The sequence below is a fragment of the Arachis hypogaea genome, chromosome 5, assembly GCF_003086295.3.
Source record: "Arachis hypogaea cultivar Tifrunner chromosome 5, arahy.Tifrunner.gnm2.J5K5, whole genome shotgun sequence".
NCBI classification, from domain to species: Eukaryota; Viridiplantae; Streptophyta; class Magnoliopsida; order Fabales; family Fabaceae; genus Arachis; species Arachis hypogaea.
Window position 1 is genome coordinate 110,735,689 of NC_092040.1, and position 144,179 is coordinate 110,879,867.

Sequence of the window (144,179 nt, forward strand, 5' to 3'; positions counted from 1 at the left end):
TGTTGGCTTTTGGATTAGTGTTGGTAGTTGAAACCTTGTGGAAGCTTGTTGGAATCGAGTTTTTGGATTTTTTGGGCTGCATGGAAATTGGCTAAGGTATGGTTTTAGTTTTCTTTATGTAATATGTAATGTTTCATGAAATTTGGACTAATGGACCTTTGGATAAGTTTGAATTGTTGATGATTTATGATGATTGTTGATGGTTGATGAATTATGATGGTGTTGTTGATATTGATGATGAATATTGATGATGATAATGGGTATTGATGATTATGGTTGATGTTGCTAACAATTGGTGGTGATTGTTAGTCTTAATGATGATTGAATTAAGGAATAAGAATTTTGATGGATTTGATTATTAATGATGATGTTGATAAAAATTTAAGTGAATTAGTGACAATTGAATGGTTGAGATAGTGAATGAATGAGAAATGTTTGGTATGAGGTTTTGAGTTGTTTTTGGGTATTAATAACTTAGTTTGGTTTTGAAGTTTTGAAGTTTTAGAAATCTAGAGAACTTTAGCAATTTTGGTCAAACCTTATTTTTTATGAACTTTGACGAGGCATAACTCGGCCTCCAGACTCTCATTTTAGATAAAATTTAGTTTAAATAAAAATTGGGTCCGAGAGTTTTAAGACGTTCAAGGAATAGGCGAAAAATATTTTAAAACGAAAAAGTTATGCGTATTCAAAGTCCAGTATAAAATTCTGAATTCTGCAACTTTAGAAATTTTTTCAAGATTACAGGGCATGCATATAGGACTGTTGCACACGACGCGGGATTGGCCATTGCCAAGCACCCGTGCGTACGCAGTACAGACATGCGTACGCGGGACTGTAAATTTTAAAGACATGCATACGCGGCATGTTACACACGACGCAAGCCTCCTATGCTGTTTTGAGGTCTCGCATATGCGAGTGTAGCATGCGTACGTGAGATGGGATATTTGACACTCATGCGTACGCAGGACAGGGGCGTGTGTACACATGATCCCTGTTTTGCTGAAAACTTGTGTTTCTTCATTTTTAAGGGTTTTTCTAGATTTCTAAACTTCTTTAACTTTTATTTAAGGATCTTAGCTAGTGATTAGACTTTGAGACTTCTGAAAATGATTTAGGCAACTTAAAATAGATGATTTATGTTTGATTTTAGAAGACGGAGACTTAGATTTGGAAAGTTTTGTGGATGGAATGACTTGAGTGGTTTGGCGGAGTGTTAAGATAATAATATTGAGAAATGATGATGAGTTTGAGACTTGGAAATGATAAATTATGATGAGATGAGAATAATAAACTTGCGCTTTGAGCAGTAATCACTGAGATTCTGTACTATTGATGTGCTGATATTTGGTAAGTTACTATGCACCTGGTAAGGACGGTGGTTAATCCCGCTTATGTTGAGATGTGAGGTCTGAGACTGAGTGTCCCACTCGCATCCTTTTTAGTCACAAGAGTGTGCTCGGGTACTGTATCCCGTAAGAGTATGCTAGGGCACTATATCCCAGGGGCCATATTTATATACGTGACAGAAAGGAGACATCCCGAGGGGATGTGTCGGGTTGGTAGTTGAACCGACAAGTGATATCACCGCTAATAGGACAGGCATTAATCATGTGCATCTTCTATGTGTTTGCTTGTTTTGTCTATTTGCATCTTTTGCCTAAATGTATAACATGCTTACTTGCTTCCTAAGTTACTTGCTATATATGAATATTACCTGTGTTTTACTTGATTGTAATTAATTGTGTTTTCTACTGGAATTGAGGAGGCTCGGTAGGCAGTGGCAACGGGATCGCATGACAGATAGGCTGGTGAAAGCTGTGGAACAGCGGTGTTTACTGTTAGTTAGAAAAATTCTTAGGATCTAGACAACCCTTTATGGTTTTTGCTTAAATATTTCTAAGTTTGAATCTTATGTTCAATGTGAAGTTGTAGGATTGTCTTTGGCGTCCCAGAACCTTATATCTTATATATTGGACACTGTTACTATACTGAGAACTTTCGGTTCTCATACCATATGTTGTTGTTATTTTTCAAATATAGGTCGCAACCCACCTTGGTAAGTTGCAGGATGGTGACAGGACGGAGGATCTCGTTTATCTTTTGGTCTTTTGGTTATCATGTTTTAGTAATTCTCACTTTTGTCTATTGTATCTTGATGCCTTAGAGGCTTACTTTGAGAGTTAGGATGTTGTTGTTTTATTTGAAAAACTATGTTATGTCTACATTAACTAGTCGGCCTAAACTCCACAGCTAATGCTAGTATTCTTTTGGGTATTACACAAATTTATATCTATATACCTTGTAATTTTGTATCTTTATCTTGTGTATCTTATCCATTGCATTTGGTTATCGTGTGTAATGCTTCACGCTTTTGTATCTCTGTTTTCTAAGTTTTGAGTTTTATTTCTTTTTCGGGCTCTAGTATTATTATTTCCTTCTATATATATTATTGTACGAGCTTTAGAACTGTCGTGACTCTTTATTATCCTTTGCTTAACGACATAAGGTAAGGCTTAGGATAATGAGGTGTTACACTTGGGAAGGTTTGAAAAAATAATATATATATATATATATATATATATATATATATATATATATATATATATATATATATATATATATATATATATATATTGCGATTTAGCCTAAGTTAAATTTGTAGCTTGAAAAGGCTTAATGCAAACCATATCCTTATGCATCACTATGTTGTGCATCACTGGAATTCTTAACTATTTATGATTCACGCTCATTATTTATTTTCAGTTAAGTAGTTCATCTTTATGCTATTTTAATTTTTTGTTGATACCTCAAATTCATGTTTAACAAGTTTGAAGTCATTTAAGGAACTTAGAAGAAGTTATATTATAATTTGAAATATCTTAGAAGGTTCTTAAAAAAATCAATTTAGATCATAATGCTTTACTCTTAATCTTTGAAGTTGTTTTAAAATTATTAACAAAGGATCTCTTGAACTATGAGCTAATATATTTTGTTGAAAACAAAGATATGTTAAGCATTTGAAGTTCACTTACTTTAGGAAAATTGATCTATGATGCGGATTTTTGTAAACTACAACTCAACAAGTGCACCGAATCATATCAAGTAAACTGATAAGTCGCGAACTCAACGCATTGATCTTTAGGCACTTGTTGTGCTTGTAAAGCTTGTTCCATTGCCTAAAACTAGTTGTCAACTTCTGTGGGGTTCGTGGTTCCTCTGAAGGTCAGTGGATTTATCTTTAGGAAAGTTCACAGGTTTACCTCGGTTGTAGCCTGCATAGCCACAGCCATGCCTTCCAGTGCAGCCATGAAGTTTACAGGGTTATTTTTAGCCATTTCGGCTTCCGTGTTACTATTCTGACTTCTACCTCAGCTGCGTCCACATCCACGAGTCGCAGTTTGGTTCCTATTCACACCAAACAAGTGATATCAAGGTGATCAGTCTCAATATCTCAAGTCTAGTGCTTCAAAGTCGCAAATGCATGCTCATGAACAAATATGCCACATATATCAGTTAGATATCCTAATTAGTATATACACACCCCCAGAGTATGCCCAGAAGCATAGTCTGTCTGTTCCTCAGGCTCTATAGAAATGAATTGCTATGATACCATAATGTAACACCTTACCACATAGAACTTTACGTTCAGAACGTAAATTAGAGGTGGCGAGGTGCTAAGACCTCTAAAAATAAAAATACTTATATAATATAGTTAGAAAAAATTATAACTACGAACCTTAAAAAAGAAGCTAAACAAAGCGTAACAGAAGTCGCATCACACTCATATGGATAAGCTTAAAACGAATGTGCAAGATTTAAAGGAAGGATAAACTATACATATGTAGAACAGAATTCCAAAAGATACAAACTCAACTTGTGAAACTAAGGCCAGACAGAGTATAGATATACATATATATAACCCAAAATATAATTCAAACTATAAAATAAATACATGTTTCTCCAAGTCAACCTCTAGGAGGGACCAAATAAAAAATACAAGGAGCGGAGAACAACTATGTACAAGTGGAAACTAAATATTTAACCCAAAATATAGTTTTTCACTTCAAATCATCCCATATTGCTATGCTCTTCTTTGGTTGAGTTTCGAGCCGCTGCTTGGCTCAATCCCTTACAGAGAATGGAAACAACCCCAATTGATAGGCTTTAGCCGAAACGCCATATATTTGACTATGTCACATATTTATAGAAAGCCATATATGTGCAGATTAGGATCATCCTGAGGACTCCCACTAAATTGACAATTTTGTTGCACCATGGTGATGAGTTGAGGTTTCAACTCAAAGTTGTTTGCCTCCACAGTAGGTGCTATAATGCTGCTTCCACAATTTTCAGGAGAAGGATTTTGTAAAAGAGCCAAGAGATCTTCTAGCATTGATTGTGTCATTAGTATTGTCAGCCATTATGTCTAACTCCTCAAACTCTTCAATCTCTTCTACTCCCTCAGCTTCTTTTCTTTTATCTTTAGATTTCTTCCTTATCTAAAGGAGTATTCTCTCAATTTCTATATCAAAATTGAGTGTTTCTTTGTCCTTATTGCCTTGCATAAACACAGAGATAACAAAGAAAACTTGAATTTACAGCGTCACAATGAAAAAATTTTTGGGTGAAATGAAAAATCAAAAAGATAGAAAAATAAAGGTCTAATATATGCAATCAATTAATCACTTTGATGTCAATCTCGGTTAATCTCCGGCAACAACGCCAAAAACTTGATGCAAAATTTTGTAACACCACAACTTGGCAAGTGCACCGAATCGTATCGAGTAATACCAGGAGAGTGGGTTATCATTCTCACGAGGATTAAGGGACTGAGCACACAAGAGTTAATCAATTATTCTTACTAGACAATTGCAAATTAGGATTTCACAGATATCCTAGTAGCAGAAACAGATAATTAACTGAAGGCAATTTGTAAACAATTAAAAAAGTAATATGAATGGAGAAATGTTAAGGCTTTGGAGATGTTTAAAACTTTAAGAACAATGCTTTTCATTATCTACCTTGATTATGCAAAGATATGTCTTATGGAAAATCATAATTAATCAAACTTCAATCCTTTTATGATTCAATTTCTCTTAACCTAATAAATCGTCAATTCCTTGATCAATTAGTTAAGATAAGAGGGGAGGTGTGTTCACTGGTTTAAAAGCCACACAATTCTTAAGACCTAAACCTAATTGATTTAATGTCACTTATCAAACCAAGTTTAAGACTTAAAGAATTACGAGAAGAAGTTTTCAAGCTTAATTCTAACAAATAACTTTTCCAAGATGAATATAAAGTTTAATTCAGATTAGAACTATTTTCCAATAGATTTATACCCTTGTAATGAAGTACGAAAACTTGTTTCTTAAGAAAAATATCAATGCATTAATCAAGATAGAAAAGCAATAACAAACAAAGCTCCTAACCTTAACAGTAGAGATTAATTGCTCAGGATGTGTTCAAAAACAAAAACAATGAATTCTAGAACTGTCAGAGGAAGAAGCCCACGTGTCTGTTTCTCCTTCCATATATATATTAACCTAAAACCTAAAAATTTAGAATTCAAAACAAAATCAAATTAAAAAAAGGAGCAATTCTAAGCTAATTAATGTCCCCCTTATGGTTTTCCTCTCAAGACAAACTAACTGTGATTCTCCTCATAGTTGTTAATCAATGTTAGATAATATGAGCTTGTGCTTAGTCTTCACTTATCCAATCAAGCTTAGAGGTTTAGAGATTATTGAAGACAATTAAGAGGCTCTAAAGGTTAGTCAAGGTGGCATGTTCAACCTACAAGATCCACGTTGAATGCAAGGTCTTGGGGAGGGCTTGGAGAAGCTACTGGAGGTGAGGCTTGATGGCACATTGGACGTGGGGTTTGAGATTTGTAACGACCCAATTTTCAGTACGTCATGATCATACTGAAAATCAAGTTTCACTAACTTGCTTTCCTAAAAATTAACTAAATATTTATTATTACGCCTGTAATCATATTAGCGCGAGATCGATTTTTCAAAAAATTAATAATTAAATAAGTACAATAAAATAACACAAACATCAAAGATAGAGATAATATATATCATACATACTACTTACATATATGTATATATAATGTCATACAGGTCTAAGTTAGTGTATAACCCTTTACATCTTGTTACTATATACATAATCAATACTCCGGGCCCTGGTCCATATAGGAACCCGCTAAGCTGGCGCCCGAAAACTAGCCTAGTCAACTATATACATCCTACTCTCTCAGCGAGTCTAATCAAAAGTGAGAGACTAAACACAAAAGTTAGGCTAACACAAAAAACTCCCAAAAGTCACATCCTCAGCTCCCAAGCATCAATTGTCGTCGTCAGAGAAAATCTCAATCACATCCAAACACTCCTCTGGATCCTCATATATATAGGGATGGTCCATCTCATAGAACATGATGTCCGTCTCCATCTGATAGGGAAGGAAGGAAGGGGTAAGAATGGGGGGTTCTTAGTAGGGTCAAGGGTAGTTAGTTAAGTTAGTTTTATCACAGTTTAACTAATTCAAAACCAAATATTCAAGAATCATAGAGAAATAGCGAGTCACAACAATTCAGAATACCATTAAGAAATACACAAACACAAGAAAACAATCACAAACAACTTCACATTATCAAGTAAAATGTAAATGTGTAGCAAGGATGATGCATGTCTAGTCCTATCGCAGGTAATAAGCTCATTTGTTGGTTTCGACCCACACCCGACGCAATCTGACTCGCAAGTCAGATAAGCATTCCAGCGACATAACCTCTGCAAGTTTCTATTTCTTGCAGGCGCTGATTCTCCAACTGATGTATGTTGAACATGACCTCTTCTCCTGGAAGCCATTCTATATTTACGGGCGTCCCCGCACAGTCATTCACATACAAAGTCTACGGCTTTTTAACATTTATCCTTTGACACCATAACCATACTATAGTCATCCTCTCATGACCTTCCCATAATCACACGTGCCGATTTATCTTTTTTCTTTCTTTAGTCTTTTATTTTATAAATATCAAAATATCGAATTATGTCGCACTATTTTCTCTCTTTTTCCTAAATGTCTTATGAAAAGAGAATTATAAAACTCTTTAATAATACTTTGTGTTATTTTAGAAAGTCTTATTACTTTACTTTTCTTTTTTATTAAATAAAAATTAACAAAAAATAAAATAATAGATTTAACAAAAATATACTAATTAATTATGTTATTACAATAATAATTAAGAAGTATTAATATTTAATATTTCTATTTTTGTTATACAAAAACTAGCTTTATTAAAACTTTTTTCTTATACTTTTAGAAATTATACTTTAATCCCCAAGCTTGTAAGTATTTATTCTTATCCCAACATTTTTAGAAAAATATTAATTAAATCTCACATATTTTATTATTTATAAAAGTAACCAATAATTTTTTATAAAATATCCGTTCATCTCTGAACTCTTACTTTTTACTCAAAACACCCTAAAACTTATATATTTACAAAATAAATATAAATTTTTATCAAAATATAATTTTATTTTCAAAATAATAATGTTATATTGGTAGCAAGCACAACTATTAAAACCCAAAAATCCTTTTTTAAAATCGGTTCGAAAATATATATGATTTTAAATCTGTTTTCGAGCTTTACGGTTATTGATTTTTTACCGTTTTTTAGTTAATCTCTCGACCATCAAACCTCATCAATTTTTCTCAATAACTCTTATTTACAACAGCCCTAAAATTATAAAAAAAAAATCCAGCTGGCCTGTTTTTCCTGGCCGAACCATAATTCACAAGCAACAACAATAATTCAACAAAATTTCAACATAAACTTGATCAAATTCAACTGATGATCAATCAAACCAACAATCACTTAACATATTAACATTTAATCGGTGAAAAATGACCAAATTTTACCTCTATGAAGTACAGAACACACACAAGATACCGAAGGAGGTTTCTGATCGGTCAAACATAGTGAAAACGTCGAAAGCTCGGTGGTTCCTTCTCTCTTTTGGTTTGACCGAACTAGTTCCTAGCAGGAACAGCTCCACTTTATGATTTTATTAAAAAAAAACACACATCACTGTGTAGAGAATGACGATTCGGTCACTTCTATCGGATCAGAATTTTTGTGGGGTCACGGATCTCAAAAAATCAAACTCGGAAAGTCCGAAATTTAACAAATCCTCCATGCATGTCATGGCTGAGCTAGAGGAGAAAGAGAAAGAAGATTTGTGTTTATATATAATGTGTAATTAGTTACTAATGTCACTTAATTAGGTGAGGAAGGCATGCATCGCGACACGTGGCGCATTAAGCTCTGCATCACTTAATCAGTTTTTAGTTATGCATTCTGTTTCTTCTAGGGTTTTTCTTTCTTTCATTTGAATCAAGAGTTGCTAGACATAAGAAGACGAGTCGAAAGAGTCTCATCTATGTTTCATGACCCTTTCTTCCAATAAAGTAGATCACCAATATTTAAAGTCCTTGGCAGAGTACTTGCTTTTGATGATCCAAAATGTCTAAAATCTATACCATATATTAGATAGCAAAAGCAACATGTCAATTGTCAAAATCGGCAACCACATTTGTTAAAGAGCTCGCAAGTTGTAACAATGTTTATTATTAAATTGGAAAAATTGTAAATTGGTCCAAGCTTAATATTCTACTAATAAGTACTATTGTTGTGTAGTATTAGTGATCGAGATTGAGAGAGGCACTTTCCTCCTTCTTTCTTTCTAGCAAGATACTATGGATAGATATACATTTATTTTTGGCAAGGCAGTTTCCAAGAAGTATATGAATGAAATTCCCATTTCCCTCAACCAAAAAACATTTACGCATTAGACATTAGTACTGCACAAGAAAGAAAGAAAAATTTGAAGTTATGAGTAACTGGAGACAGATTTTAAACCATAGCTTAATTAAGAGTATCCTACTGAAGAGTGAAGGAGCTACACAAATATGTTGTTTTTGTCTCGAGCATTGAACATAAGGTCTTCTTGTTGATCCCTTTTCCTTGCACTCCCCCTGTTTGTTGAATTGCTATATCTGAAAATCCATCTCCAACCTTTCATGCTCTTCCTTCCTCTTCCACTTGTTAAAGATACTCCATCCCCAACAACAAAATCTCCATCACCACCACCACCACCATGTCTTGTGCTTCCGAAAGCGGGGAGTGTATTAACATTGAAGTTATCACTCGTCATCATCTTTGAAGGAGGAAACAGCTCCGCCCTTGATTCCGATGAGTAATCAAGCTTCAAATCAATAAAACTAGACTCATCCATGCCCTTGAAATCGCTCTCTCTTAGCGAAAACACACGCCTATTAACCCCATAGAACCCACCACCACCACCACCATCAACAACGTTATCTATTATTCCATTATTACCCTTTCTCATCACACCATCAATAATCTCAGAAGAAGAATCTAGAAACAGACCATCAAACCCACTCTTTCTTGGCTCGGTAGCTTCACTGTACCCACTTCTTCTACCAGACTCCAAGAACAAACCACCATTCACACCCGAACTTCTCGCCGCGGAGATTGAGCTTCTCGCACCTGATGGAACAACCGAATCTGTACCGTCCTCAGATCCAAACAGAGCACCACCGCGGAAACTGCATAGCGACCTTGACCTCGATACGCACGCGCCGCCGCCGGCAATGTGATTAACATAATTGCCATTGCCATTGCCATTGTTATCATCAAAACCACCAACACTTCTCCCACAATAATACTCCTTCCCCTTCTTGCTATTGTTCTTCCTAAACAGCTTCCCAATTTTCCAAAATTTGCCACCTCCACCGATATTACTTTTCTTTATCTCGACGCTGTTGCTGCTGCTCCTTCGCAAAACTGTAGCCTCATCTACCACTCTTTCGTGCAATTTGTTATTGGAATAGGAAGAAGAGGTTGTTAAGTTCTGAAGAATCGGCGACGTCTGGTTCTTGTCGTTGTCGATCAAGAACGAGACCCTGCCAAGGCTTCCCACGTCAACCGTGCACGAGTTGCGATGGGAAGTAGCAATCTCGTCTGAGCAAGAGCAGGAAGAGAGCCTCTGTTCGCCGCAATCCGAGCAGATTAGCTTCACCAAACGGTCCTCGAGACAAAGCGCGCAGATACCAACAGACGAAGAAGAAGGGTGCTTCTTACATGTGAATTCACACGAGGTTGATGGGTAGTAATAATCCATGCTGTTCTTGTATGCTGAGACTCCTTTGTTTCTCTCCTTCATGGCTACGAGTAGATGATTTCTCTGCTAGATGGAGCTTTCTTTAGTAAACGTGGAGTGGGAAAAAATTGGACAAGAGGGATTGAGTTGGTTCAATGATGAGAAAAAGTGAGAGAGGAAAGAAAGTGTAAAAAAAAAAATACTTAGCTTCAAGAAGCAGTCTCTCTTTCTAGGGATATGAGTGATTCTTTTTTAAAGAAAGCATGCTACATAAATCCATCGTTTTATGTCTATTGTACATCAAATCTTAATCATTTACGGTTTATCAAATTTTATACTAATTCGAATTTATGGGACTTTTTGAATAGTTGAAACTTAAAATATTATGCGAGTTTTAGAAATTTATCACACGGCCAATGATGTATTTTTCATATTTTTTTAAATTATTTTACACATTCTTTTAGTAGAGTGATCAACCAATTAATTTTTTTATTCAAGCTTTTTTGTAGCATCACAATTAACATTTTTTGAATATTATATTATTTTTATTATCTTAATCATGGATATGATTCAAATTTGATTATATTATTTATGAAATATAATAACTATATTACTTATAAAATTTTCTTATAAATATGAATACCTAATTATTTCATATTTTTTTATATATTCATATTCGGTTGATTAATTAGTGATATTTTTTATATTCATCTAAGATGATTGATATTATTAACATTAAACTCATATATATATATATATATATATATATATATATATATATATATATATTTGAAGAAAAAAAGAGAATTATATTTTTGTATACATTTTGATTTAAGATAAACGGATTTTTTCAGAAATAAAAAAATTCATATTTCTCCAAACAATATCTGAACTTTAATTTTCTAAATATGCCTTACCCCGGTGAACTTTCTTTAATATTTTTGAATTCCGCGTTTTTAATCCATTTAATCCATTATCATCATTTCCAAATAATATATAGATCTACAAAAAGTACACAAAAATACAAAGACAATAAATATGACTTTTTCAAAGATTTTTTTAATTATAAATTAAAAAAAAATAAGCCATATTTAATAATGGTAACCATTATCATCGTTTCTAAAAATACATAAGTACACTGAAATAAGCCATATTTAACAAGGATTTTTAATTATAAATTAAAAAAAAAAAAACTATTTCCCAAAAATAACGAGGATTGTTATTTCTGTGTACTTTTGTGTACTCTTATATACTCAGAAACGATAATAATGGTTACCATTGTTAACTTTTCAATCTGATATATTTAAAGTAGATTATTTTTTGAAAATAGTTATTTGTTTTAATTTATAATTAAATTTTTTTATTAAATATGACTTATTCTGGTGTATTTATATTTCTAGATACGATAACAATGGTTGTCATTGTTAAATATGGCTTGTTTTTTTAATTTATAATTAAAAAAATTCTTGAAGAAGCCATGCTCCGTATATTTTTGTATACTCTTATATATTATTTGTAGATCTATATACTACTTTCTAGACAATGGTATGGATTAAAAGTGCGTTCGAGTTTAGGCGAACTTGCCAATTTATATAGAGTTTGTCTGGGTCCGGCAAACTTACTTAAATGCAAAAAAAAAATCGTATTTTAAAAATTAAAGTCCAAGACTCATATTTGGAAAAATAATAATTTTTTATTTTATTATTAAAAGAACCCTAAGATAAACTATTAAAATGATACTTGAAATTTTATATCCCTAATAAAAAAATCTTAAAAGTAACAAATGCTAAATAAGTCTTTAAAAAATTGAAAATATGATAAAATAATTAAATATATTATTAAAAAGTAACTAGAAATTTTGGTGCAAATTTTTATAAACATTATTAACAAAATAAAATATTTTTATCCTTAAATTTAGTATGTTGCACCAATAATATTTATTTATTTGTGAATAATAGAATTTTTTAAAAAATGAAAATAAAATCTAAAAATTAAATTTTGCTCACATTTTTTATATATCATCTTTTAAATGGTTAACAAAATAAAAAATATTAAAATTTATTATTTTTTGTTGTTATTTTTAATTATTAATTAAATTTTTTAATTTAATTATCTAATATAATATTTTATTTTATGTTTTTTATTATTAATAATTAATTAATAATAAAAATAATAAATTTTGATAATTTTTTAATATTTATGAACAAACTAAGGTGAGAAAAAGGGAAACACACAGGCGTTTCCTTTACGTTTTCACTACAGGTAGAAAACAATGATAGCTATAGGAGGGGAGAGAATTATAAAACAATTTAAAAAGGTAACGCAATAAAAGAAGGGGAAAAATAATAAAGCACTAGCTCCTGCAGGCATTATTGTGTAGGGAAGAGACTGGAACTGCAAAATTGAGTGAAGCAACAATTAAATACAAAGACAAACATCACTCCATTGGCTTACTATCCTTGCATGTATGTACGCTCATTGCACAATGTTGACAACTTTGAATTGAAGTACTACTTCAATCAAAGGCCCTCCCATTTTCAATTTAGAGTAATTCGAATAGTGTTTATTATTGACAAAATCTAGGATTTGTTATAATAAATAACATAAACACTAAATTTACACTTATAAACACGCATGAATTAATTTAAGTTTATATATTTTATTAGTTTATTATATATCTCATTTTGACGAATTCTTTATGAGTGTATTTTATTTCTAGTATAGATAAGAGAAGTAAAAAAATATTCCTAATAATTTTTAATTATTTTTTACTTATCTTGTCTATACCAAAAACGAGTTACTTTTATAAAGAGTTTGTCTAGCTATACTAAAAATGAAATATACAATAAAGTGTATAAATATAAATTAACCCACACGTGTCTATAAGTATAAATTTAGGATTTATTTTATTTATTAGAAAAACAAATTTAGATGTGTACCCAAATATTGAAATAATTATTTTTAATATGGAAAAGAAAGTGGCCATATTTTGGTTGAATATTGTTATTTGGGATATTTTGCAAAAGTGTAGAGGTACAAATAAACCTAACACAACATGCACCTTATGGGTTATTTTTTGCAGTTGTTCGCAAAATTTTGAGGCAGGTTTATCAGAGATTCACCACGTAGCCCGAAGAGGGCAACACGCACCTCGCGTGTTACTTTTTCCAGAGATTTTACGCAGAGTTTAGAGGCAACTTTATTCAATACAAGAAAAACGTTGAGTATCATCGAATTTATTGACGAATTTAGTATCGCGTGTTACCATCGGATTTACAGGCGAAAATGGGAACTATTTCATTGTGTCAAACTTTTACCGTTGGATTCACTATTCCGACAACAAAGTTGTTGGTAATAATTAGAGGAAAAATGGAAAACTTGGCGCGGATTAGTAACTGTCGGATTTACTGGCAGATAAATTCGACGGTAACTCAATTTAGTGTGACGCAACTGTTGGGTTTTTCTCTCCTTTGTGAGGCCCAAGCCCAACATTTTGGGGGTGTATTCTTTTACCCTAGTGTCACAACCCTAATTTAGTTTTTTTTGAGGTTTTTTGAGAGAGAGAGAGAATAGCCACCAAGTGAGAGAGAAGAGGAAAAAACAGAATTCCCGTTTTTGCCCAAAGCAGTAAATTTCAAATGGCAGTTTCTCATTTGTTCACCGTTGGATCGGCTTGAAATTTAAACTGCGTGTTCTTATCATCTTTTTCTTCATTCTGATCGGTGGAGATGTTGATTGGAGGTTTGCAGCAGGAGAAATTGGTTTCACAAGAGAGAAATTAGGTTTCCCGTTTTTACACAGAGCAGCAATTTTGGAACAGCATTTTCTCATTCTTTCACCGTTGGATCGACGTGAAATTTGGACTGTAGATTCTCCACATCTTGTTCTTCATTCTGAACGGTGAAGATTTTAATTGGAGGTCTGCAGAGGGAGAAATTGGCTTTCGACATCAGCTCTGTTTTTTGGGTATATTTGATCTTCTTGCTTCTTATTTGTGAGCTTTGGTGCTTTGATGTTTTGGCTGGTTATATGCACATTTTTGTGCTTTGTTTGAGACTCTCTTGTACCTCATTTGATTATAGTGGAGCTATTTCATTGGTCTGGACGACCCGTGGTTTTTACCTCTCACATTGAGGGGGTTTTCCACGTTAAAATCTTGGTGTGTTCTTGTTATTGCTTTACTTGCTATATTTGCTTGTTATAGTTGCTGCCATATTGTGTTGTGAGTGCTTCCATATTGTTCTTGTGTTGGACATTGTTGTCGTTTCCGCTGCTAGGCTCTTTCATACTGGTATCAGAGCCTGGTTGGTATTTTTCTGGGCTTGTGATTCTGTGAACAATGGAAGCTAATACTAATACTAGTAGGATGATCACTCTTAATGGTCCTAATTATGATTTGTGAAAGTCAAAGATGGAAGATTTGCTTTATGTCAAAAATTTTCATCAACCAGTTTTTGGTACAGAGAAGCCTAATGATAAATCTGATGATGATTGGACTTTGTTGCATAGACAAGTCTGTGGATATATTAGGCAGTGGGTTGACGATAATGTGTTGAACCATATTATTGGAGAGACACATGCTCGAACCCTTTGGATTAAGCTTGAACAGTTGTATGCTCGGAAAACTGGGAATAACAAGATGTTTTTGATCAAGCAGTTGTTGGCTTTGAAGTATACAGATGGGACATCAATGACAGATCACTTGAACAATTTCCAAGGAATTATGAATCAGTTATCTTCCATGGGTATCAAGTTTGATGAAGAGGTTCAAGTATTGTTACTTCTTGGCTCCTTACCAGACTCGTGGGAAATTCTCAGAATGTCATTGTCCAATTCTGCTCCTGATGGTGTAATCTCTATGGATCTTGCCAAGAGCAGTGTTTTGAATGAAGAGATGAGAAGAAAGTCACAAGGTACATCGACTACACATTCAGATGTTCTTGTTTCTGAGTCTAGGGGGAGAAGCAAAAGTCGAGGTCCTAAAGGTAGAGATCAAAGCAGAAGCAAGTCTCGAGAAAAGTATAAGAATATTGAGTGTCATCATTGTGGTCAAAAGAGACATGTGAAGAGATTTTGTTGGCAGCTAAAGAAGGAGAAAGCCAAGGCAAGTAAAGACAAGAGCACAAATAAAGATGATGGTAACAAGGAAGACAAGGTTAATGTAACTCATGATGATTTTCTTGTTGTTGAGGAGTTTGAATCTGTTAACCTTGTTGATAATAGCACTAGTTGGGTGATTGATAGCGGTGCTTCTATTCATGTTACATCTAGGAGGGATTTGTTTACGTCCTATACTCCTGGTGATTTTGGTGATGTGAAAATGGCTCATCAAGGTGTTGCAAAATGTGCTGGTGTTGGACAGGTTTGTTTAGAAACCTCCAACGGTACCAAGTTGACTTTGAAGCGTGTGAAACATGTTCCAGATATTCGGTTGAACTTACTTTCTGTTGGTAAGTTGTGTGATGAAGACTTGGATAGCTCATTTTCTCGTGATAGCTGGAAGCTCACCAAGGGTTCCATGGTTGTTGCTAGAGGTACAAGACACTCTACTCTTTATTTAACTCAAGCAAAGATTATGAAAGATGTTGTTAATACTGCTGAGTTTGTTGATGAAACTGATTTATGGCATAAGAGATTATGTCATATGAGTGAGAAAGGCATGAATATGTTATCCAAGAGGAATTTTTTATCTGGTTGTAAGGTTGCTTTGCAAAAGTGCAATCATTGTTTTGCTGGAAAACAAAACAGGGTCTCTTTTAAGAGCCATCCACCTTCAAGGAAGCCGGAGATACTTGATTTGGTGCATTCTGATGTATGTGGGCCGATGAAGACAAGAACACTTGGAGTGTCTATCTATTTTGTAACCTTTATTGATGATCATTCTAGGAAATTATGGGTTTACACTTTGAAGACCAAAGATCAAGTTTTGAATGTGTTCAAGCAATTTCAAGCTTCTGTTGAAAGAGAAACTGGGAAGAAGTTGAAATGCATTCGTACTGACAATGGTGGTGAGTACTCAGGTCCATTTGATGCTTATTGTAAAGAGCATAGTATAAGACATCAGAAGACTCCTCCAAAGACTCCTCAGTTGAATGGCTTGGCTGAAAGGATGAACAGAACACTGGTTGAAAGAGTTAGGTGCTTGTTGTCACAATCTGGATTGGCAAAATCCTTTTGGGGTGAAGCTTTTAGCACTGTTGTTCATGTCTTGAACCGGACACCATGTGTTCCCTTGCAATTTGAAGTGCCAGAGAAGGTATGGTCAGGTAATGATGTTTCTTATGATCATTTAAGAGTCTTTGGATGTAAAGCTTTTGTTCATATTCCTAAAGATGAGAGATCTAAGCTTGATGTAAAGACTAGGCAGTGTATTTTTATTGGCTATGGCATGGATGAGTTTGGTTACAGGTTTTATGATCCTGTTAACAAGAAGGTGATTCGGAGTAGAGATGTTGTCTTTGTTGAAGACCAAACATTGAAGGATGTTGATCATGCGGAGAAGCCAATGGTTCAGCCTAGTGATGATTTTTCTGACTTGGATATTACTCCCTCTATGCCTATGGTAGAAGATGGTAGAGTTGAAGCTCAAAATAATGAGCATGATACAGGTGCAGGTGAAGATGGAACAATTGATCCGATACTTGATGAAGTTGGTGATGATGATCAAGATGAAGAACCAACTTTGGAAATTCCTGCAAATGCTCTCAGAAGGTCTACAAGAGAGAGGAAGCCTTCATCAAGGTATTCTCCACATGAGTTTGTTTTGTTGACTGATGGGGGAGAACCTGAATGCTTTGGAGAGGCTGTTGAAGATGAAAGCAAAGCTCAATGGCTTGAAGCTATGCAAGAAGAAATGAAGTCCTTGCTTGAGAATGATACCTATGAGTTGGTGAAGCTACCGAAGGGTATGCGAGTTTTGAAGAACAAATGGGTATTCAGAATCAAGAATGAAGAACACAATTCTAAGCCTCGGTATAAGGCTAGATTGGTTGTTAGAGGTTTTAGCCAGAGAAAAGGTGTTGATTATGAGGAGATCTTTTCTCCTGTTGTGAGGATGTCATCCATTCGTGCCGTGCTTGGATTAGCAGCATCTCTTGATTTAGAGATTGAGCAAATGGATGTGAAGACAGCTTTTCTTCATGGTGATTTAGATAAGGAGATCTACATGGAGCAACCGGAAGGCTTTGTTGTTAAAGGAAAGGAAGATTTTGTGTGCAAGCTTAAGAAGAGTCTTTATGGGTTGAAGCAAGCTCCAAGACAATGGTACAAGAAGTTTGAATCTGTTATGGGGAAGCATGGTTACCGTAAGACAACTTCAGATTATTGTGTATTTGTGCAAAAATTTTCTGATGATGATTTTATCATTCTTTTGCTTTATGTGGATGATATTTTGATTGTGGGCAAGAATGCTTTGAGGATTAATGAGTTGAAAAAATAGTTGAGCAAGTTCTTTGCTATGAAGGACTTGGGTTCTGCCAAACAGATTTTGGGCATGACTATTACTCGTTATAGAGATTCTAAGAAGCTTTATTTGTCACAGGAAAAGTACATAAAGAAGGTGCTTCAAAGGTTTGGCATGAATGATGCCAAATGTGTTGCTAGTTCTTTTGCTCCTCATTTTAAGTTGAGTACCAAGCAGTGTCCAACCACTGATGAGGAGAAACAAGCAATGGATGAAATTCCTTATGCCTCAGCTGTTGGAAGCTTGATGTATGCTATGGTGTGTACTAGACCAGACATTGCTCATGCGGTTGGTATAGTGAGTCGTTTTCTCTCTAATCCAGGTAAAGAACATTGGAATGCTGTTAAATGGATTATGAGATATCTCAAAGGTACAACTAACTTGAGTTTGAGTTTTGGTGGTGAGAAACCTTTGCTAGTTGGCTTTACTGATGCAGACATGGCAGGAGATATTGATTCTCGAAAGTCTACTTCAGGTTATTTGGTCAAGTGGGGAGCTATTTCATGGCAGTCAAGGTTACAGAAGTGTGTTGCACTTTCTACCACAGAGGCAGAGTTTATTGCAGCAACTGAAGCATGTAAAGAGTTGTTGTGGATGAAGAAGTTTCTTGCAGCACTTGGTTTTAAGCAAGACCGTTATGTCTTGTTGTGTGATAGCCAAAGTGCTATTCATCTTGCCAAGAATTCTACTTTTCATCCAAGATCTAAACATATCGATGTTAGGTATCACTGGATACGGGATGTGTTAGATTCTAAGTTGTTGGAACTTGAGAAAGTTCACACTGATGACAATGGTGCTGATATGATGACAAAAGCATTGTCAAGAGAAAAGTTTGAAATATGTTGTTTGATCACCGGAATGGCGAGGGCCTCCACCTAGTCGAGAAGGGGGAGATTTGTTGGGTTTTTCTCTCCTTTGTGAGGCCCAAGCCCAACATTTTGGGGGTGTATTCTTTCACCCTAGTGTCACAACCCTAATTTAGTTTTTTTGAGGTTTTTTGAGAGAGAGAGAATAGCCACCAAGTGAGAGAGAAGAGGAAAAAACAGAATTCCCGTTTTTGCCCAAAGCAGTAAATTTCAAATGGCAGTTTCTCAGTTGTTCACCGTTGGATCGGCTTGAAATTTAAACTGCGTATTTTTATCATCTTGTTCTTCATTCTGATCGGTGGAGATGTTGATTGGAGGTTTGCAGCAGGAGAAATTGGTTTCGCAAGAGAGAAATTAGGTTTCCCGTTTTTACACAGAGCAGCAATTTTGGAACGGCAGTTTCTCATTTTTTCACCGTTGGATCGACGTGAAATTTGGACTGTAGATTCTCCACATCTTGTTCTTCATTCTGAACGGTGAAGATTTTAATTGGAGGTCTGCAGAGGGAAAAATTGGCTTCGACATCAGCTCTATTTTTTGGGTATATTTGATCTTCTTGCTTCTTATTTGTGAGCTTTGGTGCTTTGATATTTTGGCTGGTTATATGCACATTTTTGTGCTTTGTTTGAGACTCTCTTGTACCTCATTTGATTATAGTGGAGCTATTTCATTGGTCTGGACGACCCGTGGTTTTTACCTCTCACATTGAGGGGGTTTTCCACGTTAAAATCTTGGTGTGTTATTGCTTTACTTGCTATATTTGCTTGTTATAGTTGCTGCCATATTGTGTTGTGAGTGCTTCCATATTGTTCTTGTGTTGGACATTGTTGTCGTTTCCGCTGCTAGGCTCTTTCAGCAACATTTTAGTCACTGATGAATGGATATTTTATACACTTTTTGGCATCATTTTCATATAGCTTTCAATATGTTTTGTTTAAGTTTTATTATGTTTTCATAGGTTTTAGTGCAAAATTCACATTTTTGGATTCTAGTTTGAGTTTGTGTGTTTTATGGTGATTTCAGGTATTTTCTTGTTGAAATTGAGGAGTTTGAGCAAAAGTCTGATTCAAAGACAGAAAAAGTACTGCAGATGCTGTCAGGATCTGACTTCCATGCACTCGAAAGAGATTTTCTAGAGCTACAGAAGTCCAAATGGCGCGCTCTCAGCGGCTATGAAAAGCTAACATCTAAGACTTTTCAAAAATATATAATAGTCCATACAATTGTATTTCAAAAATAATATTATTTATTATAATAATATTATGATATTTCAAAAATAAAATAACTTTTTGTTTTTATGTTATTATAATATTATTTTCTGTTATAATATTATTTTGTTTTAGTTCATAATCATTAAAAGTAATGAATAAAATAATTAATAAATATTATTATCTAAGTTTCTATTGTGATATTATAATTTCTCAAAAATAATATTATTTTATTTTAATAAATATTTAATACAATTAATAAATAATATAAATATTAATAAATTGATTTTTGAATTTATTGTTATTATATTTTTTTGTTATAATATTTTTATTTTAATTTATAATTATTAAAATTAATAAATAATATAATTAATAAAAATATTATTTTGTGATTCTTTTCTATTATAATATTATAATTTTTTGGAAATAATATTATTTTATTTGAATAATTCATTATTGAAATTAATAAATAATATAAATAATAATAAATATTTTTTGGATTTAATGTTATTATATGTTTATTTTTTGATAAAATTTTTTATTTTAATTTGTAATTATTAAATGTAATAAATAATATAATTAATATTAAATATTATTTTGTGGATTTTTGTTATAATATTATGATTATTCAAAAATATTATTATTTTATTTGAATGTATATTTATTAAAATTAATAAATAATATAATTATCAATAAATAATTATTATAAATCTTAATAAATAATATAATTAATGAATACTATAATTGCTAAATAATTTTTTCTGATTTAATGATATAATATTATTATTATTTGAATGTTAATAAATATATATTGGTTGGATCATGCTAATATAATTTTTTTGTCCTATAAACTTGATTCATTGGAGATGTGGCATCTAACGGTTGATCAAATCTTACAGACAACGAGATTCTACCAAATCTCAAGAATTGGAAAGATCAAAGAACTTTTTGCATTGCTAATTGCTCTTGTGAAAAGGTAGAAGTTGCAGGTTCACACTTTTGTATTACCAGTCGGTGAGATTACGATGACACTCGAAGATGTGGTACGCATATATCACCTATCGATTGATAGGGGTTGTGATCGGATGGATGGATAATAGTCATGATTTCTTGGTCAACCAGAACCTGGCGATTTTTAGCAGCAAACCTACTGTGAGTAGTTCATCCAAAAGTTACATAAAGATGTTCTAGATTTGCAATATTAGAGACAAACAACCTTTAGACACTTGGGAGTTTGTTCAACGATATGTTAGGTGTTACATCTTCTGTTTGCGTAGAACGTCTGTGGCTCGGACTTATAAACAACGTAATCAACTCCTTTGGAGATAATGTAACTCCGAATTGCCGCGATGACTGATTTCTAGAACTATACTCCATTCTAATCCTGAACTCTCCATCCTTAGGATCAGCAACACCTATAGAACAAACAAATTGTCACTCATCAATCCATCCAAAAAACAAATTAAGAAAGACGTATTACTTTCTCCTCATGTACCTATGTTTGCATATTTGGAGAATTGCGTTGCATGCATAGCGTCAAGATCCAAGCTACACATGGGTTGACTGTTAACTGTGGGTGGAACCACTACATTTTTTACGACTGCCTCACCTCTCCTATCGTCATCTTCGTCTTCGTCATTGGTTTTGTAGGTAGCTTTGAAGTTCATTTCACTATCACTGTTCATTCCTTTGTATACTTTAATTCTGTCATCTTACACGTTTGGGTCATGTTGAATCTTATCCGCAGCTATATGTTCAAACTTAACATACAACTCAATATTTGGGTGTTGCACCTAAATTTGCCGGTGAATATAAAACATACGTTGAAGACTTGTTTCGTCAACGATCAACATAATCTCAAACTGTATTAGTTAGGCCGCCAAATACAATAACTGGACTCTTGTAGAGAATATTATCTACCCTCTTTAAAATATCACTCTTTATACTTTGACAGAGACCGTACGGTAGTTTTGCAAACGTCATAGTGCATGAAACTATAAACAAAAATGATTTCTCACACGCAAAACTCACCCCTCATATATATTTCATATAGTCTCACCGTTGCGGTAAACCACTGCGTTTGCAGTGCTCTTCATTACAACAACAATGTGCTAAAATACCTCTCTCATAATGAATTAAAATGATAATAAAATTCTATTTTTATAGACAAAAAAAACTTACCTTACAAGTTACATGTTAGAATTGCATTGAATCAGCAACTGATATGTATTTAACATGCAGTCTATATATTAACTCAATATATACCCTATATGTTAAATCTGTTCTACCAACAACATTAATTTACATGTATATATACCAAAAAGGTTCATTTTCAATCACAAATTTTTTTCATATAGAAGAGAATGAGTCCAAATATCTGGATTCAGATTATGAAAATTCTATGGTGTTTACACTCAAAATTATCATGTGATACTGTTAATAAGTGGTGCATTATAAAACTGTCACGTGTGTAAAAAATTGTGATGTCTTTGATACGTCGTTTATAGCAGCATTGTGATGGAGGATCAAGGGATTTTCTTTTCTGTTATTTTGATCGTAATTAACTAGATATAATTAAATTGTTGTCTAATGAAAGTGGATTGAGTCGCGCAGAAGACTGTGAAAAATTAGAATTTTTTGTGATAATTTACGTAGAATTGTAACTTGAAAATTTTTAATGTCTTCACGAAGTAGAATAAACTTTGTTTTTATTGGCCATTTTTTTTTTCAATTAGGACATTCTACCTTCTCCTTATATCAAATTGAAAGAACATTCAAAGCAATATTTATTATGACAGAAAAAAATATTTATTTTTGTCATGATGAGGGTATGAAAGACAAATTTATTTTAGTAAAATTGCAAAATACAAAATACAAACATTTAACTCAAACTATATTAATTTTGACTTTTAAATTATTTATTAAGTAAAAAATATAAAATATGGATTTTTAATTAGATTATACTAATTTTGACTTACAAACATTGAATTTTGATGTAAAAAAAATAAAACATAAAAATATTAATTTTGACTTATAAATTATTAATTAGGTAAAAAATGTAAAATATTAAAATATAAATTTTTAACTAAATTATACTAATTTTGACTTATAAAGATTAAATTTCAGTGTGGAAAAAAAAAACTTTCAATTCCATAAAAACTTTCAACTCCATAATTTCTTCTTAACTTTTTGAATAACCCAGATTTTTAGTAACCATATTACTTTATCTCTCTCCATAATAATAACAATCTCTATATTAATAATATTGCTATATAGTTTTCGGTTGGATACTTACATAATGAGAAATGGTTAAACATATATATTAAACGAAAATGTTTGGTGACAAAAAAAACAGCCAAAAACAGTCATAACTTGCCTTATTTAGTATTTATTAATTGTTGCGATAATTAATAAATGTTAAATAAAGCAAGTTCTTACTATTTTTTTGTCTCCCTAACATTACTCATATTAAGAGATAAAAAAAAAAAGATTTCAAAACTTTATTATATTAGTATTACGTTGGTTTTTTTTTTGGATCATTGTAGTAATTCAAAGGCCAAGTTATAATTTCAGCAAATTACCCAATATACCTTCCACCAAGAAACAAAAACCCCAATTTTTACGGCATTTTATGCCGCTCAATCCACTTTTATTAGGCAACTAATTATACTTAATTAATCACCATCAAAATAACAAAATCAGAACCTCTTGGCCCCGCCATCACAATGCCACTATAAACGCTGTACCAGAAACAACATATTTTTCACACACCCAGCAGCCTTATAATGCACTACCTATTAATAACATCACATAATAATTTTGAGTGTAAGCACCATAAAATTTCCTTCAGATTAACCCACTTAATTTTGACAATTTTAGTCTTTTGCCACTTGTTCGGATGATGCTAACGACTAGCATTATTGTGCTTCGAATCATGAGAACCCGTCAATCTATATCATATGAACTGTCAACAGCGTTTTCCCAAGGATTTTCTCACTCATTTTTTATTTATTTTCTTTGTAACAATTGACTTGTGCATGCTATTGGCATTGAGATTGACAATCAAATGCATCACACACCCAATACCCACTTTGCATGTGTCCCCCTTGTTGGACTAGTGAGTGGGCTGAGAAAGCAACCCTTCATAGTAACATAAGTGTGGCACGCATATTCATTTGTCCACTCTCTTTTTGCACCCTATATATGCCATCACCATTATTCATCTTAGCGAAGCCACTTTAGTCTCATGAAAAGTGAAGACTGGTCCATACTCTCTCTGTCCTTTTGCTCATGGATCATAACCACGTGTCCCACCGACAGATCTACCTTGTTGGTCTCTCTACCATGAGTCTATCTAATGAATATCCTCCCTTTGCGATTTTCATGCTTTTACTACTGTATTCTAAAATAAACACAATTACAATTACTTATGTTTATATAATTTTTAATAATAAATATTAGGATTATTCATTAAATACTTTTTAAGTGTGTGTTAAATATGGTGTTATGGACTGAATTTAAATACATTAATAATATAAATGGTATTATAATGTCATCAACTCATATATATATATTAAAAATTAGTTATTAAATTAAGGGATAAGTATTGTTTTTGTCATTAAAGTTTAGGGTCAAAATCGAAATCGTTACTCACGTAATTTTTTATTTAGAATCGTCCCAAACGTTTTATTTCGTATTAAAAGCGTTCTTTTAATTTTTTATGGACAAAAATAACCTCCACCATCACCACCACCTTTATCACCACCACCTTTATCACTATCACCTTTACCACTACTACCAAAACTTTTACCATCACGAAATACACCAAATCAGATTCAAGAACACCAAATCAGATTAAACAATATCAAATGTAACAACAAAATCAGTACACAACAAAAATGAATTCAGAAAATAATAAATCAAAATTATAATTAGAAGAAAAACAGAAACAAACACAGAAATAGAAGCAGAAGCTCAAGTAAAAACAAAAAGTAAAGGACGAAGTAGAAACCGAAGCAAGAAGCAGAAGAAGTAGAAAACAGATACCAAAGACGAAGCAAGAAGAAGCAAGAAGCAGAAGTCGAAGCAAGAAGCAGAAACAAAAGCAGAAACAGGGAGATGTAGCAGCGAGGCAACGAGGTGCAACAGCGAGGTAGCGAGGTGAGGCAGCGACGTGCAGCGGCGAGATCGATAGCAGTGGCGGAGCGAGACGGCAAGCTCTCTCTGGCTCGCATCTCCTCTCTCCCTCACGAGCTATGATTTCTGACTGCGACTATGACGGCAACGGCGACGGCAGCTCCAAACTTCGCCAGCACGGTCCCCCCTTTCCCCTTTCCCTTCCCCTTCCCATTTCCCCTTCGCGTATTCTTTTCCTTTCTCCCCCTCCCTCCCGCGCGTTTTTTTCTTTTATTTTTTTAAAATTTTATAATTTTTTTATTAAAGTGGAGTAAGTTTAGTAATAAAATTAATTTTTTTTAAATGATGATTTTAATATAAAATAAAACGTTTGTGACGATTCTAAATAAAAAATTACATGAGGAACGATTTCGATTCCAACTCTAAACGTTTAGAACCAAAACAATACTTACTCGTTAAATTAATTATCATGTATTTATTATAAATATTATTTAATTTATTTTTAATATATATTTTATATTTTAATATATATTTTATAAGAAAAACTGATTTTTAGTGTACACACTTAATATGGTTATATATATAAGTTAATTTCTTTACTCATTGAAAATATAAAATGATCTTAAACTTTTAATGTGCACTAGTTATATTCGTTTAATACCACTAGTTTTGCTACTATTGAAGGCCCATCAATTAATTCGGCAACTTTTCACAGAAAATATTGGAAAATTTCACATGACAATTATATTTCTTGTATATTCCATCTTATTTGGTAAGAAATATGTATACTCGCTCTTATAATTAAACGTTAACAAAAAAAAAAAGAACACTTAAATTAGACAGTGAGTAGTGGTGGAAGGGATTTTTGAATCAGGTTGATCTGGTTTCTGGGGCCACTACTGATGGGTCGGATAAGGCATTTGGCGTGCCGTACTAGTGTATTCAAATTTTCTCTATATCTTGTCTTTTCCATTTAAAGAATGTAGGACCTGATATGATAGACTTGCTTCTGGGAAAGGAGGAGCAGGAGGGAATTAAACGCACAAGGTTTACTAAACAAAAAAAAAAAATGATGATGTGCATGTCTACGTCATATAGGAATATTTGGCAAAGTTCTTATACGAAAGGTTGCAATAATCTTTATTTCTTTTCTTTTCTTGAGGCAAGCTCACTTTATTTATCTCGAGTTTATTCCATATTTTCTACATAGTTACTTACTTACTTTCAAGTCCCAATTGTGATTTGCATTCTCAGCTATGGTGTATTCAGGTTCTTCCTTAACTATCTCTTCAATATCTTTTTCAACCTTTTGTTCTCTAGTTTCTATTTTTTGTCGCCAGATAATTCTTTCTATCTCAGGATTATAGTGAAACAATTCTTTATCTCTGTTATTCTATATAGATAAAAACAACAAATAAATCAAATTAAAATTTCCCCTACAATGACGAAAGAAATTTTCAAAAAAAAAAAGCAAAACAAAAATAGTAATTGAATAAAAGCTAAAAAGGTCTAATATAGGTAATTAATTGATTGGTAGTTTGTTAACTACGATTAATTCCCTACAACGGCGCCAAAAATTTGATGTGGATTTTACACCACAATACTACCAGCAAGTGAACTGGATCATACCAAGTGATAGACTCATTGCGAGTGAGTGTCGATCTCTCGAGGATTAATGGATTAAGCAAGCAATGGTCAATCGATTAATCTAGTCAGACAATTAAAATTATGTTTTTGAAAGGTTTGAACATAAACAGCAATGTAAAATAAAGCAAATAGTGAGTATTGAAAGATAATATGATTAAAAGAGTTAAGTTTTTAAAGATGTTAAAATGTCCGAATCAATAATTTTTACTTTTCACCTTAATTATGCAAAGATAAATTCATGGCAAATCATTAGTAATTAAATTCCAATCCATTAGCAATTCAATTTTTCTTTAACCTAATTAATTGGTAATTTCTTAGTCAATTACTTAAGAAAAGAGTTAAGTGTTCACTAATTCATAAGCCACACAATTCATAAGAATCTTCTCTAGTTGATTCAATGTCACTTATCAAGTCTAGTTTCAAAACTTAAGAGTTGTGAGAACTGGTTTTCAAACTTAATTTAATTAATCAATTTTTTCAAGAAGTTAAAAGAATTCAAGCCAGAGAAGAATTGTTTCCCAACACATTCAAACCCTTTTGGATGAAGAATGAAAACCTTTCTTGAGAGAATATCAATGCATAAATCAAAGTAGGAAAAGCTAGTGCATTATTCCATGGAATCAATAGAGCTCCTAACATTAACGAAGGAGAATTAGTTGCTCATGTTCTTCAAAGAAATTCTAGAATTATGAAAGGTAAAAAGTGGCGAAAAAGAGAAGAGAAAAGTCCCCTAAATGTCTGACTTCTCTTCCTTAAATACTAACCCTAATGAAATTCAAATTCAAACTAAAACAGAATCAAATTTAAAATAAAATAAAATCTAACTAAATAATGATTTCCGTTAGCAAAGCTCTCAATCTTATCTCCTTGCAATCCTGAATTAATTGCTGTGATTACTGGGCTTGAGTGGAGGTTTGAGTAAATTAGATAATTGTGGAAGGATTGGAGGACTTAGTGGGTAAATAGAGCCATTCCGCACGTGGTATGTGAGGCATTCACGTTTTATGTGAAGTCTTGATATGGCCCATATTGCTCCCTGGCTTGATCACGTGGTACGTGAAGTATCCCACGTTGAATGTGGCTTTGACTTCCTTCCATTTTGGCCTTCAGTTTTGCTCCAAACATTGCACGTAGAAAAACTCATGCCTCAAGCGAACCAGGCATGCGTATGCACAACACCTCAAAATTCTTTTTTTGTGCGTACACATGGGTCATGCGTATGCGTGATGGCCAACGTCCCACTTTGAAGCTTTTACGTCCCATGTTGATGCTTTCACGTCTAACGTTGATGCTTTCACGTCCAACATTAAATTGGGGGTCATGCATACGCACGGCTTCCGTTTTGGCGTTGCACGCCAATGCTCCCACATTGCACGTTGGAGTGTCTAGTGCCCCTGGGTGGGCATAATTGATTGGCGTGGCATGCTTGCCCTCCCACATTGCACGTGAAGGTTGCTTTCCAATACTTTGTGTCCAATGAGCTTTCTGTTTAATTCAGAAAGCTTTCTATTTGCTCCAGTGCCAGGTACTTGTATTTGATGACTCTTATCCTCTGTTTTCTCTTTGTTCCTTATCAATTTCTTTCAAAATTCTCCTGTAATCAATGAATTCAACTAACTCAAAGTAATGCTCAATTAATCATTAAATCATTGCTAATCCAACTGGAATTCTTAGCAAATTAAATAAAAATCATGAAAGAAAAACACTAAGATGCTCACACATCAACCACAAGTCAACAATTGTCTTAATTTCATCCTGGAGCAAGCGGGACAAAACCACAATCCTTGCATCTACCCAGGAAGCTCATATACCATCTGAGAGCAAGCGGGACAGAACCACAATACTTGCATCTACCCTGGAAGCTCAAATATATTTCAAGCTCATTCTCTTCCTTTAATCATATCAATTCAATATCATCATTCAATCATATCAATTCATTCTCATCATTCAATCATATCGACTCATTCTCATTATTCAGTCATATAAATTCATTCTCATTATTCAATCATATCAACTCATTCTCATCATTCAATCATCTCAATTCATTGTCATCATTCAATCATCTCAACTCATTCTCATCATTCCATCATCTCAACTCATTTTCATCATTCAATAATCTCAACTCATTCTAATCATTCAATCATCTCAATTCATTCTCATCATTCAATCATATCAACTCATTCTTGTCATCCAATCATATTAACTCATTCTCATCATCCAATCATATCATAGAAACTAGTCATCAGTTCTTAAATAGGGGTTACAGAATTGAAATAGCAGATTGGATAGGCAAAAATAGTTAAAAATCATGATCTTTGAAAAATAGGATAGTTGTGCATACACATGCCTCGTGCGTACGCACAAGTCCCTCTTTACGCGTACGCGCATAACGCACAAAAAAAGCATTCAATTATGAAAATGCGAGTTCTGTGTATGCATGTGATACGGAATTTCCGCATAACTACTGAAAAGTGCACCAGGTCGTTCCAAGTAATAAACTCACGGTGAGTGAGTGTCGATCCCACGAGAATTAATGGATTAAGAAAATAATAGTTAATTGATTATTCTAGTTAGATGGTCATATTTGTATGATGAGAAAGTAAACGAAAACTAGAATCTAAATGACTTGATAAAAGATGAAAAGAAAGAAATAAATAACAAGAAAGTAAATGACGGGAATATAAATTGCAAGAATGTAAATAACTAGAAAGTAAATGACAAGAATTAAGAAAGGAAAGAATTATAATATTGTGAGGAAGGATGTGCTTCTCACTCCAGACTTGATATGGAATTTGCAAATCAATTATTCGTAGAACTACCGTCAAGTACACCGGGTCGTATCAAGTAATAAAACTCATGGTGAGTGAGGTCAATCCCACAAGGATTAACGGATTAAGCAAGCAATAGCTAATTGAATATTCTAGTTATATGGTTCACAATTGAGTGATGAGCGAACAAGAAATGTAAATGAATTAAAAAAAAGTAAATAGAAGCAATAAAATGACAAGAAAGTAAATGTCATGAATGTAAAGTGCTGGAAAGTTAAATTGCAAGAAAAATAAAACACAGAAAATTAAAGTGCAAGAAAGTAAATAACTAGAATTAAAAAATGAAAAGAACATTGAGATCATGAGATGTTGCATTCTGAGGACCAATAATTTTCATCTCCTCTTCAATCATGCAATCATTGATCTCTTGACAAATCATAAATGATTGAATTCCAATCTGTTGGTAATTCAAGCTCTCTTAATTTGATCAATTGCCAATCTCTTGATCTAATTGCTCATGATAAGAGATAAAGATTGGTCTCTGATTTAGAGCCACACAATTTTATGAATCAAGTTGTGGAATGATTATATGTCACGTATCAATCCCAAACACAATTTCATTACCATTGGGAGAAAGAACTTCAAGCATCAATTCCATGATCTTTTCTCAAGCTCACATGAGTTGGATTTAATTTCTTTCTCAAGATAATTAAATCCTTGGGATGAAGAAAAAAGATTATTTCTAAAGAAACAATGAAAGAAGAATTGAAGATGACGAAAGAAACAAAATTAATCCATTAAATTTGCAACAGAGCTCTCTTTTCTGATGTTGGAAATTAGAGACTCATAAATAAAGAAATTTAAAAAAGGTATGAAAGAAAATGGAGGAGAAGAGAATGAGAGTGAGAAGAGAGTTTAAAGACTCTCCTCCAGTGGTGTGTCCTAAATGATGAACTAAGGCCTATTTATAAACTATCCTAAATTATAAATTCAAATGAAATTTAAATTACAATCAAAAGTAAATTCCTAACTACTTCTAAATGATTCTTATGGCCTTGATTTGTTGACAGTTGTGGGCTTGCTTGCATCAGTTTTGGATGGACCTTGAGTAAGAAAAGTGGACCAAATTGAAGACGGGTGCTCTTTATTATGGTCGTTAGTGTCACTGGCGCGTACGCTCAGTCCATGCATACACGAAATATCCCTTTTCACGCGTATGCGCGGCCTCACGTATGCGTGAGAACTAAAATTTTCACCACCCAGCCATCGCAAGCGTTACTTTGAAGAGGGCGCCCCTTATATTTGCGTTGCCAATGCCATAAACATGCTCCAGGGGTAGCTTCTTGTGATAAGGGGCGTTATTTGGAAGGACGCCTTTGCATATGGGCGTTACTAACGCCCAAGCATGGCTTCATGTTGTAGTCTTGGCGTTGATCATGGATGGCGCTTCATTGTTGGGCATTACCAATGGTTGGGTTGCCTCCCAACAAGCACTGTTTTAATGTCATAAGCTTGACATGAATCTGGAATTTTCTTCCTCTTCTTCTAGTTGGTTAAGAGAAATGACTTTAAGAGAGAAGAAGAGAAGATTGATGCCCCCAGATTTGATTTCCTCCTCAAAAGCTTGCTTTCGTTGTTAGCTTGAGTGAACTTGCTTGTTAGAGTAGGGGTTGGATTGCTCTTTGTTGTCCTTCTCTTTTTTCGTGAATGTTGCCATTTGTTTCATGGTCATAATCCCTCTCTGAGTGCTTTCCTTAATTGCCCTCACTTCTTTGATTTTGAGACTTGGGCGTTGCGTATTGATACTTCTTGGAGTGCTGGTTTAATAAAATCAACTACCATGCATTCCTCTTATTCTCTCTCTTGATTGATTTCCTTCCTCTCTTCTGTAAGGTCTCGTATTACTTCTTTTGGGAGTGAGTTTGCATGTCCCCTTATCACCTCTGGTAGCCTCTGTGGATATAGAATTCTAGGCTCGTATGCCTCCATAACCTCCTTCTTCATTGGAATTTCACTTGATACAGGAGCCTCTTAATCTTGTTTTTCAAATTCCTCCTTTGCACCCACCATTTGGTCTTCATCCTCCTTCCTAAGCACCACTGCATTAATGGCCTTGCATTCTTTCTTTGGGGTGTTCTCAATATCACTTAGGAAGATATTGGTGGTTTTTGCTAAGTGTTTAGCAATTTGGCCTAAATGTACTTCAATGTTCTTAAAGGCGATTTTTTGTTCTTTCCTAAATTTTCTGGACCATTGGGTGTAATCCTCAACTTCTTGAGAATATTTTTCAAATGCTAGCTCAAGAGATGAAGGTTGGAATGATTTTGTGGATGTGTGGGTGTTGTAGTGATGTTGTTTTGAGGACTATAGAATGAGTTTTGTGAGTTGTGAAATGAATTTTGTGAATTTTGAAATGAGGTTTGTGTATAGTAAAATGAATTTTTTGGTTGATAAATTGAATTGTATGGATTTTGGAAGGAATTTTATGCTGAGGCATACTCAAGTGATGAAGAAGTTTGATATGAAACATTAGAAGGTGAGGTTGGACAATTACGAGATGATGGCTCTTGATGGATAGAATGTGAACCATTAAAATCTCCTCCCCAACCACAATTCAGGTAGTTGTCATAACAATATGAGTTATTTTATGGCTCTGAGAAGTATCTCATTTCATTTGATTGCTCAAACTCCATCATTCCTTGTTGATATTCTCAGCCACCATTAGCATAGTAACTTGATTCATTTTGTGGTGGTGAGAAGTATCCCATGTAGTTTGATTGATCAAAGGTTGATGTAAACTCCATTCTTACTTAAAAATATTCTGTAACAAACACAATCACCAAGGCTGCATTTGTTTCTGAGAACAGAACAGGACAAAACACTGATAGACAGAAACACAAAATTTTATGTTCTTGTATTATGTTTTGTGATAAACTAGAACAAATTATGAAAATCCAATTTATTCTCATTTTTTTCATTCAAAAAATTTGAGATGAAAAATATAATAAAAAATATAATTATGAAAAATCAACAAAAGTAATTAAAGAAAAAATGAAAAATAAGTTGTGTCCCTTGTTATTGTCTCTGTGTCCTTCCTGTCAGGATGGACACAAAATACACTAATTCAGTATCTCTGGACACATTGTCTCTGTCCATGTCTCTTCTGTCAAACATGATTTTGTCTCTCTGTATCCCTGTCTCAATGTCCTGTCTCTGTAAACAAACGCAACCCAAATGATATTGGAATCCCCCTTGTCACAATTGAGGGATTCTTAGTGAGGCAACAACATAAACAGTTAGTGACAAAAAGAAAAGAAAGAATTCAAAGCAAATAAAAGACTAGAACAAAGAAAGAAAAAATATCTAATTTAGGTAATCAATCAACTAGTAGTTTGTCAATCACAATTAATCCCTCATCAATGGCGCAAAAAACTTGATATGGAATTTGCAAATTGATGTGAGGATTATCATCAGTTAGGAATTTCACACAAATATTCTCATCGAAGTATAGTTCCCAACTAACAAACAATCTCCATCAAAGTTTAATTTTGGTTGTCACAAGTCCAACCCAATAAAAGTAACAGAGAGTATTAATCCCGAGTTGTTCTCCCTAGGAATCACAATCGGGTACTCAATTATTGGTTATGAGATTAAAGGGGGTTAGGTTGATAAACAAGAAATTAAAAAGGCAAGAAATGTAAATCAAACAACTAAAGAAAGCAATTACTAAAGAGAGATATTCATGGCAATGATTGAGAACCTAGTCTTTCTATCCTAGTCATTAATTATCATACAATGATTAACAAGAGCTAATCCTATTTAGTCATCTTCAACATCGGAAGAAGGTACAATGTTATCTTCATTATAGGAAGAAAGTCAAATAGGACTAGTTAATCTCAATCCAATATTCCTAATCAACTCACTAATTGAATTAGCAAGAGATTAGAGTTAATGGAAATAATATTAACTAACAACCCTAGATCACCAACATAAGTTGGATATTAATGACTCAAGAGCACCTAATTTCTCTTTCCAAGCCAAGAATGCTCAAAAAGCTACTCTAACATCCAACCAAGCATTTTGTCAAACACTTGGAAGGCATAAAAGGAAAAGCATCATAAAAGTGCAAGAATAATAAATCTACAACTACCCAATGCAAGAAATTAATAATAACAACTAAAGAAAACAACATCAAACATGAAATACCTCAAAATTGTATTAAAGGAAATTAAATCCAACAATAGTGCATGAAAATAAAAATGACATAAAAGGAAAATTAACAAGAGAAACTAAGAGAACAAGGATGTAGGAACAAGAAATTGTAAAGAAAATAAGATGAAAACAAGAATTAAACCCTAGATCTAAGATGAAATTAACCTAATTCAACCCTAATTCTAGAGAGAAGAGGGAGCTTCTCTCTCTAGAAAACTACCTAAAGCATGATCCTAAGCTAATCTAATTGCTCCCCCTTTGTCCAATCTTGAATTGTGCATCAAATAGCCTCAGAAATGAGTTGGATTTGGACCTGGTTGGCTCAGAAATTGCCCCCAGTGTATTCACTTTAATGAGGTCACGTGATCAGCGTCACGCGTGCGCGTGGTCGACGCGTGCACATCGCCTTGCAAATTCCCTTTTCACGCGTGCGCGTGGATGACGTGTGCGCGTCGCTGACAGATCTCCTCTCACCCGTACGCGTGGATGATGTGTGCATGTGGCCTTGAATCCTCCAAATGCTCATTCCCTCATGAATTCTCCACTTTGCATGCTTTTTTCTTCACTTCTTTCATCTAATCCTTGCCTTATAGACCTAAAATAACTCAACAAACATATCAAGGCATCGAATGAGATTAAAGTTAATTAGATTTAGCTATTTTAAGGCCTAAAAAGCATGTTTTCACTCTTAAGCACAAAATTAGAGAGGATTACAAAAGCATGCTATTTCATTGAATAAATGTGAGATAAGTTGATAAAATACCCTAAATTAAGCACAAGATAAACCACAATATTGGGGTTTATCACAAATCAATTATCCATAGAACTACCGGCAAGTGTACCGGGTCGTATCAAGTAATAAAACTCACGGTGAGTGAGGTCGATCCCACGGGGATTGATCAATTAAGCAAGCAATAGCTAATTGATTATTCTAGTTAGACAGTTCATAATTGAGTGATGAGCGAACAAGAAATGTAAATGACTTAAAGAAAAAGTAAATGGAAGTATAAAATGATAAGAAAGTAAATGTCATGACTGTAAAGTGCTGAAAAGTTAAATTGCAAGAAAAGCAAAGTACGGAAAAGTATAGTGCAAGAAAGTAAATAACTAGAATTAAAAAATGAAAAGAACATTGGGATCAAGAGATGATGCATTCTCAGGACCAATAATTTTCATCTCCTCTTCAATCATGCAATCATTGATCTCTTGGCAAATCATAAGTGATTGAATTCCAATCTCTTGGTAATTCAATATCTCTTAACTTGATTAATTGCTAATCTCTTGATCTATTTGCTCATGATAAGAGATGAAGATTGATTTCTGATTTAAAGCCATACAGTTTCATGAATCAAGTTGTGGGATAATTATATGTCACATATCAATCCCAAACCCAATTTCATAACCACTGTGAGAAAGAACTTCAAGGATCAATTCCATGATCCTTTCTCAAGCTCACATGGAATTCAAGTTGGATTCAATTTTTTTCTCAGGAAAATTGAATCCTTAGAATGAAGAACGAAGATTCTTTCTAAAGAAACAATGAAAGAAGAATTGAAGATGAAAAAAGAAACAAAATTAATCCATTAAATTTACAACAAAGCTCTCTTCCCCGATGATGGAAATTAGAGACTCATAACTAAAGAAATTACAAAATGGGTATGAAAGAAAATGGATGAGGAGAAGAGAATGAGAGTGAGAAGAGAGATTCCGAAGACTCCCCCCCCCCAGTGGTGTCTAAAGAAGTATTCTATAGTCCTATTTATAAGCTACCTAAATTACGAATTCAAAAAAAATTCAAATTACAATCAAATGCAAAATTTCTAACTAATTCTAGATGATTCATGTGACCTTGATTAATTGTTGATTGTGGGCTTCCTTGCATTGAATTGAAATAATTGAACCAAATTGAGGCTCCAACAGTTGATTATGAGATTGGGCGTTAGTTGAAAGTAACGCTTCTTGAATTGGGCGTTACTAACACTACTGTGTTTCTGGCATTATTTACAATAACGCTTCCTTCCGTGGCGTTAGAAACGCTTTACAAATTGAGGATGAAAAGTTACTGTCGTGCGTACGCATGCCTCGTGCGTACGCGTGAATTCCATTTTTGCTTAGTTGCGCTACGCGTGAAGCGTGCATACGCATGATTGCACAAGTTCTTTCCTCTAGAATGCATCGTAGGCGTTACCTTTCAAGGCACCTTTATATCTTGGCATTACTAATGCCACACTTCACATGCTCGCAGGCGCCTCCTTAAACAGGAGCTTCAATCCTTGGCGTTACCAACACCTAGGCAATATGCCAAAAATTGCTCCTAGGAGGTGTCGAAAGCGTTGTTTGAGAAGGGCACCCCTTGTTTCGGGCATTACCAACACCAAAATTAACATGCTCCAGGGGTTTCATTGTTCTTTGGCGTTAGTTAGAGAGGGTGCCTTTGGAGTTAGGCGTTACCAACACTTAAGTATTTTTTGGGCTTAAAGATTCCCATTGTTGGTGCCCCAATTGCATGTCCACTATAGACTATTATACATCGTTGGAAAACTCTAAATGTCAGCTTTATAACGCCACTAAAAAAGCATCATTTGAACTTCTGTAGCTCAAGTTATGCTCCTTTGAAGAGGAAGAGGTCAACCTGGCAAGGTCGCAGGCGTTATTCTAAACGAGCGCTTCACAAGTGGGCATTACAAATGCCGGCTTCTGAGGCTTAAAATGAATGTCCTCCCTATACTATTATATATTATTGGAAAGCTCTTGATTTCTACTTTCCAATTCCATTAAAAGCATGTCATTTGAAGCTCTATACCTCAGGTTATGCTCTTTTGAAAGTGAAGAAGTCAACCTCGCTTGTGACATGCTGCTCAGCTTTCTTCTTGGCATTTTCGGGGCGAGTTGCACCCTCATATTAAAGTCCACTATGAATTGTTATATATATTTGTAAAGATCTGGAAATCTTCTTTCCAATGATACTAAAATCACCTCATTTAGAGCTTTTTAGCTCAAGTTATCCTTGTTGGAGTATGAAGAGGTTAGGGTAGTAAATCCTCTTTGAATTCCCTTTGTAATTGGCGCCCCCTAGATAACACCTTTGGTTATTGGCGTTACCAACGCCCTTGATATGCTTTATGGGCCACCCTTTTAAAAGCCTGGCCTAAGGTCCCAAAGTGTGCCTAAGCTTTAAAGCGTGTCTAAAACTTCCTCTTTTCTTCTTTTTTCTGTTATTTCCTACAAAATTAATCAAATCAAAGAGATCAAAGTAATATGTGACTTAAGCAAAAAAATACTCAAAAATTGAGCATTATGAATTAATTTTTATATGGAAAAGATAGAAAAACACCACATGATGCGCACTCATCAAAGCTAAGGCATCAAAACCCTGTTCGTAGATGCCCGAGCTCGACGTCTTGCACTTCTTGGTGGCTGGCTCAGGATTTGAAGGGGGGATGGTTTACTTGTTTTAAAAGAGGAGGTACTTGTTTCTCTGGGTTGGAAGAGATCGGCCAAAGACCTGGGTCGGACGTAATTTTCACAGAAGCAGAGGCGCCTGAGTCAGACTTGAAAGGCGAGGCCAACCCCTCGGTCTCTTGCAGTTGAAGATTGCGAGCGATAGAACTTTTTCACGCAGTCTGTCATGTTTTCATCACGGCCGACTTAGGAGCCATCTTTTATGCACGACATCAAGAAATCAAAACAAAGTTAGAAGTGAAATGTAGGAGTAACAACACCTCAAACAAAAATAGAAAGAAAGCTATCTAGCTCGGATTGGAGTTGGTTGGGGTTCCCTATAAATTTCTTGGTATCCGAATAAGGATTACGGCCCCAACTACGCTCTCTTCTAGCTCATCTAAATTGTACTTAACTATTAACGGTTTCTCCTTCCAATGTAAAGGAAAATGGGGTTCATCATTCTCATCAAAGAAGAAAAAGGTCGGGCATCATCAACAGCTCAAATTTTGAAGAAATAATTATTAAAATCATGGAAAAATTCATCAAAGATGGTAAAATATTTTCTTCTCTGGATAGCCCGAAAGGAGAACCAGCCTTGTTTCTTGGAATAAAAGGCTTGGCAAGAACAAAGAGATAGAAGAAGACCTTCAAAGAAGGTTGGACATCAAGATCTCGACACAAAAGCTGATATATTTTCAAAAAATCCCAAGAATTAAGATGCAGTTGGGTAAGAGTGACATTGCAAGTCTAGAGGACATCAATTTCAAAATCGAAAAAAGGGCGGCAGACATCTAGCATAGTAAAAAAGCAATCATAGGCATAAAAGAAGTGACGCTCTGACCTATCAAGTTGGGGGAAGTATACCCTCTTCTTAGGATCAGCAACAATTATCTCATAATTTCTCTTATCCTCCCGATTTACACATAACCTATGATGTCTACGAAATTGTTCAATATATTCTCTATCAATAACAGGGATGGGAGCAAGGACAGTTGTATCTACCCAGGTCACGTCAGATGGAACTTTGGTTGACATGCTGTGAATTACAGATTGAGACATAAAAGATATACCGACAAATACAATAAGTAAATTGTCACAAAAGAACTCGGACACCAATCAAAGGAAATCGAGTTATCGTCAACAATTTGAAAAGGTACGAAATTGAAAATTTCTTGCACACAAAATACCACAACATACTTCCAAATACAAAAATGGTGTCACTTCCAACCATTTTAAAGTGACACCATTTGGGGGCAAACACAACTACATCAAAGTTCACAGAAACAGTTTCAAAGAAAATGTCAAATCTTCACCACTAATAACATTTCAAACCATCATTCAAAGCAAATATAGGTACTACCTAGAGCAATTGAAATAAATAAGAAAACAAGAAAAGGGTGGAAAAGAGTACCAACCTTGAAGAAACGAAAACGCGAAGGGCACAACTGAACGGCAAAAACACAAAGGGCACTGTTGAACGGCAAAAATGCAAACGGTGGTTTTCTCAAAAAATGAAAACCAAATCTTGTAATGCTTCGACATGAAGGAATCTTGAACTGGGAATGGATGCACGAAAGAAGTTCAAAGAAAGTGAAAGAAAGAGAGGTAGCAAATGTTTCAAAAACGGAAAAAAAAAGAAAGATGGAAAAGTGAAGAATTAATAATACACAAGGGAAAAATGACATTTTGCACTCCTCTTTAAAAGTCATGCCCAGATCCTCAAGAAACTGTCGCGTAACGTACACCACATCATTAAGGGAAGCAACATTTCAAAAATTTTGAAATATATCGAGTACCCGACCTCTGGAAGGCGCCGTACATGATTAAGGAAACTGGAGACACAAATGCTCGAGCCCAACCTTATGAAAGTTCAGACTCAAGCAGGAGCATTGATGAATCCATATTTGACAATATATTTTGGATTGATTTGAGTAGATTTCATTATATAAACCCACATTTATTCATCCAAATAGCATACTTTTGTGTTTTCTCCCTAAATTGTGCCTAATTGTGAAAACATGCTATTTTGAGCTTAATTTAATCAATTTTATTCCACTTTCATTTCATCCGATGCTTTGATATGTTTGATGAGTGATTTAAGATGTAATAGATAGGAATGGCTTGATGAGAGTGGAAGAGAAGCATGGAATCGGGAGAAAACATGAAGAAATCACAGGAGAGAAGCATTTCAACCTGTGCCCACGCACAGGAGGAAAATCAGCATGTGTGCATACGCACAAGTTCCTGCGCATGCCTTCATTAAAAAGTCACATGGCTCACGATTTTGGGGCTCTTTTGGCCCATTTCTGAAGGCTTGGATGCTGAAATCAAAGACTATATGAAGGAGCAACAACACATAACAAAGGGAGCTCATATTAGATTAGAAAAAACACATAGTAGGAGTAGGAGTAGTGTAGTATACAAAATTCTCTCTTAGAATTTTAATTAGGTTTTCAATGTAGCATTTTATAGTTCAATTTTGATATTGGATTTTGTTATCTCATTGTAAGTATTTCTTTAATTTTTATTTTATTACACTATTTGTTCTACATTTTCTTACACTTTAATTTCCTTTGTCAATATAAACATAGTTTTGCTTCCTAGTTGTTGAATTTGATGTTTGATGCTTATCTTATGTTTGTTTGAGTTGCTTTTGTTGATTTTGATCATTGGTTGCTCATAGTTTTGAGTAATTTTTCAATTTTGCCATGTTTTGTGATTATGCCTTCCATGTGTTTGATGGAATGCCAATCTTAGTTATGGGATAATTTTCACCCCTTGACTTGGAGAAAATGAGTTTATGGATTACTAGAGTCATAATGTCCAACATTTAGTGATAACTCTTGGGTTGTTAGTTGTTATTGTTTCCACTAACGCTAGCTTCTTAATAAGGTAATTAGTAAGTTAGTTAGGATTTGTGGATTAATAACAATTTTGTTCACTTGACCTATCCTTCGATGTTATGGATTGACTTAGTGAGATTAATCCATCATAATTATCATAGTTGTGGTTATGGCAAGGAAGGGATTCCATAACTCATCTAAAGTCAAGGTTCCATTTATGTTTTGAACCACTCTTCACTCACTTTATAGCTTTACTTGTCTATATTACATACATATTTCTTTTTTTCCTTCATTAGTTTATTACTTGCAATTTTGAATCGTTCTTTTATCTCTTTATTTGTTTACTTCAATCATTTCAACCCCTTGCTTTCCACAACCAATTTTATGCACTTGTTGTCACTAGTTCCTAGGGAAGACGACCCGAGGTTTCATTACTCTCGGTTTATAATTTGAATTTGAAAAACTAAACTTTGATTTGAGCATTACTTGTTGGTTGAGAACTATACTTACAACGAAGTTATTTCTCTTTTACCAAGAAGAAATTCTTAACCGACGGTTTTGCTCTTTCAAGCACTATTTATACCTTGGCCCAAAACATAAAGCCAAACCCAGTAAAGAAAAAGGCCCACCCAAAAAGGGTGGCCACTTCTACCTGTCCAGCCTATTAAGAGGTTGGGTATGACAAGGGAGGTCCAGCCCTACTTATCTGAATAAGTAACTACCTCCCTAAATATCTCCTACTATCTTTACCTCATCTACATGATAGATCTCAACAAACCCCCAAAATAAAAGGAACGGTTATTCACTAACAAAGGTGAAACTACTTCAAAAAGGTGGTTATCTATTCAATAATAAATACACTGACACTCCTCAGGCATATTCAAGTCCCAATCTACTAAAAACCTGCTTAAAGCCCTTGCTAACTTAAGCATCAGAGTCTCTTGCAGGTACCACCCCCACCTCCTCACGAGGAACTTGGACGGAGACACCTCGGCACCAACACAAGTTAGACGCTGCCTTAGAAGGAGTCTGAAACTAACGTTCAGGCCTAAATCACCATTTCAGGTAACTTCCGGAACAGAAGATATATTTTAAAAAGATCTAAAAATCCAAGTTTCATAAGTTTGTTGGGAAAATTGAGATACTTCTAACTTCTAAATTTGGTAAAAGTGAAAAAACATTCCAAAGTTCAAAGTTTTCTCCATTCTTTTATACATATTATAAATAATTTTCTAAATTTCTTGTAAAATATTAAATCAAATTGTTCCAATAACGCTTTTGGAAAAAACCTTTTTTTAGATCCACATCCGACTGCCTAAAATTGGATCCACTCTTCAGTGTTGTTATTCTATTCCAATAAATGAAACAAATCATTAACTATCAGAAAAAATATTAAATCAAATTCATAAAATAATGCATAATATCAAATTGAAATAACTTTTGATATTAATACATCAATTTTTTTAGAAAATATTTCAATAGAACAATAATAATTTCAAAATTTCAAGATAACAATAATAATTTCTATGAATAAAATTAAAACAACTACTCACATTAATAAAAATAATTGTTTTTATATTTAATTAAGAGAAATATTTTTAAATGCACATGAATCGGATAATATCTGCATATCCACAGTAATTATCTGCATCCGATCCGAACTTTGTGGATATTATCCGATCCGGACTATAATAGGATCAGATTGCGGATTTTGCAGTGATATCCACCGATTCGATCCACAGATTCGCACCTATAATATAAATAGCATAGCTTAAGACACGCAGACCATAACCTGATGTCCAAACCCTTACCCTCTTATGGTGCTGCTCTCCCTCTCCTCTCTCACCCAGACCTAGTCCCACACTCCCACTATCTCAGAGTCGCCTCACTTCTGACTGGCTCCACCTACATTATCGGCGTTCACTCTACCATCACTGGCGCTCATTCATCATTGTGTCTCTTCCGTTGTCTTGTCAAACCGCATCTCCTAAGTTCGCCTCCATCGTTGCATCGTCGTCTCCTCCAACTACACGCTCGTCGTCTCCTCCATCGACGTAGTAGTCGTCTCCTCCATCAGCGGCTCAACACGTTTTCATCTTCTCCAGCGGCAAGATCATCTCCTCTAGTGGCACGGTGGTCTTTTCCATCGGCGGTGGTTGTCTCCTCCAGCAGCTCCGTCAAACTAGTCTCCTTTATATTCATCGTCTCCATTGTCTTCAACTTATCAGGTAATTTAACTTTAACATTTAAATAATAAAGTACAAGAATAAATTAAATATTATTTGTACACAAATGCCTATAGGTAAAAGTACCAGAATCATTGTGTTAATGTGTGATAAAGTTTATATTGGTCGAGTGGCACTGAGGGTTTGGAAGATCACCCAGAAAAAATTATCTAAGTTACAAGATAGAGTTTATGTTGGTCGAGTGACACTGAGGGTTTGGAACTATTGCATTAATGTTATTAATGAACTCAATGAATCTTTGCAGTGATATGGTTTATTTAATTGTAAACTGATATAGTTTATTTAGTTGTAGGATTGTTCATTTGTTTAGAAATTAGAATGGATGATAAGCAAGTGCTTGCTAACAACACAAGTGGGTCTGAAGTCAGGAGCACTCCTACTCCACTAAGTGTCGCTAGATCTACACCAGAAGAACCAACAAGCAGGGGGGAATAAATATCAATCGAACTTCAAGTGATACTCCTTCTTTGGAGACAGCAGCACAATTTGGCCAGTCAGGTAAAAAAAAGTATAATAGACCTCCTTCTTTTGTTTGGGATCACTTCAAAAAAAATTATGAGAAAACTAAGGCTCAATATAAAAATTGTTTGAAATGGTTACAAGGTCATAGTCATAGGGATGAGACCTCTAACCTAAAAAACCATATTGGAACTTGTGCGAAGAACCCAAAAAATCATGTTGATAAAAAATAGAAAATTCTTGTGTTCCCAAATTCTAACCACCAACATTAAAGGCACTAGACTTTAATCAAGATCGATGTAGGCTTGCACTTTGTAAGATGGTGATAATTGATGAGCTTCCATTTAGGTTTGTGAAAAATAGTGATTTTAGCCGATTTTGTGGTGCAATGCAACCTCAATTTAAGATTCCAAGTCGTATGACAATTGCTAGGGATTGTATGCAATTGTATGTAGAGAAAAAAACCAAACTTAAATTCTTTTTGGAGCTGAACCATCAGATGGTTTTTTTAAGGTTTAATTACTCTATTGGTATCTATAGTTTCGCGAAATTTTCAATTAGCTCCATATACTTTTTTCTTTTTAATTGGGCCCCTTCACCAATTTTTTTTTTCAAGTCGGTCTCTCTTTGTAGTAATTAGCTTAATTGTATAGGGACCCAACTAAAAAATATTAGTGCAGGGACTCAAATAAAAGAAAAAAAAGTGTAAGGATTCAATTGAAAAAAAAAATTAGTGCAGGGATCCAACTAAAAGAAAAAAAAGTATAGAGATCTAATTGAAAATTTTTCAAAACTATAGAGACCAATAGAGTAATTAAACCTTTTTTTAACTACTAATACTTGGATGTCTGTTCAAACATGAACTATATGTGTGTAATAACTCATTATATTGATGATGGGTGGGTATTAAATAAGAAGATCCTGTCTTTCAATTTGATTGTTGATCATATTGGTGTTTCTTTAGGAAAAGCTTTAGAAAAGTGTTTAAAAAATTGGGATATTTGAAAGCTTTGTATTGTAACTGTGGATAATACAAGTGCAAACTTTATTGTTGTGAATACTTTGCTAAAAATCACGCGAGAATAGAATGACTGTACTATGTTGGATGAAAAATTCGTTCATTTGAGATGTGTTGTCCATATCTTGAATTTGATTGTTTGTGATGGTTTAAAAGATCTACACTCATCTATTACTAGGTTTAGAATTTTTGTAAGTTTGTGAAGTTATCTTCACCTAGGTTAGTAACCTTTAGGAGGTGTGCACATGAAGCAAACGTTATGAGTCGACAAATGATTATTCTTGATATACCGGCGAGGTGGAATTCTACTTATTTGATGTTGGAAGTGGCCAAAAAATTTGAAAAGGCATTTGCTCGTCTTGCTGGGGAAGATGCTCATTTTGAGAGATATCTTAAAGATGATGGGGGTCCTAGTGATGAAGATTGGAGTAGAACTCGTATCTTTATACGATTTTTTACAAAATTTTTATCATGCAACGCTTCATTCTATAGATCTTTGAATGTCACTTCAAATGCTTTTTTTCATGTATTGTGTAAGATATTATGAATTTTAAATAAATGGATTTTGAGTGATGATTTAGTGTTGAATGGGATGGCATCAACTATGAAAGCTAAATTTGATAAGTATTGGGGTGATTCTAATCATTCTTATACTTTTACTCCTTGAATTTCAGTCAACAAGTCATCTATAAACTATCTATTACTTGTTGATGTTTTTCTTGATCCGTAATATAAATTGGAATATATTAAATCTACTTTGTTTGAGATGTATGGTCAAAGGCGAAAAATCTTCAAGGATCTTTAGAAAATTGAAGGATATCATTACTAAATTATTTGAGCAATATAGCATATGAAACTCGGGATCCCTAAAGACACACAAGATGCTAGCATTTCTTCGGATACTACACCAAATTCTAGTTTAGAGATGAGTGAAAATATTAGCATTATATTTGAAGACCTTATAAGCAAGTAAAAGCAAACTCAGAGGATAAAACTATGTGAGTTGAAGAAAAATGAAATGGATAGGTATTTGAAAGATAAAGTGCGAAAGATTTTAATGAATTTGATATATTGAGGTGGTTGGGAGAAAAGACTTTGAGGTATCGTGTTCTTTCTTGCATGGCTAAAGATATATTATCCATTCCTGTTTCTACTGTGGCATCTGAGTCAGCTTTTAGCAGGGGAGGTCGTGTTCTTGACCCTTATCGCAGTTGTTTGAGTCCCATCACTATAGAGGTTTTAATTTACACTCAAAATTGGTTAAAGCCTGCTAAGATTTTGGTTGAGCTTGACGAAGGAGATGCTACTGTTGATTTAGGTATGTAATGAATTAGTTCATTTATATTTTATTATTCGTTTCTTGTCTTTCATTTTAAACCATTGACATACCATGAGATATTTTATTATTGTTGAATTGAATAAAATTTTCTAGAGTTACTAGTATTGGATATCTTGAAGTTCAAAGTGGAATGCAACCTCATAAATCATTTAGGTATTCACTAATGCTTATATTGGTATATAATAATTTACATTGCTTCTTTTAAAATATTCTAACATATTTTACTAATTTTTATCACTTGTTATTTCTTAATAGGAATAAATGATTGCTGATATATTGTCAATTGGAAGAAATATGTCAATTGGAGCTTTGATGTTTTAGTATGTTATTGAATTGCTGATTTAATGTGTTGTTTCACTAAATGCTATTTTATGAATTTTTGTGTGTTGTTTTATAAATTTTATGATATATTATTTTTAATTTTTTATGTTGTACTTCAACTTAAAATAATTAAAATTAGATCTTGTGTTATTATTTTTTTTTTGTTATTTAAAAGAACTTTTATTGATAATATTTTAAGAGTAAATAGGCTTATAAAGGTGAAAAAATGGATATTTTGGACATCTTTTTTATAAAAACATGGCCTTAAAACAGTTTTTTGAATTATGTGAATATACCTGATATTTGATTTGATCCGATTTGCATCGGATCCGACCTTAAAAAATTTGAATATCGTATCCAATCCGATCCGATGAGTGTAATTCGGATCGGATAGAATTTTAAGCTATATCCAATCTAATCCAATTCGTGTGCAACCCTACTTTTAGTCATTAAGGGATAAGTGATAGTAAAAAATAATAAATTTTGATGGTCTTCTAATTTTTTTAATTAAATATATCAAATTTTCTAACATTTTTTTGTCAAATAGATTGGATAGTTCCCAATCTTAAGCATTATAAATTCACCCACACCATATTTATATACACACTATTTAAGGTTCCATCCAAGGTAGTGAACTCGTAGTTTTTATCTCGACTTGTTAACCTAGTTCTGAATCGTAATTTGTTGAATCTTAAGATGGAACGTAAACGTGACTTGTAAAATATAAAAATTATAAAAATTTTAATAGCAAAAATAAATTTCAGAAATAATAAAATAAATCACAAATAAACCAAATTACCTAAAAGATTATAACTAATATATACCATAACAAGTTAAAAGTCACAACTCATAACATAAATTCACAGCTCAACTCACAAATCAAAACACAACTTCATAATTCACGGATTTATACGACATCAAAAAAAATTCGAATAGCAAATAAACTAACCAAATTAGTAGCAATAAGCAACTAATTAACTAAAGTCTAAATAAATTATTTAATAATTATTCGATTATTCATTAATCATAAAATCTTCACGAATTTTACAAGCTTTCACATTATCATCTTCATTTTCAGAAGCAGGAGGAGGATGTTCTTAGATAAGTTCTTCAAACTCATCATCATCAAAATAAGGAATTGCTAAAGGATCTTTAGAAGCACCAACAACTTTATTACCATTTGCTCCATCATTCAAATCAGGATATGGAATTAGAGCATCCAAAATCTTCTTCTTCTCCATCCTCATCAGCAACAATCCACTCTTCATCAGAGTCTTAACTCATCAAGCCTATAAACATAATCAAGACTTTTTTTAGTTTGTTATTTTTTTGCCAATTTTGAGTTTGTCATCACAAACACAACATATTTCATGGTTTTAGCCTTCAAATCCTTTTTGTGTGAACCTTTCAAAAGTATATAAAAGACATTGGTCAAACAATAAGATAGAAATTAAAGAACTAACAACTAAATTTATAGAAAAAATACAAATTATATTTAAATATTAACCATCTCGAAGGCGCTCTAATTGTGTTCACATCCAGATGAACTACATGTCAAATTCAAGACACAAATTACAAATTGTTGACGTTTTGGATGCTGATTCCCATAAGAATCCCACAATTGAGCTGAAATTTTAGTAGAAATTGCATTATGAGCTACTTTACTACCAAAAAAGTCTTTTCGAGTCTTAAAATCTTCAAGTTGAACATCCATCTTAGTAATTATATCTTGATTTCCTGTCATCCTTTTCATACAAGCATAAAACTGCTTCTTCAACTCATAAGCAACTTTAAAACCAAAGCTATAATGAATTTGAGAATTCAAATAATAGTCTACAGCATGCAATGACCTATGAAGTTGGTTACCCCATCTTGCATTAATAATATCTCAAATAGGTATGTAACTAAAACATAGAAAAATTAATAAATTAGTTATAAAATAAAGAATATTATTCATGCATTAATAAAATAAAAAAAATAGTTAAACAATTTATCTTATCTCAACTCCTTGAAATGTATCTCGTATTTTCTCATTTGTATTTTTATTTCTTCATAAATAAATTTCATTGTCAGTTTTTCTTCTGAATCCACCATACGAAGCACATGAAGAAGAGGGTAGGCAGCGCTCAAGCAAATCACTACCTCTTTTCAAAACATCTTATCCAACCCCACACTTATAATGATTTTTCCATCTTTTGTCTTTACAAACTTACTAGAAGTCCATTGATCAGAAAGAAATATTCTATTAAGGAATTTTTGTTGTCATTGAAGCATCCCAAAGTAAGGTAGAAAGTTGCAAAACGGGTCATATCCGGCCTCACCAAATCTTTTCCTTTGGTGTAGATGGTAGTAGTAAAATGAGAGCAGTCTTAGCATATATGTAAGTAGTAATCTTTCTACCTCTATAAATCATATCTTTGTGAAGTGTTACTTTTTTCTCCAAGTCTTCTAACATTAAGTCAATGCAATGTGCTGCGCAAAGCGTCCAAAATAACTTTTTCCTCTTTTTTATTAGCATTTCTCCTGCAGCTTTATAATTAACCGCATTGTCGGTGACAACTTGAATTATAGTTTTTTCACCAATCTCTTCAACCACATAGCCTATCATTTTAAAAATTTTGTCAGTTGTTTTAGTAATATGAGAGGTATCAATAGATTTAAAAAATACAGTCCTTTTAGGACTATTAACCAAAATATTCAGAATGGTCCGTCTTCTCTAATATGTCCAACCGTCAGTTATTATTGTACAACCAACTTACTTCTAATATGTTCTATGTTTCTCTAGTAATTGTTGAACAAATTTCACGTGTTTCTTTAAAAGAGGAACCCTTAATTCATGGTAGGAGGGTGGCTTGAATCCTATTCCATATTTTACAGCTTTCTCAAATATTCTGATGTATTCCTTGCTCCTTAATATGTTGAAAGGGATACCATTATTGTAGAAAAAGCACTAATCTCTAAATATACTTCCTCCCTTAAATACTTCTTCAATATATTGTTGATTGTTGATTGAGTACTAATGCGTGTTTTCTTGAATATGTTGCCCTCCAATTCTTTTGCTTTTTTTTTCAGTAGTAGTGTCACCTTTCGCAGCAGCTCCAACTGGGCTTGCTCCACCCATATTTATTTATTTTTATCAAATTCACTTGCAATCCACTCACAACATCCCATATTTGCTTTTTAACTTCATTAGTAACACTTGCACAAACTCCAACATCATTTTTGAGTTCTCGCTAAGTGGTGTCTCCTCCTGAAAAAATTTTATGACAATATTTGCATTGTATTTTTTTCATCTTCTCCAACAGATATCCTATACTCCCATCCTACATCAGTTCTACTTTCAGGAGCATTCTTAACAACTTTTTTTTACTAGCAATTTCAATTGTACTTCCTGACTGAGAAGTTGAATTGTTAGTTCGATTTTTACTTGCATTAGCTTGATTTGGTGCCATTTCTATTAAAAAAAATTAAACAACAAATATTTAACAAGTCAGTTCAATATCACATAAAAATTTTAACAATTTAACAAAAATTACAAAATTATGTTTAATGCCAATTACAACCATCCAAGTTCAACAATAGCAATCCAATCTAAACAAAAAATATTAGAATAACAAAAATTCAAGAATTGTCTTAATGCCACAAGAACAATTCAACCATTCAGTTAAAAGAAATTTAACAAAAAAAAATTCAATAAAATATTTTAAGTAATTCAAAACAAAACAGAGCAAAGCAAATTTTTTTCTAAAAGATTTAATTATTTATTTCAGTTCAGTTCAACTCATAATTCATCAATTCTTAGTGTTAGCAATATTATACATACAACAAAAAAAAGTAATCGAATAAAAGAATAACAACTTACAAATTCTTAACATGTATAGCAATATTCACATAGTACTCTTTAAATTTGACATCTCATGTCTTTTATGTATCGATAGAAAACTCTATCCTAACAAACAAATTTTTTTTAATGGAATTGCACCTTTGTTTAAAAGAAATACTAAATTGGACTTCATTCTTTAATGCAAAATAAAAATGATTATACTATCCTTAAGTGGTAACTGTTAAAATAAGCCTTGATTTTTACGATAGGAGTTTTATGTTCCATTCTAAAATGAACCAACTAAACAAAAAAAAAATTAAAGATTATTTAATAGATAAAGCAAAAATAACATACAATAATAATATCTTTAGATTACTAAATTATTAAAATTGCAGATCTCAAAAAAGAAAAATCAATAAACAATGCGAAAGTTATATAATATACATACTGATATACTTAGGACATCGGATTGCAATAGATTTAGAAATCCATATGATAAATTATGATTATTGGAAGTCAAACGTATTGAGTTGTTTGAAATTATGGACAAAATAAATTCGAACAAATTAAAATTAATTAAATTGTTTTCATAGAAATTGAAAGACGTTTATCTTTAAAAATTTTACTATCACCAATTTGGTCTAAAACAAAACTTCATCAATATGGTGACATAAAATTAACCAATTTGTAATTCAAATTTGTAATGCCTTACAAAAAAATTCAAGTAAAAAATAAAAAATCGCTTATACAGTGATATGAAATACATACTTAAAATAAACATGAACAGATAAGTTAATCTTAATTTGAAAACCTACTATAACTAATATAAAATTATATTCTAAATTGAACAATATAATCAATCTACAATAATCAGTAAGCCAACAAAGATAAGCAATAGCAATTCAACTTGCAACATACTCAATAATAAACAAGCACAACAAAAAATTGAATATTGAAGAGAATAAAAATTAAAAAAGAGGTCTTAGCATACCTAAACTACTAGTGAAGGAGAAAAGAAGAGCAGCAGCAATCCAGATTCCAGAGCTAGAGAGGTAGAGTCAGAAAACTAGAGATAAAGAAGCAGAGCCAGAAAGTCTCGCAAATTGCAATCGCAAATTGACGCTCACACAGTCCAGCCACCACTAGTCTAATTCGACAACAACGACAGCAAACTTTACGGTGAGCCGGTGACACACCAAATTGAAGATTTTGATTGCGCGAAATTCAAACTTAAGAGAGATAGAGAGATAGAGTCAGAGAGAGTCAGAGTTGTTTCTTGTAAATAAAAGATAAATTTATTTTTGGTAAACTCATAATTTTTAGGATTCATCTCCATTGTTAGAGAATTTTTTTTTATCAGTACTCATAGATAAAATTTTATACTCCTAGATTGTCTAGGCAAAATATAAAATTAAATCCCTAATACATCAAATGTATATACTGATTATTATCTTGAAAATAAAACTCCTGGTTGTCAGGCCGCTCTTTATAATCAAGAACATTAAAAAAATTAATTTCTAAAATTATAATGTTCAAAACACATAAATCAAATCAAAATTTGATTTTTCATGTACTAACGTTTAGCCTTAAAAAATTATCAAATCAAATTTGACCTTTATATATACACTTATATATATAAGAAACAAACAAAAGATATTTTGCAATAAAATCAAACAAAATATTTGATTATAAATATAATTATTTTATTAAAAGGATGATAATTTAATCACAATTAAATAATTAAAATAAATTAATTATTAATTTATTAGAAAACCATCTCAATGAAAATAAATACATCACATGCTTAAAAAAATAATTTGAATTAATCCTATTAATTCACAAACTTTATGAAAATAGGAATAAAAATTTAAACACAAAAAGCCAAAGCTCTGATACCACTGAAGAATTACCATATGTTCATAACACGCAGCGGAAGAAAAATAAGGTAATCCTAAAGATCTATTTTGTGCTTAAACTTTATTCCAATAAACAATATATAATATAGATCAGATCTAAATACCTTTAAACGCTTTAGTAAAAAACTTTATTCTCCTTCGATGGTACGAAGGCGCTATGCGTATCCACACCGTGACCAATCTTTGCTGTCAACTCTTTGACCAATGGACATTTGATCTAAATTGAGAAACCTCTTGCAACTCTTTGCACGCCTTAAAATTTTTCTCCAAGAATCAGGCTCACATACGTTATGTGTGTAGAGGTAAAGGAATGAAACCCTTGTGTTTTACTTTCACACATTTCCTTTACTCTTGACACACATATATATAGTATGAGATTTGTTACTAATTTTAAATTTGATTCTCAATTCAAATTTAAACCATATCTTTAAATTCTAAATCTGAATCCTTCAAATTTATGAATCATATCATAACTTAATTTGAAACAAAATAAATTAGGATCTCATCCAAATTTAGAAATAGAATAACTAATTATTCTCAAATCTCATTTAATATTCTCAATTATCATACTATTATTATATTCTTGGTGTTAGCAAATAATATAATAATATTCTATTTGAATTAATATAATTATTTATTTGATCAAATCAAAATAATAATTAAATAATTCTATAGCAAATGTTAGAACACTCGTTAGTGTGTGACCCGTTAGGTTCAATTCTAAGCGGGTAGTAAATTAGTCATACTAAATTTACTAATCAAGGTTGCCGTCTAGCAACACTCCTCAACGACCTAATAGTATGAAGTAATATATTTTTACTAAGAACCTCAGAAGAACAAAGTATAATTCCTTCCATCTTTCCAGCTCTTGGTTAACTCTTAGAGTATGGTTTAATGGTCAAACTCTAACTTGTTACCATTATTATAATGAACTGTGAATGACTTAAGAAACTCATTTCTTCATTCATTCAATTTTCTTGGCCAAGGTTTTATTCATCTCAATCATTATAATTATAGAGCTCAAACTCTTTAACGAGAGTTGACGGATTCTTTATTGACTAATCATTAATTCTACAAGTATGTAAATCATACCCAATATCCATTCATCTAGCACCCTAGGGTATTAGGTGTCCGGAATCAAAGTATAATAAATACATTGTTAATTACTATGACAGTCACAGGTCAAAGGAAACTCTATTACTATGTTCATCTTGAGAATATCCTATTGACAAATATGCAGTAATTATAACCATTAGGAATTCTCAAAATGAATCAGTTCAATGGTCATATCTCTATATGCACCATCTATATATATAATTTAATAAATGAGATCTATTAATCTTCATCCAATGAAGACCATTATATATATATATATTGATCTTTCCAGATTATTAATATCTTTTTAATAATGCTATGAACAAGAACAATTTAGATTAAATTATAAAAGATTTATCTTTCAATATTATGATCACTATCACAATGATAAATCTCTAAATTTAATCAAAAATTTTATTATATTAATATTTTAATATAATAACAATAACAAATTATTTGACATGTAATTGATTGAATAGTAATTATACTACTTATTCCCAACAATTCAAACTTAATAAAAATAGAGAGATAGAGTCAGAGATTGAGAGATTTGCCAAAGGTAAAATTTTAAAATTTTAACTATAGAGATAAATTGTAAAATGAGAAAGATTAAAAAATTAGAAAATTTACTGCTAATCTGATAGAACTCTTCAATCTTCTATGGCCTTTTATTTAAATTGGACCATTGGATTGGATTGGACTCTCGTTAGGGCCAAAAAAAGAACTTCTTTAATCTTGAACGCCACAGCAGAACAAAAACAACAATTTCGCACTATGTAACTTGATTCTGGATGAGAAGCAAAATTGACACAAAAGATTATAAAAACGTAAAATCTTACGTTTTCACAAGTTGAAATGCAATTTTGACTACTTTAATTCCATCCACCACTTAATTTAGCCAAATTTTGAATTTAAATGCATTTAATGCAAGACATACATGAGAACTACTTAATCAAGGCTTTGCCTGTAAATTTTCTAACATTTTTAATTCCCATTTTACCCGAGCAGGAAAAAAAAAGACTCTTGATTGAACGACACATGGTCCACTTTCGCGGCTCTGACCTGAGAACCTTTGACTACTCCGCGTGACAAATCAAAACTTCTCTTCATTTATTTCTTTCTTTCTCCCCACCACATACCGGCTTCGACAGATTCATTGAGATTTGAGACTGCTGTTTGTTTCCCGGGAAAATTTCTGAGCCACGTCACCGTCATCATCATCCTCAATCCCTTCTTGGCCTTATGGCTGCTGCTGCTTCTTCCTCCTCCTGGGTTCAACAACTCAGTTCGCTTGACTGGCACCAAGAGTCCTACCCTGCATTTAACGATTTCTCCGCTGTTCCCTTCTTCGCTCTCTTATTCCCCTCTGTTCGCTTCTTCCTCGACCGTTTCGTTTTCGAGGTACGTCCCTCATTCTCTCTATAAATTATATTCATGTCGTGAAGCCTCTAATTTATGTTCATGCGTAAAATAGATATCGTAAGTAAACAATTTGAATGGAAAATGTAAAATAATCGTATATTTTTTAAGTTTTCACTGCATTGAATACACTGAAGAAAACCAAAACTTTTCACTTTTATTCTCTTCGACCAATTTATACTTTTTCGCTAATTTCTAAAATATATCATAAAAGGTAATTTTCCTGTTCTTCAAAAATGGCACCAACTTCAGACATTTCCGTGATTTTCTCCTCTATGCTAGTTGTGGAGCTTCGATTAGATTTAGATGTAAACAGGTTAAACAGCCTCAAAATTCCATGTAGTTAATTCTAATTTTAGCGTTTGACTATTTAATTGGTTCCATTGACTTGATTTTCTTACTTGACTAGACTCAGTTGTCTTCTGGTGAATTTTGTTTTGTTTTCATTTCTAATCTTCCAGTTATCTGTGGATATTCATTGGGTAACATGCAACTTTCTTCGCTTCGATGTTTATATATTATAAATTTAAGCATGAATGAGTACTGAGTTGTAACTAACACTGCTGAGTCAGCAGTAACTATCTAACTAACTCTGAGATTAATTTTCGCTAATAAAGTTAACTCCTGAAATGTATGGATTTGCGTGATGAGAAGACCGTTTAATAATAAACAATAATACCTGCATGTGATATGGAAAATCATTACATGTTTCATGCTAGATATACTAAACTATTGCCTAGCTTTTGCCTATAACAGAAATTGAAAACATAGTTATCTGGGTTCTCTCAATTGCCTGCATACTTAGTATCAAATTTGGCCTCCCCCTGTTTCACATGCCGAATGCGCTCTAAAGGAATAATTGTAATTTGATTAGTTAAAATAGCAAATTGTGTATTGAAACTAACCACTTCCCGTTCTTGTAATGCCTTTCTAGCAACAATGATTAGAAGAGAAAAGATTATGTTTACATAATTTGTGTCTTATTTTTCCTTCAAATTGTTCTGATTCCAAAACCCACCCTTTGGTAAGCTAGTTTCATTCTCTAGGTTTATCAAATTATTTAGATACTTTGAGCATATTTATTCAAGCTGAAGTGAATAACATTTACAGAAAGTGGCCAGACGATTGATTTTCGGAAAGGGGCATGAGAAACTGGATCTTCAAACAGATGAGAGAAGAAAGAAGATTAGGAAATTTAAGGAATCAGCATGGAAATGTGTATATTTTCTATCAGCTGAAATTTTTGCTTTGTCTGTAACTTACAATGAGCCTTGGTTTACCAATACAATATATTTTTGGATTGGGCCGGGAAATCAAATCTGGCCAGATCAAAAGATTAAGTAAGATTGTTTATTAACGTTTCATCCTTTAATCTCTGTTTGTTATCATTTTCTCGTTCTTTTGTCTTTATATCTAGATTAAGTTGATTGATAGAGTACAAAGTTGTAACCTTTCTACATTTCAGGTTGAAACTGAAGGGGCTCTATATGTATGGTGCTGGATTTTATGCTTACTCCATACTCGCTTTAATATTTTGGGAAACTAAGCGCTCTGACTTTGGGCTGTCAATGACCCATCATGTTGCTTCTCTGGCTCTCATTGTGCTATCTTATATGTTTAGGTAATCTTTCAGTGGACCATTTTTTTCGGGGTCTCATGAAGTGTATGATTCTTAGCCAATAATATTCTATAGTGAAATTCTGCATAACTTTCATGAGGGAAAGAACAAACAGATAGAAAAAAAGAATGATAGCAAGAAGATCCTCTGAAATAATCAGTGTGTATGTCCTAATTGCATTAATGATAAAATTGTGACCAAACTACCTCCACTAGCTTCATTGAACTTTGGAATACTTAACTAATTCACTTTGGCATGGTTTTCATACAGTTTTGTTTTGCTTTTATGTTTAATACATTCAGGTTTGTTCGTGTTGGATCAGTAGTTTTGGCTCTTCATGATGCTACTGATGTGTTTCTGGAGACAGGAAAAATGTCCAAATACAGTGGGGCTGAGACAATGGCTAGCATTGCATTTCTCCTTTTTGTTATCTTTTGGACGTTATTGCGCATCATTTACTATCCATTTTGGGTTCTTTGGAGTACAAGGTTTGTACCCACTTTACATCCTTATCCCTCTCTGTTGTCTGTGAATATTTATTAGATAGCTTCTAATCATGATGAACTATATGAAGCAACTTCCCAGATTTTATTGAGAACAGAGAAATTTCAGGCATCTTTCACAAAAGTTTAGTGCTTGGAAAGTATTTTCATTGATATAGTATCCACAATTATTAATTCCTCTAGCCATTGTCCATTTCTAAGCCCTTTATTTTGCTTATCAGCTTATAAAGGAATTTTTCCTCTTAGGTTTGGTTCTGGACTCCAATAATGGTTTTCAGTTACTCCAATTTGAAAACTGTCTAGCATATGTGAGTAAATGGTCAAATTGGTCTCTGAAAGATCACGCGATCTCCATTTTGGTCCCCGAAAGATTTTTTTAATCAATTTTATCTCTAAAAGATTTTAAATTAGTCACATTAATTCTTCCGTCACTACCCTCACTAGAGCCATTAGCGAAAGCTGACCTGGCACGTTAAATCACACCTCACCATATAAAACAATAAATTCGATTACTACGACAATGACAATGAAGACTTTGAGGACGATGGTGTCGTTTTGGGAGGGTTAATGAATACTACGACGACGACGAAGAAGACGAAGAAGGTGGGGATGAGGAGGGAATGATGCCGTTTGAGAAGATGAGGAAGTGGTTGAAGCACAAACCCAGAGGGTTCGGTGAAAGGGAAGTGTAACACTTCCATTGAAGACAAGTTGCTCGACGAACTGCATCAGAGCAGAGAAGTACAGGCTGCTACCTTGATAAAGCTCAAGAGCGGTGTTGTTAACCCCAAAAACAGTGAAGAAAAGAAGAAAGATTTAATTACTTTTGAACACTGGTCGAATTGTATTCCACAGATTGATTGCTTTTGTGCTATTGTTCACTTGTTTGTGTTTCATGTTACTATGTTTGGTGAAATAATACATGCATTTTAACTTTTAAGCAAATTCTGATGTTTTCTTAATTTTTCTTCTTATCCTGAATTCTTTAATCTTTGATGGAAGTGCAGATTTTATGGAGCCTGAAAAGAATATGGTCAAAGGAAAATGCTAGGATCTAGTGTTGTTTATATTTTGTTGATGTTGTTGTTGTTTGTTTGTGCTTGGCATTTGCATGAAACAGGGAATTGTTTTTGGCCACTGTTTACTTCTTTTTTCTGCGGTGTCTACAATTTGGCAGTTGACTATTACTGTTGCCATGAAATTTTGAAGACACTCTAGTTGTTCCGATTGGTGGTTGAGTATGGTTGGTGAACCTGCCGAAAAAGAAGAACATTCATAGGGATCTGAAATCTGCATTCAAAGGGATTCCAGGCATAGTGAATATAGTCCCGGCAGTTAGGTCGAAAACAATGACGTTGTCGGATTGTACTATAGGTCACCGTTCGACACTACTTCTTTGTGGAGAAACAGGGGGGGGGGGGGGTTTGCTCCGAGAGAACGAAGAATGGAATGGAATGAATGAGTGTGAGGAACTGAAGAGGTGCAGTGAGTGACAAATGCACTTTGGGCGATAATGATGCTGTTTAGGTACTGACATGACAAGCTAATGTGCCACGACAGTAAGACTTAACGTCATTAGTGACAGAATAGATGGAGGGGACTAACGTTTGATCAATTTTAAATCTTTCGAGGATAATGTTGATTAATTTAATCTTTTGGGGACTAATTTGGAGAACGCGTGATCTTTCAGGCAATTTGACCATTTACTCTATTACAGTTTTATATAGGAACAACAGTGGGTAAATGGTCACATTCGTCCTTGAAAGATTACTCGTTGTCCAAATTGGTCCTCGAAACCTTCAAATATTTTAAATTAATCGCGTTAGTCTTTATATCATTTCTTTTATTCGATGTCAAAATTTGTTAATGTGACACATTAAATGATACTACAACATACACATAGAAGTCTTAATTGACTATTAACATGATAAGCTTATGAAATTAGATCAAATCAAAATCTAATTGAGGAGAGAACTTGAGGCATTGGAATCCCTCAATTTGGAGTTTATTTGACCTAATTTCATAAACTTACCATGTTAGCCGCCAATTAGGACTACTAGGTGTGTACTGTGATGTCAGTTAACATGTCACATCAACAAACTTTGATGTCGTTAGCAACGGAAGTGATATAAGGATTAAAATGACTAACTTAAAATTTTCAAAGGACGAATTTGATTAAAAAGATCTTTTGGGGACTAATTTGGAAAATGAATGATCTTTCGGGGACTAAGTTAACCATTTACTCGAACAACTGTGGTGTCAGGATTTATTTATAGAGATAGAGATCAATTTGTCACTTCAACTGTTCTGATTGATTGTTTTTGAAGCAGAAATTCTTGAGTTTTTATTTTTATTTTTATTTTTTGTTGTTGTTGTTGTTGTTGTTGTTATGCAAAAGGTGTGCCATGTTTTTCTGATTTATAATTTCAGTTATCAAACTTAATTCTTTCTGGGCTTGTTGATCTCTATCCTTCAAAAAGAGGCAAAATGCAATCTTTTATTAGTCCAGTTATTGGTTTCCCAAGTATTAACTTGTTTCAAATAGAATTATCCTATATAATTTCAAACTTAATTTGAGGAGTTTTAGTTGTCTTGCATGAAAAGAATTAATTATAGAATAAAATTTGTTGAAATTTTTATAGCCAAACCTTTCTGAATTTCCTTTAAGCACCACATATACTCTGCACCAATTTCAATACCTCAATGCTAGAGTTTGTCCATTGTCACATATCATTCCCTTTGTCTGTGCCACTGTTAATACTTTTCTCCTGTGGCAGCTATGAAGTTATTTCTGTATTCGATAAGGAGAAGCACCAGAAGGATGGGCCAATATATTATTATGTGTTCAATACTCTACTCTTCTGTTTGCTTGTTCTAAATATTTATTGGTGGGTTCTGATGCTTCGGATGCTTGCTGATCAAATCCGAGCAAAAGGAAAAGTTAGTGAAGATATTCGCTCTGGTAAGTTGAAAGATGCCTTGCATACATTGCTTATTATTAAAATGCACTAACACTCAGAATAAAACCTTCTGAAAAATTGTTACCTATAATTGGTATCTGCTTGCTAGTGCAGAAATAATTTAGTGTCAAGTCAGTCTATAAGCATGATGGATCGTAGAAGTTTGGGTTAACTTGTTCATGTCTAATTTGGTCTTGTTCTTTAGTTTCTTCAATGAATTGGGGTTAATAAGTTAATTAAGGCGCATTAATCATGGAATCAGGACTTAGAAATTAGAGTTGTTTCAATGAATTAATTAATTAACCTTAGATGTTGATGATCCCACCTATATGTAGCCACGGTTTCAGTTTGGTCTATGGAAACTTAAACTCAACTGAAAGTTGCTTAAGTTCACATTTTCTTATGCAGATTCTGAAGATGATGATGATTACAATGATCATGAAGAATGACCAGGAATACAAATTGAATATAGTTGTACATTGTTTACAGAGCATGGACATCTTCAATGTTGTAAAAATTTTGTGGTATTGAGTTGTTCACCCTAAGTCCATAACTATAGTGTTAAAATCAGATTATTTCTGCTGGTAGTGCATGCTAACACAATCAATCTGTAGAAATATTTCATGTAAAGCTTAGAAGGAAAACCATGATGTAAAAATATTTCATGTAAAGCAAGGTTTAGCAATTTTACATCAATCAATCTGTAATATAACTAATTAACTATGGCTAAAAAATGTTACCCCCCTTTTTTTGATGAGTCCCTCACGTTTAAGTTTGGTGGGTGGTAGCTCTAGCCAGTCTTTTCCATTTCTTGGTACCCGTAGAGGTTTGAATTAGGTGGGTGATGGTATCAGCAGGTGTTTCTGGATGGCTCTCCTTTTCTTTTACCTCTTGTTGAGTCTAGTTTGATTTTGGGTTAAGTTATGATGACAAACATTGTTTTGGGTAGAAAGCCCAATATAGTTTAATGCGAGTGTTTAGTGATGCAGGCCTATATGTCCAAGTTCATATTGCTTCAGCCCAAGTCCAACAAGTGCTTCAGCAATGTAAAAGAGTCAAAGCTCATCCTTGTTGCAACGTTCAACAAGAATAAAAAAGGCTATGCATTTGGCAAAAGTTAAAGAAAAAGGGGCAGCTGTCTACATCATGAGCAAAGCAGCACAGCTGTGGCTCTAGGAAAAGAACAACACAAGGACAGTGCCACTACACAAAGGACATCAGCAAATCAAAATGCAGAAGATCATTAGCAAGTTTGGAAGAGCAAAACAAAATCGCAGAGCTATGGACAGCAGTTGGAATGGCTCAAAAATGGAAGTGCTTTGCATGCCAAGGAAGACGGCAGCTCCAAGGACAACAGAGGTTGGTGGATCAGACCCTCCAACAAGCAGCGTTAGTGGAGCAGATGAGCAAGGACTGCATGCCAGCTGAGACAGCTCCAACGGGCAGCTGGTACAAGGAAAAGGAGGAAGCTACAATGAAGCCAAGATGAAAATATATAGCAAGCTTCACTCCAACATTTGAAGTTAAGAAAGAGAACACACATATTCAGAGCACCATCTCTAACATAGAGCTGGAATCTCTTTCTTCTACTCAAGCTTAATTCTGATTTTATGTTATGGCTGTCTTGCGTTATTTTCTGTTTTGAAAAAGACAATTATGTGAGGTTCAAAAGCCAAGAGAGGAAAGGCAAGAGTGATGCAAAATAGCCACTGATTTCTGATGTAATTTGGGTGTATGAACTAGGATTAGTTCTCCTTGCCAAGTTGGGTTAGCACTTGGTGAGAATTGAATCTGTGTAGATTCCCTTTCTAAGTTGGGATAGCACTTTGGGGTTGCTAAACTTTGGTGAAGAAAGCTTAGGGATAGATACTAGTTGGATTAGGGATTAATTCAATAGTATTGGTGTATGTAATCTGAGAATTATAGTGAAAATTCCACTATGGTTTGTGGTGGAGACTGGACGTAGGATTCATGGCACTGAGAATCCGAACCAGGATACATGCTGGCCTCTTTCTCCTCTTCTTTGCTCTTTCAATGTTCTGCGTATGAGACAATTTTAAATAATCTCCTGCAACTCGAGTAATAGCAAAACAGAGTTTGAAACTTTAAGTTTTAAACTAACTTGATTCAACCCCCCCTTCTCAAGTTCAACTAGAACCATCAATTGGTATCAGAGCTCGGTCTCAAGAAGGCAAGCTTCACAGCTTGGAGTAAAGATCCATGGCCAACAACATGAATCCCAACATCGTGGCTTTCACTCTCACTGAAGGACAGTCCAACAATAGACCTCCCTACTTCAATGGCAGCAACTACTCTTACTGGAAAGAGAGAATGAGAATCTTCGTGTAGTCGATCGACTACAACATCTGGAAGATCATTCTCAATGGCCCAGACGTTCCTACCAAACAGAATGCTGATGGAGAAGTTGTGGCAAAGGAGGACAACGAATGGACAGATGAAGAAAAGAAGAAGGTTGAACTCAATGCCAAGGCAATCAACCTGATGCACTGTGTAATCAGTTTTGAAGAGTTCAGAAAAGTGTCAAGGTGTAAAACAGCAAAAGAGATCTGGGATAAGCTCAGACTCACTCATAAAGGCACTAAGCAAGTGAGGGAAACCAGAATTGACATGTTGATGAAGGAGTATGAAATGTTTAGTATGAAGGAAGATGAGAGCATCGATCAAATGTTCGAAAGGTTCTCGATAATCATCAACAATCTGGACGCCATGGGAAGAAGCTACTCTGAAGAAACCTTGGTAAGAAAGATTCTGAGGAGTTTTACTAAGAAATGGGAAGTGAAAAGTACAGTCATCTCTGAAAGGAATGATTTGATCAAAATCACCTATGATGAGCTGAGAGGCAAGCTGCTAGCTTATGAAACCACTCACATGTCTCAAGACAAAGATGACAAAAAAAAGTATAGCACTAAAATCAAGAATGACAGTCCAAGGAGAAGAATCTGATGACAGTCTCTCAGATGAAGAAATGGTGCTCTTTGCAAGAAAAATGAGAAGACTACTGAGATACAAAAACAAAGGCAAAGGAAGCTCTTCATCCAAAGATGTCAAGAAAGATCAAGTCAAGTTCACATGCCATCACTGCAAGGAGCCTAGTCACTTCAAGTCAGATTGCCCTCAACTTAAGAAAGGCGAAAAATCCAAGAAAGACAAAAAGAAGGTGATGATGGCAACATGGGAGGACTTGGAGAACGATACAAGCTCAGAAAGCTCAGATCAAGAAGCTCAAATATGTCTTATGGCAGATCATAATGATGAAGATGAGGTAGATCTCTCTGACTTATCTATTGATGAACTGCACTACATTATCAAAGACATTTCTGTGAACTCTAAGAAACTCTTGGATAAGTATGCTAAATGTAAGAAAGAAAATGAGGCTTTGAGGACAGAAAATGATCTTCTTTTGAAAAAGGTTAAGGCAAATGAAACTAATAATGAAAAGTTTTTAAAAGAAGAAAACGTTGCCTTGTGAACTGAATTAGAAAATTCAAACTCAAGCATGAAGTTACTGCTTTCACTGATTTGATTTCTGGAAACAAAAAGCTGAATGAACAAATAAAAGGTTTGAATGAAGACTTAGCAAAGTTTGTTCAAGGTTCTCAAAATCTGAATAAACTGCTTGCTTGTCAAAGGTTTGGGTATGAAAAATCAGGACTTGGGTTCAAAGAGGAAAGTAAGGCAGTTTTCAAACAAAACTTTATAAAATCTGAAGCCTCCTCTTCCAAGCTTTTCAAGCCAAAAGGATTCAGCAAACCTCAAAAATCAGTGAGCAAGAATCAGTGCTACAAGTGCAACAGAAATGGTCATGATCCTCCTCAATGTTTCATCTTTCCTAGGTCTTTTGGTAATGATAATAAATTATATAAAGTTGTTCATGATTTTAATGCTCTTGGGCAACCAAGAAGATTTCACATCAAAGGATCCAAATGGATTTGGATACCTAAGGTTAGTTGAAGAACATGTAGGTTTGCCTTGCATCCAAGAAGAAAAAGGACATGTGGTATCTTGATAGTGGATGTTCAAGGCATATGACCGGAAGGGATACTTTCTTCATTAAACTCAACAAGTATGATGGAGGATTTGTCACTTTTGGTGATAATGGTAAAGGTAAAATAATTTCCATTGGTAAGGTTGGCAAAGATTTTTCAACTTGCATAGATAGTGTCTTTTTAGTTGATGGGTTAAAGCATAATCTATTGAGCATAAGTCAATTGTGTGACCTTGGATATGCTGTTACCTTTAGGAAATCTGATTGTAGAGTCATAAATGAGAAAACAGAGGCTGTTTTATTTGTTGCCAAAAGAAGTGATAATGTTTATGGTATCACACTAGATGATCTAAAAGTTCAAAATGTAACCTGTTTCTCTTCTATGGAATCTGAAAAATGGATGTGGCATAAGAGGTTAGGACATGCTAGCATGTTCCAAATCTCCAAGCTTGTAAAGAGAGGCTTAGTTAGAGGTCTTCCTAATATAAAGTTTGATAAAGACATCATTTGTGATGCTTGTCAAATGGGTAAACAAATTAAAACCTCTTTTAAACCCAAGAAAGATGTCTCTACTAAGAAACCATTGAAGCTGTTGCATCTTGATCTGTTTGGACCAACTAGGACTCAAAGTCTTGGAGGAAAGAGTTATGGCATGGTAATTGTGGATGACTATACTAGATTCAGATGGGTGTTCTTTCTTGCTCATAAACATGAGGCCTTTTCTGTTTTTGAAAAATTCAGCAAAAAGATTCAAAATAAAAAAGGTTTTAAAATTGTTTCAATTAGAAGTGATCATGGTAAGGAATTTGAAAATCAATTCTTTGAATCTTTTTGTGATGAACAAGGCATATCACATAACTTCTCTTGTCCAAGAACACCTCAACAAAATGGTGTTGTGGAAAGAAGAAATAGAAGTTTACAAGAAATGGCTAGAGCTATGTTATGTGAATATGAAATTTCCAAGTTCTTATGGGCTGAAGCTGTAAATACAGCTTGCTATGTTTTAAATAGAACACTTATTAGGAAGTTTTTAAAGAAAACACCATATGAACTTTGGAAAGGGCATCCTCCCAATCTCAGCTATTTTCATGTGTTTGGATGCAAGTGCTTCATTCTAAATATCAAAGAAAATTTAGGAAAATTTGATCCTAAAACACATGAAGCCATTTTTATAGGTTATTCCACAAATAGCAAGGCCTATAGGGTTTACAACAAGAACTCCAAAACAGTTGAGGAGACCATGCATGTCACTTTCTGTGAATCTAACAATGTTCCCAGTGTTTGTATTGATGATAGTCCAGGTTTTGAAGCTGAGATTCCAAGGATTACTGAACCAGTTCCACAAAATCTAATTTCTCATGAAGTTGCATCTGTCAGCAGCGATAATCCCAATTCTGCAGGAGACAATTTGGAATTATCTCCTGTCACTGCAGAAAACACTGATGCAGAGGCAAATATTGATCAAGAGGAACCTGAATCCTCAAACCATTCAAGGAGACCAAGAGAATAGAGGTTTCTGAAAAACTATCCTGAAGAGTTCATAATTGGAAATCCTTCCACTGGTAGAACCACCCGTTCATCTTTGAAAAGAGCCGAATCCAACAACATTGCTCTCTTATCAAAGATTGAACCTCAAAACATCCAAGAAGCTCTTGCTGATCCTTCATGGGTGCTAGCTATGAAGGAAGAATTGCAGCAATTTGAGAAAAACCAGGTTTGGTCATTAGTGCCTTATGCAAATGGAAAAAAGGTCACTGGCACTAAATGGATTTTTAGAAACAAACTGGGTGAAGATGGATCCATAGTCAGAAACAAAGCTAGATTGGTCGCTCAAGGATATGATCAAGAGGAAGGGATTGATTTCGATGAATCCTTTGCACCTGTAGCTCGAATGGAAGCCATCAGATTGCTCCTTGCATCTGCTGCTCATTGTGGCTTCAAGTTGTTCCAAATGGACGTAAAGTGTGCTTTCCTCAATGGCATAATAGATAGAGAGGTTTATGTGGCTCAACCACCTGGGTTTGAAAACAAAACTTTTCCTAACCATGTTTTCAAACTAGCTAAAGCCTTATATGGTTTAAGACAAGCTCCTAGAGCTTGGTATGAGAGGCTTAGCTCATTTTTATTGAAAAATAACTTTCAAAGAGGAGCCACTGACACCACTTTATTTATTAGAAATTATCATGATCATTTTATTCTTGTGCAAGTTTATGTTGATGATATTATATTTGGTTCGGCTAATGAGGATTTGTGTGCAAATTTTGCTAAGCTTATTGACGAATGAATTTTTGCCGGTATAGAAATTATCAAGTAATCAATCGTGGTATAGTCTAAACCGACGCAAAATCCATCATCAAAGTAATTCTACAATCTATAACCGAGAGTATTAGTCCCGAGTCGTTCTTCCCTAGGAATGCTACAAGGATGCATGTTATTGGTTAAGTGGTCTTTTGTGGCTTGAAGAGTGTGGCATAAAAGTGCTAATAAAAGAAAACAACAATCAATCAATATTAAAAGCCTTGGCCAAGGTTGAACATTGGAAGTTCCATCACTATAGTTTCCTTCAATTGTGATAACAAAGGAGTGTTGCTTCACTTAGTCAACCCCTAATTATAGAGGAAAGTCAAGTAAAAGTAACTAACTTGAGTCACAAGTCCTAGTCTTACCCTAGGGAAGTCTAGCTTTAGTGCACTCTAAGTCAATTAGCAATCCTCAATTCTTAATCAACAATTGACATCCATTATTCAAGTGTCTCCAATGACTTAACCACTAGGCCAAGTGAGGGGATACTACTCCATATCTAAAGTTGGCATTTTCTCAAACAATTGGAGGGCATGAATGAAAGACATAGTAAAATTGAGAAAAGATATCAACAATAAATCAACAATGAAAATGAGATCTTCAATAAATCAATAGAATCCAAAACAACAAAGTTAAACCTAAGATCTATAGGAATTGAACAATTACAAACACTAATTGAGATTAGAGAAGAGGATCTACAACATGAACAAAGTAAATTGAGAGTTGTAATAGATCTCACCAAGGGATAGTTGAGAATTGAGAAAATGAAGATGAATCCTAGAGAGAAGTTGGAGTTTCTCTCTCTACAAATGTAACTAACTAAAAAAAATATCTACCTAAGGATCTAAAATTAGTCTATGGATGTGAATGTGTGTCAATCCCCTCCAATCCTTGGCTTTTATATGCATTTTGGCGCCAAAGTTGGTTGCTAAAGCCTTCCAAAATCGCCAGGCACGTGTTGCATTAATGGAGTCATGTGCGATCACCGACGCGTGCGCGCACGGTACGCGTGCGCGTCCTTGGCCGATTTCGCAATGTGCGCGCGAGCGCCTTGTGCGCGTACGCATGCATGGCTGACTTTGCTTCTTTGACTTTTTATGCTTATCTCCACTTGCATGCTTCCTTCCTTGCTTCCTTTGATCCATGCCTAGCCTATTCCAATCCTGGAATTACTAGCAAACACATCAAGGCATCTTGTGGAATCAAAGAGAAACTAGAATTCATCAAAATAAGGCTTAAAAAGCATGTTTTTACACTTAAGTACAAATATGGGAAAGATAACAAAACCATGCTAATTCCTAGGCTAAATATGACAAAAGGTTATCAAAATATTCTAAATTCAATACAAAACAAACCGTCAAATTGGGGTTTGTCACTTATGACCAATGAATTTGATATGAGCATGATGGGAGAACTCAATTTCTTCCTAGGCTTGCAAATCAAGCAAACTGCAGAAGGCATATTCATCCATCAAGAAAAATATGCAAAGGAACTTGTCAAGAAGTTTGGGCTGGACTGTGCTAAGCCTATGGGAACCCCCGTGCATCCTAACATCAAGCTTGATAAGGATGAACATAGTAGAGATGTTGATGAGACACGTTACAGAGTGATGATTGGATCCCTAATGTACCTAACCTCCTCAAGGCCTGATATCATCCAAAGTGTTGGAGTTTGCTCAAGGTTTCAATCAAAGCCTAAGGAGTCACATCTCTCTGCTGTCAAGAGGATCATCCGATATGTACTTGGTACCACTAATTATGGGTTATGGTTTCCTAAAACTGATTCTTTTCAATTAGTGGGTTTTTGTGATGCAGATTTTGCTGGGGATAGGATTGATAGAAGAAGCACAAGTGGCATGTGCTGCTTTCTTGGGAAATCCCTCATTGTTTGGTCTAGCAAGAAGCAAGCTACTGTGGCACTTTCAACAGCCGAAGCTGAGTATATTGCAGCCTCCTCTTGTTGTTCTCAATTATTATGGCTGAAAACTCAACTAGCTGATTATAAACTGAATGTCTCAAATATTCCATTATTTTGTGACAACATGAGTGCTATTAACATTTCCAAAAATCCTGTTTTGCACTCAAGAATAAAGCACATTGAAGTTCGTTTTCATTCTATTAGAGAACATGTGCAAAATGGAAATTTAGATATTCAGTTTGTTAATTCTAAAGGTCAGCTAGCAGATATTTTCACCAAACCATTGATAGAAGAGAGGTTCTGTAAGCTGCGAACTGAACTGGGCATTCTTGCTTCATCTCTGTTTTCCTAATTTTCTGATAATGAGATCTTTTGTGTTTTGTCTCATAAATCGCGGTGAGATTTTTTTGGCAGATGATGAGTAAACTTCATTAAGTCACTATGGAGCTAATGGACTCTAATCTGACCATGATGAATGATTGACGTCAAGTGCTGAAGCAGTCTTTGGAACTATGGGCTTTTCTTTATTGAAAACATTTGGGGGCTTTTTCAATTTTTGAGGATCTGAATTTTTTTGTGAGGCTTTATGAAAAGTGGGATTTCAAATTTTTTTTGGGGCTTAAATTCCATTTCAATTTTTGTCCACCGAACTTACTTTAAAATCTTGGCAGTCTGCATTTCATTTTATTTGGGCTTCATGACAATTGCATTCTCTTATTGGTTTCCATCCTTTGTTTTCTTTTCACCTTATTTCAAATCGTACGAAGGTTACAGCTGTAACTTTCAAAACGTTTTCCAAAGATTGGATTTTTATCTTTTCAAGGTGCAACCTTTACACTTCTCAAGCCTATAATAACTCCCCACTACATGCACCCATTCACACTACTATATCCACTCCTTCATCTTCTTCAACCTGTGCTCTATAAAATGGCTCGAAAGAAAAGAGCTGCTCGCAGAGGCTCCCACAGTGGCACCCACCGTTCTGATCACACACACTCATCTCCCTCTCATTCCCCCACTCATTCCTCACCATCTCCACCATCAAACCCCTCTCCTGACATGGCCCGCACTAAGACCACCGCTCGCCGACCTGGCGTTGCTCCTCGTCCTTCACCTCCTCCTCCTCTAACCACATCTCAACCCAGCTCCTCCAAACCCAGCTCTTCCAGAGGAAAGAGGGCTCTTCACGAAGACGAAGAGACAACCCCCACTCAGAGTTGCCATACTTGCGGTACAGTCATTGACCTCCCTCTTCGTTCTGTGTCTGAACCTAAGCTGTCAAACCCCATTGCCTACAAATCCTTCTATGCTGATTTTCCCCATGAGTCTTTTGATCGTCGTCGTTTCCAATCTCTCATGAACTATTTGTTTTTCTGCAAAGATGTTTACAAGCGTAAACTCTGTCCCCCGAAGCTTGTCAATCTTGACAAACTCCGTAGGAAAGGCCTGAACTTTACCCCATTGTTTGCATATCAAGGTTGGACATCCATACCGTCCATCAAAGAGAAAGTTTACCCTGATTTGGTAAAACAGTTCTATAGCAACATGTCCTACAAAGAAGGGAGAATCGCCTCTTTTCTTAAAGGCAAAGTGATCATTCTTGACAAATATCACCTAGGCAAAGCCCTAGATTACCAGGACCGAGGCCCTGATGTCTACACCTCTGGTAAGTGGGATGATACGCTAAATGTTTCATACTTTGATGCCCTAAGCACTGTCTGCATCAATATCCCTCTCTTAGAAGGTAACACTCCTACTCATAAGTCTCTTGGTCCAGTCCGTGCCCAGCTGCACAGGATTGTAAACCATGTCAGCTTGCCTCAGAGCGGTTCTTTTCAATGCGTCTCATTTTGTGACACACTTGTTTTGTATGCATTGCTTTCAAAATCTCCTATTTCTTTTGCTTACTTGCTTGTGAGACACATGCATGCGTGTATCAATACCAAAAATGTGTTACCATATGGCATGCTTCTTACAAAATTTTTTCAATATTACAATGTTGATTTTGGGGCTGAAATTGCTAAAGATTGTAACTCATATATCAAAGGGGGTGGTGCAGTAAAGAAAACAGCTCCTAGGCGTCACCAAACTGATGACAGCACTGATGTACCCTCTGTTGATGAGGATCCTCTGATTCCCCCCTTCACATCCACTACAGTCAAGACCATGACACGCATTCTGAAGAATGTCCTTGAAGAATTCCTCAATCTGACAGATCTTCTTCTCCATCATGGTGCTGAGCGCAAAGGAATCAAGTTTTGGAGGAAAATGCTCTCAAAAAGACGAAGAGAAGGATTCAGATTCTGAGAGACTTTGTGGAGGACATCGAGGTTAGCCTCACAACTTCTGATAATGAGGGGGAGGATGACGGAACCTCTGATGAATCCAACTCTGATGCCTAACTCCTTGTTATCTCATCTGCGACTATGACTTGTTTTCGTTTTGAACTTGTTTATTTTACTTTTTTTGGGATGACTGTAAAAGACTTAAACTACTCTGCTACTTGAAATATATGCACCAGCCACTAACAAATTTTGTGCAGGTTTTTTCTTTCCTCCCTTAATGACAAAAAGGGGAGAAAAGAAAGGGAATGTTAGTTTTGGCTTAGGGGTTAATAGTGATAGTTAAGAACAATGATTCTTTGTGTTGCTAAGTAACTTATTTTGTCCTGTGTATCATGCCTAGTGTTAATTGCTCTGTGTTATTATTACTGTGGTATATTGCTTGAAAATTTTGGTCCTGGCTGTTTGTTAAGATTTGTTCAGGTAAAGATGTAAGCCATGATCAAGGGGGAGTAATGCTAGCATTGAGGGGGAGCAACTCACAATCCAAACGTCATCAAAGGGAAGTGTTCTTAACTCGCTCAAATTAGTTTTAATTTCCCTATTTTATCATGTTTGTCATCAAGGGGGAGATTTTTGAGCCTAGTTTGATTTTGGGTTAAGTTATGATGACAAACATTGTTTTGGGTGGAAAGCCCAATATAGTTTAATGCGAGTGTTTAGTGATACAGGCCCATATGTCCAAGTTCATATTGCTTCAGCCCAAGTCCAATAAGTGTTTCAGCAATGTAAAAGAGCCAAAGCTCATCCTTGTTGCAACGTTCAACAAGAATAAAAAAGGCTATGCATTTGGCAAAAGTAAAAGAAAAAGGGGCAGCTGTCTACATCATGAGCAAAGCAGCACAGCTGTGGCTCTAGGAAAAGAACAACACAAGGACAGTGCCACTACACAAAGAACATCAGCAAATCAAAATGCAGAAGATCATTAGCAAGTTTGGAAGAGCAAATCAAAATCGCAGAGCTATGGACAGCAGTTGGAATGGCTCAAAAATGGAAGTGCTTTGCATGCCAAGGAAGACGGCAGCTCCAAGGACAACAGAGGTTGGTGGATCAGACCCTCCAACAAGCAGCGTTAGTGGAGCAGATGAGCAAGGACTGCATGCCAGTTGAGACAGCTCCAACGGGCAGCTGGTACAAGGAAAAGGAGGAAGCTACAATGAAGCCAAGATGAAAATATATAGCAAGCTTCACTCCAACATTTGAAGTTAAGAAAGAGAACACACATATTCAGAGCACCATCTCTAACATAGAGCTGGAATCTCTTTCTTCTACTCAAGCTTAATTCTGATTTTATGTTATGGCTGTCTTGCGTTATTTTCTGTTTTGAAAAAGACAATTATGTGAGGTTCAAAAGCCAAGAGAGGAAAGGCAAGAGTGATGCAAAATAGCCACTGATTTCTGATGTAATTTGGGTGTATGAACTAGGATTAGTTCCCCTTGCCAAGTTGGGTTAGCACTTGGTGAGAATTGAATCTGTGTAGATTCCCCTTCTAAGTTGGGATAGCACTTTGGGGTTGCTAAGCTTTGGTGAAGAAAGCTTAGGGATAGATACTAGTTGGATTAGGGATTAATTCAATAGTATTGGTGTATGTAATCTGAGAATTATAGTGAAAATTCCACTATGGTTTGTGGTGGAGACTGGACGTAGGATTCATGGCACTGAGAATCCGAACCAGGATACATGCTGGCCTCTTTCTCCTCTTCTTTGCTCTTTCAATGTTCTGTGTATGAGATAATTTTAAATAATCTCCTGCAACTCGAGTAACAGCAAAACAGAGTTTGAAACTTTAAGTTTTAAACTAACTTGATTCAACCTCTCTTCTCAAGTTCAACTAGAACCATCAACCTCAAATTTGACCCCCGATAGGGGAAAGCCATATAAAGCTTCATTAGGAGACATGATTATGGAAGAATGGTTTCAGTTGTTATAACAATACTCGGCCTACAAGTACTGTTCCAAGAAACGATTTACCACTTCGGTTTGCCCCTCGCTTTGCAGATAGTAGGCGGTACTGTAGTGGAGTTTAGTTCCACTGAAAGAGAACAAATATTTCCAAAACTTGCTCAAGAATAATAGGACACGATCTGAGACAATAGAAGAAGGAACCCATGTAGCTTAACCACTGAACTGATAAACTTGTCAGCTACTTGTTTGGTAGTGAACCTGGGTCTTAACGCCTCAAAATGAGCTCCTTTGGTAAAGCAGTCACCACAACCAAAATGGCGGTGAATCTAGATTACTTGGGCAATTGCACAATAAAATCTTATCAGATAGCTATAATCTAGCCCGGTTATACCTATAAATCGGAATTAGAGAGAATCTTGGCTATAACAGAATTATTTCGAAACAAATTGAGGGTGGTTATCGCAAAATCAGGATAACGTCTCCAACAGTTCCGCAATACTAGATCCACAAAATAACCGTCCTTTACTACAATAACTATATAAAAAGAGGAAACCTTAAAGGGAGAAGATACGTTATTTACTCTGAATTGCAATATACTCATCTCATTCTCTTTCTGACTTGAACGTTAGAGTGCTTTTGTAGGTGTCCACTATTGCCGTTCTTGAAAAACCAACGTATATCTCATCCAACCCAGATAGAAGTGAATTCAACCTTAGATCCGACGAGCTATACCTCTCTCGAGACTTACTACACAGGAACATTTGGCACCCACCGTAGGGCCGAAGTTTTGAACTAATCCCACCAACATCTCTTCCACCATATTTTCATCTCTTTTTGTAGGTTACAACCTATGGTAGAAAAGCAAAGCAACCCTCCTATCAATGAGTCATTGCAGGCAGAAGTCCAACACATGGCCGAGCTATTGACGACAATGATAGCCACCCCGTGGAAAGCAAAGTCACGGTGATAGTCACCCCAAAGCCATAAGTAAAAAGAACCAATCCCTTCTCAAAGAAAATTATGAGCTTTCAAATGCCCAGGAACTTGACTCTGCCAACGACACTGAAACACTATGAGGGAATCGGTGACCCTAACATCTACGTCACTAAATTTTACTCAATGATGTTCATGAATGAAGCATCTGACCCAATATTTTGTCGTACATTTCCAAATTTCTTAGATGGTGTTGCCTTGATCTGGTTTTCTGGTTTACCTGTAGGTTTTATATCAAGTTTTGATGAGCTGCCCGACCTATATGTCAATAACTTCATAGCTTCAAAGATTTAGGTGCATGACTCAGACTATCTTAGTACCATACAGTAAGGATAACATGAGAGTCTCAAGGACTATATGAGGAGATTCGCAAAAGTGGACATGGAGATCCCAAACTTCAATCCAGAGGTCCACTTGCATGCACTGAAAAGTGGACTTCGTCTTGAAAATTTTCCAGAGACTATAGTAGTGACAAAGCCAAAAATGCTGACCGAGTTTTGAGAGAAAGTGCTTCACCCTTTCTTAAAGTTTGAAAAGATAGGAGGAAAGAATCCCCTTCTCAGCCTCTAGTTCCAACTTGGTCTCTCTCGGAGAAGCCACCTCAGAGGGAAGGTCGGCCCATTCCTTTTAGGTAGCACCAAGAGGAGTTTCATTAAGCTGCTTCAAAAAGGCTGCGCACACCCCCGCTGTTTGAATTCTCCCTCGGGCCATACCTCCAAGTGTCTCTTCAAAGAAATGTCATCCATGCTTATAGCACTATGAAAAAGAATGTATTCCTCACAAAAAGCAATGGTGTCAAAACATAGGTTGTAAGCACTACCAAACTTAAAAGCTGGAGTCTTATGTTTTTGGGAACCCGGTTCAATGAAAAGAGGCAAAGGGGGAACGGTCCCGGATGGAGGCTGTGGAATTGGAGGAAGAAAAGGTATGGTTTTGGCCAATTGGGATGAAGATGAATCCGACTTAGAAGGAGAGGAGAGATTTTCCAATTTCTCGGTTTCTTTTAGCTGTATCATCCGAATTGCTACATTTTTCTTTCTAACCCAAAACCTTTGCAAAGCACTAGACCCATTAGTCATTCTTGCTACAAAAACAAAAGCAAATAAAGAAATTAAGATTACAAAATCCAGCAAAAAAGGTGAAATATCTACGAAAGACAAAAAAGCTAACTACGTAGTTCAATACGAACATAGCTTGGCTTGCCTATCAAAAACTTCTTGGTATCAAGACGAAAAGATCGGCTCTAACACTCTTGAAACAAGGCCACTATACACTCCTCTACCTCAACCAAATTCTCAAGGTTGTATTTAACAATGCTGGAGACTCTCTCCCAGTACAAACAAAAAATGGGTCCATCTCTCATTAAGAAAAAAGGTCGGACACCCTCTATAAGTTGGACCTTAAAAAAAATAATTCTTGTAGTCATGAAAAGAATCATCGAAAATAGAAAATCTTCTTGCCTTGAGCAGTTTAGAAGGAAATTCAATGTTGTTTTTTTGGACTAAAAGGTTTAGTGAGTTGAAAGAGGTAAAAGAAAATCTTAGAAAAAAAGGGAAGGTCGAGTTCCCAGTTTATTAATTGATAAACCTTATTAAAATCCACGAGTTCGGGTGGAGTTGAAAAGGTGCAACTCTACATATACGAAGAATTTTGGTTTCAAAATCGATAAAGAAAAGTGTCACCCCAGCCTAGTAAACAAATAGTAATATAAGAATAAAAAATGATTTTCTGAGTTACTAAGTTGGGGGAAAACAAATTTTATCCTCAAGGTTAGGAGCCACTAGCTCGTACTTCTTCTCGTCCTCTTGGGTTTTACAAATCTTATATTGTAAACGAAACTTTTCTACATACTCATTGTCAATTACAGAAAAAGCAGAAAGAATAGTAACATCTACCCAATTTAAATCAGGAGGTACTTTAGATGACATGCTGAAAACTACCGAATAAGACATAAAGAGTTATACCTACAAAACAGTAAAATAAAGCTATGTCACTATAAAAACTCACAAGCTACAAGTCGGGTACAACAACACATCATACAAATGCTCAAAGAAGTTGGATCATCCTCAAAGATGGAAAATTTAATCTACTCTACGCGAATAAAAAATGAAGCCATTATCCAAAAATGAAAATGGCACCATTTGGAGGCAAAGTAAAAACACAAAAAATGGACAATCTACAAAAATGATAAATAAAAAAATCCACTACTACAAAAACAGCCAAAAGTGACGAATGATAGCAAGCAAAAAAAAAGCAGTAGCAAGAAACTATATTTTCGAAGAAACTATTTTCCACAAAAGTCTCAAGACAATATCAAAAACATAAAACTTCACCCATGATAAAATATCATCTAGCCATGACAATAATGAATAAAAGAGAAACAAAAACCAATTTTGATGATAAACAGAAGGTAAAAAGAACGCATGCAACAACAATACAACCGGACGATCTCCAACGTCTTAGGCAACATGAACGAAGATTTGAAGCAGAACTCTAAGATAGAAAAATCTTGGAAAAAGATTGATGGAAATGAGGTTATAGTAAAGAACAAGAAAGGTCTTGAGAGAAATAAAGGTTGAAGCGAAAAAGGAAAAAGAGAAAGAGGATTGTGTTTATATAGCCATTAGGGACAAAGCAATAAATTTATCCCTCATTTAATGGCACACATGATTACCAATGTAACCAAAAAAATGCGCGAACAATTACGAAAAGACGTAATGTTCATTCAAAAATACGTCAAGTACTTGACTTGCTCCCCAACGCAGACCGAAATCCCAACTTGATAGAATGAAAATTACAAGAGATCAAGATCGATTCAAAAATGCTTGAGCCAAACCTAAAGAAGCTCGACCTTAAGTAGGGATACTGTTCATATGCTGGCCTACAACTTAGAAGGACCCAAAAGGGATGAAGCCCAAGCTTCATATAACGTTTAGCTTTACATTACCATTAACCCAGCCTCATAAAGGTCGGACACGACGACATGGGTCTAGCGACATGGGTCTAGTCCTACTTTCTTAAATAAGTAACTAACTTTTATAATATCTCCTATTAATCTAGAAAAGAGATCTTAACAACATTCCAAAGAGTAACAAACTCACCATCATGGAACTACTCCAAAAGTAATTATTGACTATACATCTACACTTATAAATATCATAATACCTTTAGGTATTCTTCGAACTCTCATCTACTAAAAACTTATATAAAGTCCTTGTTAATTTAAATATCGGGGTCTCTTTTAAATACCAACCCCACCTTCACCAAGACGTTGGACTACGATACATCGGCACTCGAAGACGTCGGATACAACTCCAATAGAAACTTGGATCTCGCGTTCAGGCCCAAATCATAGTTTCAGTTAACCCTAAAATATAATCATTTGTTGTATTCAACAATTAAAAAAGTTTATTTTATCAAATAATTGTTATTTGTTTTATGATCAGTGTTTTTTTTTTCTTTTGGTCCATTCCACCTGTCTCGGTTATCTTTTTTAATAAAATAGTTAATGTTAATTATCTTTTATTTATTTAAGAAATTAAATATTAAAATTTTATATAAAAATATATATAAAATAAAAATCAACTTTAGAAAATAAAAAATATAAATTGTTTTCCCAAACCATTCTCTGCAAGTCACCAAAAAAAAAAAAAAAACCATTCTCTGCTTGCCCAAGAGCAACTAACCGGGGGAGTACCAGGCAAAACCCTCTAGTGCAGACATCTCCAAAAACAAAAGGCAAGGCAGTGAAACCAGGAAAATGGAGGACGTAATAACAGAAGCATCCCCTCCTTCAAGATTCTTAGAGGAAGATCTCAACACCTTCACACCCCCATCTCCACCCGTTACCCCTTTTCCCTCCCTCCACTTCCCCCAACAACAACCCCTAACCCCCAAACTCCTCATCATAGCGCTCTCTCCCATTTCCCTCTCTCTCTTCCACCCCCACCTCCTCCCTCCCTCCGTTCCCCTCCTCGCATCCCTTACACTTCCCAACACCAACCCCATCACTCTCTCTCCTCTCACTCCCAATTCCTTCCTTCTCTCTGTTCCCTCTTCAATCCCCTCACACCACTCCCACGCCATCGCTAAAACCCTAATTGGCCACCAAATCCGCCCCGATTCAGTCCTCGTCTTTGATTCCCTTTCTCCGTCAAATTATCGCGGCCGTCTGCCGTCTGATGAGGCGGTCGCCTTCAAGCTTGACACCTCCGCCGAGCGGAAGGCCGCCGAAGGGGAGAAGATTCTAGAAGGACTTGAATACTACCCTTCTGGAAGCGTTGTGGATGGGCTTGCCGCTGCGTTCTTGGCCAGGTGCCAGCTGTTGAACCTCAGGGCGAGTTTGTGTGTTTCCTGGCCTGAGTTTGATCGTAGCGTCATGGCGTTGATTGAGCGCTTGCTTCGGAACGGAGTGCTGCGTGGTTGCGATGGTTTGAGGTTTGGTAGTCAGGTCTTGAGGTTCGGGAGAAAAAAGGGGCGTGGGTTTGAGTCTGAGTTATATTCTTGACTGTGACTGAATTTCTTTATAATTTTCTTAAGGCATGGATTGCAGAACTTAAATTGTTGAATTTTCGGTTTGGTTGGAAAAGCAGATTTATTGATTTGCGAATATAAGTTAGCTTTGGGGCATAGTTGTGTTGAAACATTAGTAGTAGTTGCCTTCTTAGTCTAGTAAGTTTTGTGGTTTTGGTATGATTACAGGAACAGCAGTTAACAATGGAATTGTTATATTGCTGTTAAATTTTCAATCTAGGATTTTGTTCAACACTCAATTTTAGTTGGATAATTTTATTTTACACCTCTCAGCCTGTTTTGAATTGAAAGCTCTCTCAATGTTACTATTGTTGTGTTGTTTTCTGAGCTAATTGTTGTGTAGCCAATGGAAAAACTATTTTTCTTGATGTTTGTTGAATTGAATGGATGATCAGTTATGTGCTGTGTACTTGAACTGATGGATTCATTAGCTTAGAAAATAAAATAATGGGCCAGAGTTTAAAAAAATTGTTATCTGGTATATTGAACATAGCATCATCCATGTTGCATCTGCACTGTTCAAAACAACAGGGGAATTAAATATGGAACTCGGGATACTTTTCATTATGTTTGTCTTTTAAAACTCACAGTAAATAGGGAAAATAATAAAGAGATAGAAGAAGGTTCTAGCAATAATAAGGAGTGAATTTTATTGGTTAGATTCCAGTTAGAACAATTCTGTTACAGGAATTAATTACATACTCCGCTATAATTAGTCTCATAGGTGCACCACGTGTACCATTACTATTAGTCAAAACATCAGAATGTATCATTCTGACTCGAGGAGTTTTACCCCCTCTATCCTATGATGGTATCAGAAGCATTCATTTGAGGAAATTCCTCTTCCTTCTTCGTTTCTTTCAACTTTCATGGCTAAAGGCAACAGCAGTGCTGCTTCATCACAACCTTCCACTACTATCCCCAAATAATCCTCCCCTTGATCCCTCTCTTAATCCGTCCAGCTCTTACTATGTCCATCCCTTTTTGAATCCCGCCGTTCTAATCTTGAAGATGATCTTAACCGGCCACGATTATACCCCCCCCCCCCCTATTTGTATTATCTTTCTTCTCATCTTAATGATTTTCCTTTTAATAAAGGAAGTTGCATCATAAATTAATGGCACCCAAACCCATTCTATAGAATTCCCACAAATACTCTATAAGATACATCAAGTGAAAAAAGAAATGAATTTAGTAATGATTTGAGAAAATGATCAACAACGACGAGAAAAAAGTTTTGTCCTGAATTGGTTATATGAATCAAACGATACTATTGAACCATATTATGTATCATGTGTATAGTGAGATTGTTTATATATAGATCTTCTTTGACCATCTTATATATGGTCTTTTAGGATCTTCTTCTACCATTATATTTTGTCGATCTTTTCACATGTCCAATCCCTCTGAAAAGAGATCTTACCATCTTTCTACAATAAATGTTACTCTGATTTTTTCTCTTATATTTTCGTTCTTCATATTGTTCATACGTGTGTGGCCGTTAGTGTCTTCATTTCTACTACGCTTAATTTATGCTCCTGACACTTTGTTCTATATAACATAGCTGGCCTAATGATAGTGTAATAAAATTTTCTTTAAATTCTAAAGGTACGCAATAAAGTTTTCTTTAAGTTTTAAAGATATTTTTTTATCACATATAAAATCGGACGCCCTCTACTACTTTGACTACTCCATTTGTATCCTATATTTAATATGAAGCTAGAAGAATTGTTGCATGGCCGTGAACGATGCAAACATTTTTTGGGGTGCCCTAATGATGTTACCCTCTTGGTAGTTGGTACTATTTTCTTCATAACTCCATGTCTCCATTTTGAGATAGATGGAAGCTGAAATAAGAAAAGCTATATATCGAACAAATGAAAAGTCAATATGGATTAGAAATTTGAAGATATCTGTTATGTAATTTTGCACGTTTACATATATTGAATTATAATCTTGTACTTCACGATCATGACTTTACCCCCAACGAATCTTTACTTTGCAAAACCAGCAAGAATCGGAAATAGTCAAACATGCATGCATATTATTATTATTATTTGAAAAAAAAAATGGAAAAAGATATTGCTAACGTGCTGATTGACACTACAAAAATATTTGGCGTGTGGAAGACAATAACCAATAACCCATCACTCTTGGAAAGAAGGCTTTTAATTTAGAGTTATGTTATTTTCACTCTCTTTTATAATTAGATGAAGTATGGAATTAATAGAATATGGTCATTATATCCAATTTAATCATGAAAAAGAGTGATTCAATTTAATGTTTACAGAGAAGTAAGCAGAACAATAACTTTTTTTTATCATTAATTTGCGGCAAGAAAATGAAATTGATTATTATGTAATACAGAAAATTAAGATGATGCAAGCAAGATGGTTAAACCTAATATGTTCAATGTTGGACTGTTAAAACCTTTCTAAAACACTTACGACAGAAAAGCTGACAACAAAATTTTGGAACATATTAGTTGGCTAATTTAATTTCATAAACATAACCATAAAGTAGAGATTAGCTGTTATTGTTTTAGGTTTGGTGACTAGCCTTCCATAGAATTGTTCATGGCGGGCGCACGACTCTTAATCACTTTCTTTTTGTGTTAATCTCATTGTGGAGAATGTTAATTACTTTTAGTTTGAGAAACCACCAAATTAGTCATAATTAGTTGCATCTTCTCTTGACTATTAGAAACTTCCTTCAAAATACTCAAACATCCTCTCCAATACTCTCTTACTTCTTCACTACTTATATATTCTCTGATTCCCAACCATCTCTCCCACCTTAGCAATTTTCTCAATAACATAGGAAATAAAAAGATTAAAAATAAGTATTAGCAATGGCACATTGTTCTCTTTTTCCAAAATCCTACTTCCTTCATGTTGTTCTCATTATGTTCATCTTTCTTGTGGCTACAAGATTGTATGCAAGTGAGCCTCCTCTTACGCTCGATTACTACGCATCGACTTGTCCCACTGTGTTTGATGTTATAAGGAAGGAAACAGAATGTGCCGTGCTCTCTGATCCGCGCAACGCGGCCATGATAGTTCGGCTGCACTTCCATGATTGCTTTGTTCAGGTACTGAGAAATTCTACTACATACTTCACCATGATATTATTATTGACATGTTTTCCCGTATCAACTTCATTTGCATGCTTAGTAATTAGTATTGTATGATTAGTTACTGGAGGCTAGTTTGATGAGTACTGTCACAGTCTGTTTTCTTTTGTTTTAAGAGGAATTATTTTTAATAATAAATTAATATAACTGAAAATTTGATATCGACAATTCTTAAATATAATAAAAATGATTTATTATGCCGCCTTCAAAAAAGATTAAGATACAGTTAAAAAAAAGTAAAGTGACCAAAAAATTTACACTATGCACAAATTAGCTCTTAAAAAAAATTACCAATAAAGTCTTCTAAAATAGCAAACATAGACACATTACTTTTAAATTAACTCTATGATTAGGGTAGAAGTCTTAATTTGAACTAAAACAATGTTATATGACTAGCAAATAAATATTATCATTTTTTGTGGGCACTTGATCAACAATAATTTGCACTCATAGTTATAGGGATTTTGCACATAAAAAACATATAATTTGTACCTATATTTACCAAAAATTTACACATATGAATCAATCCAATTTGCACCTATAATTTTCAAAGTTTGCCGACATAGATTAGTAAAATTTATTTATTAAAGATAATTTAGTATTTATGTCAGTTAAATAATAACCAAAAATACTAAAAATTGCTGACCTGTAAAAATTTATCTTTAATCTAATTTGTCCACATTTCTATTGTGGATGAATTCATTAGTACCTTTTTTTTCTTCAAAGATTAATTTGTCAATCAAGTCTTAAAAAAATGAGCTAGAATATAGATGAATAATATTGTAAGCTTTTAAATACAACGGTATGACATGAACGTGTATTTTGTCTATTTTGTCCGTATAGATGTTCTAAATACTAAATAGGTTCATAACTATAGAATTTGGAAATTGCTCAGATTTTCTTTACTATCTTAGTGTATATATTATACGACGCCAAGTTCTATTAGATTATGGGCAAACTTTAAATACACATCTAATTGAATTTGACAATGATCAGGGATGCGATGCATCAAATTTGCTTGATGACACCGTCACACTTAAAGGTGAAAAGAAAGCAGCTACCAACATCCACTCTTTGAAAGGATTCGAATTAATTGATCAGATCAAGAACATGGTTGAGTCCGAGTGCCCCGGAATTGTCTCGTGCGCTGATATTCTTACAATTGCAGCTAGAGATGCTGTGATTCTGGTAAAAGAAACAACTAGTTTATATTATAGCACAAGGGGAAGAAAGTGCAATTAGAACTCCCAAAACTTTAACTCATGTATATTTTATTCCTTTAATTTTTTAAACAATCATACCACGTGTATATAAAAAAATAGCCACCAAATCAGTCATCATTATAAAATATATATTGAAATAACACTAAAAATAAATTAATCAATACATATACTTATATACAAATACGTAAGTACTGATTTGGTAATTAATTTTTATGTGTGTATAGCACTTTTGTTTTCCAAAATATATATTCTGGCATTTTTGTTTTACAAAATGTATAATCTGAAAGGTTGCATGATGTAGGAAAAGCCTTTTATTAGAAGAAAAATCAATATCAACAGAAAATTGTTTTTCTGTTAACTATTGGAAAATTGTATATTGTTGAACACATTTTAAAAATATAAAATGCATCAATCAAAATAAGGGGAGGTTAATGTATTCTTCCTACTATTTATGCAATGTTGTTGTTGGAGTTATGTCATGAACTTCCCATTCTATCCCTGTAGGTAGGTGGACCATATTGGGATGTTCCTGTGGGAAGGAAGGATTCTGTGACTGCAAATATTGATCTTGCAAACACAAATCTTCCCACTCCAGATGAAAGCCTTCTCTCTATCATTTCCAAATTTCTTTATCAAGGCCTCTCTGTCACAGATATGGTAGCCCTTATAGGTATGTTCAAATTATCATCAAGTTTTCTCATTAATCATAAAATACGAATATAAAATTAAAAAATGCAATGGTTTGTTACGGTAGGTGGCTGATTTTGTAACGCACACAAAGTAATCTTGTCAAATTATCTATACAAAGTTGTTGTAAGGCATAAAATTCGATGTTGTCTACATGGAAGATTTCTGGAAACCAAACCACATGCAAAGTTATACTTATTTTCTTCTCTTTTATTTGTTGTCATTATCATCTTTTACTAAATTATTAGACTAATGTATTTAAATATAACTATTTTTCTATTTAAAAATATTATTTGTACACCAAAATCAGCCACTAAAATCAGCTACTAACGTAGCATAACTCTTTTCTAGTTATTAACAGTTCACCAAGTTAGTGACTTAAACCAGATGATGAATTGTACATTATGAGTTTATGACTTAACTCTAGCTAGCATACGAATATTAGAGTTGGCTAACCGTAAGTTTGAAAAAGATAAAAAATAAAAAGCCATCGTTTGAATTTGAATTATTACCAAAAACAACACTAACATGTATTTAGTTGGACTCCCACTTTTACCAAAATTGTCCTTTAACTTCTTCAAGAAAATATAAAGGACCAAAATACATGCAAAAACCTTTTTTGAATCAGTATGCACCGTCTCCAGAATCCAGACCACATTTTTAATATTTTTCTAATCATAAATCCTGCAGGAGCTCACACTATTGGCATGGCAAGGTGTCAGAGCTTCAGATCAAGAATCTATGGGGACTACGGATTCACTTCAGTGAAGAATCCAGTTTCAGAGAGCCAACTCAGCAACCTAAGATCTATGTGTCCACCAATTGGAGGAGGAAGAACAGACAATAACATATCAGCAATGGATTATGTTACCCCTAACCTCTTTGACAACTCTTTCTACCAATTGCTCCTAAATGGTGAGGGACTTCTCAACTCAGATCAGGAAATGTACTCAAGTGTGTTTGGAATCCAAACAAGGGAGCTTGTTAAGAAGTACGCGACGGATCCTCTGGATTTCTTCAGGCAATTCTCTGAATCCATGGTGAAGATGGGAAACATTACGAATTCCGAGAGCTTCGTAACGGGAGAAGTCAGGAAGAACTGCAGATTTGTCAATACATGAAGCTCAGTTGTGTGTGTTTTTGTTTTTATCCATGCAATGTTTTGTTTGTTTGTTTTTTCTACACAAAAAGAAGAATCGCCTAATTGATGAATGTTACTTCAGCTATAGGCCTATAGCAAGTTGTTATGTCAAATTTGAATTGGTTTTTGTTCAATGAGAAAATTGAGTGGAGAGTTGATGATCATTTTCAAATTAATTATAATTTGTATTGTATCCAGGTTGCTATGTCACATTCAAACTAGCGTTTGTTAAATGGCGCACTACTATGTCTATTCTATAATGGGACAGGTAAATTCGTCAATTTGGGTATCTAATGTTACTTATTTTTTAAACTTAACATTTGGGGTGAACTATCAACTCAGATTCTGTCCTTTTTCACTAAAAACAACATGATTTTTGACGGAAAAAAATTACTTTGGTGTCTGTCTTTGATCTCTGTGAGACAATGCGATCTTTCTGTGAGATTTTCTGTCAAGCACTAACAGACAGAAATAGCTAATCTAGCACGTTAAGCTAGTGAGGTGGACGTTAAGTGCCAATGTGAATGGTCAGAAAAGGATAGGAGCCGATTGCTCTCAAAACTCAAATTGGTCAGGGTCTATTTATCTTTATTCATTCATACAAAACGACGTCATTTTAACACCAAATTAATTAGGATTTAGGAGTCTATTTGTTAGAGATCTATTTATCCTAAAAAAAATTTGATGCAATATTTTTTAAATTATTTTTTCATTATATTAATATTTTTTCAATAAATTCTTAAATATATGATATAATAAGTATAATACAAACTAAATAATAAATTATTCAAATTTAAAAATATCATTTATTAATGAACTAAATAAATAATTCTCAATAAAATTTTAAATACATAAATAATAAAATTGAAATATAATTAATAAATTAGTAATAATAATCATTTAATGTATTATTAGTGTTATAATTTAGATAATTTAAGTAATAAAATAGAAATTAATAAATAAATTATTTAATATATATGTCATATATAATAATAATAATAATGTTCTGAGGATTATCAAAAACGTTGATTTGGGTTTGAATGTGAGGTCCAGATCCCTTTGTATGGCAGTATCCGACTTGTTAGTACCGAGGTGTCGCTTGTCCAAGTTCCTTATGAGGAGATGATGGGTGGTATCTACAAGAGACTCTGATGCTTAAGTTAGCAAGGACTTTAGGCAGGTTTTTAGTATATCAGAACGTGAATATACTTGAGGGGGTATCGGTGTATTTATAGTAGAGTCAGTAACCACCTTTGTTGGAGTAGTTCTACCTTTATTGGTGGATGACCATTTCCTTTATCCTGAAAATTGTTGAGATTTATCCTTTAGGGGAGATAGAGTTAGTAGGAGAGACTCGGGGAGGCAGTTACTTATTTGGATAAGTAAATCGACCCTTTGTCGGCGTGTCCGACCTCTTTAAAGAGGTCGGGTACGGATTGGAGGCCCATTTATGGATTGGGCCTTTTATCGTCATTGGGCCTGGTTTTAGTTGTTGGGCTAGGATATGAACAATGCCCCTGTTTGAGTCTTGAGCCTTTTGAGAGGTCTGACTCAAGCAATTTTGCAACCTTGTCTTGCCGTCGGGTGCACCGCCTCTCTAGAGGTCAGATACTCGACGTGTTTTTGAATTTTTGAACGTTGCCTCCCTTTAAATGACGGGCTAAGTTGGTGCGACAGTTTTCTCAAATTACGCGCATGTCTTTAAGAGCAGTTAAGGAGGCATTATGCCCCCTCGTCTCTTAAAAAAAGGCTTCCACTCTTCTTCTTCTTCTCCTTTTTTACATTTCTGAAAAGTCTTTGTTACTTTCTTCCTTCGTAAAGAACTTTTCTTCCTTGTTGCCGAAAAAATTCTCTCCTTTCTTTTAGTCATTTACTTTGCGATTCCCTTTCCCAGGACTTTCTTCATTTTGGCTTGCGTTTAACAAAGAGGATCGTCCGTGATTTGCTGCTTGACGTGCCTCTCTCCCCTTTATCTTTCATCGAGGTTAGTGCCTTATCTTTTTGACAATCTTCGTGTCCTATTTGCTTGAGACCGCTTCTAAGTGGCTTTTTGAAAAAATGTCGTGGACATTGGTATGTTTGTTTTTTTATTCTTGGAGTTGCTTTTGAAATTTTGGTCTTCCTTCCTCGATTGAGATTGACATAGAGTGTTTGGCTGTGTGTCTGCCGTTTTGTAGAACTGTAGTTGTTGGAAATTGTTGATTGTCATCTTGAGGATTTCTGAATTTTTTGCTAAAAATTTTTCTGAAAGTTATGGCTGCTTTGTTGTTTATTTGGCTGCCTTCATATTGTCTCCAATGGTGTCACCACTAATGGTGTAGGTGGGGATACCATTTTGATGCTTTCAGTATGTAGAAGAGTTAAAAAATGCATTAATTAGTTTTATTTACCTCTGCCCGACTTGTTTCGAACGATTTCTTAACTTTTGTAGTAACATTCTCTTTATTTTGCATTTGTAGGTGTAGCCTTTATGTCACGTTCTGTTGTTCTCAGCATGTTGACCAAAGTTCCCTCTAGCCTCTTAAAATGGGTAGATACCAATGTCCTTTCCTGTGTCCCTGTAGTTGATAAGGAATACTGCATGGTCTTCCATAGGCACCATAGGATATGTGAGAACCGAGAGGACGAGAGGAATTATGAGCTAGTGGTACCCGATCCCGAGGAGAGAATTTGCGTTCCTCCCCTAGATAAGTCGAAGCGCCCATTTTTCTATGCTTGCGATTGCTTTTCTCGAAGTTAGGCGTTGTACTCCCCTTTACTGATTTCGAAACTAATATTCTTTGGTCCTACAATGTTGCCCCTACTCAACTTCACACCGAACTCTTGGGCCTTCTTGAAAATTTTTCAGCTTCTATGTGGAGAGCTGGAGGTCCGACCTTCTACGAAGGTCTTTTTTTATTTGTTTGTCTTGGCCTAGCCTGGGACATTGAAAGGGAAGGCATGTTGGTTTTGCTTCCGTACCATCCAGGATAGAAAGGTTTTTTTCTATTTTGTCGAATCTTTTCATTATTTCAAAAATCACTATTTTAAGATCCGAACTGTAGAGGATGTCCGACCTTTCTATTTAGATAAAAATGACGAGCCTTCCTTCCCTTTATACTGGTAAGAGGAACCCGTAATAGCTAAGTATAGCATAGATAAGTTAGATGAGATTGAGAGGTGCTTTGTGAACGTGTTACAAGAGTGCTGGGACCAGGCTCCTTACTTAAACACCAAAAGGTTCTTAGGGGACCGAGTCAACTTTGGTCCGAGCTAGGTAGTTTCCCGATCTTTACCTTTTATGATTTCTTAAGTTGTGTTTTGTTGATCTAATGTGCTTTTTGTTCTTGCAGAGACCATGGCTTCTAAGACCTCGTCCATGAAACACCTTCGTCAGACCCAGAAGACTTTAGTGTCCCGAGGTCTTCAAGATAAAGAGGCTAGGAAATCGGATTCCCCTAACAAGTCGGACTCGGGCGCTATTGCCCAAAAGAAGATCATCCTCACTCCTTCCGTTCGCCTTATTTCCTCAGATTTGCCTCTAGAAAGCTCGGTTATCCCGCCTTCCCCCTCTGGATTAAGTTGGTAAATTCTGTATCACTCCGTCGGGCTTCACCTTCTATCTTCAAAGAAGAGCTCGTTCTGGGCTTGCTAGAGCGCTAGGATGTTGCATGCAAAGAGGCCTTGGTTCTCTTTATCAAGATTTTGGATTGAAGACCATATCTAATCCTTGACTGTTACACTTTGGGTTTCGGTTGTTCTAATAGAAAGGGGGTGACAAAACCAGAAGGCACAAGAAAATTTACAATCCTTGATCAGGTGAACTTCGGTCTCTTCCTCTTTCCAACATCTAGGACATAAGGTTGTACAATGAATACCTATTCTTTGCAAATTTTTCTCAATTGGGAGCGGGCCATCAAGAATTCTCCAAGTACACTTCAGGACTCTAGGGTGAGCCGGGATTTGACAAAGATGCTTTTAGTTCAGATTCCTCCCCCTATTTGACTGTTCAGCACCATTCTAATGGATTCCATAGCCAATAGCCTATGGTAAGCGTCTTTAACTTTGAATTCGCTATTTTTTTTAGAATTTTTAGTAAAATTAATCTTCTTGTGGGGTTATGGGTATAGGGATTGCTAAGATCTGCTGGGCTTCAAAAGATAGAAACAAGTTCATGATTTTTTGTCTATTCCAGCCTGGGCCTTCAATATTCATCAATTCTCTTACCACTGTTCCCCTCCATATTTTGTGCCCATTTTAATCTAGTAACCATGTGGAACTTTTGATTTTGATTGTTCTCCCATTTTCCACCTTCCAAAGCCCTCCTAGTTCAAGGACATCCTTGGCATTCTAGATGCTCCTCCATGAATAGTTTGGAGTGTACCCCACTGTCGATTCCAAAAAAATGATTCTTGGGTAGTATCTAGCTTTAATAATTTTTACTGCAACCAATTTCGATTGTTTCATGAGTCTCTATCCTTGTTTGGCTAAAAGAGATATGTTAAAGGCCTTAAAACTTCTGAATCCTAAGCCTCCCTCATCCTTCTTCCTGCTTAGTTTTTCCTTTCCTTGCTGACCCAATGGATCTTCTTCTCTCCATCTTTGCTATCCCAATAAAATCTTCGAACCATGGCATCGAGATATTGGTAGAGACCCTTAGGCAAAAGAAAACATCCCATTATGTATGTCAAAATTAACTAGACCACTGATTTAATGAGTGTTTCTTTTCCTGCTCTCGAAAAATAACCCTCTTTCTATCCTTTTAGCTTCTTCCACACCCTTTTCTGAATGAAATCAAAAACCTCTTCCTAAATCTCATGTGACTGCTACATCCACCTCCTCTGCATTTCATCCACCAGAATCATCCACTTTCACGTTCTCGATAACATCACCTCTAACCCCGACAACGTCCACGACATTCTTAAGACCAAGTTCCACAACTACTCCAAGGGCACGCCTTTCTTCACCTCCGACAAGCAATATAGATTGTTAGACATTAGGACATCATGAGAAGATTCTCCTTTGACATCATATGCAAATTCTCATTTGAAATAGACACTGAGTGCTTCATTCCTTCTTTCTCGGAGTCCAAGTTAGGAGACAGCTTCGACCTCGCATCCAAGCTATCAGTACAACGAGTAATGTCGCCGTTGCCGCTCATATGGAAACTAAAGCGATTACTGAACATTGGTTCGGAGAAGAAGTTGAAAGAAGCGATCAAAGTGGTGGACAACGTGGTCATGAAGATGATAGGACAGAGGAGGAGAGAGATGGCAACAATGACGACGAGTCTTAACAAATCAGACTTGCTGTCTAGATTCATGGAATCCATCGAAGACAACTAGTAGTTGAGAGACATAGTCATTAGTTTCCTGAGTATGAATTGGTTGAGAACAAGTTGATGATTTTTTTCTTGTGAACATTGAAGTTGTAGAGTGTGCATTATGTAGCTTGAAGTTACAGTATTAGATTGTTAGTGTTATGCGAGATAGGATGGAAATTGAGAGAGAACAGTGTCGTTTTCGAATAGAGGAGATCAGGGACCATTTTGTCCGCTGTTAGAGTTGTCAGGGACTATTTTGTCATCCGTTAGAGTTGACGGAGTAAAAGACCTAAGTGACTGACGGAATTAATTGTTAAGGACCAATCGAGTAAATAATTTTAGTTGAAGACTAAAGTGTCTGGTCTAAAATTTTTTTAAGACTAAAATAGGTATATACTCAATTTTTTATAAATAAATTTTTTAAAAATTAAATTCATTAAATATTAATAAAATTTACTTATCTTTAAATTAGTTAAATTAAACTAAACTACTTTTATTAAAATTAAGGAAATACTCCACTCGATCTTTGATAATTATTTCAAAAGAATAATGAGGTTCTCAACAAAATATTCAATTCGGTCTTTGACATTTTTTTGAAATTGATTAACTCCTATAAAAAAATAACACTAATTTTTTTGGCTAGGCAAATTGAATATTTTTTTTTGTCAAAAACATCGTTGTTTTTGTCAAGTGCTGTTTTGGGTTATATCCGCTACTCGCTTGGTGTCCTCTCAGTACGCACCGTTGAGCTTGAGCAGCAGAGGCCTCTCTTTCTCTACCCACTATTCCTCCGTATTGCCAAAGGTACCCCTGTAACCTTCTGCTGCTTCTCGTAATCTGATTTTGTTATTTCTCTGCCTCCGCTTCCAATTCCAGATTATCTCCTTTTGCTTCTCTCATTAAAATTCGCCTCATTTTTTCTTTTTCTTTTTTAATTTTTTTCGAATCTTGAATTGGTTTTGTTCGTTGAGGATCGCCGCGTTTAGTTCTCCGTTTACAAGTTTTTGTGCACCACAAATCATTCATTTTACCTTTTAAACCATACCTCCTTTTTATTTAAATGAAATGCGTCTGATTTTTCTCTTTTAAAGTTCAGTTAGAAATATAAGCCCTGGTTCAGAGTCGTCTTTGTAAAATTTGGTTTGGAAACAAACGTGTGGAATTGGATTTTGTGCAAGTGGAAACACATTTCTCTTTGGTTAGTTTTAGGGTTTAGATGTGTAGACATACGAGGGAGTGAATTAATAGAGAGAGATTTTGAAAGGAGAAAAGGAATAAAAATAAATAAATAATTACTCTTGCTTGTGTGTTTTTACTTTTTACTCCGGAAAATCACATTCCTTGAATTTCGTGGAAAAAGGTTTCTGCCAAAAGTGAATATATAATATACTTTCTTATATTTAAATTTATTTTTTATTTTCAGAAACCGACCTTGAAAAAAATCATGGCTTCATTTCTGAGCGGTGATTGTTATTTCTGTTGCTGAAGTCACTATTACTCTTTACTCCCCATTGAAGGACCTTTGGTGAGTGCTCTCTGATAATCGTAAGTGTGCATATTGGATCAATTTAGATTTGCATTCTCTTCTTTGGTATTTTTGTTTTCCTTGTGGAAGTTTTTTGGAATTTTTCGGCTTCTTTCGTATTGTTTTGGATCCACAGCTCTTGAAGCCCGTTCTATGGGTTTTTCTTTGCTTGGCACAACTTCTGTCTGTGTCTTCTTTTTTAAAGAATTATTATTGTGGTTATGTGCGTGATCCTTTCCATCTTGTTTAGAGTTTGTGGTTCAATTAATTGCTTATTTTTGGGAACAAAGTGCTGAACTTCTCATTTTTTTCTGGTTTTGGTTGGTAATGGAAGATGGTGTTTGTGTTGGACATATCGTAACATGATACTGAACTACTAAGCTATCTGGTCAGCAGTTTAGAGAGAAAATTTTTTGTATCTTTGTCAATCAAAGTCTAATGTTTCTCGTGGCAACATATAAAACTTGTGATTGTTTTTGAAATTTTGTTTTCTGGGGTATATAGGATCAGAAATGCAATGTTTTATGGTTATTTATTCTTGTGATAGAGCTACTAGATTTCATGTTAAGCTATAATAATGCAAACTTAATCCAGCAAGGGCTCCAGTGATTATGTATTTAGATCATATATCAATATAAATTTTCAATACTTTTGATTCCAAGTTTGGTATAAGCAATCTTATTCAATGTTAATGCCCTGCTTTGTGACTACTTTGTAGAAAATGAATGAAAACAATAATTCTTATTTTCAGTCATTACTAGTATAATTTCCACCTCTGTAGGGTTAATTTGGTGATTGTTGTGCTTAAAAATAATATTTATTGAAAGGATGCAAATAATACAAGGATACTTTCGTGATTTATGTTGGAAAATATTTGGTTTGATATATGAGCTATAGAAAGATATGTTTGTGGCAATAACATGGATGTTACACTATGTTTTTATTTATTTAGTTATTTAGCAATAATATTTTTTTATTTTTATTTTTTGGGACTCTACAAAAGAAATCCAGAATTGTTCAATGGCAAATGACACTTCTGGTGCTGATTCCCATCATAAACGTCTTGGCCTTTTGAAAGATCAAGTTCACTTGGTTAAAAGGAAAGATTCTGATCGCTATGAGGTTGCATCAATCCAAGATCAATTATCATTTGAAAAGGGATTTTTCATAGTAATTCGTGCATGCCAAATGTTAGCGCAAAAGAATGATGGAATAATATTGGTGGGGGTGGCAGGTCCTTCAGGGGCTGGGAAGACTGTGTTTACTGAAAAGATACTTGGCTTCATGCCCAGCATTACAGTCATTTCGATGGACAATTACAATGATTCTAGTCGAATTGTTGATGGAAACTTTGATGGTAAATTATCATTTTGGCATTCTCTTATATGATGCTTTTAGCATTCTTTCTATGGTGCATTAACAGGATACTGACTGCAAAACATGAATGAATGTAATTATTCTCTAAGGGTTGGAGCCTGGAATGGTGTGGGTGCTCAATTATAGTCTTAGTCTTATTATTAAATAATTTCTTTTTCAGCCTCTGAATATTGTAAAATGATTTTTCTCTTTTTTGGTTGGGGTTTGGGCTTTCTTTTTCTTTTGGCAGGGGGAGGGGAAGTATCCTTATTGGATATTGACATTACTGACTGCTGAAAAGTCGAGCATCTGCGCTGAAAGATTAAAACTTGGATTTGAGATGTTTAAGCCATGTGTAGAACAGTAAGGCTGTATGAGTATAGGAATTCCCTGCAATAAATAAGTAGGTACTAAGGCCTAAGGGTGGTGGAAACCAATAAGACAGAAGACTCAATGGTTGATAAGATAAGGTTAAATTAAAACAAATGATATTGCTATAAAATGAATTCTTGCGAAGATGGCATAAAGGTAATTCAGCTATTTTGCCCTAAAGCTCATATCCAAATACGGAGATATGTTATTTCTTTTGACCTTCCTACTGCCTTGGTGAGGTACACTTCCCTTGAAAGTATTACATTTTCTGCTTTGGGAAGGTGAGCTAATCAGTATTCCCTATGTCATGCAATGATTTACCTTATCTTCAAAATAATTTTTTTTTGTATCTTTTAAATGCTTTGGTTATTATGATTTTTAAACTTAGATGAAAATTTTTAAGATAGGGAACCAATCTTGTCAACTCTGCTATCCATATGTGCAGATCCTCGGTTAACAGATTATGACACATTGCTCCAAAACCTACAAGATCTAAAGGATGGAAAGCCAGTTCAGGTTCCCATATATGATTTCAAGTCCAGCTCACGTACAGGATACAGGTTAAAATTCTAAACTATCTTGAGTATCTGGATAGTTTGCATATCTTTTCAAAGTTGGGAAAGTGTTGATTTCAGGGGAGTGATTGGTGAAGACTATTTGGTAGAGAGATAAAATAAAGCTAAATTGTGTATATTGTTGGCATTAATTTGTAGTCTGCAGTTAATTGTCTAGGGATGCAGCCACTACTGTTGTTGAACATTAGCCTTTAATTTATTATCTGATCTGTGAGGTGCTTAGAATTAATTTAATTTAAAATTTTTCCCAATTGATTTAGGATACTCTCACTCCATTTTGGCTTGTATTCCTTGAATTTCAAGCTAAAATGAGCCCTTCTTACAGGACAGTAGAACCGCCAAACTCCAGAATTGTAATTATAGAGGGCATCTATGCCTTGAGTGAGAAGCTGCGACCTCTACTAGACCTTCGAGTATCTGTTACAGGTGGAGTTCACCTTGACCTTGTAAAGCGAGTTATACGTGACATACAACGGGCTGGTCAAGAACCTGAAGAAATCATTCATCAAATATCTGAGACGGTTCCTAGCTTTACAACTGCTTTTTTTACAGATTCAGAAAATAATTGTTTCCAGAAGTGCTTAAGTGTATTATTCTGCAGGTATATCCAATGTACAAGGCATTTATTGAGCCAGATCTCCAGACAGCACATATAAAAATCATCAACAAATTCAACCCATTTACTGGATTCCAGAGTCCTACTTATATATTGAAGGTTAATCTCAGCATAACTTTTTTATGTCACCAAAAAAAAAAAAAGAAGATAGTCCTGTTGATTTTGGTGCTTATGTCTGATTCCGCGTTGATGAAAATAAAAATCGTATCATTTGTTCTAGTCAGCAAGGAAGGTAGATCCGGATCAAATTAAGGCTGTTCTATCTGAAGATTTTAATGAAACCACAGAGCAGACTTATGACATATATCTTTTACCACCTGGTGAAGATCCAGAAACTTGCCAATCATATTTAAGGATGCGAAATAAGGAGGGGAAATACAGTCTCATGTTTGAGGTAAGCTTCATCTGTTTCAGATTCTTGTTTAAATTTTATATTCTGAAGTGACCTGGTTGCTCATTGATATAGATATTAATTATATATATGAGGAATAGCTGTTACTATTATTAGAAAAATGATTAGAAGTCCTAATTCATCCTCCTAATTTCTAAATAATGGTTTGAATTTTTTTTTTACCTTTTTGATGTTTTCAAAAATAACATATATAATCAAATATTTAACTCTTCAAGTATTAGGATAATAATTAGAGGATGTATGAGTGTGTGTGTGTGTGTATTTGTTATTTTTGTGTTTACTGTTTAGATTGAACCACGAACACATTTATACATTTAATTCATTTCAACCGAGAACTAGTGCATACCGAGTATGAGAAGTCGAGTATATGGTACTGGTTTATAGCGAAACATTTCTTGTTGTTTGACACAAATAATTAGGATGCCTTTGTTTTATGAAGAGCACAGGAAATGGGTAAAATTAAAACTTGGTGGTTATAGAAATATTGCTACCTTGATAGTGTTCCTTTAAATATGTATTCCGAGGAAAAATCTGCTGTTCACACCAACAGCCAAATGAGCCAAATAGCAAATAGGCTCAATATTAGCTTTTATGAATCATTTAATGCTTAAGCATGCACTAAAATATTGAAATTTGATTACAATGTTCACGACTGGAGTGTGTGAGTGGCAATTCCTAATATTATCTGTGCAGAATCAAACACATCTAACATGATCAAAAAATTGTGTGCCCTTGGTTTTGACCACTGACGTTAGACTGACACTTATTATCCACTTCATTGGTGTCAAGACGTGTCTATAGTGTAATAATTGTTTAACGTGACTTATTATTTCCTACAGTTACATCAGTTAAATTGTGGCAATATGCAGTTTATGGGACTTCGGGTGGTATAATTGAGATTTATCTATCTTCAACCTACTTCATCACCTCTGTATTTGTTATGGGATCAAGTTCTTTGCATGGCATAAACATTTTGACTATGCAAAGGTGTTTGAGAATTGAGAGGCAAGAGTTCTTCTCCAATGACTCCTATATATATATAGGAGTTTCCTTTCCATCATTATATTTTTCCTCAAGTGGTTTTCTTTGTTGAGTATTTCTTATCCTCCATTCTTGTGCACTTCTTTCTCCTGCTTCATCTAAGAAATTTCTTCTTTTAAGAAAAAAAAATTCCGACACCGAAACATATTTCTATCTAACTGAAATAAAATTATAAATGTATTTGTGGGTTCAATTCAATCTTTTAAAGGATTTGTTTTGCCTAGAGTTTTTAAGACTAATCTGTTATACTAACTCTTTGATTGGTGTATCTGATTGTATTCTAATATTTGACTAAGTAAGATTAGCAGTTTTTTTTTTTTTTTTTTTTTTTTTTTTTTTTTGAAGATAGATGATTTCGTTTCTGCATTGTTACAGGTACTAAAGTAGATAACATTAGATTTTTATAATCTGAAATAAGCTCTTCTGTCAGGAACATCTCTTCACAAGGCTTTGTTGTTGTTGTATTGACTTGCATAAGAAGTTGATCTGTATACTTTTTTATAGATAAAAACAAAGCTAAATCTGAAGAAGAATGAGTGCTGGAGTGGAGGGTTAGATATATTCCTCTAGTATTGAAAATGCAGAAGTTAAATACTGAAACCGAGGGGGTGGGGGATGCAAATAAATGCTTTCCATTATACATCCGCAATAAGGCAAAATGTCTATTGAAAAGCATGCACAGGAAAGAAATTCTGCAGTGAATAATATAACTCATGGACATAATTTATTTTTGTGCCTCCTAAATATTCTACAGCTAGTTTTACTGATGAATACCACTTTTGTTGTTTCTATATGAAAACTGAACATTATTAATTCTTCTGTTTCTTCAAATTTGGTTTTATGAGGCTAGAAGTTTATGGTATAAATACTTTAGGGGACATTAGTGGTAGATTGGCCTTCTTTTCTGGTAAATTGGAATATAAATGGTCATAGTTTCTTGGTTAGTGAGAATAGCAACTTTCTGTTTTTCTTTCGGAGTGTGGCTATTGATATTTCTTAGTCTTGGCATGTTATACGATTTTTAATATCTTCAGTATTGTGAATGCTAAATTTCTCTAATTTTCTATTTTTTGATTCATTCATTCTAATTGTTAGCTTGTGACCTTCAGGAGTGGGTGACTGATAATCCATTTGTAATTTCACCAAGAATTACTTTTGAGGTCAGCGTGCGACTTCTTGGTGGATTAATGGCTCTGGGATACACGATAGCCACTATCCTTAAGAGAAACAGCCATGTCTTTTCTGATGATAGGGTTTGTGTGAAACTAGATTGGCTTGAGCAGCTAAATCGACATTATGTTCAGGTAATGCTATAATAATTTTATAATACAATACTGTCATTCTTCTCTATGCTAATAAATTGACAATTATGTTCAGGTCAGACATGTTTTGTTTTTCCTAGTTATATCTCTTGGATTTTTGGTTGTTAATGTAATAATGCTTTCATAGGATAAGATTACTCTCTTTTGGCTTTCCTTTGCTGCTCAGTGCATCACATTTAATGGTATTCCTCCAGCTAACACTTATAGGGATTGATGTCCATTTAGTTGTTACGTAATTTATCCTTTTGATGTTACAGCTATAACTCATGCATCTATACCAGGATATCCTACCCCTTCTTCAACATTGTGTTCTTTTATAATTAAACTTTTGTTTGGAACTTAATAAATAGGTGCAAGGAAGAGATCGCTTAGTTATACAATACATAGGACAACAGCTGGGTCTGGAAGGCTCCTACATTCCTCGGACCTACATCGAGCAAATTCAACTTGAAAAGCTTGTAAACGAAGTTATGGTATGACAACTAACCATCTGTAAATAATGCGATTCTATGTCAGCATTCTCTAACTGTTCCACAGGCCCTACCAGATGATTTAAAGACAAAGCTCAGCCTAGATGAGGATTTGGTTTCAAGCCCCAAAGAAGCACTTTCTAGAGCCTCTGCAGATAGGGTTGCATTGAGAAATAAATACATGAGAAGGTAAATATTTTCCAAGAATACATTAAGAGAAACCACTTTAGGAGATATTGCTTATATAGTTCTAGTAAGAATTTGACTTTTATCAGTGCCCAATGGGGTTGTTGCTTCTTGGAGCCAATCTATTTGTTGACCCTTTATAAACTCAATTGGTAAAAAATCATAGCCGTACATCATTCATTGGATAAATTGTAAATCAGTGAAACTATTCATCAACTGTGTGTGAGAGTGGAGGGTGGAGAGAGGGGTTGGCGATTAATTGTTTTACCAATGTGGTTGATTTGGATAGTTACATGATTTAACGAAGATGTATTAAATATATCTTGTGCTATCTGAAAGGTGAGATAGGATTTTAAAGACTTTCAAAGTAGAGGGAAGGCATGTGAGTTCCCCTAAATCTAGGTAGAGCTAGGTTTAATTTCTCAAGGAAAATTGTTATGTTCTTCATTGGAAATGGCTGAGGTATGATGCTGTCTCTCTTCAACAGTGGAATGTCACAGTCATATACAAATCAAAGGGACAAAAATTTAGCCAAAGTTACTGGATATGCTGCTAAAAACCGAGGTTTTGGTGAAAGAAATTCCGATTCTTCAACAACTGCAACTCAGGTAAACTCAGTTACTTGAATTTAAATGATCACTTGTGTCTCAGATTTTACCCAAGTAACTATTTGCTTTTGGCGATCATACACCTAATATTTTGTAGGGAGCCATCAACCAGCTTTCGAATCAAATTTCTGCCCTCAATGATAGAATGGATGACTTTACAAGTCGTATTGAAGAGCTGAATACCAAGTTAACCATCAAGAAAAGTTCCCCAAGCCAACAAAATATGTCGCTTCAGGCTGAGGCCTGCAGTGGTTCTGCTCCCACCTCATACTTTATCACTAGTTTGGGAAATGGTTCCCTAACTGGATCTAAATTGACTAATTCCTCATCTTCATCACAATTAGCTAAAGATTCTCCTTTACTAGATGAGGTATCGTTTCTTAGTCCAATGTCGAATCTCTATTTCACACTATATTTTACACACCACAGTCCACAGTGTTGATGTTTTTAATGTTGATTTCTTGTAGCGGATTTTTTCTGAAAGGACTACTTTAAACGGTTTTGATAATATATATTCGTCTTATGTAGTATGATTTTCCATGCTAAATTATGTGCAGATACGTGAAAAGTTGTAGGTTCCATAAATGGAAATAAGTTGAAATACAATGATCTTATATGTGCATGTATATATGGTTTTTGTACATTTCTACCATTTTTATAAATTCTTTTCTTGTTACTTGACATTGTTTAGATTCAACTTATGTTGTTTGTATTCTATCCCCAAAGGCAGTTATTTAACCTGATGCTTGTAAAAACTAAGAATTATCTTTGTTGTTGGTATTATGTTATTCCATCTATTTTATGACCAATTAGCAAGTGTTTAAATACAGTGGCAACCGTTGAAAGTCTTATATATTGTCCAATACTAGACTTCTGTTTACCCCTAAGACGTTGAGCAGTTGCCTTCTGGCTTTAGTGCAAGTGGTGAAACCCTGCTCATTCTTATAAACATTCTAAATCATTGAGGTACTGACTTTTGAATTGAATGCTCATCAGATATCAGGTATAGCACGCAGTCAGCGTCAGATCATGCACCAATTGGACAACCTCAATAATCTTCTCCGGGGGAGCTTGGGTGAAAAGTCTCATCAAACAAGAACCAGCAGCAGGAAGAGCATCGCTGGTGATTCAGATTCCACTGGAACTCGTGTTATGGCTGCAGTGACGGTTGGTTGTTTGGGGATATTCTTGATGAAGGGGTTATTGACCAGGAAATGATTCCACTACATATATACACTAGTCAAAATTAGTATTTTTCATGCAACCCTTCTTAGAAAGGTGTTGAAGCATTGACAGTTAAAAATGTCTTAGATTCTGGTGGCAGCATTTGAAGGTCATTTGAAGGTGGGTGAGGGGATCATGCCCGCCTGAAATTTTGTAACATGGTGGGCTTTACTTTGTTGACACAATTTCATTCCACATTTCAAAAATTTAATTTACAAGGAAATGGTCTCTTTCAGAATCTTTATTTTCAGCTCGTGTAATGCTCTTTTTTTAACCATGGCTTGTATTGTTAAATCTTTCACATAATAAGGCAAGATCAAATTGTATCTAGTCAATTTGGTCACTGGAGACAATTAATTGAGATCGAGAAAATGCAGGGAACACAAGACAGTTGAGAGCATAGTTGTTAGAACTGAACCGGTTTATGATTTAATCGGTTGATCTGATTTTATGTAAATAAAAAATAAAAATAGTAAAAAATTTAAAATATATATTTTTACTAACATTTTAAGAATATCTAATTATTTTAAAATAATATGGAATAGGAACAATAAGTATTTTGTTAAATTTATTCTATCATAAATATTTTATTTTGTTTTTTATTAAAATAATGATTATTTTTAAATTTTAATAATTTATTAATTAACTTATATCTATTATACTATTATATACTACAAGTATTTATTAAAAAATAATATTAATAGATATTATATAATTATAAAAAAAATGAATTTATAATTATTGTTAAATAAAAGTATAATTAATTTAAAAATGAGTGAGTTTCTAACAAAAAATAAAATAAATTAAATAGAAGTAAACTATCTAACGAAAGATATTTATATGTATTATAATTTACAAATATATTAACAAGAAGTATGATAACCTGATCATCGTGAATGACACATCTCTCTCATTGAGGAGTGGCATTAAAGTGACCAAAGAGAATAAAGATGAAAGGTTAATGGAACATCTAAACAACCATTGTGATAAGCTTTTAAAAATTGTTTAGGTGATGGTATATTGCAAAGATTAAGAGCAAAAGTCAATGATATACTTAATACACCAACTTCAATTAGCTTATGTATCTTCTTTAACCATTGTGATAAGCTTTTAAAAATTGTTTAGCTGATGGTGTATTGCAAAGATTAAGAGCAAAAGTCAATGATATACTTAATACACCAACTTCAATTAGCTTATGTATCTTTTTTATTAGGGTTAAGTACAATTTTGATTTTTAGGGTAAGAGTTAAAAAATTTTTTCGTTTCTAACATTTTTTACTTACAAAATTGTCTTTAAGGTTTAGCTTAGTTTTCAAATTGTCTTTTTTACCAAAATTTTAATTTTTGTTACCAAATTATTCCTAATTAAAAAAAGTTTAATTACTTTGTCGGTTCTTACAGTTTTATCAAATTTTTAATTAGGTCCTTATATTTTTTTTTAATTAGGTTCACATACCATATTAGATTTTGTAATTGTCTTTATTAACATTAAACGTTAAAAAATGTTTATAAATTGTAAATTTACTAATTTATTCATACATTCAATGCAGAGAAACTATCACCTTCCTCCATTTAATTTAAGTCTCTCCGAAGTATTTAATTAAGTTTCCGACTCTTTTAAAGTTGTATCGTCACTTTAGAGAAAAAAGTATATCATTAATCACCATTAAATTAAGATAGTGGGGTTCACAAATAATAAATATTACAAATTCAAAGGTGATTAAAACATCACTTTACCACTTTCTTAACATTGTCACTTTAAAAAATCTTTTTTCTTTAATCAAACACCTTACCCCAACCTCACTCCTTCCTTATTTCTAACATAATTAGTTAATTACAGGCAAAACGCATAATCAAAACTTATAATAAAATTTTTTTAGCCCAATCAAAACTAAAGTCCAACAACTAATTAATATAGACAAAACTCATAATCAAAACTAATTTTTTATCAGACAGATTTGTACAACAACAACAAAGCCTTGTCCTACTAGGTGGGGTCGACTACATAAATCAAACGACGTCATTGAGCTCTATCATGTATCATGTGTACAGAAAAATCGTTTACATGTAAATCTCGTTTGACCATCTCATAGATGATCTTCTCAGGTCTTCTTCTGCCTTTCACTCCTTGTCTATCTTCCATCTTATCCACCTTCCTGATTGGGTGCTCTGTCGGTCTTCTTCTCACATGTCCAAACCACCTGAGACGCAATTCTATCATCTTTTCCACAATAGATACTACTCTAACTCTTAACAATGGATTTACTTTTTAATTGTTTCCTTCACTCTTGAGACTTGACTACACTGTATTATTTATCTACTTCTCAATTTCTATTTTTCAGTGCCCTATCACTTTTTGTAGAACGGCTAAACTGAAAACAGTAGCACACATCAACATCTCCACCAACACTTGCAAGCAAAAACATACCCTGTATACTAGTCCAAATCCTCCCTGCGCCAGCTTATTAGCTAAGTGAAAGTTGTTTGTTGCAATTGCAAGCTTTTCAAACTCAAATTGGGAAAGCTCCGGGAGTTTGACTTTGCTTGGGTATTTTGTTTTGCTTATTGTAGGTATTCTGAAATTTGCTCTCTCTGTATCAAAGTATCAATTAATTAAAACAGGAAAGCAATTTTTTGGGGACAATGAATACCACATGTCCACACTATTCATTATGTTTGTAAACTGCATAACATATATGGCCAATATAATAAATGAAGAAATAGTAATATTCAAGAGTCATATACAACTAACTACTAATTCTGCAGAAGCCATTAATATCATCAATTGGCAAAGCATGTAGTTTTGGTATATAGAAAGAATAATGATATATCACCTCCTATTGCAGTTCTTTTCCACAGGATAAACGCGCAAATCAAAATCCCAATAGTTCCTACTGCTGAGACTGTAACTGCAATGATCACTGATGCATGATTTTTCTTCTTCTGCTCATCTATTAATTAACCAAAGTAACAAGACAAATAAGTAAATATGAAATCACTGCATGCACATGTGTAATATGTAACACTCTATCTCACAGAGTCTTATACTTAAGTCAAACTTACATACGAAGAAACGCACATATTATTATGTATCCAGAGCAAGTGGTCATTGCCATCGCCTCTTACCCGGTCACCTCTATCTCATTCAATTCATTCAAATTCAACCACTATACAAATCATAATTCATTACTCCGCAAGTTGCTTCACTCCCAAGTTACTATTCCTTCCTAGTTTCACCTCATCACTTAGTATGGTTTAGAGACTAAAAGAGTGAAAATAGAGGTTTAAAGGTTCAAAATTACATTTTAAAATACAAAACTCACTTTGATGATTTCAGGGGTCACGCGTATGCGTGGCCCACGCGCACGCGAGATGCCCAACCCGAATAGGTTGGTCATGTTGCGTGCATGTGGTTGCGTACGCAACCCCTCAAAACACACTACTCGCGTGCGCAAGCGCCCTGCTCGCGTACACAAGCTATGTAGAACAGCAAAAGTGCTTAATGCTGCAGAATTTTCAGTTTTGCACTCTAAACTTTTGACAACCATAACTTTTTCGTTTTAAAATATTTTTCATCTATTCTTCGAACGGCGTAAACTTCACGGACCAAATTTTCAGATGAAACAAGTTTAAAACAATTTAGGAGTACGAAAAAAATTTTCAGCCCCTACCTTAGAGACCAAATCGTACTTAAACCTTTTATTATATATATATATATATATATATATATATATATATATATATATTATCTAACTATATAGGGTTAATGATTGAACTAGTCCTTGAAAGATAGGTCATTCTTCAAATTCGTCCCTAAAAAATTTTAGTTATTCAAATATTACAAATTAATCATTTTTTTGTCATTCTATCACTTAATTAATAGTTTTCGTCAACGATTAATGATATAAAACGTTAAATGATAATATACATGACATCTATCATGTCTAATTGGACATTGAACAAATGTTTATAAAAATCTATCAATTTAGTCTATTTTATTAATTATATAAACCATAATCTTAATATAACCTAACGACACTAAATTGATAAATTTTCATAAATATATTTAGTCAATGTTTAATTAGATATTTTAGGTATCATGTATCATGTGAATTAACATTCTATGTTATCAATCGTTAACAAAAACTATTAATCTAGTGACTGAAGAATAAAAATGATTAATTTATAATCTTTAAAAAATAAATTTAATTGATAAAATCTTTCAAAAACAAATTTAAAATATAAGTATTTTTTAGGAATTAATTTGAATATTACCCATACTATATATGATGGGAATATCAAAAAAGTTGATGTTCAAATTTTTTTCTAAAATATCCATCATTATATATAATTCATAACAAATTATTATTTTCAAGATTTGAATCCAACACTTCTTAATTAAATTATAAATCACTTGTTATCTAAACTAATTCGATCTTCGTTATTTTTATACACACTTCGTAAATAAAAGAGTGAATCAATAAGTAAGTTAATATCTATTGATATACTAGTAATATAAAGAGATTAAAATAGTATTTAACAAGCTAATTACAGTTAAGCTTTTAGATTTTCTATGAATTCGCTATGTCAATATTAAACTTAGTTTGTAGCAACATAGAGAAAAATAATTTATCTATATAATCACTAGTAGAATACTATAGTAAATAACATCTATGTAACTAACTTATTGTTAATTTCATAATTTTTTATAATAAATTCTTTAATTATATAAAATAAATTATATTATAGAAGATGTTAGTTCATATGTTGAACTTAATTCTAATATTACATGTCTTATTTGTTGAGTAAATTTTATTTTATAAAATTATAAAAATTATATAAAAGAAGTCAAAGTAGTATGATATCTAAATCTTTAAGTTCTATATAAAATTGTCATGTGAACACGAAATTTAATTTCTAACAACATAGAGAAAACATCATTTTCATTTAGAAGCTTTTAATAATTATAAAAAAAATTGAAAACTAATATATTTATGAGTGTTGTTTCGAAGTGTATGTGAAACGGTTTGTTTGTGATTTGGGTTTAATTATGGAGTTTGAAAAATCACATTGACGCGCACGCGTAAGCGTGAGCGTCAAGTTTGGCAATCCACGCGCACGTATAAGTGACGCGCACACTTGAGTAAGTCAACATTGGAGGGATCGTTACCAATCAAATGTTGAGCCCAACGTTTTCGATAACTTTTCAAAACTGGAATTGGAAAATTTGCATCTGCGCGCACGTGTCAAATAACGCGTACGCGTGGATGTGCATTCTGTTCCCAAACTCGCACATGCACAGGCCGCGCAGATGCGTGAAGTGGTAAAATGTACCATCCACTACGCGTACGTATGAACAAGCGAACGTTGGTACTCAACGTTAAGTCAAACGTTGCTCAAAACACCCAAAATCTATTTTTTCGGAGAACGTTTGACCCAACATTTGCAGAAAAACGTTGACCCCAATGTTGATATCAGAACTGCACAATTGAGCGCCCCTCTCTCCTCAACAGCATTAGGAGCCAATTCAATTTGTTTCAACAAGGGCCAAAATCCCAATCCAAAGACTTAAAGGCCAATTGAAGAAAGTGTATAGATAACTTAGAGTTTAAGTTAGAAGGACATTTTTTCACACTTTGGAGTACTATAACTCTGCAAAATTTCCTTTTCTCTATAATTTCAGTTTACTGCAAGACATTTTCGATTTTTAATTTTCATTCAGAGAGCTATGAACAATTAAATCCACTTCATTGGGTTAGGGAGCTCTGCTATAATTCAATGGATCAAAACTAGTTTTCATTCTTCTTCTTCTTTCTTTTCTCTTGATTTTGCTAGAAAGCTTTCGATCTTCATCCAATTGGGTAGTTGTCTTGGAAGAGAAGCTATACATAATTGGATCTCCTCTGAACCTTAGAAGATGAATGAGGAGATCATGCTAGAAATGCTTTCTCATGTTGGACCGAATTGGGGTTTAGATGGATATTGTGACATTTAATCCTAACAATACTTTGATTTAAAAATACATGTGGTATAATCAGTGACCATATTTCATCTCTTTCCATGAGCAATTAAATCAAGAAATTGAGCAATTGTTCAAGCTTAGAGAGATTAGATTCCCAAGGAATTTGGATCTAATCACTTAAGATTGCCAAGGAGATCAATGAATGCATTGATTGAGGAAGAGATGAAAATGAACTTGATCCGAAGGATTATAACATCTCCTGACCCCAATGAGCTCCCCAATTCTGATCTTATCCTTCTTTTAATTCTGCTGTTACATTTATGTTTAACAATCCCCATTCCTATTTAATTTCTTGCAATTTAAGCTTCTGCACTTTAATTCCCTACAATTTCTCTTCTGTCATTTAATTTCTGTCATTTACATTCAGCTATTTACCTTTCTTTGACTTTAAATTTTCCGTCAATTTACATTCTGCTACCTAAATTCAAATTCTGATTCAGTTCAACTAGAACAATTCTCTAATTAAAGTTGATCAACCAACCAATCCCTGTGGGATTCGACCTCACTCTACTGTGAGTTTTTACTTGACGACAATCCGGTGCACTTGCCGGTGAAAAATTGTTGAGAGACAAGTTTTCGTGTATCAGTGGGTTTAGGAGGATGTTTGGGTATTCATTGAGATTCTGATTGCTTTTCACCCGGGTGAAATCATGATGATCAACTAAAAGACAGGTGAAAGAACAAGATATGGGATCCCGGTGTACAAGATGCGGATCAATTTTGGGAGCTCTAGACTTGTGCGAAACTTCATTAGAGTTCGGTGCACTTAATTGGTTGGAATTTCTGGCAATCAATTGAAGTCCAAGCATTGATGGAAGTTCAAGGATGAATTGAAGCACAAGCCACCTTGACAAAGAGCTCACTAAAATGTCAAACTTAAGAACTTTAACTAAAAGTGCTAGGTAGGAGACATCCCACCATGGTATGATCTTTCAAATTTTTCTCTTTTGTATATATTGGTGAATAATTCCGAATTTTTATGTTAGGTAGTTTGCTAGCTTTTCTTCGTAGTTTGGCATGTTTAATAAAGTTTGGTATTGTTTTGTTATCTTGTTGGGTGTTTGAAATGTGATGCATCCGCATCTTTGGTGTTTTTCCTTCATGATTTCATTTGATTTACTAAGAATTCTTGTTGGATAAATATTCATGGTCAAAATTAGCATTACTTTGATTTAGTTGAATTTATTGATTACAAGAAATTTTGGAAGGAAAATAGCAAGAAACAGAGAAGAAAAGAGGATAGGAATCACCAAGAAAAAAGCTCTCTATATTAAACAGAGTTCTCTCGGGAATGAACAGAAGGCTCTCTGGAAACATCATGATTGGTCTAGCATGCGTACGCATGACTACATCAGCGTACAATGTGGAAATCATAATGTACAGCATGAAGGGAGCAAACAGAGAGAAAAAATTTGAGGTGACGAAGCCAACGTATAACGTGAAAACCTTCACGTAGTACGTGGCATGCCATATGTAAGCACAACCATGGTAAAAATGAGGTATCATGTGTACGCATGTAGCATACGTACACGCAACAAGAAGTTTATGAGGCATCATGCGTACACATACAGCATGTGTACATGTTACACCCACTTTGCATAGTACGTGAGAATTTTAGCGTACAACGCGTGAATCAAAATAGAGAGCAAGTTGGGCCACGGCAAGACTTCATGTACAACGTGAAGGGCTCATGTACCACGTGAGATTTTTGGCCACTTCCAAGAGCCTCAATTTGACCACTAAACCTCAAAATCCTTCATCCTTTATGTGATTAATTCAAGACTCAACCTAAGCATTTAGTCACAGCATTAATTGAGGATTTGCAAGCTGGTAAGATGGAGATCTTTGCTGAAAGGAAAACAATTATGAAGAAGACTTGATTTGATTTGAATGTTGATTCTGTTTCAAGTTTGAATTTCAAGTTTTTTAGAGTTAGTATTTAAAAGGGAAGGTCACTCACGACCTAGCTTCTTTGGAACTTTTTACCTTTAATAATTCTAGGATTTCTCTGAAGAACATGAGCAACTAATTCTCCTTGATTAAGGTTAGGAGCTCTGTTGAATCTATGGATTAATGTTTTAGCTTTTCTACCTCTGATTAATGCATTGATATTTTCTTAAGAAAATGGTTTCGTTTCTTCATCTTAAAGGGTTTAAATGTGTTGGAAAATAATTCTTCTTTGACTTGAACTCTTTTGACTTCTTGTAAAAGTTGATTAACTGAATTAAGCTTGAAAACTAATTCTCACAGCTCTTAAATTTTGAAACTAGACTTGATAAGTGACATTGAATCAACTAGGGGAGATTCTTGTAAACTATGTGGTTTATAAATTAGTGAAAGTGCTTAACTCTTTTCTTAAATAATTGACTAAGGGATTATCAATTAATTAAGTTAAAGAGAAATTGAATCACCAAGGGATTGGGGTTTGGTTACTAATAATTTGCCATGGAAGTATCTTTGCATGATTTAAGGTGAAAAGTGAAAAGTATTGATCCAGAAGTTTTAACATCTCTAAAACCTTAACTCTTTTAATCATACTAATTTTCAACACTCACTGTCTATGTTTATTTACTTCATTGTTTATGTTAATGTTTTCTGAAACCTTAATTTGTGATTGTTTAACTAGAATAATCGGTTGACTATTGTTTGCTTAATCCATTAATTTTTGTGGGATCGACACTCACTCACTGTGAGTTTATTACTTGGTACGATCCAGTGCACTTGCCGGTGTTTTGTGGTTTGTAATATCTGCATCAAGTTTTTTGCACTATTGTCGGGGATTAATCATGATTAACAAACTACCAATCAACTGATTATCTAGATTAGACCTTTTTGGCTTTTATTTCTTTACTGTTTTTAGTTTTTTTCCCTGGGAATTCCCTTCATCACTGTGAAGGGAGTTCCAATTTGATTTCTTTGTTGTTTTTGTATATGCAAAACAATAGGGATAAATAACCTCTTCAATATGATCCTGAGATTGAAAGAACTATTTGGCAACAAAGAAAACAAGCTAGAAATCAAAGAGTTGAAGAAGAAATTGAAGAGGCAGTTGAAGAAGAGTTTGAATTCAACATGGCAGAGAATGCAAATCACAATGCTAATACTCCTCAACCTAGGAGAATCCTTGGATCTGTCACTACTCCTAATCCAGGGAGTTATGGAAGTAGCATTGTGACACCTACTATCAATGCCAACAATTTTGAATTGAAGTCCCAGCTTGTCACACTAGTGCAAGAAAATTGCCAATTCAATGGGAGCTCACAAGAAGATCCGAATTTGTTTATCTCTAACTTCTTGCAAATTTGTAACACTGTCAAGACAAATAACATCCAGCTGAGGTTTATTGATTATTGCTCTTCCCTTTTGCTATAAGGGATCGGGCTAAGCAGCGGTTGGATAATCAGTACAAGGAGAGCATAGCCACATGGGAAGTTCTAAACAAATTATTTCTACCTCAGAGGTTGACTAAGCTTGGAACAGACGTTCAGACCTTCAGACAGCACGAAAGAGAGTTCTTCTATGAAGCTTGGAGAAGATACAAAGAGATGCTTATAAAGTACCCTCTGGACATGTTTGCAGACTGGGTACAGCTCCAAATATTCTATGATGGATCACCCCTACCTCCCAGGTTTCATTGGACAATTCGGTTGGAGAATCTCTATATATGAAGAAGACCACTGATGAAGCACTGGAGTTGATTTAAATGGTAGCCAACAATCAATACCTCTATTCTGCTAAAAGATCAATGAGAAAAGGAGTCATGAAATTAGATGCTTTGAATACCATTTTGGCTCAGAATAACGTCAAGTCCTAACAAATTATTGCAATTACTCAACACCTAGGAGAAATGCAAGTCTCAGTAGTGAGCTCTCAAGAGAATTTCTATGGTGTGAGTAATGGACTAACTCAAAGTAAAGGTATGGAGTATGATCAATCCTCTCTAGAGCAAATGAATTACATGGGAAATCCTTCAAGGCCACCTCAAAATGATCCCTTCTCCAAGACCTACAATTTTGGGTGGAGAAATCACCCAAATTAGGGTGGAAAAATCAAAGTCCGAGGCCCAATAACTTCAACAATAACCATCAATAAAGCCACATCAACCCTCAGTATAACACCTTCAATCCTCATCATCAAACCCAAAACAACCACCCTCTTAAACAATTCTCACCAACAACAACCACTCCTACACAACCAACTCAACAAGACTCTTAGAGATTTTCTCCCCCTAGCTGATTCGATATCACTTATCAAGTCTAGTTTCAAAACTTAAGAGTTGTGAGAATTGGTTTTCAAGCTTAATTCTATTAATTAACTCTTCTAAAAGGTTAAGAGAATTCAAGTCAGAGAAGAATTATTTTCCAACAAATTCAAACCCTTTAAGATGAAAAACGAAAACCTTTTCTTAAGAAGGAATCAATGCATGAATTAGAGGTAGAAAAGCTATTATATTAAACCATGGAATTAATAGAGCTCCTAACCTTAACCAAGGAGAATTAGTTGCTCATGTTCTTCAAAGAAATCCTTAATTATCAAAAGTCCAAACTGCCGAAGAAGAGAAGAGGTATGTGCCTGGTGCAGAATTTATAACCCACAAACTAACCGGCAAGTGCACCGGGTCGTACCAAATAGTACCTCAAGTGAATGAGGGTCGATCCTATGAGGATTGATGGACTAAGCAACAATGGTTGATTAAATTACTTAGTTAGACAAACAGAAAAGAGCATTTGGGTCTCAATTGCATTAAACAGTAAATTCAGAAAATTAATAATGCAAGCAGTAAACAAGTTGTGAATAATATATAGAGGAATAGTTAAGGCTTCAGAGTTATCTATTTTCCGGATTGATTTTTCTTACTAACTATTTTAATCATGCAAGATTTAATTCATGACAAACTATATGCGACTAAACCCTAATTCCTTAGACTTTTTTAGTCTCTTCTATAATTCATCAACTGCCAATTCCTTGGTCACTTAATTTCAATTAGAGGGTGAAGTTCAATTCTAGTTTATATGCCACAAAAATCCTAATTACCCAAATATAAGAGGATTATATGTCACATATCCCATTAAATCCAGATAATTAGAAATTTAGGAGAATATATTTTCAAGCTGTTGATCAAGTAAAGAGTTTTTCTAAGTTATACAAGAACTCAATTAGAACAAAGGTCATACTTCCGTTCCACCCAAATTCATAAGATAAAGAACGAAAATAATTCTTGAAATATAAATCAGTACATGAATTAAAATAGAAAAATAATAGTATCAATTCATACAATAGACAGAACTTCTAACCTTAACAGTGGAGGTTTAGTTGCTCATGATTCAGAGAGAAAACTAGGATTCGTAAAAACTGTCAAAATGCGGAATGAGGTCCAGGAAGAAGGGATTGTATATTTTCCCTTTTATATCTAATCCTAATTAATGTAAAATATATATTTCCTAAAACTAAATAATATATTTTCCTATTTTTAAATAAAATAAAGTTTAAATCAGAATTAATAGGAGATTGCGTGCTTGCTTCTTGGAGAGTTGGAGACCACTTGATTCCTTAATAGTCCACGCCTAACTTGAGAAATCTCAAGTTAGGCATAGCCTTGGCAGAATTTATGGAGAAGAAGCATGAACTATTATATATCGTTGGAAAGTTTTGGAAGTTATCTTTTCAACGCTTCTAAAATCACGGCAATTGAACCTCTGTAACTTGAGTTATTCAGGTTTGAGTGCAGAGAGGTCAGGGTTGACAGCATCATTCGCCTTCTTCTCCTTTTCTGCGGAAACTTCATCAAATCCATCCGAATGCTACCTAAAATAAACATAATTACACATGACTCAAAGTAGCATCTATAGTGGCTAAAAGATAATTAATTCTTGATTAAACTCTACAAATTAAATGCAAATTCTCTAGAAAAAGGTAGAAAAGATGCTCACGCATCAGTGCCCTCTTCCCTTACATACTAACCCTAGAATGTAAAATTCAAATTCAAATTTAAAACTGACTCAAAACTAAAGTAAAAACCAAATCTCTTTCATAATTGTTTTCTCCTTCGTAAAGATCTTCTCCTAAATTATTTGCAATCTTTAATTAGTGCCATCCTTGGTGGGATCTTAATCAATCATCCAAAGGCTAAAGAATTGGAGAATGAAGAGGCTTTGTTTGAGGCCCTGGAAGGTGGGCTAAACTCCACGTCCCATGTGAAGTAGTTTATGTGCCATGTGAGGTCTCTTCTGAAGTTGGAATGCTCTCTGTCATGCTCATGAACCACGTGAAGAAGCCCACGTTGTATGTGCTTTAATTTCCTTCACTTGTTTCTCCTTCATGTTGTACGTGACTCAATTTACATCCCATGTGAATCAATGGTCAAGCGTGCGTATGCACAATGGCCTGAAAACCTCTCTTCACACGTACGCATACATGCATGCGTACACACAATGGCTGCGTCCTACGTGAAGTCTCCCACATTCCATGTGAAGAGGTATAGTCATGCATACGCATGCTTGCAAGCGTTCGCATGATTGTAAGATTGGTCCCAACGTGGTACGTGGTCCTTTTGACATTGCAGGTCCCTCTCTATGTTTCCAGAGAGCCTTCTGTTCATCTCAGAAAGCATTCTGCTTGTCACAGAGAATATTCTGCTTGTTATTTTCTATCCTCTTCTCTTCTCTGTTTTTTCCTGTTTTCTTTCCAAAATTTCTATAATCAATGAAATTCAACTAATCAAAGTAATGTTCATTCTAACCTAAAATCGTTTCTTATTCAACAGGAGTTCATAATAAATCAATTCAAATAATAGAAGGAAAAACACCAAAGATGCGAATGCATTAGTCGGATACTGCAAAGGAGCCCAGTTTTACTTGCCCAAACAAGTAACTGCTTCCGCAAATCTCTTCAACTATCTCTATCTTTCCTAAAAGATAGATTCTAACAAACTTCCTAGATAAAGAGAATAGTTATCCACAAATAAAGTTGGAACTACTCCAATAAAGATTGTTAACAACTCTACTATAAATACACTGACACCCCTCAGATATACTCACGTTCTAATCTACTAAAGACTTGCCTAAAAACCTTGCTAACTTTAAGTATTAGAGTCTCTTGCAGATACCACCTCCTACTTTCTCACCGATAACTCAGACGACGGCACCTCGGTACAAAAACAAGTCGGACGTTGTCCCACAAAAAGTCTAAATCTCACGTCTAGGTCCAAATCAACGTTTTAAATAACGTTCGGAATAGTTTTATTCTTTATCGTAATAAATTTTAAATAATTGTTATTAGTTAATTTAGAACTTTGCTGTTAGTTATTTTATTTATTATTTTATTACAAAACAATTTTTTATTAAACTACAATTAAAACTGATTGAAGTAATAAACCAATAATTAAAATGGTTGATGATCAATTCGATTTTGAGAACCTTGAAAAAGAAATGCATACGTTTTTCTTGACTTTTTACGCTGCGAGTTCGAATCTGTCCGACTGTCCCTCTGAACCTTTCCCATCACACACCGACGGCGGATGAGAAAAGAGAAAGCGCTTCATTGCTGACACACTAAACTAATGGCCATCGCAATACGTTGCCTTAAAGTTTCATTCTTTGGTGCAGTTCTTCGCCCCCATTACATTTCCCCCACAACCCCAATTGAAATGGAATCCAATTCTCTTCTTTCCTTTTTTAATTTGGAGATCTGCTTATTGGTTTTTCTGAATTGGGTTTAATTGAACTACAATTCGCTTCCTATCTGGATTTTCATTTCAAATTGCAATCAAATTAGCTCAGTAAGCCTTCAAAAAGTGCAGATTGTGCAAACTAGTGGGGCTAGTTTTGGTTCTATCTGATCTCTCGTTGAAAGTATTAACTAGTTGAGTTTATTTTGGAATTCTGTTTTGATTTGTTTTCCCCTTTTGTTGTGTATTTGGCTGAAGCATAAAAAATGGGCGATGCTTTGGGTTCTGATTTGATCAGTGATCTTCCTCAGAGCATCGTGGAGAGCATCCTGGTGCGGCTTCCAATAAGGGATGCTGTGAAAACTAGCATCTTATCGAGCAAATGGAGGTACAAATGGGCTTCCATTACTCAACTTGTCTTCGACGAAAAATGCGTCGATAGTTGCAGTGACCGAGATGTTGTTGAGAAAAGTGTTGTCAAGTTCATCACCAGATTGTTGTTTCTTCACCAAGGACCAATTCATAAGTTCCAAATCACGATTTCGTACTTGCAGAGCTGCCCCGAAATAGACCAGTGGATTCTTTTCCTTTCAAGGAATGATATTAAGGAGTTGGTTCTTGAATTAGGAGAAGGCGAATTCTTCAGGATACCATCCTGCCTTTTCAATTGTAAGAAATTGTCTCGCCTCGAGCTTTTTCGATGCGAGTTGGATCCGCCTCTTAGTTTTAAGGGATTCTTGTGTTTGAGGAGCCTAAACCTTCATCAAGTTCTGATATCGCCGGATGCAATCGAAGGCCTCATTTCCAACTGCCCTCTCTTAGAGAGCTTATCATTGTCGTACTTTGATAGCTTAGCTCTTAGTATCCGCGCTCCCAACCTCAAGTACTTGTATCTTGAAGGTGAATTCAGGGACATATGTCTTGATGATACTCCACTTCTCGTTGAAATCTCCGTTGCTATGTATATGACTGATGACATTGCTGAGCACTTTGAGCAGAGCGCAAGTTGCAATTTTCTTAAGTTTCTTGGTGGCGTGCCTAACCTTGAAAGGCTTGTTGGTCATATCTACTTCACAAAGGTAACCCTTTCTTTTGCTCTCAACCTGTTTTCTTAGCATGTATGCAAAAAAATCCTTTTTCTGATTCCTTTCTGCTTGTTTCAAGTATTTGAGCATAGGTAATGATCCAGGATGTCTTCCAATAATATACAAGAATTTGGAGATCATCGAGTTAAATCAAGTAAGTTTTGAAGATATGAAAGAGATACTCGTTGTTCTTCGCTTGATTACCAGCTCTCCCAATCTAAAGGAACTTCAAATTTCAGTAAGTCCTTATTCATTGCGCACGCAGATTATTTTCCCCACAATTTTCAGTAATGATGAGTGGTTTCTGTCATCAAGTTTTGTAGATCATGTCTCAATTACGTATTGACTAAATTGGCAATTTAGTTCCTTAGATTCATGTAACATCAGTTTAGTCTTTGAATGTTTTGTGATATCAATTTAGTCCCTGCGAAAATACATAAGACATCACTTTAAGTACTAAAAGATTTATAACATCAACTTAGTGCAACTTCCATTTAGCCTCTGAAAATACATTTGACCAATTTGCTACTTTAGAGAATGTTTGGATGAAGTTATTGGATAGGGGAAACCGGGAAAGTAATTTTAGAGAGAATCTAACATGTTCTGCGAAAGGAGGTAATGTAATGACCTCATCCATGCAAAAAATTTTATGAATGTGAATAATATATTTACTTCATCCAAATAAAGAATTTTGTACTTGACGAGAATCTAATTGAAGCATTTTAATTATTATAAGGGTAAAGAACTGTTTTAGTCCCTAACATTTGGGTTAAGTTTTAATTTCGTTCCTAATGATTGAAACGTCCTATTTTTATCTCAAATATTTTATTTTGTTCTATTTTTAGTCTTTTGGTCAAAGCTTAAATTTTTCTTTAAAAAAAATATCCTTTCCTCCATTGTAAATATAATGATCATGGTGGTAGTTGTAGTAATTTGAGGGTGATAATGACAGAATAATAAGATAAGAAGAAGATTATAATAGACGAAAAATGATATTTTTTGAAGAAAACTTTTTAATTTTGATCAAAGGACTAAAATAGGATGAAATGAAATGTTTGGATAAAAATAGAATGTTTCAAATGCTAAGAATGAAATTAGGACTTAATCCAAACTTCAAGGACTAAAATAGTTCTTTACTCTTATTATAATTCTCTAAAATGAGAAATACCTTATTCAAATGCAACTTAGTCTAAAAAAATTTAAATTTTTGTAGGGCAGATTTTATACCAATTTCCTTTTGCAGGGTTCATCAAACATACCAAGTGCCACAGATGCACCAGACTTGGATTTTTGGGAGAAAGAGTGCTCTTCAAAATGTAGACTAAGCCATCTTAGAGTCGTGCAGTTGACAGATATGTGTGGTGTGCCACATGAGATGGAGCTTATCAAATTCTTGCTTGCCTCATCTCCTGTGCTTGAGACAATGAGTATCATTCCTTGTGTATATGTTGTGGAAAGTCAATTAAAAATGTTAACCGAATTGGTGAAGTTCCGACGTGCTTCCGCCAAAGCAGAAATTGTTTTTGTCCGTGAGTAATCAATCTTGTGGACTAGGTTATGAAATGCATTATTATATATGTCAATGTCACCTTCTTTGGTTGTAGTGTGTATAACAACATTCTGAAATAAGACTACTTGTAAATTATCAAGCAAAAGTAGAAATTTGTATCTATGGATGGAAAAACGAATACATATATATGCAGGATAGGAGAATTTGTCAATTTTCACCAATTTCCCATCATCCATGGTTGCTGTTCTTGCCATTGTTACGGTGATTCTATCTGTGCCTTGAATCTATGTCTTGTCTCTTGTTGCCATAAGGAATATAATATTCCAAATTGTATGTTTTGACTCATTTAGAATGCTGAAAATGCAGCTGTTATGCTCAGTCTTAACTCTTAAACCTTATAGTCAGCAATGGATAGTCTTTCAATTATATAAGTTCAGTTACATGCTATTATTTCTAAAATGGTTGATTAGAGCAGATTATATAGTATGCTTTAAATGGAACAGGATTCTTAATCATCTGTTGTAATGCCTTCTTTTTTGGTTTTTCATGTTATTCCTAATCCAGCAAATTAAAAACTAATTTGTGGCGGATCAGAGCTCAATTTAAGAGTTTGTCATTGTTCAATAGAATGTTATATGCACAAAACGATATTCGAATTCCTAACACTTAAACGGACATGTGAGCTAACTCCTCACACTTGTTTTGTTGCCTGCTTTAGTTTGTCTTTTTGTTCTCTCATGAGAGTCATTTCACACTATAGAGGACAAAGCCCCAGCTCAACAGCAGCTGCTATACACTGATGATTATTTAACTATTTCTTTTAATTATTTAGTAACTCTTTTATTGATACTATCATATATATTAAAAAAAATCTGTTATTTATACTTGTTATTATTGGACCCCACACACCCTTGTTAATATGCAATTTGAAAGTTGAAATAGATTTTAAAAAAAAAGATTAAAATTAGAGGACTAGCAGGACTACAAATGGTTCATAAAGAAAGAAAACATGGTTGGAAAGAAAATCCCTTGAAATTCAATCAGGCAGTGTTCAATTTAAAAGAGCGGGAGTGGGTGGGAAGAAGAAAATGAACATTGTTCATACCTGGATATAAGGCAGCCCAACCCAATTCATCCAACTAGTATCTATTTAGTGGATTGGGCTGCCATCGTACGACTTGGAACCAAGCCTAGAGCTCTCTTCGCTAGTTTAGTTATCACCAAAACAAGGGCATAACTCCACACACCGCAGGGGGTAACTGAGGATGGCAATGAGTATTCATAGGAGATGGTATTTGGTTATATCCTGACCTAAAAATATAGTAGGGAGGTCGTATATGGCAACACAAAGATTGGCTTTGTTTATTTTAATGAGCAATTAATTCTTAAGATATTTCTCATTTATTTAAAAAGAAGATCTCAACAACTTCTCTAGATAAAGAGAATAGTTATCCACATTAAAGGTGAAATTACACTAAGAGATAATTATTTGTATTACTATGTCTTTTCATAATTAAAAATATTTTTTAACAAAATGCTTTTTTATAATTAAAAAAAAATATTAGGTGATGTTTTGTGTTTTCACAATATTTTTTTTTTTACAAAACTTTAGTGACATTTTGTACAACACTAAAATAATTGAATATTCTTTTATTTCATATTAAAATTATCCATAAGAAAAAAACTAAGCCACAATCATAAGTATACAAAACTATAAATTCAACAATATTATAAGTAGCAGCATTTTAGTAACTTCACCTTTTACGAGTATTTGGTAAATCTATACGAGATATTAAATTCTAACCCGTCTCTATCTTAGGGATGGCAAAACTCCTCGAGACACGGGGATTCCTGCGGGGACCGTCTCGAATGGGGATCCGACTATGGGGAATTTTTCCCGTGGAGATGGAGACGGGGGACAAAATTCTCCTGAGACAGGCGCGGAGATCCGAGCGGGGATCCCCGCCCCATCCCCACTAATCTCCAAAGTTCATAAATTTACTGAATTGTCCTTAATAGTTTATTTCTCATATATGTTTTTTAATCATTTCACACACACACCCCAAACTCCTAATCATCGTTTGCATAACTTTTTTTCAATTCAGAAATTCCTAACGCTGTCCATATTCCATCCAACCTCTCTGCAGCCACCCTCTCGCCGCTCTCCCTTCTCACCGCATCGTCACACCTCACCTTGCCATGTTCCTCACTGCGTCGTGCTCTCTATTTGCGACGTTCCTTTCCGTAACTTTGTCGTCGTGTCTATTCTCCTCTCTGTTGCCGCGTCTCCTACTTTGTCCACTTCTCTATCCTCTACCTCGCCGTTGCGTTTCCCCACTGCGTCATTTCGAAAGAAGTCACCATCTTGTAGTTTAGATTTTTTGTATAAAATCTTGTTATTTTTGTATAGAATGGATACTTACATCTCTATTCATATGGAAATTAATAATTAGTTAGAATTATCAGATAATGGAAAATGGGGTCCCCGCAGAAAATGAGGCACTGTGGAAAATAGAGATTAGAGATGGGAAGCAATATTCCCCCACAGCGAAAAACGGGAGCGGGAACGGAGAGTAAATCTAGGGGCGGGAATGGGGAGTAGGGAGACATCCCTCGCCCCCGTCCTGTACCATTGACATTCTTACTTTATCTCTGTCTCCTTTTATTCACAGGATAGATTCCCTTTTTGTGAGAATTTTGTGGGTTTCCGTTAAACTCCCGTTGCGGACAATATCCTTAAATACTTATTTACGGGTATTTTTGCTAATTGCTATCCCTGAAAGTAATAATCTACTCTATAAATACTTTTAACATCGTCTACTAAAATTCTTACCGACTAAATAGTCAAGTCTTTTATAGATACTCCCATCACTGTTAAGGTAGGGACGAAAGAGCTCTCACAAAGGGGTTTAGACCTTGACATGCAGGTCTATTTCTCCTATTTTTTGTTTCAGTTAACACTTATAACAAACATGTTCATGGATTTTTATTAGGAAAATGCAAATTCTACCGTTCAAAACGACCAACTACATTCAAAAAGTTCCAATCGCCCTCACTTAATAACAAACAAAAGACGCACCCTATTTTTAATTTTTTTATGGGTGGGCAGTGTTCAACCACTTAAATATTGTTTAGACATGGCAAGAGGAACACATTCACATGCATAGAAAAGGAAAAGAAAAATACTAAATATAAATTAATGAGGGAAGTAGATTGATTGTTAAATTGAAATTGAGAAAATAAAATAATGCATAGCTGGAACTTCTGTTTGTGTAATTGACTACTCATACCTTTGATTCCAATTATACGGAATATGGTCCTTTCCTTGAGGTACCCTTTCATTCATTGCCCATTATCCGAGCAATTATCACATATGTTTCTTCAGTTTTAGAATTCAGACCTAAGTTCATATTTAGGTTGTACGTGTTAACAGCAACGCTATATAGCCTTAGCGAAGAGCATTGTTATGTACCATAAATTCAAATTTCAATGACGGGAATCACGGTAGAAAATATAAAACTAAGAATAAAACAAATCCGTATCAACAATACTGATAAAAGAAACAAGACCAACACTTTCGCACCAAACATGCAATTGTTTATACAAAAGTCAAATGGAATATTTCATACAGAAGTCACATTAACAATGTAAACTATTAACAGTTTGAGTACAGTCTGTGAACATTATTCTAAGAAGTTGAAGCACTCTAAAATATAGTGAAATACACACAAATAACAACACTCATCTATAAACTATAAGTCAGTGCCTCAATTCGGATTATGTACAGTTAAGGAAAAAAAAAAGAACAAGATGGTTATTTCCAGGAATATAGAATCCTCTCATGCGTTCCCATGCGATATTACTACGTATGATCTCTCAATACATTAATTTAAAAGTGAAATCCAAATAAATAATTTTTTTTCCTTTTCTTCATCTGCAACTATGAAAATCAAATAAAATTTTAGATCAATGTATTTAGAAAAAGGAATGATATAAAAATATACCAAACTTTTATAGGGGCAGATAAGTGGACTAAAAATGAGTGAGAAATCATAGGTAACAAGCTCACTTGAAAATTTGATGTGAAGATCCATACCCTTATTTTTCTTCCTTCTCTAATCTCTACCAACCTTAAACCTCCTGGATACATGTATTTTATGTCATCTTGGTCCGGAAAGTTCCATTGCTTGGGCAAGCAATGAAGAGTCATCAGTGAGATCGGAGTATCGCTCGGAAGAAGAGAGTTCATTCCCTCTGCTTCGAGTCGACTCTGCTGTCTGTGATGCCTCCCATTTCTCAGCAAGACCATCTCCTTCAAGCATCCTAACTACCTCAGACATCTTTGGCCTATGGCTTGGAAGGTATTGAGTGCATAACAAAGCTACTTGAACAATCTCATCAAGCTCAATCCTGTCATAGTTATTCTTCAGTTCCTTGTCAACTAGCAAGTCTATTTTCTTCTCTAGATGGATCTTCTTCACCTGTATATCAATCATAGTCATACTTATTATACATACTTCATTTAGCTAAACAATGCAATATTGATATACATAAATAGTGGTCTAAATGTAATTTTCTTCCATATAGTAACGTTAAATTTTTATTTTAGTCCCCATTATTATTCCTTTTAGTACAATTTGTGTTCTACGATTTGGATTATTATAATTGTCAAATTTCAAAACAAAAATAAATGGTATATAATTATATAAATAAAGCAAGAAAAGATAAAGGAAGCAAATGTATTTGGCTGACCCAATCAAGCATAGCTCCTTTCTGATTTGCTGCTTTCCCAAATTCAAGGGCTCTTTGGCCAGAAATGAGCTCAAGAAGAAGGATTCCAAAGCCAAAGACATCAGTTTTCTCAGAGGACTGACCAGTTGAGAGATATTCAGGGGCTATGTGCCCTACAGTCCCTCTAACGGCCGTTGTCACGTGCGAGTCGCGGTGATCCAACAACTTTGCCAGTCCAAAATCTCCTACAACTGCCTCACAGTAATCATCCAGCAAGATGTTTGCAGCTTTCACATCCCTATGAATAATCTTTGGATCACACTGCTCATGCAGATATAGCAATCCTCTTGCAGCTCCTATTGCTATTCTCTTCCTTGTACCCCAATCCAGGCCTGGCTTCACTGTATCACCGTCATAAACGTATAATTTATATTTGTGTTAGTCACCGTATTTAACATTCTAATTAACCGTAGGACTCACTCAAATAAAAACGTTTAATATATACTTTTTTTAATTTTTTTAATAATTAAAATTTAATATATATAATTAATTAAATTATGTTTTTTTATTAAAATTAGGTCATACAAATTAATTTAACTAAAAAAATAGTAAATTAAATTTTGAATTGATCTAAATTAATATTAATACTATTTTTTATAAAAAATAACTATAATATCTTTATTATAAAAAATTATTAAAATATTTTTATTATATATATTAATTTTAAAAATTTTAAATTTTAGTACTTTATTTTTATACCGTCTTAAGATTTAAAATTTTTAATATATATATATATATAATAAGAGTATTTTAATTATTTGTTATAATAAAAGTATTGTAATCATTTTTAGATTTAGAGTTTTAAATATATATATATATATATATATTAAAAATAATAGAAGGCTAGTCCCTTACCGGTAACCATATGAGAAGTCTATCTGCTAATAGAAGGCTAGTCCTGTTTGTAAAAGAAATCTTATAACGACACTGGCGATAGATTATATCCATTCTAAAAGGTTAGTAGGGGACTAATACTTTTTATCAATATTAGCTAATAGTTTGAGTCGATATTTTATTTTTATATTATTAAAATTTAAAATTTAAAATTTTATATAAAAATATTTTTGTTGATTAAATGTTAGACAAAAATAATAAATTTTATTATTTATTTAAAATTATATATATATTAACATTCTAAAAGGTTATATATATTACAACAATTATTATGTGTATACAAAAATTTAATTATTAAATTAATTATTAATATAAAATATATATTAAAATATAAAATAAATATTAAAAATAATTAAATAATATATGTATTCATATTTAAATATATAATAATTAATTTAATAGCTGTACATAGTATTTTTGATATTCTAAAGTTTAATTAGTTCTTACAGTTTTGCAAAATTTTCAATTAAGTCTTTATACTTTTTTTTTTAATTGAGTTTCTATACTAATTTTTTTTTCAATTGAATCTCTATATTTTTTTTTATTTGAGTCCCAGCACTAATTTTTTTTTTAGTTGGGTTCTTATACAATGAAGTCAATTATAGTCATAGACCTAATTAAAAATTTTGTGAAATTATAGAGATCAACAGAGTAATTAAACCAATTCCAAATATGTATTTTCATGTTATTTTAACAGAAGTTCAAAAAGTGGTACACATAGGGCTTGTTAGATGAACTTCTAAGAAAATATCTTTTTTCGAGTTATTTTTTTTGAAAGATCTTGTAGAAAAGTAAAAGTAATTTTATATTTGGGTATCTCATGTAAAAAGATCTTTTTATCTATCAATTATGTTTAGGTATAACAATATAAAAGTACTTTTTGTTTATTTATTATATGAAAAACATCTTTTTTTTAAGAAAAAAATCTTTAAAAAAATATATAAATTACAGCTTCTCAAAAAAGATATTTTTTATTTTTTTAGTACTTTTATTTTTACTACTAGAAATTTAACAAACACACTAAAAAATAAAAAAAAAATCTTTTATCAAATAAAAAAAAAATTATCAAAATAATGGGCACAAGCAGTGAAAGATGGCGAGTACCTTTAAGACGGTAGGCGACACTGCCGTTGGACATGTAGGGGTAAACCAAGAGCCTCTCCGTTGCTGTCATGCAAAATCCATAAAGGCGAAGGAGATTCCGGTGGACAGCTAAGCTGATCATCTCAACTTCTGTCTGGAATTGGATCTCACCACCAATGGCATTACCATCTTTCAGCCTCTTCACTGCTATGGCTGTACCATCTGGAAGGTACCCTTTGTACACATTTCCAAAACCACCTTTTCCAACCAAGTTCTTGCTGCTGAAGTTGTTTGTTGCAACTTGAAGTTCTCTGAAATTGAATTTCTTCAGGTTCCCTAGGCAAACCTCTTCATGGTGTTGTTCTGAAACTTTTACAGAACGAGTTAAAAAGAGAAGAATACATTATGACCGGTGATTACTCATGTGAAAATGAAGAATAAGTATCATTAGATAATTAAATAATTTAATATGTTTCGCTAAATTTACGTCTAACAGTTCTCATTATCATCTTCAAGAGTATTCACGAACATAGGTCTACCAAGTAACAAGTGATTAAAAGAGAAGTATTTAGTATATGTTTTTTTGTTTTACTTATTTTTATTGTTTTTTTATTCAAAATTTTGTAAATAATAAAAATAATAAAATTTTGTATTCTAATTTTATTTCATATCTTTACTTTTTTATTATAAAATTCTAAAATTGGAAACAATAAAAATCAAAATAAAAATATAAAAACTGAGTATTATATTCCTAAAACACATTTAATATATATATATATATATATATATATATTCTCTAAGAAAATTTATTTTTCATTCAATTTGATCAAAATTGAAGTCACTTTTTCAATACTTTAGATAGTTCATAGTTGAAACTGGACAAAATTTTCAATGTAAAAAAAAAAAAAAGTAAAAGCGACTACTATATTGAATGAGAAAAGTATAAATTAAAAAATATAAATTATCATCTTATTCCTATAAATAAAAATAAAAAATTTAAATTGCTTTTGTAGTAATAATTCATAAATTTGTTCTAGAAGCATGCAAGAAATTCTTGCTAATGTTTATGCGTTACTAACCATTAACATCAAAGAATATTTGCTTGTTATATCTTTGTCTCCACCAAAGGAGGAATCCGAACCCAAGAATTAGTAAGCAGATGCAGCTTAGGCTTGAAGCAACCGCCAACGCCATTTTGTGGCTCTTTGGTCCATTGGAGGATTGTGAATCTTGTAAAAGCATTTTAAGTGTTAGGGAATGAAGGTAATTACAGAAACAAATAAAGGAACACATGTAGGGAAGAAATTAAGATGACGATAATAATTATTATAATCTTTTGAGACAACTAGGGAAAAAAAAAATTGATAATATTTGAAGTTTTGAACCCAAAAGCTGCTGTCTTCAACTGAAAAGTTAGTACTTTAAGTCAAAGTAAAATCATGATGCAACATATGAGGCAGAAGCTTAGAACAGAATCATGAAGTTACAAGAATAATAAATAAATAAGTACATAAATATTTCAACATTCAAGAACTATGATTACTACCTTGAGAACTATTAATGGCAGAAGGAATCAGTGTTGTTTTGAAACAGTGCTGCTCGAGTCCATTGCTATTACATATTTGAGGATTGCCTACAATACTGCCTCGAGAATAAAGAAAAAATAATAAATTTATTAATAAGTTATAAAACAGAATTTTTTTTTAAAAGTTCACATCAGGAAAATAAAAGTAAATAAAATAATGTATAAGGACCAAAATTCCATACTTGAATGATTTTGCATTTATTCTAGGCACTGGTCCACTCAAGTTATTGTAAGAGATGTCCCTGAGGAGAAAAAGACAAGAAAAAAAAAAAAGCAGAAGTGAACAAATTATTGATCAGGAATTAAACTTGTATTCTAAGAAGGAAAATTATAAAAAAGAATAAAATTAAATTAAATTAAAAAAATCTGGGGTGACTTACAGAAAGGCAAGCTGGGACATATCAGCTAAAGAGGAAGGAATTGCTCCATAGAAACTGTTGTTATTTAACCGCCTAATAGCAATTCAAATTCCTAATAATTAGTTCCATAACAAATTTGTTGGTCTACTTCTTTCTTTCTTTCTTTTTTTCCTTTTATTATTTTTATCCTAGCCTTTCACTAAAAAGAATAATTTTAACATTCTTGAATCGAACTTACAAATAATGGAGACCATTCATATGGGACAGAGTATCTGGAAGTTGACCAATGAAAGAGTTCTCAGAAAGATCAAGAGTTTCAAGCTTCTGTAGCCTCCCAATCTCAGAGGGTATAGGTCCTGTTATATTATTCTCTTGCAATAGCCTTCAAAAAAAAAAAAGTTATTAAAATTAAATTAACCTTACCCATTTATTGTATAGTTTTCAGACACAACAACAGCAACAATAATAATAATAAGGTTTAAAATTGAAGTCAGAGAAAAGGCACAACTATCCTGTATCTCTACCTCTACTTTTTTTTATCGTGTCCAAATTTATCAAACATAGCAAAGAAAAAAAAATCACAATTTCAAAATACCATGTTTTCTTGTATCAAAGGTAAGTTTACTCACACAGTCTGAAGGTTTGTTAAGTTGCCTATGCTTGGTGAAAGTGTACCAGATAAATTTTGGCTTGGAATTGCTCTGAGAATTATTACAATCACAAAGCATAAGAACAAAAAGGTTAGAAGAACCAAAGAGATAAAAGTTTCTATGGTTTGGTAGTCTGTTCAAAATTGACTTACAGAGTAACAACAAAACGATCAGCAGAACAAGAAACCATGGCCCAACTGCAAGGATCAACAGCATTATCATCCCAATTACTAAGAACATTACGAGGATCCTTTAGATTGCTCTTCAAGTCTATCAAAGCTACAACTGCATGTAAAAAATCAAGGAATATTTATTTACGTATTTATAATAAGCTTTTGCATTTAACGGTACAGTTGTGATTATTTTATGTGCTTTGATATGATATTTTACCTTCATAATTGACACCTTTAGAAGAAAGCAAAGCAGTAACTGAAGAAGTCCACATGAAGAAGCACAAGAAGAAAGCTAAAAGAAAGAAAGCTATGTTCCGTTGTCTCTTTTCCATTTGGGTTTGGAGTTGAAGGATCAATTGAACTCAGATACTTGTTATTATCTCTGAATAATAGGATGAGGTAAGTGGAACGAGCAGGTTTTGAAGGATTCAAAGCTAAGCTTAGGTAGAATTCACACCAAATACATGTTTTGGTTTGGTTTGTTTCTTTTGTTACTTACATGTTACTGTTTACATCAGAGGGGTGGGTGCCTTGTACAATTCCCTCTTCTTGTTTTCAAGCTTGAGGAAAAAAAAGTTGCACTCACTCCCACTCTTTGGTGTCAGGCTTTGAAGCTGAGAGATGAGAAAAACCAAGTGGTAAAAAGACTATAAAGAGAACCAGCATGCCTGTCAATGGTTCAATGAACAAAACAGAACCAAACTATATATATATCCCTATATTATCGTAATTACTATAATTATACTATTTTAAAAAATATTATTAAAATTAAAATAATACTGTTTTATTATTTATCAATATTTTTTAAAAAGTATTACTAAAAAACATATTACCAAAATATAAAAAAATAAAAAAATATAACTTAAATTTTAACAACGCTTATAATTACTTTAACTATCATAAATATAAAAATATTATAATCCAATATATATATATATATATATATATATATATATATATATATATATATATATATATATATAATTGTAAATATAAACTCCACAATTAACTGGTTTAGGATCATTCACTTATATAAATACCTTAATAGCAATATAATATAACCTTAACATAATTTACTCTCAATAATTAACATAATAATATACTAGAAAGAAAAATAATATTAACAATACCCTATATTAATTCTTCTAACAAAAAGAAAGTAAACTCTCAATTTAAACCTATATTTTTCATATATTTAACACCATTATATACAGTAGAGTAAAACTCACAATGCGTACGATGATAAATTAATGATAGTATATAGTATATTTAAAAAAATATTATATTATTTAAAAATTAATTAAAGTATATAGAAACTAATATTAAATTTAATGAATTTTTTATTCAAAATATTTTATAATATAAAAAAAATTTTATATTGAAGTTGTATAGAGCTATATCTTCATTAATAATTTTTATTTTTGTATTTGTTTTGATTGACGGACTTAGTCTTCTTATATGATGTTTGTTCTTTTTTTTATTTTCGGTTGTTGTTGGAGTTGTTTCTTTTTTCTTCCTATCATATGTTCTTGTAGAGACATATTTTTTTTGAACTGTTGACTTGTATGCATTTTCTTATTTATTATCTTTTATTGTGTATTTTTTTGTTCTATCTTTGTATATATATATTCTTCATCTGAAGATTTGGCTTAGATTTGTTTATTTTTCTTTTTTCTTAATCTCTTGATTTGTATGTTATCTAGGCATGATGATATTAATGATAATAAAATTGGTTCCTATAATCAATGAAGAATTTAAATGAGTAATATAAATGATGTTCTAAATAAATAAAATTTTTGTTGTATTACTTGTTTTATTTGTTGTAATAGGAGTTGAGTTTCGATATTTTTTATTGGGAGAAATGTCTTGGTAATAGTTAGCTGTTGAGAACATAGTCAAAATCATTTACTTTAACTTCAAATATAAGTGCGAAATTATATAAATTTTTCAATTAGAATGGTGTTTGAATGTCATTGCTATCTTAGAGTGTAATTAAATTTAAAGTAGTTGTGTCTAATAATTTTTTTGCTCCACTATCAAATAACACAAAAGTTATTATAGCACTTTAATCTAAAATCTTTAATTTAATTTTGAATCTATAATAATTATTGAATTAGTAATTTACAATTTGATAAAATTTTTATAATTTGTCTATTTGCATGGCAATGGATAGATAAATAAGGTGGAAGTTTCCGTAGCTAAAGATAATTTAAACTGGCTACAAAGAAATCTTGTTGGTGGAACCACGAAGGCAATTGACTATAGTTCTTTGAAGGGAGTGATTGAAAAGAACCTGAATCAAGTTGTTCAAGTACGAGAAATAGGAGCTTATAAAGTTCTATTGACGTTCTTTGATTGTGTATTGTTGGAGTTTCGTTGCATGCGTAGTCAGTAGATACTTTCAGTATGATAGGAGGCCAGTGGGAGGAAGTTGTCGGATGTAATGAAGCGACAGAATTGTGCATGCCATTCAGTGATGGACGTGTACAAATTAATAATTGTGTAATGGATATTATCAACGAGTGGGTCTATATGATTATATGTACTAGTGAATTTGATGTGTTGGTGAAAGAGATGGAACATGAGGCTCTTGGATTGTATTGCTACTCAGAAGCTAATGGTGAAGATAAGATTTGCTTTAAACAATGAAGAAAAGATACACTAAGGGAGGGTGCAGGTACGAGCTTAGGAAGATCACGGACAGTAACCCCGGTGATTTGCAAAGACCAGGTGGCTGAAGTGGTGATCGAGGAGTTGAGGAAGGACGGAGGAAAGAAGGGTAGAATGGTAATTTTGGAAATAATTTTGAATGAGTGGGTTAATGGCTATTCGAAACAAAATCAAGCAAAAGTTGTAACGTATCAACCAAATTATGAGAGAATTTTAAGGGATGGCAGGATGTGTGGGATATGATTATATCAATTATGAAGCTGATTCAGAGAGAACAATTTCAAGGGTTTATGAAGGAAGAAATTGTGGGCTGGTAAAGGAGGGCAAATGGAATAAAGAAAAGAAAAACGGAGTGATGGGTACTAGGCCCAACAAAAAAGGAGATCCAATAAAGTTGAAGCTTCCTTTGGCCCAGATTGCTCGACTACCAGAATTGAGAATCTACCTTAAACTTACAAATTGGATTAGGCCTAATGGAGATGGATCATGATTTGCTTGCCATGATGGAGAATCGGGTGAGTAAGGAAAGAGTAGGGATGGCGAAGTCAAGAGGAGAGAACAGTGCGAAAGATCCTCATGGGGGACGAAACCAGGTTGATGAAGGGCAGCTAAGGATTAGCCTTGGGAGTGAAGGGTCAACGTCGTCAAGAAGAATATCTTCTCTGTTGCCACTCGCTATGACTCGTGATGATGGAGGGGACATTGAGACAGAGAACCAAGCCCATACATGGTCAGTGATGGTAAAATTTGTGGATGGTAAAGTTGGTGCCGCTAGTGTAGCGGAAGGCGTTGATAATGATAGGGGTGAGATGACTGAGATTGCAAATGGTGGTGTAATAGAGCTTGTTATTAGGGGTAGTGATTATGAAGAAGGAATGCAGATAGGGGGAGAATCTTGAATAAAGGAGACGGAGTGGAATTGATGCACAATGAAGACAACTTTGGTAACCTTGGTAAGGGGTGGCGGGTGATGCTGAATCGAACAACAATGAAGGGAGTAAGAGTAACAGAGATAGTCAATTTCCGAAGATGGAGGAGCAGATGCTTGAAAATAGAAAAACTTGAGACTTAGCAGTAGAGTCAGGTGTAATACTGTACAATGAAGAAGATGATATCATGGCGATTTTTCAAGCTCAGAATGAAGAAATTGCTCAAAAAAGGAGACTGACAAAGCAAAAAGAGAAAGCAGGACGTTGCAAATCTAAAAATAAAAAAGTGTGCAACAATATTTTAAAATGATTTTTACCTCTTGGAATATTTGGGATTTAAAGGAGGTGAAAAACTGAGCATGGTGAAAGCTTTAAAAATAATATAAATTGAATATGCTAGGTTCGGTTGAGACTAAGAGACAGGTGGTGACTAAGTTTGATGTAGCACGAATTTGAGAGAGTGATAGTGCATGGTGAGAATTTGTTGGGTCTGATTGTGCTTTGGGTGGCTTGTTGTTAATCTCAGATGAAATGATATTTAAAATGAGTAGCTATCATAAAGGAGAGAGATGGTTGTGTGTTGAATAAATTTTATTAAAAAATAATTTCAATTGTGTATTTTGTTTGGTTTATGGGATTTATACAAGGGATGTAAAAATTGTTGTATGGGAGAAACTGAGTTATATAGCAGGGTTATGCAAGGTTCCTTTTTGTTATATGGGAGATTTCAATGAGATAGTATAGGTGGAGGAGAGAAAAGATGCTGACAGATTAACAACATCTACGAAAGATTTCAATAATTGGATACATGATATACAATTAGTGGATCTACCACTTAGCGATCGCAAATTTACATGGTTCAGAGGCTGATCTTATAGTCGGATTGATAGAATCTTTGTCAGTTTGGAATGGTTGAAGGGGTTCCCAAAGACATGTCTAAAAGGTGGAATGAGGGGATTGTCAGACCATTGTCCAATGATGGTAGAAGTTTGCAAGTTGAACGGGGGGCCAAGACCATTCAGAAGCCTTGACTATTGGTTTACGCATGAAGGATTCTTAAGGATGGTAAAGGAGGAATTGAGAGGGTTAGGTGAAGGGCAATTCATAGATAAACTGAAGGATTTGACTATTCCTTTAGGGAGATAGCACAAGGACCATTTTATTAACATGGATAAGAAAATAAAAAAGTTTGAGAAAGAGATTAAGATGTTAAATGATATGATAAGCAATGGGATATATGATGCAGCGGTGGAGGCACGAAGAAAGGTGCTTGTTAGCTCCTGTGAAAGATGGTATGTGAGAAAAGAAATACATTAGAAGCAGATGTCTCAGTCTCGACATGCAAAAGACATGGACAAGAACACTAGATACTTTCACAATATAGCTTCAGCAAGAAGGAGAAACAACATAATTGATGCTTGGAAAACTAATGGTAGATTGATTAGAAATCAAGCTAGAATCAAAATTGCTGTTAGAGAGTTCTACAAGGGCTTGTATCATTGGGAGTGGTCTCTTAGGGTGAGATTTAAAGATGGTTTAGTGAATTGGATAGATGAAGAACATTATGTTCCTTTGGAGAGAATGCCAACAGTTGAGGAAATTAGAGAAGATGTATGAGACTGTGAATCATCGAAGGTGCTAGGAAATGATGGGTATAACATGAATTTCATCAAAAAGTATTGGGATAAGCTGGGTTCAAAATTCACTGTAGTTGTGATGGGTTTCTTTCAGACTTCCAAGCTACTTGTAGATTCGAACATTACATGGGTGATATTGATGCTTAAGTTTGTTGGGGCTAAGAAAATCAAAGATCTTTGACCGATTAGTATGGTTGGATGTGTGTATAAGTTGATTTCAAAGGTTCTTATTAGGAGGATTAGATCGGTGATGCCAAGGCTGGTGGGAGAGATGCAAAGTGCATTTGTTAAGGGACAAAAAATACATGAAAGGACTCTTATTGCGTATGAAACTGTACAGTGGCTCAAGTTGAGAGAAAAGAAAGTAGCAATAATCAAATTAGATTTCCAAAAGGCTATGATATAAGGTCTAGTGGAGTTTCGTAAATATTGTGCTACAAAAGATAGGTTTTTGACGAAGATAGAGGGAATAGGTCATGGAGTGTATTAGCACAACTTCTATGTCTGTTTTGCTAAATGGGTCACCAACTAAATCGCTTAAGATGGAAAGGGGGTTGAGACGAGGTGATCCACTGTCACTATTTTTATTCATTCTTGTTATTGATGTCCTGCATAGAATGGTGGGAGAAGCAGTTAGAAATGGCTGTATATCTCCTCTATTGGTTGGGTAGGATAATATAGAGTTGTTCCATCTTCATTTTGCTGATGACACTATATTATTCTATCCACCTGAGGAAGAGACCACAAAAAATTATAAGAGGCTCCTACGATATTTTGAGATGATGTCAGGGCTTAGCATTAATTTTGACAAGACTAATTTGATATCAGTTAATTGTGAGCAGCAATGGATTCAGAGTATGTGCAGTTTGCTAGGATGTGAGGAGGCTACTCTTCCAGTCAAATATATTGGAATCCCTTTAGGAATGAACCCGGGATTGGTAAAGACATGGAAGCCAATAATAGACAAAGTGAAGAAAAAGCTCAGCTTATGGAAAATGGAAGTACTCAATAATGCTGTAAGATAGTTCTTATTAGATCAGCGTTAAATAGTTTGCCGATTTATTACTTGAACTTGTATAAAATGTCAAAGGCTGTTGCATAGAAGTTTATGTCCTTACATAGAAGATTCATGTAGAGTAAGGAAGAAGGTAGAAGTGGTATGACATTAGTGAGATGGAAAGTGGTACAGGCTCCTAAAAAGTTATGGGGGTTGGTGATTGAGGATGCGGTAATTTGTAACACAACACTGTTGTTCAAGTGGTGGTGGCACTTTCTGAAGGAGGAATGTCTATTGTGGAAGAAGGTAGTATGCTCTTGTAATAATCTAAATCCTAATGAGATGCTATTAAATCAGGTACTACCGACCAAAGATGACCTATGGAAGGATATTTGCCACCTACAGATTAAAGAGTCATATGTAAAAGATAAGATTATTACTGGCCTATCTATGGGGGTAGGTGATGGAAGAAGGACTGATGGAGGATAAATGTCAGTAAAGAATTTCTCAATAAAATCACGTTGCAAGTATAATTCTAAACCGACAAATAATCCTCGGTCAACGTTTAATTTGTTTGTCACAATGCAAACCAATAAAAATAATCGAAGTATTTTATACCTCGAGTCATCTCTCAAGGAATTGCAGGAAAGTGTGCAATTATTGGCTATGAAAAGGTGTCTTTTGGGGTTTTTGTAATAAGAGACAAGTTATATAAATAATAAGAAAATAAACTAACAACTAAGAAAATTCCTAGCAAGGGTTGAGAATCGGAATTCCTATCCTCATTATCATCGTCAATTGTGATGGTAATTGTCCTTTACTCTCACTTAGTTAACCTCTAACAATTGAAGAAAAATCAAGTGAGCAAAATCAACTTAAGTTCACAAGTCCTAATCAAAGACTAGATTTAGTAAAACTCAAGCCAACTAGCAACTTTCAATCACCAATCAACAAGGAACTTTTACAATTCAAGAGTTTCCAAATTACTCAATCCAAGCCAAGAACACAAAAATCTATTTTAAAATCCAACCAAGCATTTTATCAAACACTTGAAAGGCACAAAATAAAAATATAGAAAATTAACAAGAAGTAGTAAAATCTAAGACCAACAATTGCAAGAAAACAATAACCACAAAGTAAAGAAAGCGACAATAAATATAAAATACCTCAAAATACATTAAAAGAAAATTGAAATCAATAATGAGTCATGAACAATAAAGGAACAAGGTAAAGGAAACAACATATAAAATTAAGAAAGCAAAGAGGTAATAACAAAAAATTAAAAAATGAACTTGAATCAAGATGAAAAGTAGAACCTAAACCTAGATGAAACTGAAAATAAAAGAAGAAATCCTAAAACCTAGAGAGAGGAGAGAGCCTCTCTTTCTAGAATTCTACATCTAAAACTTAACTAATGTGTGTGAAATGAATGGCTTCGAATGATGCCTTCCAGCTTCACTCTCCAGCCTCTTGTCTTCATTTTTGGGCTTGAAACTGGGCAAAAAGTAGCCCAGAAATTGCCCCTAGTGTTTTAACTTTATTGCAGCATGTGACGCTCATCATGCGTACGCATTAGTCACGCGTACGTGTCATTTGAATTCTACACTGGCTACGCGTATGCGTCGCTTGGAAGATGGCTTGATCACACGTACGCTTCAGCCACGTGTACGCGTCAGTTCCAGCTTCTCAAACCTTCAATTTCTTGTATTTCTTCCACTTTTGCATGCTTTCTTTCCATCCTCTAAGCCATTCCTGCCCTATAACCTTGAAATCACTTAAAGCACATATCATGGTATCGAATGGTAATAAGAGAGAATTAAAAATTAGTAATTTTAAGGCCTAGGAAGCATGTTTTCAATCATAGCACAAAATTCGGAAGGAAACTTAAAAACATACAAATTATATGGATAAGTGTGAGTAAATTTGATAAAATCCACTCGATTCGATCCAAAATAAGTCATAAAATAATGGCTCATGAAGGACCCGTTTTTTGAAAGATGTGTGGTTACAATGTGGCTCGTTGAAATTTCGGTATCGATACTCTTCTTAGTTTCGAACCAAAGAGGATCTGTCGTAGGAGATTGTAGGTTTTGAGATAGGTTAGAGTGAATTTAGAATTTTCAATGGAGTCGAGAATCATATCAATGGGAATTAGAAATACTGAATCAATTACAAGATACGTCAAGACTGGTTAAACTAACGTATGGCAACGAGGTTAGAGTTATGTAGAAGTTTGACAGAGAAGGTATTTATTCTACTAACTCTTTTGTACAGGTGTTGCAGACAAAGACGCTTATGGAGAATATAACAAGTTACAATTTCACTATAATTGTTTAGAAAGCCCTAGTTCCACTCAGAATGGAGTTGTTTGCTACTTAGTTTATTTTGATACATAGAGTGAATACTTAGAAAAGATTACCAAGATGATAATGTATGTATACTATGTAAGAAAGATGTTGAATAAGTTCACCACTTATTTTTTTGTTGTGACTTTATTTGGCAGGTATGGTGTGCATAGTTATTGAGTTTTGGAAGGCTATGGTATATTCCTGGACTTTGAAGGATCATTTTAAGAGTTGGATAGGAGTTCACAGTAAAAAAAGAAGGAGCACAAAAAATGGTTAATAAACTTTTTTGCTATTATTTGGAACGTTTGGTTAGAATAGAATAGAAAAATATTTTAAAATAAAGAATTAGGTGTAGATAGAATCATTGACAATTCTCTTCAGAATTACACATGGAATAAAGTGGTATGAAGTCTTTTTGTTGTTGATGGCAATACTAAAAATGACAATAAAATAAGTAGTTAGTTCTTTTTATTCTTGTTGTTGTACTTTGTTTCTTGTTATTTCTTTTATGTTCACATATTGTGTTGTTCTTTTCTATTAAAAAAATATATTTATTTTAGATAAAAAAAATTATGATACAAAAAATACATTTATAATAAAGTGATGAGTACAAAATAGTAAAAGTAAGAAAAAGAACAATACTAAAAAATTAATATCGATTTCAGTTAATACTATAATAAATTGTCAAATAAATCTAATATGAAGTGTACTAAAAATAAATTTTTACTAAATTTGAATTTTAAATATTTTTTCTAATTGAAGTTCGGCTATTGTTTATTTTAAGAATTTTAGAATTTTTTTATGATGAATAATTGTAATATTGGTTGTGCATAGGGGTGTGCGCGAATCGAATCGGATCGGATATGGCCGCAAATTCGATTCGATCCGCACAATTTTCATCGGATCGGATCGGATATAATATCCGCACTTTTTAGTGCTGGATCCGCCGCACATTTGCGGATCGGATCGGATCGGATATCGGATATATCCGCATTATTAAATCTTCTCTTTTTAATCATATTTTTATGTAAAAAATTCGATAAAAATATTTTTTTCATACTTTTAAACTTATTTATTCCTAAATATTTTTAATCAAACTCTCTCTAAATAACAAAAATAAAATAATACAATATATGAATAATAATTACTAACTAAAACATACAAACAAGTAAATATAATACCAAACATATATATATATATATATATATTTTTTAATTATTATAGTACGGATCTGCGGATCAGATACGCGAATGTAGAGCAGATATCCGCGATCCGATCCGATCAATTTGCGGATCGGATCGTATCTGCAATTTTCGGATCGGATGCGGATATTTACCGTGGATCTGCGGATACGATCCGATCCATGGATACCCCTAATTGTGCAACATTGATTCTTCAAAATTTTCTTAACACAGATCGAATAAATATTTAATTATTTATAAAAAATATTAGATAGTCGATATATTTTTTTACTTCTATCTTATATTTAAAGTTTAAACTAATATTAATTATTATTTTGTTCATTAAAAATTTTGATCTTTTATTATTTTCTTGATTACTTATAAATCCAAGAGAGCCACCCATGTCCCACTTAACCCCATTTCTACATAAATAGCAAACAAAGAAGATTGAAAAGGGAAATTCTATCAATCACATGCATTGGTCTAGATATTAGGACTTTCATTCTACTCCATCAATTAATTAAATATGATAAAAATCAAGAGCAAGTGAGGTATTATCTGTTAAGCATATAAGTAAAAGTATGGATCAATGGAGCCTAATGACAAGGAATTAAAATTGACTAAGGGGCCAGGGAGTTTTTTATGCCAGATATGAGAGAGAAATATTCAATAATAAAAATTTATTCAGTGATCGATTTTGACATTTATTATTTCATGATAAAAATTCACAAATATTGAACAACATAAATATATTTAGAAATAATTTATTCTATTTTAAAATAAATTTATTTTTATCTATTAAAAAAATTTAAGATAATAAAAATAAAATAAAAATATAATTTTTCAGAAACAATACTATATAATTAATAAAATTTATTATATTTGGCTAATATTTGACTAAGTTATTTTTATAGTAAATTCTGAATCATATATATTAAACTTTAAATCTTATTAGTATAAAAATACAATATTAACTTAAATTATTGAGTAATATTGATCAAAATATTTACTATTAATATTTCTCATTATTTCAGAATTACCAAACATACCTTTTGAAATGATAAGCCTCCAAAGGTTAAGTGTACTACTTTGGAGAAATTTGGAATCCAAACATTCCTTGCCCTTAAGCCTTAACGTATGCCATTATCTCCAAAGTACCAAACTCCACTTTCTTTGGTTCCATTCAATTATTAAGAGAAAAACACATAAAGAAAAGTGAGTATCCCAAGGGACTGAGGTTGAAATTACCACTGAATTTGGCTCCCTCGTGAGATCTTTGTTTGTGTCAATCATGTCTCCCATCTCCTCACTGTTACTAGTTTACTAACTTTTTATTTATTCCATTTTTTTAAGATCACATTAATCTTGGTTGGATTTGCTTTATTGATTCTTTGTTTTTTTTTTGGCGGAGTTTGCTTTATTGATTCTAAATCACTCATTTTGTCTCTATAATAATCACAGTCAACAGACAGTTACTCTAATAAACAAGCCAAAAGGAGGCAACTTTTAAAAGCAAAAGCTGATCCCACACACTCTATTTTGAATTCCTTGAAAACCCAAAGTGCCCTTTGCTATACAAGCCAAGTTGTTGAGGGGCCTTTTTATGTTTTTACTATCGTTGCCGTGTCATGAAGAACATTGGGTTTGTGATGTCTACTTCAGTCCCGTTTTTGTAGGAACCCTTTTTTTGTTTTATATTTTCATTTTTATTTTATTTATATTCGGTTTATATAATATTATACATATCTCCCTTTTTCCAAACATTTGTCCTCTTTGTAAAAGGTTGCTATATTTAAAGAAATAATGTTCAATTTGGCGTCTAAAATTTTTAACGCGCATCAATTAAATCCATGACTTTTTAAAATATTCAAATTGGTTTTTCTAATTAAAAAATGTAAAATCACTTTCATCCGTAAGTGAACTTTTGTTAAATTATGCTGATATGTATTATTAAGTGTAAGCTTAACATTCTAACTGTACACTAATGTGGATAAAATTTGAGTACAACTCAAATTGGTGCGTAAATTTGATTTGTAATGTTCAATTTAGTCTATCTTCAATTATAAAACTCTAATCCATAATTTTTAAACACAATCTATGCCTTTAACAGCTCTTCTCTTCTTTGAATATAACAATCTTTTCATTATAAATGACCATCTCTTTTCATATAGTTAAACTTTAAGTATGAACTTTTATTAACTAATTAAAAAAGAGAAGTAAGATGCATGAACTCAAGTTATATAATAAGAATGGTCCAATTATTTGTTGGTATAACCTTAGAGATGTCTCGACAATCGGGGAGATTTCGGAGAGGAATCAAGTAAGAGAACATAAGATGAGAAGATACCACATCTAACCCAAAACCTTAAGGTGTCAAGTTAATAGGTCTCTCATCTTATAAATTCCTCACTCTTCCTTACTTTTTTTGATGTGGGACTAACTTCAACACTCCTCACACTTGCAATGATGTGGGACTAACTTCAACACTCCTCACACTTGCAACACTAACAATCTCCTCCTCAAGTGTGAGCTTCCACATCAAGTATCAACTCCCCTCTAGCTCCTCCACCACTATGAGTATTCGTCCATCACACCGCCGCAAAACACTGCGGGACACGCCGCCCGGACCATCTTTGCCGGGAAGACTTTCGATGCTTCACCTTAAATACTCCTTAAAACCATCAGACTGATTAACCATCGGCTCTGATACCACTTGTTGGGCCAACCGTGGGGAGCTTCCCACATCAAAGAAAGTAAGGAAAAGTGAGGAGTTTATAAGATGAGAGACCCATTAACTTGAAACCTTAAGGTTTTGAGTTAGATGTGGTGTCTTCTCATCTTATGTTCTCTCACTTGATTTCTCCCCAAATTCTCCCCGGTTGTCGAGAGCTCTCCACGGTTATACCAACATTATTTGATGTGGTGACATCACTTTTACCTTTTGAATGCATGAATCAACAATGCATATTTAATGTTGGAGTAAAGTGTGTTGACTCTTGAAAGAATGATGAAAAAGGTGAAGTATTATTGGTAATCTGAAAAATTTAAAAAAAATTATTCTTGAAGCAAGAAAAAGCAGCAAAAAGAAAAAGAAAAAGCGAAAAAAAGAAAAAAAAGACAAAGAGAAAAAGAAAAAGAAAAATCCAATAGCTCTTAAAACCAAAAGGCAAGAATAAGGATCCAAGACTTTGAATATCAATGGTTAGGAGGGCCTAAAAGAGACAAAACATTGGCCTAAAAAGTTCAAATGAGCTCCTTCCCCTAACCAAATACTTGTGGTGTGAAGGTGTCAAGTGAAAAGCTTGAGATTGAGTAGTTAAAGTCGTGATCCCAAAAACAAAAGTGTGTGCCTAAGAACTCTGGGTACCACTGTTTGAGGATTCTAGCAAAGCTGAATTACAATCCAATTGGGTTCACCCAATTAAGTGCCTGTGGCATTTATGCATCCGATAGTAATACGGAAAAACAAAACGCTTAGGGTCACGGTTAGGCTAAAAAAGAAGCTGTGTTCAAGAATAAAAAAGAACTAAACTAATAGAGTCAATAATATCATTCGGATTCTGAATTCCTAAAGACGCCAACACTTCTGATCTTCAAAGGATAGTGAGATGCCAAAACTGTTCAGAAGTAAATGGTTACTAAGCCCCGCTCATCAATTGAAACTGAGCTTTATTGAAAACTTTGAGATTTATTGTATCCTTCTCTTATTTTTGATCCTACTTTGTTTTTGGTTGCTTGACGGCAAGCAACAGTTTAAGTTTGGTGTTCTGATGAGCGGAAATTTTATACGCTTTTCGGCATTATTTTCATATTATTTTAGTTATGTTTTGTTTATGTTTCATTATATTTTCATAGTTTTAAGTGCAAAATTTATATTTTTGGATTCTACTTTGAGTTGTTGTGTTTTATGATGATTTTAGATAATTTATAGCTGAAATTAAGGAGTTTTGGTAAAGTCCGATTCAGAGGCAAAGAAAGCGTAGCAAATGCTGTTAGATTCTGACCTTTATGCACTAAAACAAGAATTTCTGGAGCTGGAGAGATTCAAATGACGTGCTCTCAACGGAATTGGAAAGCTAACTTTCAAAACTTTCCAACAATATATAATGGTCTATACGTTTCTTCGATGGAACCTGCCCATATTGGACGTTGAATGCCCAAGAACTACCCCCTTTTTGGTGCTCAACGCCCCAAAGGAACTCAAGCCAGTGTTGAACGCCCAAACACCCCCTTTGGGGCATTCAATGCCCACCAAGAAGCATAAAGCAGCGTAGATCAACCCCCTAATGGGTGTTCAATGCCCATCCCTCAAGTTGGACGCCAAGCTCAGCCCAAGTACTCAACCAAAGCGGTCCTAATAGTGGACTTTCGCACCTTTTGTCTTGTCTATTATACTTTTGTACTTCTTAGTTATTAGGTTATTATATATAGAACAAAGATCACCACTATTAAGGATCTTTGCCCTTTGCATGTTTTACTATTACTTTCTGTAAGCTATGAGCAACTAAACCTCTAAAGTTAGGGTTAGGAGCTCTATTGATTCTCATGGATTAATAATATTACTATTTCTATTTCAATATGTTTGATTCTATTCTCTTATGCATTCTCGTTCTTCATCTCATGAATTGAGAATGAACCATGACATTCATCCTTGTTCTACTTGGGTTCCGTGCGATTCCTAACCCGGGTAGTATTGAGCTAAAGCTAGAGATTGCATTGCGGATTCCAAGAGCGTACCTGGGCAACATTGGATATGTGACAAAATCTTGTTCACCATGGGTTACTGAGGTCTCTGTGACATTAAGGCTAGAGTCAAAGAAGCAGCATTCACTGATCCGGAAGATTCGACCTTGTATGTGGCATTTTGTGTAGGATCGTGAAAGGGAGTGGATTGCTTAGGGCTTCACCTTCGGCCATAGTGGAAAGCCATGAGTTAACTTGATGAGAGGATATGAGTTACTCAGATATGGTGGACTGCTATGGTTTAGAAAAGATTAACTTGATGAAAGGACATGAGTTAATCACGTACGACTGCCATTGAAGGAATCATTTGTTATTGAAGTAGACAGTAAGAAAAGTTAATCCAGAAAGAATACACATCTCCGAAGCCTTAACTGAATATCTATCGTTGCTAACCTGGTATTTCGTTCTTTACTATTTAAATTATGCTTTTAATGAGCGGATATTTTATACGTTTTTTGACATCACTTTCATATAGTTTTTAGTAGTTTTTATTAAATTTTTATAGGTTTTAGTGTTAAATTCACATTTTTGGATTCTACTGTGAGATTTTGTGTTTTTGGGAAATTTTAGGTATTTTCTGGCTGAAATTGAAGAGCTGGAGCATAAGTCTGATTCAGAGACAGAGAAAGTACTGCAGATGCTGTCCAAATCTGACCTGTCTGCATTCGGAAGAGCTTTTTTGGAGTTACAAAAGTCCAAATGGAGCACTCTTAACGGCTATAGAAAGATTATTTCTAGAGCTTTCCAGCAATATATAATAATTTATACTTTGCTTCGAATTAGAAGATCCAAAACTAGTGTCTAACACGAGCTTCCTGCCCCCTTCCAAAGAGCAGAGCCCATCGTCCAAAGGCCCAGAGAGAACCCCCTAGCTGGCATTCCACGCCCAAGGAGCCTCATAGCACTTGGATCTCATAAAAAAATCAGCCCAAATACTCACCAAGTGGGCTCCAGAAGTGAATTTTAGCACTAAATAGACTGTTTTATCCTTACTAGTCATTTGTTTAGTATTTAAGGAATTTTATTTATGTAATTCAGACACTTTTCGATAGAGGAGAGCATCATTCACATTTTTCAATTTGTTTTTACTTCAATATGAGTTTCTAAACCTCCTAGGTTGAGAGGAGCCTTGCTGAGTCCTATGAATTAATAAAAATACTACTATTTCTCTTCGATCCGTGTTTGCTTAATTCTAAGATGTATGTTCATACTTCATCATGGTGAATAGGATTATCTAACCAACTAGATATGTTCATCACATTAAGACGAACGTGCCTAACAAACAAACAACCATCTTTTCTAATCGCCTGACTAAGACCTACAAGATAGCCATTGCTTGCTTAATCCGACAATCTCCGTGAGATTCGACCCTCACTTACTTGAGGTATTACTTGGACGACCCGATGCACTTGCCGGTTTATCTGTGCGAAACTTGTGGAGTTCAAATTCGCACACCATTAGGGTTTTTCACCATATCTATTTTGGAATCTTCTCCAACCATAGAAATCTACTAATTGGATTTATTCACTAGAAGAACACACGAGCCTGCAAAAATGACTTATGGTAGTTTTTTTGGTTCTTTTTTTTCTGCAAAAAAAAACCTTGAATATACTGAGTTATTATGAAGCTTAAATTTGTAATATATCTCTTTGTTAGTTAGCTCCATATTTATCTAGAAGTTAGTTTAATTAGTGGCAAGAATAGAAAATTGAGATCTCTCTTTGCACATAGCATAATCTTGAAGCTTCTTCTCTGTTCTTTCTATTTTCTCCTCACACATTAGCTCTGTTTTAATTTAGTAATTTATGTATTTGGTATTTAGTGATTTTGTGTCTTGCATGTTATTTTTAATAACAGAGATTGCTAGCTGTAATAGATTAGTTTGAAGCATTGTGATCTGAATTTAAATTCTTTGGGAACAAATTAAACAATTGAAGGTTAATAGCTGTAATATTATTCTATTCTCTTGCTCCTTGGGGCCATTGCTTTTTTGTTCTGCTCTCTCTTGTTTGTGGTTCTGCTAGGAGAAACCTTGAAGGCATGCTTATAATTTTATGATCCTAATGCAACCTTTTATCAGGACTCTTCTAGTTTTTAATTCTGTCCATTTGAAAAGCTTTAATTTCAAAATCTTAGATTATTATTAATAACTATTTGCAGTTGGGGTATTATTACTTCTAAATTCAAGGATAAAATTACAAGACAGTGAAGAAGGAAGTGAGGTTTGTTTTGTTTATTTGAATTTTGAATTATGATAATGTCTTATTCAAGATGGTTTTGTTTTGATGATTCTTGTTTTATTTGTTGTTTTTCTTTTTTCTCAATCTGATGCTTATTTAAACTTATAAATTAATCAGATGGTCCACTTACTTGAATTCTGACAACTTATTTATTAAGTGAATGGTAAGAAAATAAAATTTGTTTGGCGAGAAGCACAATTGTCACTTTTAAATCTTGAAGGACTATATTGTTCCCCCAAAATTTTAATTAGGAATAAGATTTAGGTTTATTATTTATTGTTTAATTTTTCTCCCTTTTTGGCCTTTTCTTTCTTTTCTCTGTTTCTGTAAGAATTTAGAAAATAATAGACTAGAAGGTCCATTACCACAGGCATTGAACAAGCCTACTTTAGAGATCAGGTACATAATTTATTAATCTTAAGCAATTTTCTCCTTAAAACACAAAATGTTGTCAAAACAAGCATGGTTGTTAGATTGTTTGGCTAATTAAACTTGTGAGAATCAACATTTTTGTCAGAGGACATCGTTAATCACATGGCACAGGAATATGAGCTGGGAGAAGTTTAATACTCATGAAGTACCTTTCTCAGAAATCAATAAAATAATTGAGTGCATGGTTAGAAAAAATGTATCTCACTTGAAATTTAATAAAATTTATCTTTGTTGACTCGGTGCGATTACTATTTTTAGGGGTGTCCGCGGATCGGATCGGATATGTCCGAAAATTCGATTCGATCCGCATAATTTTCATCGGATCGAATCGGATATAATATCAGTGTTTTTTATGCTAGATCCGATCCGAATCGGATCGGATATCGGATATATCCGCATAATTAAACCTTCTCTTTTTAATCATATTTCTATGTAAAAAAATTCAATAAAAATATTTTCTTTTATACTTTTAAACTTATTTATTCCTAAAATATTTTTAATCAAACTCTTTCTAAATAACAAAAATAAAATAATACAATATATGAATAGTAATTACGAACTAAAACATACAAACAAGTAAATATAATACCAAATCAGAAATTCATTCATATACTTACATAAAAATTATAATAGAAATGTTAGCAACAACTATTCTTAATACAAAGCTTCCTTGCTTGTGTGCAGAACGGTTTTATCCTTGAATTTAGAAGCAATAATATCCCAACTGCAAGAATATTATTAATTATTAAGGCATTTTTTTTATATGAAAAAAATATTGGTGTTTTTGTTGAAAATGGGAGTATTTGGTGTAATTACAGATGGGTGGATTTTTTAGGTAGAAAGTCAACATGTGGGGGGCGTGTTGCAACACGTGGGAGGCGTATTAGACATGTGGCAGCATCCTGATCAACACGTGGCAGCATCTTAGCCAACACGTGGGAGGCGTGTTGCACCACGTGGGAGGCGTGTTGGACAATGTCCACAATACTGTAAAACACTTCAAATATCAATATTCAACTAAAACACCATCTCTCTTTCCATATTAAAAATAATTTCTGACAATTTTATTTTGTGTCTACCTAACAAATTTTTGAATTTGAACCTAACCTTATTTTCACCTTATTTGTGTATCCCCCAAAGTTTCTAAAATTTGTTTTAGATCGTCTAGCACCTTTTTATGGATTATTAGTTACACACATTGGTAGTTGGTACCTATTTAGATTTGGAAAATTTGAAGATTTTGACGCAATCCCATTTACTATTTGACAATCCACTTTTGTATAATTCATTGCCCATTTTCTATTTTTCTTCATTCCATGTTATTATTCATGGTTAGTGGTTACTAATTCTTTCCTTATAGGGAAAGTGAAGGATCATTTGATTTTGCTAACTATTGGGGGAAATTGAAGATATACATTCTGTAATTCAACATTTTCGCGAAGAAAACCGTACGGTTAGCGCGATTATTGGACACAGCAAAGGTTTCTTGTCTATTTGTTCATATTATAGATGTTCAAGTGAATCCATTTTCAATGGAAGAGAATTTGTTACCTTACATTTACATATTTGTGTCATTAAAACATTAATTTCTCTGTCTTTTATGAAGTTGTGTTGAATAATCTCTGCGCAGGAGCTAATGCAGTGCTACTTCTTTATGCTTCGAAGTATCATGACATCAAAACAATTGTCAACCTCTCAGGACAAGACGATATGAATGGAGGCCTTGAAGAATGTTTTTTTTTATAACTAATGAGCTTTCCACTCTTCAAAAGGGGTTTAACTAGGGTTTTATCTAGTGAAAATTTTTATGTAGACATTGTGAATATTTTTTTGTATTTATTTAAAAAATTGATCTATATTTGATTTTTTTTATATTTTATAAAAATATAATTATTTATGAAAATTAAGTTTTAATAGTGATAAATGTGAAATTAATAAAAATCTATAATTATAAAATTAAGAATAACAACCGATTTAGTGACCAATTTAGATTTTTAGTTCAGGAATTAGCAACCGATTTTATGGCAACTGATTTAGCGACTGAAAAGTTGGTCGCCATTTAGCGACCAATTTACTCAACGACCGATTTAACGACGGAAAATTTGGTCACTATTTAACGACCGATTATGTTAGCGACCGATACTCTTTGATAAGAGTTTGCTGACATTGTTCAAAAATTAGTTGCTAAAATCGGTCGCTATTTTTAATTAACAACTAAGGTTTTAACAACCACCAAAATCGGTTGCTAAATTAGTCGCTATCCCAATAATTTTTTGTAGTGAATCTTTTTATATTTATAATCAAATTTTATAAATGTAACTAGATTCACATTTGTAATCAAAGTTCATAAATAATAATATAATCAAACTAGATTTATATTTATAATTAAAATACAACATACAATGTTATAACAACTTATATTTGTTATTCATAAAATGTTTGATTATTTTGCTGTAACAAAATTTGATTTGTCATTGTAAAAATTTTGATTATTTTAATTAAAATATTTGATTTCTTTTGTTAATTACTATCATAAAAAACATGTAAAAGACGTGTGTGTATATATATATATATATATATATATATATACACACAAAAACTTTTGGCGGCTAATTATTCTGACGTTCAAAGAGATTTTTAATTAATTTTTTCATCATAACATTCCCTAAACGACAACTAATCAATGAACTCTGTTATAAAAAAAAAATTAACTTACTATATAAAAATATGGCAGGATGTGAAGAAATATGGGAACCAATTTCAGGCGATTGAAGACCAAAGAGTCAAAGCAATGGATTAAAGTGGGCCAAGGAAATGGATTAAAGTGAGAAATTGACCGTGAAGATATATACTCAAAGTCTCAAACCTGGGGTTTGCCCAAATGAGAAGGAAATCATTTTACTAAATGATGGGATATAGGACCTTGGAGGACCCCTAAATAATCATGAACAAGTTGCATCCCAAAAAAAAAAAAAAAACACATGATTATGTCCTTTAATTTGGCCATAAGAAGACAATTATAAAGCTTCCAAAATCGTTGATAATTGACACCCATCTTCCACCTTTGTTCCCTCCATTGCACCCAATTCCCACCTATTCATTATATCTTCCCTAGCAACATCAGTTTTGTACTAACGTGTTAGTCTTATAGAAAATAATATACAATTAATAAGTGCCTTTATTAAACAGTATAGACTTCTTAACTCAACTTTTTGTCAGTTATGAGTAAATATTTTTTAAAAGGAAAATATTATTTGCACACAAGTTAAAATTGGTGTACAAATTTTTAGACATTTAATTTACAACTATTTGTTAGGCTGCACTTCTTACGTATTTTCATGTTGCCATCTTCCTCATTTTTAAATTCAATAAGTATGTACCCCAAATAGACATCAACTTAGGTGTTCAAATATAATTACATACCTTGCTCAAAGTATAGTTTGAAATTTCTAAGTGTTAGTTTTAATAAGTTTTACGTCAGTTAATTTTTG

General features: G+C 33.9%; 7 protein-coding genes across 16 annotated transcripts; 5 read left to right on the forward strand and 2 right to left on the reverse strand.

The window, feature by feature from the left end:
* Nucleotides 1-8,806: 8,806 nt before the first annotated feature.
* LOC112802720 (uncharacterized) lies at nt 8,807-10,597 on the reverse strand. The gene has a single exon (XM_025846057.2). The coding sequence runs from the start codon at nt 10,260-10,262 to the stop codon at nt 8,976-8,978; it is 1,287 nt and encodes a 428-aa protein (XP_025701842.1). The 5' UTR covers nt 10,263-10,597; the 3' UTR covers nt 8,807-8,975.
* A 42,346-nt stretch (nt 10,598-52,943) lies between these two features.
* Nucleotides 52,944-59,259, forward strand: LOC112802721 (ASC1-like protein). The gene is made up of 6 exons (XM_025846058.3): nt 52,944-53,403; nt 54,532-54,761; nt 54,887-55,042; nt 55,342-55,527; nt 58,320-58,504; nt 58,911-59,259. The coding sequence occupies exons 1-6, from the start codon at nt 53,245-53,247 to the stop codon at nt 58,949-58,951; spliced, it is 957 nt and encodes a 318-aa protein (XP_025701843.1). The 5' UTR covers nt 52,944-53,244; the 3' UTR covers nt 58,952-59,259.
* Nucleotides 59,260-75,597: 16,338 nt separating this feature from the next.
* LOC112802722 (uncharacterized) lies at nt 75,598-76,805 on the forward strand. Its single transcript, XM_025846061.3, has one exon. The coding sequence runs from the start codon at nt 75,728-75,730 to the stop codon at nt 76,472-76,474; it is 747 nt and encodes a 248-aa protein (XP_025701846.1). The 5' UTR covers nt 75,598-75,727; the 3' UTR covers nt 76,475-76,805.
* A 2,465-nt stretch (nt 76,806-79,270) lies between these two features.
* On the forward strand, nt 79,271-82,848 carry LOC112802723 (peroxidase 11). The gene is made up of 4 exons (XM_025846063.3): nt 79,271-79,591; nt 80,630-80,821; nt 81,361-81,526; nt 82,234-82,848. Exons 1-4 carry the CDS (start codon nt 79,352-79,354, stop codon nt 82,662-82,664), a joined length of 1,029 nt encoding a protein of 342 aa, XP_025701848.1. The 5' UTR covers nt 79,271-79,351; the 3' UTR covers nt 82,665-82,848.
* Nucleotides 82,849-88,513: 5,665 nt separating this feature from the next.
* Nucleotides 88,514-97,931, forward strand: LOC112802724 (inorganic pyrophosphatase TTM2). 6 transcript variants are annotated; one of them, XM_072237844.1, is made up of 14 exons: nt 88,625-88,790; nt 89,410-89,511; nt 90,515-90,868; nt 91,118-91,520; nt 91,685-91,799; nt 92,118-92,335; nt 92,416-92,529; nt 92,651-92,824; nt 94,993-95,187; nt 95,556-95,678; nt 95,743-95,864; nt 96,349-96,469; nt 96,567-96,839; nt 97,466-97,931. In XM_072237844.1, the coding sequence occupies exons 5-14, from the start codon at nt 91,739-91,741 to the stop codon at nt 97,685-97,687; spliced, it is 1,623 nt and encodes a 540-aa protein (XP_072093945.1). In that variant the 5' UTR covers nt 88,625-88,790; nt 89,410-89,511; nt 90,515-90,868; nt 91,118-91,520; nt 91,685-91,738; the 3' UTR covers nt 97,688-97,931. The 6 variants fall into 6 exon arrangements, with proteins under 6 accessions (XP_029154407.1, XP_025701849.1, XP_072093945.1 ...); XM_029298574.2 differs by lacking the exon at nt 91,118-91,520 and having other exon boundaries at nt 88,514-88,790; XM_025846064.3 differs by lacking the exon at nt 91,118-91,520 and having other exon boundaries at nt 88,514-88,790; nt 92,140-92,335.
* A 13,175-nt stretch (nt 97,932-111,106) lies between these two features.
* Nucleotides 111,107-114,197, forward strand: LOC112802725 (F-box/FBD/LRR-repeat protein At1g13570). Of its 4 annotated transcripts, none has more exons than XM_025846069.2 (4): nt 111,116-111,313; nt 111,640-112,460; nt 112,546-112,704; nt 113,710-114,197. In XM_025846069.2, the coding sequence occupies exons 2-4, from the start codon at nt 111,648-111,650 to the stop codon at nt 114,001-114,003; spliced, it is 1,266 nt and encodes a 421-aa protein (XP_025701854.1). In that variant the 5' UTR covers nt 111,116-111,313; nt 111,640-111,647; the 3' UTR covers nt 114,004-114,197. The 4 variants fall into 4 exon arrangements, with proteins under 4 accessions (XP_025701855.1, XP_025701854.1, XP_072093946.1 ...); XM_072237846.1 differs by having other exon boundaries at nt 111,176-111,313; nt 113,680-114,197; XM_025846070.3 differs by having other exon boundaries at nt 111,107-112,460.
* Nucleotides 114,198-117,551: 3,354 nt separating this feature from the next.
* Nucleotides 117,552-124,221, reverse strand: LOC112802726 (protein NSP-INTERACTING KINASE 2). Of its 2 annotated transcripts, none has more exons than XM_025846072.3 (11): nt 123,729-124,221; nt 123,491-123,623; nt 123,318-123,389; nt 122,927-123,070; nt 122,710-122,781; nt 122,512-122,571; nt 122,291-122,385; nt 121,824-121,973; nt 120,766-121,107; nt 118,729-119,108; nt 117,552-118,457 (listed from the first exon to the last, which is right to left on the reverse strand). In XM_025846072.3, exons 1-11 carry the CDS (start codon nt 123,841-123,843, stop codon nt 118,137-118,139), a joined length of 1,884 nt encoding a protein of 627 aa, XP_025701857.1. In that variant the 5' UTR covers nt 123,844-124,221; the 3' UTR covers nt 117,552-118,136. The 2 variants fall into 2 exon arrangements, with proteins under 2 accessions (XP_025701857.1, XP_025701856.1); XM_025846071.3 differs by having other exon boundaries at nt 120,766-121,113; nt 123,729-124,206.
* Nucleotides 124,222-144,179: the final 19,958 nt, after the last annotated feature.

Bases quoted from the DNA above. Each gene is read 5' to 3' on its own strand.
- LOC112802720 (XM_025846057.2), bottom strand. From the start codon at position 10,262: ATGAAGGAGAGAAACAAAGGAGTCTCAGCATACAAGAACAGCATGGAT.
- LOC112802721 (XM_025846058.3), top strand. From the start codon at position 53,245: ATGGCTGCTGCTGCTTCTTCCTCCTCCTGGGTTCAACAACTCAGTTCG. The intron at 54,762-54,886 runs GTAAGATTGTTT...TCTACATTTCAG, and splicing joins TGGCCAGATCAAAAGATTAA to GTTGAAACTGAAGGGGCTCT. The intron at 58,505-58,910 runs GTAAGTTGAAAG...TTTCTTATGCAG, and splicing joins TAGTGAAGATATTCGCTCTG to ATTCTGAAGATGATGATGAT.
- LOC112802722 (XM_025846061.3), top strand. From the start codon at position 75,728: ATGGAGGACGTAATAACAGAAGCATCCCCTCCTTCAAGATTCTTAGAG.
- LOC112802723 (XM_025846063.3), top strand. From the start codon at position 79,352: ATGGCACATTGTTCTCTTTTTCCAAAATCCTACTTCCTTCATGTTGTT. The intron at 80,822-81,360 runs GTAAAAGAAACA...CTATCCCTGTAG, and splicing joins CTAGAGATGCTGTGATTCTG to GTAGGTGGACCATATTGGGA. The intron at 81,527-82,233 runs GTATGTTCAAAT...TAAATCCTGCAG, and splicing joins AGATATGGTAGCCCTTATAG to GAGCTCACACTATTGGCATG.
- LOC112802724 (XM_025846064.3), top strand. From the start codon at position 90,532: ATGGCAAATGACACTTCTGGTGCTGATTCCCATCATAAACGTCTTGGC. The intron at 90,869-91,684 runs GTAAATTATCAT...CCATATGTGCAG, and splicing joins TGTTGATGGAAACTTTGATG to ATCCTCGGTTAACAGATTAT. The intron at 95,679-95,742 runs GTATGACAACTA...ACTGTTCCACAG, and splicing joins AGCTTGTAAACGAAGTTATG to GCCCTACCAGATGATTTAAA.
- LOC112802725 (XM_072237845.1), top strand. From the start codon at position 111,648: ATGGGCGATGCTTTGGGTTCTGATTTGATCAGTGATCTTCCTCAGAGC. The intron at 112,461-112,545 runs GTAACCCTTTCT...GCTTGTTTCAAG, and splicing joins GTCATATCTACTTCACAAAG to TATTTGAGCATAGGTAATGA. The intron at 112,705-113,679 runs GTAAGTCCTTAT...AAATTTTTGTAG, and splicing joins TAAAGGAACTTCAAATTTCA to GGCAGATTTTATACCAATTT.
- LOC112802726 (XM_025846071.3), bottom strand. From the start codon at position 123,843: ATGGAAAAGAGACAACGGAACATAGCTTTCTTTCTTTTAGCTTTCTTC. The intron at 119,109-120,765 runs GTACTCGCCATC...ACGGTGATACAG, and splicing joins TGTCGCCTACCGTCTTAAAG to TGAAGCCAGGCCTGGATTGG. The intron at 118,458-118,728 runs GTCAGCCAAATA...ATTGATATACAG, and splicing joins AAGGAGCTATGCTTGATTGG to GTGAAGAAGATCCATCTAGA.